The sequence below is a fragment of the Podarcis pityusensis genome (assembly GCF_964106645.2).
Source record: "Podarcis pityusensis genome assembly, chromosome: 14".
In the NCBI taxonomy this organism is placed as follows: Eukaryota; Metazoa; Chordata; class Lepidosauria; order Squamata; family Lacertidae; genus Podarcis; species Podarcis pityusensis.
Window position 1 is genome coordinate 31,310,894 of NC_138039.1, and position 126,805 is coordinate 31,437,698.

The following is a 126,805-nucleotide window of genomic DNA, read 5'->3' on the forward strand; positions in this document are numbered from 1 at the left end:
GGTGTTTGAAGGTAGGTTTGTGGGTATATCCAAGTGGAATATGGAAGCAGTCACCAAATTATGTAGCATATCTGAAATGCCAGGCTGCAACAGGGTTGGTCTCTTCACAAAACCAGGGTATTTCTTGAGCACAGATGTTCAGAAGACAGCAAGTTCCCCAATTCTAGCCAATGCTGGTGGTTGCTAGTGGAAAATTGCATTCTGGATCCCTAATTTTATATTTTAATTTTGCCCTCTCTCACACCTGAACTTAACATGGGTTACAGAGTCCCTGCACACTCCCATAAAATAGCCTCTTTGGACTATATCTGTTCAAGGCATTAGCAGGAAGGCCTGTAGATCAGTGGAAGAGCTTCTGCCTTGCATGCAGAAGGTCCCAGGTTCGGTCCCTGACATTCCCAAGTACTGCTGGGAGAGAAACACACACATGAAACCTTGGAGAGCCACTGCCAGTCAGTGTAGACAATACTGAGCTAGATGGACCAATGGCAGCTTCCTACATTCCTATGAGGAGAATGACAGGTGATTTTTAACTCCTTCCTCTGCTGTTTCCTGGCCATCTTTTAGATTGTAAGCACCACATTCCCATGGTGGTTGGCGCCAGAAGCAAAAATAGAATGAAGCAGCAAATGTAAAGTTCATCTTTCTACAGTAGGCTAGTTTCTACACACATTCTCACACACCCTTTTCCATCCAGACAAGCAAGACGCTTTATCAGATTCCAAGGACACATTCCAGGCAGGCAAAAGCACTTGGGGTGTGACGCAAGGTCAGCGAAGGGTGCGTCCTGAGGAAAGTTCTAGAGGGTCTTTTGGGGTCCCTAGGCCTGAGATTCCCCACCCCTGAACTGAATGTTACGAGCATTCTTAACTTATCTCTGGCGTATAATAGCAGCACCTGCAATGTCTGTTGTTATTAACGGTTGCGTTAGGGAGTTGAGTGAATTTTTCTCTTGCTTTCTTCTCCTCCTCCTCCTCTTCCTTCTTCTTTCTTGCTGGCTCAGTAGAGAGAATATGATATATTTCCACGAAACCTACATGCCGATTTTCAAATTTGTAACAAACTGCCATTTAATAAGTCTGCCTTGACATGCTGTCTTTAATCCAAAAGATTGCGCTGTTTAAAAGCTTCTGAAAGGCGAAGCGCCGTCCTTGAGACAGAGAAGAGCGGAGCTTCAATTTAGAAGACAAGGCTCTCCGCGGTTTGACTGAAATACATTAAGCAGTACAGGACTATCTCTTGTAATTGTCAGCAGATTGGGGATCTAACATCGAAACCTGGCAAGCTTGTATTTAATTGTTGAAATATGACTTTCCAGAAGCTACAGGTACTCTGCAGCTGCGTTAGATTATCTGGAGCTGCAATACGCAATGGGCAGTTTGCAAACACATTTTAGCCCTGGTACGTGAACAACTGTGCAATTGTAACACAAAGCACATCTTACTTTGGCACAAAAATAAATAAATGGTAATGCTTTTAACCAGCCCTATTCTGATGCTCTTAACTGGAGCATGCAGTGGCGTAGCGTGGGGGGTGCAAGGGGGGCCGGCCGCACCGGGCGCAACATCTGGGGGGGGCGCGCTCGCCGCCTCCGGAGTCGCCGAAGAGCCTCGGGCACAGGCTGTTGCAGAGCCCCATGTCTCGCGGAACCGACGAGCTGGCAGCGGCTCTCAGCACTCGCCGCGGTCCCCGCGCGTCAGGGCCGTGGAGGGCGCGCCAGGCAGCCCCTCCTCACAGCCCCGCCGCCGCCGCTGCTGCTGCAGCTGCTGGGCCATGTTGCATTTTCCTCGCCTCTCTGCCCTCCTCCTCCGGGCAAGCGGCGTCGTTTGGGCGGCAGCGCCAGCGGCAACTCGCCTCAGATCACCTGACGCGGCAGGTTAGGGGGCGCAAATTACTTGCCTTGCCCCGGGTGCTGACAACCCACGCTACGCCGCTGGGAGCATGGCAGGTAGAAATTAAGCAGGTGAAGCTCTTCCCATGCCTGTGCAAAGGTAGAGGGGTCTGCCTATTACTGGTCTGGTTGGAATTGTATCTTTATGGCCTACAGTGGTACCTCGGGCTAAGAACTTAATTCGTTCTGGAGGTCCGTTCTTAACCTGAAACTGTTCTTAACCTGAGACAACACTTTAGCTAATGGGGTCTCCTGCTGCTGCCGCGCTGCCACAACGCAATTTCTGTTCACATCCTGAAGCAAAGTTCTTAACCCGAGGTACTATTTCTGGGTTAGCAGAGTCTGTAACCTGAAGCGTCTGTAACCTGAGGTACCACTGTACTGGAAAATAGGAGACCAAAACCTGACAAATGCAAGGGGTTGGATCCAGTTAAATCATTGTGTGAGTGGAATGCAGGGCCACCCCAAGCATGTGGTGGGCTGCTGCAGCCGCCTCAGGTGGTAGAACCCCCACCCACTCACCCCACTGGCAGCAGAAAAGCAATGGTGATGGCAGCGTTGGCAGCGTCCAGTGAGATGACATCAAAATCTCACTGAGCTCTTATGAAATGTTGTATGCTCTATGAGATCCTGTGAGAGCTCCACAAGATCTTGTGAGATCTCGCTGGAACCTGCTACCGCTTCCAAGTGGATGCTGCTGCGCTTCAGCAGGGGCGATGAGATGGCACTTTCCAATTTCACCTCAAGTAAGGGACGCAGGTGGTGCTATGGGTTAAACCACAGAGCCTAGGGCTTGCCGATCAGAAGGTCGGAGGTTCGAATCCCTGCGACGGGGTGAGCTCCCGTTGCCCGGTCCCTGCTCCTGCCAACCTAGCAGTTCGAAAGCACGTCAAAGTGCAAGTAGATAAATAGGTACCACTCCAGCGGGAAGGTAAACAGCGTTTCCCTGCACTACTCTGATTCACCAGAAGCGGCTTAGTCATGCTGGCCACATGACCCGGAAGCTGTACACCGGCTCCCTCGGCCAATAAAGCGAGATGAGCGCCGCAACCCCAGAGTCAGCCATGACTGGACCTAAGGTTCAGGGGTCCCCTTACCTTTTTAAGGAAACAGAACAGACTGCCCCTGGTGGAATGGCTTCTGCTTCCACAATCATAGGCGCCAACTCTAAGGGGCCCTCCTGGTCCCTCTGCCCCACCAATAAAATGTTTAGGGGTTCGGCCCCACAATATTTTCTGCAGGTTGGTACCTACTTCTTCCTTCAGGCAGCCACCTCCCTCCCCCAGCCAGACACCCGCCACCCTCTTTTCCTAGCTTGGACCCCCAGCTTTGGGTACCATTTCTGAGCGCATCTGAGTTGGGGCAGCTGGGGAGAGGCAGGCAGGCAAACCAGGAGAAGAGGTGAGCAGGTGGTGCATGGATGTGGATGTGGGAAGTGAGTCAGCAGAAACTTCTTGCACACGGGCAGGGGGGCAAGTGGCAAGAGGGTTGGGGGGAAGGGGAAGCTTGTGTTCAGTTGCACACAGCAGAGGAAGGTGCGCTCCGCAGAAGTGCAAGGAGATGGAAGAAGGGCAGGAGGGCCCCCTCCCCTATTTAGTTCAAGTTGTTGCTTGTGCAACAATGGAACTCCCCCTCCATTTCCTCCCACCTACTCCAAATTGCCCCCCATGGGTTGAGGGAACCCCCAGAGCATAGCAGGGGTCGTGGGAGGAGGAGAGGAAGGTAAGGGCTATTTCCATTGTACTGGCACCACTAAAAGCAACATTTCCCATCTATGGCAGCTGTGTCACTCTGTCTAATGGTATGTTGATCTGATCATCCCAACCTTCAAGAGGAATCCTAGAACACGCTTCCCTAATGCCCTATGCAAAATCTCTCCAAAGTGGTTTTGACTTTGGGAGGTTGTAACACAGGTCCCAGCAGGCAAGAGCTGCCAGTCAACAGAGTGCATGATGTGTGTTTCTCCAGGGTAAAGATTTGTCAACCATTCTTTCTGAAGCTCTGAGAAATTCACCCCTGTGCTTGGCAGTCCTATTATTCATTGCATCATGCAGTTGTCTGTAATCTCCCTCTCTGGGCACCATTGAACACAAGTAATTCTCTGGACATTTTGAATCAATGTCTCCAACTGTTTGTTATGTGTCCCTGGGCATCAGGGACTGTCCTCTGTGGAACATCAATGTTCTTCATGGTAGATTTATAATTTAGCATTTTACCCAGTGCTTCCAGTCAAGCATATCCTGGACTGATGTGCAATGAGTTCTGTCTGTTCAGAAAGGTGTTACCGCTTAATGGCAGTCAATAACCTTTTTTGTTGTGCATACACAGTGTTAATCCTTTATAATAGCTGCATTAATTGTGTCAGTGAAGGTCAGATGCGCATTCTTGTGGTTGTTTCTCCGGTTGCAGAAAAATACTGGAGAAATGTTGCCTTTTATTCAGGGCTAGCAAGTGCTGTGCAGAAAAATTCCCCCCTACATCCTTACCATCTGAGCAGTCTCCATCTAATTTCTCAGAAAATAAATTGCACTGGGGCAGGCGGGGCGGGGGGAGGAAAGGGGAAAGTTTCAGCAAAATACTCATGCTTGGGGTAAAGAGTGTTTTTGAAATTCTGGTGCTTCTCTTACATTCAAGGTGTCCAAGGGGTGTTTCTAAATGTCTTTTCTTTCGCTCTGCAAATCATCTCTCCAGCGCTCTGCAGTCTGCCACCTCCCCCAAGTCCCATAAGCTATATAGCGCAGTTGGTTAAGAGTGAGGTCTGATAACGCCAAGGTTGCAGGTTCAATTCCCATATGGGGCAGCTGCAGATTTATGCATTGTAGGGGATTGGACTAGAATTCAGTTGTCAGCAGGGGGCCGGTCCACTGACCCTCAGACCTTGTGGGGGGGCCGGACTATTTGGGGGGAGGGGATGATGCAAGAGTACCACGAGCCCTGGTGGCTGCTTACCTGTGTCTTGCAAGCATCAGGGGCTGGCGGCAGCGGCGGGACGATGAGCAGCGTGCGAAAGGACTCTGGAGAGGGGCTGCTTAAAATGGCGGCTGCTTGAGCGCTGCTGCTGCTGGCATCAATAAAGCCCAGCCCCCTTCCTCCTCTAGGCAGGGCAGGGTGAAGCCAGGAGGAGGGAGGGGCACCGGCAGTGCCGCCATGTGAGGGAGGGAGAGGGAAAGAATGCACACATACTGGCGATCCATGTGGTGATTCCCGGACCATCCGTGGGCCGGATCCAGAAGGCAATTGGGCCTGATCCAGCCTGCAGACCTTAGTTTCCCAACCCATGGACTAGATGATCCACAGGGTCCCTTCCAGCTCTACAGTTCAATCATTCTATGATTCTATGATCAATGACTACCAGCCGCAATGGCGATGCTCTGCCTCCAGTGTTTGAGGCAGCAATGCCTCTGAAGACCAGTTGCTGGGAAACATGGAAGAGGAAAGTGCTCTTGTGCACATTCTGCTTACAGATTTCCCAGTGAAACGGGTGGCCGCTTTGAGAAAAGAATGCTTGACTAGATGGGCCTGATCCAGGAGGCTCTTCCTATGTTCATAACATTCACAGCTGGGCTTTTCTGTAAGCACAGGAAGGCCAGGTGGACCAGTGGTCTGATTCAATAAACAGAAGCTTCCTATGTTCTTATGTACCAACATTAGAAAGTCCTTATGGCTGAGATTCATTTCTGACTCCCCCATCTAGCACACTATTTGCATGCATGCAAAGTTCTCCAATTAGTAAGGTCTGTGAGACATGGTGGTAACTGAGTGAAAATGCATATTTTGATTTATTTTTTTGTAAAAGCAGTTGTGTTGCAGGACTGTGGAGGGTGGAGCAGAAGGTCAACTTTATCTTCCTTCTTCCACAGCCCTGACGACAACCAGCTCTCTGAAGCTGTTCTTTGTATTTCAAAGGAATCCACACTTGAGGTTTCTCTTGAAATGCAACTTTCTTTATCAAAGATACATATATATTTTTTGTCATGACTGTAACAGGGAGATAAAAAAAACCTCCTGTCTACACACACACACACACACACACACACACAAACCAGTCCTCAGGCTACCCAAGCTTTCCACACAACTTTTCTTTGCATATAATAAAAATTAAATGTGCACGCTAATTGAATTCATGCTTACCCTAGGAAGTGCTGCCTTTTTTGCACTATGCTGAGTCATTTTTTAGTGAACTATGCTGAATCATTTGTTTGTACTACAGCAAGTCATTTGCACAGCGCTGAGACATTCCAATCATGTTGATTAGTGTTGCACACCTAATCCCAACAATACTTCACATGTGGTTATGGTACTTTCCAGTGAGTTTCATGTACATTGTCTCATTGCAATCCTTATAACGCCCCTGTAAAGTAGTCTGGTGTCATTGTACATCCTGTACTGCTGGTGTGGGATGGAGAAACCGAGGCTGAAACTGAGTGGCTTGCTACTGAGTTTAAGATAGAGGCGAGATTCGAACCAGGCACTTCTTAATTTGCACTGCAGTCTCTCGTCTATGAAGCTACACCAAGCCTCATACAAAACGAGAGGGTGGGGCCAGTAAGCCTGACCACGCCCTCTCACTTCATGCGTGATTTGCATGAGGCTGAGGGAACCACAGTGAAAGAGCTCATTTTGCAAAATGCTGCAATAAAAGAAAGAATTTTTTTTTTAAAAAAAAAATATCCCTGCATTATATAAATGGATTGTGGGGGTATTGCTGTGCCTTGAAATCATAACATAGAAGGACTCCTCAGCATCGCAACTCAGCACCGCAACTCTCAAAGCCCAGAGTGCTAAAAAGGAAGGGGAGGGGAAACGAAGGATGGAGCTCACTATACCATAAGATCTTAAAAATAGTAAATTATCTCGTATCTAAGTGACAGCAATATGTGTTTGTGATTGAGCCAACTGCTGTGCCAGCAAAGCTTAATGTGAGGTTTAGATTACTTTAATAGCTTTTGTAAATAAGGCAGTTTTTCCGTGTTTTTTATTTCATTTCGGAAGGGAACTAAGTCAAAGCAGTGGAACTAACAGGCCCTCATCCTTCCAGAAGTGTGTGTGTGTGTGTGGATAAGGATAAGGCAATCCTGAACACACTTTCTAGAGAGTAAACCACCCTACCTTATGCTGCACACCTTCTATATAGATATAGAACAGTGCCTAGCAGAGGACATGAACCCTGCTGAAATCACTGTGGGGCTTTTCAGATTTGGAAAATCTATTCCATGTAGTTTTTTTATTCCTCTTGATGGACATTAAAGCACAACCCTGTGCACTTTCTAAAAACAAAACAAAACTTTAATCCATGCTATCCTTCACCTGCCCCTCTGTCTGTTGTTCCCCAATGTCTATTTTACTTCGCAAGCTCCATAGGAGCAAAGAACTGTGACTCAGCAAGACACCATGTACTTCTTGTATAATAATACTAATAGTCAGTGCACTGGTGGAGGAAAGGGGGGGCTCTGATGACTCTAGCACTTCTGGCAATTCCTGAGCCCACCCTGCCACAACCATCGTGAGCCACATGTCACGCTGCGCTGCCCACTTCCACACTCCTCGTGGAGGAGGACTCTGCGCTTCAGCTGGCCCTGGATGGGTGGTGGCAGCAGCCAGACCCCAGTGGGAATTTGCACAAGCTATGCCTCCCCTTGCAGCTGAGCATCTCCAGCAGAGAAAAAAAGGTGCTGGTACTGCATACCAGTGAGTACCACCAGAAAAAGCACTGCTAATACTAATGTATAGGTTCTGACAAGTTAACTTGTATATTTGCTTGCAATTAATGCCATAATGAACAGGGACGTGGGTGGAGCTGTGGGTTAAACCACAGAGCCTAGGACTTGCTGATCAGAAGGTCGGCGGTTCGAATCCCCGTAACGGGGTGAGCTCCCGTTGCTTGGTCCCTGCTCCTGCCAACCTAGCAGTTCGAAAGCATGTCAAAGTGCAAGTAGATAAATAGGTACCGCTCCGGCGGGAAGGTAAACAGTGTTTCCGTGCTCTGCTCTGGTTCGCCAGAAGTGGCTTATTCATGCTGGCCACATGACCCGGAAGCTGTACGCCAGCTCCCTCGGCCAATAAAGCGAGATGAGCGCCACAACCCCAGAGTCGGTCACGACTGGACCTAATGGTCAGGGGTCCCTTTACCTTTAATGTCATAACTAATAGCCTGTGTCGCACAAGGTTTGCAATTGACTTCAGAAAGACACAAAGATTTGCAATTGATCTCATAAGAATATAACAGCATGTACTTGTGGGTTGTTTGTCCAATGTTCGTCCTACTCAGATTTGACCCAGTAGAATGAATGAAACTAAGGTACTTGTGTTCATTAACTTCTCTGGGCCTATACTGAGAAAACCTAGCCTTGGACACAACCCCAAGTGTCACTATGGCTAGGTTGTCCAAGTCCAATTATGTGGCACCAACTGAAGCTGGTAAAAGGTGTCCCAAGCCACTCTGACCATGTGGAAGTCAAGCAAGAGGATCAAGAGGAACCCCCAGATCACATACTTGCTTCCTTTGTTTTGGGGAACAAACAATACTTCTTGGGGTTTGGTTTCAAGGGACTGATTCTCATGTGTAAACCATGAGAGCCAACTGCTAGGGGCCAAGGGGTCTCCAGCCCCCCCCCCCCAAGTTGATGGGCATTGCCATTCAAAAGGCGTGTGTGCGCCACATCATGTGATCAATTATGCAGGGAGGGACTTACCTGTCTCCCCCTTCCCAATATTTTATTCAAGTTGGTACCCTGGTGTAAACAATGAATCGTTTCTATTTTTTGTGGTTTCTCGGGTCTCTTTTCTCCCGACATAGCTGAGACCATTATTCTAGATCATCAGACATGAAGGAGGGACAAAGTTCCTGTGCCCTTAATGGTTGTGTAGAAGGTGACATTTTGGCACATGCAGCAAAATTTATTTCTCTTCTGTTGGCTACTGTTCCCCTCCAGGGTCTCCCAAGCTCTCTCTCTCTCTCTCTCTCTCTCTCTCTCTCTCTCTCTCTCTCTCTCTCTGAATAGCTAGTAACCAACAGCTATCAATGCTTACTTAAGCAAATAACCTTCCAGACATCCATGGCTACCAAGGAATCAACTTTAGCTATTCTGTGAGTTTGTCTGTCTGTTTAATGATAATAATAATAAACTAAAGAAAAGGCAATTCCCTTATTTTCCATGACCGTAACCCTGTTATTGGAGAGGGGATCAGATCATGGCTTGCCTTCCAGGCTGAAATGGCTGGTGAGCTTGTCTTCCACAAAACAACATCCCCAAGCTGCCAATGAGTTAACACACACTGTCGCTCTGTAAGTGTTTGGTTAATTTGCTTATTAAAACATGGAAAGCTTTTGGGCTCTTTGACACCCAAACAAAAAGGCAAGCAATTGCATGACTTTTGACCTGCGCTTATCAGATGACGGGTGTAATTCTGTCAAAGCCTCATCAGGGCATTGCGAGGAAGGTCGCCTTTTATAAGTGTTTATGACAGTTTAAGGTTCACACTGCCTATCTTTGTCAAGGCTGGAATGATGCAGGTCAACTGACCGGGTTAATAAGACTGGATGCAAGAGGGAGGAAAAATTGGGGGGAGGCGGGGAGAAAGAAGAACTTAGCACATATATTTAAAAGGTGAACTTGCAACACAAACAAGCAATAAGAACAACCAGGAATTGCTTAAGAAGTGTGAGCATCCCTTTGGGTCAAATGTGGTGGGTCTGATGGCCCCAAAGATTACCCTGAGCTTTCAACACACCTGTCCAGATCTTCAAGGTGTTTGTCAAACCTGCAGGCTACAGTCATAGCACAAGGTCCAGGGATCTTCCAAAACACTCTTAATACTCATTCATTGAATCATAGAATTGTAGAGTTGGAAGGGACCCCGCGGATCCAACCCCTTGCAATGCAGGAATATGCAGCTGTCCCATTTAGGGATCAAACTTGCAACCGTGGCATTATCAGCACCATGCTCTAACCAACTGAGCTATCCAGGCTCAATATTATTGCAGTATCTGCACTGTAGTAATATGCTCTTGAGTTTTGTAGGAGGGATCAGGTAGCACAAGTCAGGAACCAGAAATCATGTGCTGGGAGTCAGAAGTGAATACACCTATGGCTTTGGGGGAACCCCAGATGGAATAGGAAGCATTTAACATACTACCTGATCAGGGGCTGACAATGGCTAAAACTCAGTGGTTGAGCATCTGCTTTGCGTGCAGAAGGTTCCCAGGTTCAATCCCTCGCATCTCCAGGTAGGGCTGGGAAAGACTCGTGCCCTGGCAGCAACTCTGATTGTATTGAATATCCGTGCACCTGCTGAATTTATCTGAAAGAGCCCTCATGTGGGGTTTAGTAAAAGGAAGAGGCATATGGATGGGTAGGAAGACTGAGTACAGTGGTACCTCGGGTTAAGAACTTAATTTGTTCTGGAGGTCCGTTCTTAACCTGAAACTGTTCTTAACCTGAGGTATCACTTTAGCTAATGGGGCCTCCAGCTGCCACCGTGCCACCGCTGCACAATTTCTGTTCTCATCCTGAAGCAAAGTTCTTAACCCAAGGTACTATTTCTGGGTTAGCAGAGTCTGTAACCTGAAGCGTCTGTAACCTGAAGCGTCTGTAACCCGAGATACCACTGTACTGGAAATTTTAGTGGAAAGAGGGTCCACAAGACAGGCAGAGAAGATAAAAAGTGGAAGGAAACAAAGGAGGCCAAGCAATGTAGAACAAGAACTTGGAGAAAGGAGAGTTGGAAGAGGAGAAGGGAGGAGGTTGGGAGTTGAGAAATGGTGTAGCCAATGAAAGGGCTGAGAGTGGCAGAAAACCTCAAAGGCCATAAGGACAGGAGAGACTGTCTGCTTTTAGCCAAAATTAAGGTGGGGAGACTCGTGCATATGAAAACATTTATTTTTTTCCGCAGTGCATTTGGCAGGATAGGATAATGTTAACTTATTAATATCAAGGGTGCAGGCAGCCAGATCTGGCATAACTTGGGTGCCATAGCAGAGAAGGCCCTTTCCCGTACCTGCCAACCATACCTTGGCTGGCAGTGACAAACACAAGTGAGGTCTTCTCTTTCAAGGGATACAGGTGAGCCTGATGACCTCAGTGGATTGACCAGATTATGTGGGGTCATTGCCCACGTCAGTGTCAGGAGAAGTTGGCACATGATGACCTTATCACTGTCTATCCACCATCCTTGGCCATCCGAGTCCCCCGATTCAGAAAAACCAGTAAAGAAGAAGCTGTTTGCAGCTCTGAGAGTTTCTGAGCTAACTTTAGGCAAGACATAACAAGTAAGCGCAGCAACTGTTAGACACAGATTTGAAATGTAAACATGCTGTAGACAGTAAAATGGTCATAAATTCCTCCACCGCAGATAGCTCCTATCAAAGTCTGTCTTGCAATGTAACGTGAAAGATGTCAAATGGAATGTTCGTAGCCAATGGAACACATGTTCCGTGGCTGTCACTGCTGGAAAGCAAACTCTCATCTGGATGGCTTCAATAAAATATGTGCAAGGCAGACGCATCAAGCTGGAACAATTCTGAATAAGGGGCACATCTTTCTTTGCTTGCCTCAAGGTAGAGGTGGGCAAATTTGTCAATTTCAGTTTCTCATTTTTCCATTCTTAAGTTCAGTTCCCCACAATTCCATATCAGTTTCTAATTATTATTTTTCAACTCCTCATGAAAGTTCATCAGCATTTTGGTGCAAATTTCTCCAAATATATGTACTTTTGTATGCATTTGTGCCAATCCACACATTTTTTTACAAATAAATTTTCACAAATATAATGCATTTTTGTATGTTAGTTTCACTAATATATGCACTCATATGCATACTTTACACCAGTATGTGCATTTTTATACACTTTACTTGGCTAAGGAATGTCATTGCAAAATTTGGAGAGTGCGGATTTCGAAGACGGGCTGTGTCTTGCTTTGTGAACTGTTTCAGAAAATGCAAATTCAGTATGCTCCCATCTAAATGCAACCTGAATCAAATTTATTCGTCATCTTTACAGGTTACAGATAGCACACATTTTCACAGGCAAAGGGGATACTAAGGAGCATATAAAGGGCACCTGATTAGCAGGCAACAAATCACTAGTCTCATTTGCAAAAGCTCTGGTTCCGATCCAGTCAAGTTGACTTGCGCACGTATAGCCCTCTTAAAAAGCAAAACAACCAGAATCATAACATTTTGTTCCTCGGTGAGTAAGGGGACCAGAGGGACTGAATGCAGTCCCACCCCACTTCCCTTCTACATACATACAACCGGCCCCAAATATTTTGTTGCCTGAGGCAAAGGGCAAGTTACAACCCTTGCATTCCACATACAGAGCTTGAGCCAACTGGCAGTGGAGTCTTATTTCAACAGTGGGGATGGAACAGCATTCTCCATCGCACCAGCAGACTAGATTAAGAGGCACAGTGTGGAGCACAAAACAAAGGGGAACAGTCCCTACAGTCCCTGCTGTCCCTCCACAGCCCAGTCCAAGTAGCGGCCTCACCTTCCTGTGCAGCAAATACGCAGGATTTTGACTGTTTACAAAGGAGTGTTGGGTGTACCATCATTTCAGAGGCATTGTGGGCTAGAGAAAATGTTTACTTTTCCCATATTTAATGTATTCCTATGCCACCTTTCTCCCAAGCTGGAATTCAAGGCAGCTTCCGGCATTTAAAGCATCGTTTAAAAATACAAAGTAATAAAAACAAACGAGTTAAATACTATAGTTAAAATACATCAAAACACATTAAGAACCAGCAATTAAAATATAGTTTGCTCTGACAGCAGCCCAGTGGTCAGCATCTTCTACCCCTTCGTTTCCTAAGGCCTGTCTGAACAGGAAAGTCTCGAGCTGCTGGTAGGAAGATAACAAAGAGGGAGCCAGTCTGACCTCTCTTGGGGAGGAATTCCACAATATGGGAGCAGACACAGAAAATACTTGTGTCACCACCAACTGGGCCTCTGATGTTGATGGGACTGAGAGAAGGGGCTCACACAAGGATCTCAACACCCAGTCAGGTTTTAAAAAGCAGATACAGTGGTACCTCGGGTTACAAACATCTCGGGTTGCAAACACTTTGGGTTACAGACTCCGCTAACCTGGAAGTAGTACCTCGGATTAAGAACTTTACCTCAGGATGAGAACAGAAATCACGTGCCAGCGGCACGGCAGCAGCGGGAGACCCCATTAGCTAAAGTGGTACCTCAGGTTAAGAATGGTTTCAGGTTAAGAATGGACCTCCAAAACGAATTAAGTTCGTAACCAGAGGTATCACTGTACAATCTTTGATACAATCTTTGGGCCTGGGCCCAAGCCATATAGATAGCAGCTTCTCTCCCACCCTGCCCAGAAGCACTGTTGGTGGTCATGATTGCCCTCTGGGACACTGATTTGAAACTTCATGGACCAACTTCCTTTGGCACAGGGAGTGAATTTGTACTGGCACCCACATGTACGTAGCACAGGGAGGGAGGGAAAGATACGCGGTTGAATGGAAATTGGCATGAGGCAGGAGAGATAAGCATGGCATGAAAACAGAAGGCAGGAGAAAACATATCTCTCCTTCAAAAGGGGGGGAGCATGTGTGGGCACATTCCTGAGGCTAAGGTTACCTTGTTGTGCATGGCAAACAGATTTGCACAACTTTGTGGAAAGAATTTCCTTATTTGAGGAAAGAGTGATTATTGGCTCACAGCAATGCACAACTTTTCCCCTATCATGGAAGAAGCTAAAATGTCACCACTGGAAGTCCAAACGGCAAGGCTGTGGTTAGGATGAGTTTGTTGGGTGCACCACCAGATGTAAACATGCTTATACAAAAATACTTCTTCATTTGTGGTGTGACACAAATGCTTCTGTTTGCTTTGAGTGGCAGGGTCAGGGGAAGAATCTGCCTTTCCAAAACAAATACTCATAGTTGTGTGCCCCACTCACTCTGGGGCTAGTTCTCCAAAATCCACCCATGGGATCATGGGATTTTCTACCCACGGTCATTCTTTTCATGTTGTTGGTAGCAATCCAAACCCATGGCAGGGGCTAATGGGACCATTTGGCCTCTGCTACACCCATGGCCTCTCAAGCTGGCTCTGTCCCTCCAAATGGTATTATCACACTTGACAGACATGTTCCAGCCAGGTGGAATCAACAGGTGGTTTCAGAGCAGGACTGGTGAGGGGTATGGACGTGGGAATGAGAACATGACCTAAGGTCCCAAGGGCCTGATAGAGAGACATGAAGGGCCGCATCCAGCCCTTGGACCCGAGTTTTTCCACCCCAATGGAGATGAAATGAAGTGAATCTGGACAACACTGAGAGTTGATCACATCTTTCTCAAAACATTTGTGTATTGGTAAGTGAATTTTGCAGGGCTAGTTGTTGTTTTTTTAAAGGATTTTGTGAAGTCTTGGTGTAATAAGACCCAAGAAAATGTCTAACCATATGTACTATTTGGAAACACTTTCAAGAGCAACAACTAATACATTTATATCAAAACCAAATGCATTTTTGTTTGCGTCTTACTACCCCTTCCTGTTTTAGTTTTACCTTATTTCTTTGCATTTTTCTTTTCTTTGTGAAGTAATAAAGAAAAGAGAAAGAGAAAAGAGGTGGAGATTAAGGGTATGCATATCACTGCACGTCAAAGGGCACAAATCCCTTTCTTGGAAAAAAAAAGTGTCAGCCATTTGAGCAATGAAAATAACATTGCTTTTTGTTCATATACTGCTTTTTGGCCATTCAGTCTTGAATATAACCAAGAGAAATGTTTTCAGTCTTATTATGAATCCACCTGCCCCACACCCATCCTCCCCTGGCTTGGCTTCTCTGCCTTCAGTTTTGAAACCTGTTTTTCTTGTTGTTTGCAAAATGTGTCACTCTATTTTCAAAGAACTAACCACCCCAGGTTACAAATTTGTTCTGAGAGCTAGACTATGCCCAAATATAAGGAACACCCGAATAGAAAGCTTCTTCACTGATGCTGTGTATGTGTTTGTGTTTGTTTGTTTGTGTGTGTGTGTGTGTGAGAGAGAGAGAGAGAGAGAGAGAGAGAGAGAGAGAGAGTCCCCATTTTACCCTCAGAATGTGAAGTAGCCGAGTGAAGTAGAGTGACTGACTGACTGACCCAAGTTCACCCAGTGAGCTTTATGACTTAGTAGGGATTTGAACCTTGGTCTCCCAGGTCTTAGTCCAATACTCTAACCACTACACCACACTGGCACTCTGATTTTGAGCAGAAAAATGGAGGAAAGAGTTGAGTTAAGCTAAACAGTTTTTCTTCCCCCGCCTTCTCTCTGCTCAAACTTACTGTCTCCTGAAGCTTCTGCGCATTCCCCCCCCCCCCGCCACATACCTACAAAAGAGCAAAACTCAAAACACATTGGGGGAAAGATCCATGCGACTGCACGTCATGTCTACTTTAGGCCTAAATAGAAGGTTTTGCAAAACGCAGGGAACCACCCTCTGTTGCTTAAATACATGCCCTAATGGGTTCTTCAAAAGCTATTACACTGTATAAAGTAAATACATATTTTGGAATGAGAGGTAATTCTGAGAGTACATTATTCTGTTTACATTACATTCCTCCAGGTCTAAAATCTCCTCCATTGAAGTGCCTGACTCACAAATGGATCCTTAATCCATAGCAAGGAAATCACCTTCTCAAACCAGACTGGCTGTCTATAAGTTTAATAAATAGATAGTTGGAAAGGGAAAAGAGGAGACAGAGTATCCCAGTTAAATGTTAACCAACTGTGTGCTGTGCCTTGAGTACTGAACAGGGAAGGGAAAGGCAGAGGGTGCCTACAGGTCTCCAGTGCACTGACAATGGTGGCAGTGAAACAGGAAGCACAAGGGATGAAACAGGAAGTACCTGTCACAGACCAAGGGGCTGGAACTAGGAACCTGAGATTCTGTAGCTGGGCTTAATCTACTGTGGTTTGCAGATACTGTGTGCTGGGGCTTCATAACCCTTCTCAGTTTAAGAAGAGATTGTTTGTCTCTGCAATTTGCAGACAATATGAACCTACTGGATTGACTATGCCTGGTACAAATACCAGGGGATCATCCTGCTGCCTTTCCTTGGTTGGAGCACAGCTGTCACTCAGTGGCAGACCTGCTTTTCACTCAGAAGCTGCAATATCCAGGATTTCTAAATAGGACTGAGAAGCACCTGAAGACTCACTGACTGAAGAGTCCGTGGAGACCACTGGTCTTCAGCTGGTGGGTTGGGACCCACTGGTGAATCACAGCCTGTCCCAAGGTGGGTTGCAATGGTAACATTGCCACATATATGGAATAAAATGAGTAAGTGGATATGTTTTTGATAAGAAGTAGGTCCTTGGTCTGAAAAGACTGAGGACCATTGGTGTAGACGCTACAAAGTTAGATGGAGCAATGGGCCTGACTAGTTATAAGATTGCTTCCTACGTTCCTCTGTTGGTCATTGATGCCTTCCATTTGCCACACTTCAAACTCAACATCTTGGTCTTTTTCATCATTCAAGTCACTTCACTGACCTCACAAAAGCCTGACTTGGAGTTCTGATCCTTCTCAGTCTCATTTTGGGTACACCCATCCTATAGTACAAGTCTGACCTTGAGTAGGCCTCATTAAAAAGTTAGTTTTATCACACATTCAGGCCACAGCCGCACCATATATTATAGCACTATGATACCAGATATGACTTCCCGCCAAGAATTCTGAGAGCTGTCATTTGCAAAGGGTGCTAAGAGTTTTTAGGAGGCCCCTGTTCCCCTCACAGAGCTACAGTTTCCAGAGTGGTTTAACATTTATTCCCTCTTCCCAGGGAACTCTGGGAATTGTAGTGCCCTAACCACTACACCACACTAGTGTAACAACAACAACAACAACAGTTACCTTGTTTAAAAGCCTCACGTGACTCAAACTGGAGGCATGAAGGGGAGAATATGTGAAACCAAAGGAATAATGCCAAATGTTCAGCAAATGAAGCCATAAAAATCTTTGTTAAGCATTTCTTAGCTCTTCCAGCCATAAGGAGCTTGACTGCTGGACCTTGAATGTTTTTCATTTTCTGCTCCACAGTTCACTGGGGAGGGAGAGCAGGAAGCATTCTGATCCCAACCTTCCATTAAATACCAATTGTTCTTTTTGCCAACCTATTTGTTTTAATATATCATTTTTTATGAAGGATAATGTTATATAATGGAAAACTGTTTTGTTTTGTTTTTAAGATAGCCTCGGAACTGCAAAAATGTACCTTTTCTATTATTTTGTGTTCATGCACACTCATGACCTTCTCAGTCCACAAGTACAAGGGCTGTTGTGCTTGTGGATGGGCAAGTTTTAATGTTGTGCAACAGAGAAACCTAGTGCAACAGTTATGCTAATGCAAACTTGTTATGCAATGGGCGGTGCAAAACATACTGTACAGCAAAGTTACCAGCAATCTGTTTATGCATTCATATTGTGCAAAGATGTCCCATTAGCCCAAAACATTTTGCCAGTAGTAGAAGTATACGCTGCTAAGTGACATTAACTTAGTGATACATTGCATACAACCCTCAATATGTACACACCACCGCCTGCTCCTCTGCTGTGGCCATGTCACTGCCACAGCCTGCCCCCTGGCCCTATGGATGTGCCTCTACAGTGCTGATGGGGGGCACCCACAGCAGTGGTGTGGTACGTCAGCAGTGGAGAAGGAGGGGGGCAGAGTGTGCCTATGGTGGAAGAAGTGGTGGAGGAGGAGGCAAGATGCACCCACAGCAGGGAGAAGTGGCAGGGGCCCCTCAAGCAGCAAAACATCCTGAGCCAGCCCTGAGCTCCCATCAGTCCCAGCCAACGTGGCCAAGGGTCAGTGGTCATGGGAGCTGCATTTGTGGCTGCTAGCCATGGTTGCTGTGCTCTGTCTCCACAGTTGAAGGCAGTAATGCTTCTGAATACCAGTTGCTGGAAACCACAAGAGCGGAGAGTGGTGCTGTGCTCGGATCTTGCTTGAGGGTTTCCCACAGGCATCTGGTTGCTGGGCTAGAGGGCATATGGTCTGATACAGCAGGCTCTTCTTATATTCTTATGCAATCCAACAACACTGGGAGAGCCACAGGTCCCCCATCCTTGATCCAATACTTCCCAACAAGCAATACTGCATGGGCAGGATGTCATCTGCCCAGTGGCGACACTTCATGCCAGGAAGGGGTTGAGAGCAGGCGGGGGCATGACTGGCATGTGTCCCAGGGGGGTGGCATGCCACCCGCAGGGGCGTGGTGCCCAGCACGGGCAGGGGGACAGCTGCGATGGCACCCCACCAGGATCGCACTGCTGGGGGCGGTGTGCTCCCCCCACCCCCCTCTTCCTTGCCCAGTTCATCTGCCTCCCAATCCATGTTGATGCTGAGCATGCTCGCTTGATGACAGAAGCTTGCAAAAAGACACTCAGCACTTCCCATATTGTTTTGTTGACCCCTCTCCCCCCGTTCTTTCACTCCCTCATATTTGTTGCTACATCTTGCATTCCCTCCCAAGTAGAAAGATGACCCTTATGGGATGCAAACACATATGTTCGTAGTAGTAGCTTTGCAGTACAAGCCAAAAAGGGAGTGGGGGTTGCAAGAAAAGGCCCCCAAGAAGGCAAAGGGATTTTTCTCTTTTTTATGCAAGAGATGAACAGAACAGCGTGAGCTTTGGCTTAGCAAGGAATGCGAACCATAATAGAAAACATTGACTTGGCTACAGCGAAACATCCTCGCACATGCAAGCATATGCTGCCAATGTACTTCCAAATTAAGAACGACATCAAATTGTAGGAAATCCTGCATCCTTCTCTTTACTCAGGGCAGGCTTTCCTGGAAGCCTTGGTGGCCCTGGCTCTGTTTCTTGTGAAAGAACAGGAGAAAAAAGGTTAATTCAAAAGTAATGTTTTGCCAGCTATTAACTGTGTTGTCATTAAGAAGATTAATGCACATTCCTCTATGCATAACCGGCTGCAATTTCTACCCCCAGCCCTTTTAAACAACTGCTCCTATTAAAACCTAATGAGCACAGCAGCACCGGTTAAAAGAATCAGGCCATTTCTGCTGGCCGAGGTGTTCTCTGTAATGTGTATAAAGCCCATCGGATTATTATAGATCTAATTGAAGGGCAGCTGACAAAACCTGTTCTCTCCTCAGACCGCAAACTCTTGGCAACCCCAGTGTACTTCATCACAATGAACCGATTATTCTGGGAGGAAGGACAGAGAAGCATCTGCTTCCCCTCTTCACTCTTTCCCTCCAATCAACACTCTTCCTTCATCACACACTCCTGGGGAAGCCTACCAAGGATTTATCCTGCAACACGCCCCCCCCCCCCGCCTCATTAGAGCCAAATCATCATTGAATTATTACCATAGATGTTAACACTTACTTGGATCATGCCGAGAGATTGCAGGAGACAAGTTTGCCAGCTGCTTTGCTTGGAAAGATCCCGAGATAGGAACATTTCGAGTTGCAGAATGTGGGTTTCTGAGAAACCCAGCTTCTTTCTTTCAAAGCAGCAAACACACATCTCTCAAAATTGCAGAAAATAAATTGGCAACATGCAGGATCTGCTAAAAACTCCAAAATCAGAAGGGAACCTGTCATAGCTAACTCTCCCTCTTTGAGGAACAATTCAGTATAGCCCAATCCTACACAGAGGTAAGTCCCACTTGGTTCTTTTGGACTTGTTTCCAAATATATGTGCAAAGGACTAAAGATTTTAGTGCAACTTGGTGAAGGCTTACTATGAATTCTCCTCAAGGTCCATCAGTTTAAAACTGATTTTAATGTTGTATTTAAATTGTTGTGACCCACCCTGAGAGTTTAGGGTGAAAAGCTGGCAATTGATACTGATGATTATATCATCATCATCTTCATTTCTAAACTGCCCTTCACCAATTAAGCTCATTCTCATGCCACTGTACATTGGACAGAAGCCTTAAGCTTAAACCCTAACCTGATAGTAAGCCCCAATAAATTCAATAGCATTTTGTTCTGAGTAGACATGGTTAGGATTATGCTGTTAATATACTTGATTTCCACTGGTCTGCATTTTGCAGCCTTCCCAAATGTCCAGTCTTCCTGAAAACCCCGTAATGTCCTTGGGTGGTCCCCTACTTTCTCAACCACAGTTTAGGAAGACAGGTTCATTGTTTCCAAAATGAAGGAGACAAAGGGCTGTATCCAACATAGCGCTACATTTAAGTCACTTGGTAGTACACTTGTTTCGTAGGTGAAATGTTTTGCCTCTGCTGAATGTGTTGCACAAGAGAATGCATAAACAGATTGCTGGCTGCTTCATTGTGTGATAGATTGCACAATGAGTTTCCACTAGTGCAAGATCCCTCACACTAGTGACCAGAGAATGTTGGGTGCAGCCCAAAATGAATCATCATCATCATCACACCATATGAATGCATGTTTAGAACCAGTCTCGTTGGTATTGTCATAGACAATTGCCCCCCTCCCAAAATGATTTCCCCAACTTCTTTCACCGTCACCAAATGCATCCACCCATTTTTAGCCAACTCAGCCTTGCTCAGGAACTCCACTGAATAAAGATGAGTTTATGTTTAAAAAGGAAACAGCTGGATTGCAAAAGCAAAAGGAGTTGGGCAGCTCCAGTTTCATTAGCTCAGGGAAACTCAGGGGCCTCAGAGGAGAAGAACTGGGAGAGGAGCCACGAAAGAAGAGGAGTGGAAGGGGGGCTGGTAGGAAACAGAAGATCATAAAGAACTAATAATGAAAAATGGAAAGTGAGAAGGAGCCAAGAACAACAAGCAATAAATAGACTCAAAAGGGGGGAAGGAGGAAACCGATGTGGAGCAATGGAGCAGGAAGAGATGAGGGCCCGATGCATGTGTTCCATTATCCCAGAAATATTAGTATTTCCAAAAGGATGGGGGCTTGAGATGCTGGTGGAAAATGTAAATAGGAGTAGCTTTTTCAAAACAGGGTCTGGTTTTAGATGTTTAGGTGACACGGTAGAAGTTTATGGAGAAAGCAGAAAGAGAATGTTTTTTCTCCCTCTCTCACAACTGTAGAGCTCATGGGCGTCCAGTGACGCTGAATGTTGGAAGAATCAGGTCACTTAAATGTACTTCTTTATGCAGCACCTGGTTAAACCATGGAACTTGCTCCCACAGGTGGCAGTGATGGCCACCAACCTGGGTAATAATAATAATAATAATAATAATAATAATAATAATAATGTATTATTTAAACCCCGCCCATCTGGCTGGGCCTCCCCAGCCACTGTGGGCAGTTTACAACAAAATATTAAAATACAGTAATGCATCAAACATTAAAAGCTTCCCTGCCTTCAGATGTCTTCTAAAAGTCTGGTAGTTATTGTTCTCTTTGACATCTGATGGGAGGGTGTTCCACAGGGTGGGTGCCACTACCGAAAAGGCCCTCTGCCTGGTTCCCTGTAACTTGGCTTCTTGCAGTGAGGGAACCGCCAGAAGGCCCTCGGCACTGGACCTCAGTGTCTGGGCAGAACGATGGGGGTGGAGACGCTCCTTCAGATATGGCTTTAAAAGAGGATTGGACAAATTCATGGAGGGGAAGGCCATAAGTGGTTACCTACCATGATGGCTATACATTCAGAGGAAGTAATGCTTTCTGAAAGCACAGGTGGGAAGAATGCCATTGCACTTGGGTCCTGCTTTCAGGCTTCCCAGAGTCATCTGGTTGGTCACTGTGAGAAGTGGGTGCTGGATTAAATGGACCATTGGCCACATCCAGTAGGCTTCTAGTATGTTCTTATGTTCTCAGCCAAGAGTGAATTTGCCCTACCCTAATGAAGGAGGAAGGCTCAAAAGAATTCCAGAGGGAGGGGGAGATGGTGGACCAATCATAAAGTGCCTGTTAATGACCTATAAAGGCCATCACCAGCCCTATGCTGACCTGCCTGCAGGTTTCCCACAGAAATCTTGTTGGTCATTATGAGAACAAGAAGTAGGACAAGAGAGTCCATTGAGCTGATCCAGCAGGTCCTTCTTCTGTTTCTCTTTCCTCCTGTCTTCCTTCTTCTGTATTTTTCTACCATTCTCTTTCAGTGAATCAGAAGAGAAATTGCATTTGTAAATTATCAAATTTATCTATCATCTATCTATCTATCTATAATCAGTGCAACTGGGTGTGAAGTTTTTTGCTGCGCTCTTTTTACCTTCAAGCTGACCAATGGGTTTTGTGTGTGATATTTCATTTATTCTACAAATCCCCTCTCCTGCGTGGCAGAATACATTTGACCCATAGTTGGGTCATCTTGTGAACAGATTAATTCTCCCAGGCCCAAAAGTTTTTATTGTTTTTCCTTGAGAAAATCTTGTCTTACCCACTGAATCAGAAGTTTGGTAAGCAAAATTTCTCTTTGGATTTCCCACACATCAGATTTTCACAAGGCACAGCCGCAGAACAGCAAGAAAAGCTCTTGGGCCCAGAGGAATTAATTTGTTCACAATATGGTCAAAATGTGGGTCAAGTGAAAGCATGGGTGAGCCCATCGTTACTTAGTGTACTTGAACTTTCAAAAAGCTTTCGATAATGTAGTTCACCAAACCCTCCTGAGTAAGCTTAGCAGTTGTGGAATAAGACATGAGGTCCTCTTATGGATCAGGAATTGGTTAAGTTTTAGGAAGCAAAGTAGCCAGTTATCCTGATGGAGAGATGTTGAAAGTGGACCCCCACCCCAACCCAAGGTTCTTGGGTCGTGTGCTTTTTAACTTGTTCATATATGATCTAGAGTTAGGGGTGAGCAGTAAGGTGGCCGGGTTTGCTGATGATACTAAATTGATCATTGTTTAAAAGAACAAAGAGCTCCCAAATGACCTTTCCAAGCTGAGTGAAAGGGTTGTAAAATTGCAAATGCAATTCAATATACAGTGGTACCTTGGTTTTCGAACATAATCCGTTCTGGAAGACCATCCAAGTTCTGAAACATTTGGAAACCGAAAACTCAACAGCCAGCAGCTAGGCCTCAGGATCTTGTACTCAGCGAAAGCCGCTTGGCATGTTCGACTTCCAAGGCGTGTTCAAAAACCGAAGTGTTTACTTCCTGGTTTACAGCATTTGAAAACCGGAATGTTCGTCAATGGAGACGTTCGAAAACCGAGGTACCGCTGTAAATTAATGTAAACTGATGCATGTAGGGGCAAACAACAACACCAACAAAACAAACGTTTAATTTCACATATAGCTCAAAGGGTGTGAACAGGAAGTGACTGACCAAGAATATGACCTTGGGGTCATAGCAGCTAGCGGATGATCCCCATTGAACTCGATGGGATTTGTTTCTGAGTAAAGGCTGCAGTAATGATGATTGGATGCTGTCACTGTCAGAACAACAGTTTCTCTTTATGTGGCATTATTATTTTCCTATTTCCTGTGTGTTCCTCAAACTCTTCTGCTCGATTGATCTGCCTCCCTGGTTAGAAATGCTTCAGCTGTTTGTGGCCCACCCCCTTTTTCTGGGGCCAGCGGAAGAGTTTAAAAGGGCACACGCCTTCCTAATAACGCTGAGCTGTTTGCGGCTTCTGCTATGTAAATCTCTTTATCCAATCAATCAAACTTGAAATAAAATACGGAACAACCTGATGCTTGGATAGCATCGAGATCCCAAATCACACAAGGCTGGGTGAGAGCTGTAATGAAGCAGAAGGCTTATATTCATTTGCCCTCCTCCTCCTCCTCCTCCTCCTCCTCCCCACCACCACCAACTCCCCCATTCCAGGTCTCCCCACCCCACACATTCTGCAAGGTGATCCCTGCCAAGCTCATTAGAGTAAAAATATTTGGGGGGAGGACAGGGGCCCCGCCACACATTTCTTTCTGTTGTGCAAAAAGAAGTGGGTGGGTGCGGGGGAGAGAAAGTTTCACCAAAACAGTTAACACAGCTCATCTGATGACATTAGCTTTGTAACTACATTCCATGATGTCAAGGGCACAGTGGAGATTAAAGCAGGATTAAGGTCTTCTAACAGAACCAAGGCATCACAGTAAATTGACTTGACTTGGCAGCCGGCAAACTCAAGTTGGCAAGTTTTCACTAACTAATCATATAAAATCCAGGTTGGCAGTGTTAGTTAGGCCAGGCTTTTGCAGAGGCCAGAAATATTAAGCTCTCAAGGTGGGAGGTTTCACTTGAGGTTCGGAAATGAGAGGGGAGACATTTTTTTTTATTAAAAAAACAACAGCCACTGGCAACGTTAAGATTCAAGGGGTAGGGTGCAATAACTGCTGAGGCAGACTTTCCCATGGTGCTTATTTAACAGGTATGGGAACCATTGGTTTTGTTTCGCTTTTAGATATTTTTATTCAGAGCAGGCGCTAACCTATTGCTAAAAAAAATGAAATGCACCGTCAAAAGTGCAAACAAATAATTTGACTGAAATAAAAATATATTGGGGTGAGTTCAGTGAAGCGCTAAGGAGATAATTCTGTGAGTACATGCATTATGGCTTGACCAACACAATGATCATACACACACACACCTATGTGTGCTGACCTGGGGTTTCCCTCAACTCCTTCCCTGAGTCAATTGGGAGGTGCAGGGGGAGGAGGGGGGCAAAAGGCCCCATTGCATATCTCTGTGAGGTAGAAATGTTAAAGGTGCAGGAGCCCTGTACTCTCTTGCATTTGGCCTTTCATCATGCAGCAGAATGAAGTGGTAGGATGCACTGAACCACTTCAGGATGCCGGAGGGGGTGTCATTAGTTAATGCTCTCCAAGATTCAGGGATCAATAAATCTGCCAATTTCACTTTATTGTCAGCAGTTATTTTCCAATCTTAAATTCTGTTGTACACATTTCTGCAACCATTTGTGATTTTTAAAAATTCCCAATGAATTTCCATCAGCATTTTAGACAGTATTTCTTCCTAATATACATGCTTTTGTATGCAATTCTGCATATTGTGCACATTTTTGCAAGCAATTCTCTCCAATATAGTGCATTTTTATATGTAATTTTCATTAATAGATAGATCTCTATGCACAGTGTCACCAATGCAATCATCTTTGTGCAAATAATTTGGTTGTAGAACTGCATTGCAAAATTTCAAAGGGTAGCTCTGTGTATTGTTTCAAGAAGTGAATTTCAGTCCTATCCCGAAGTACATTATGAAATAAACTCCCTGCAAGTAGAAAAGTAGTGCATCAGGCTAATGTCTAGGCTACAGCTTTTTCTCCTGATGCACTAGTTTTCTATTTCAGGGGTTGTTTTTATGTGGGGAATAATTTAATAGTAGTATTCTCCCACCTGTAGCCTTAGGAAAAGCAATCCACCCTCCCATCTCAGCATCCCACCACCTCATTTTGCCATATGTGTAGAGCAATGGACACAAGATAATATCATCAGACAAACAATAAACATCCATAAAAATGGCAAAAATAATTACTTTCCCAAATAGCTTTTATCTTAATAGCAAACACAGTAAATAAAGAGTTCACTTGTGATATACCAGTGGTTCAGTGCTCAGACGTCGTTCCGGTAATCCGACATTTCATTGCTAAAGAGCTTAGTCATGAGTTTTGTAGTAAATAATATGCAAGAGAAGACAGTATGTAAATGACCTGTTTAACAAATTGAAGGACATCGTCCTCTTACTATGCTCCTCCCGATGGAAACATGCATATGGGGACTGATATACTCCTGCTTTAAGTCATTTACATACTGTTTTCTCTTGTCTATTATTTACTACAAAGATCGATGACTAAGCTATTTTGCAACGAAATGTCGGATTACCGGAACGACATCTGAACCACTGGTATATCACAAGTAGCGTCTATTACTGCGTTTGCAATTGTTCAAGATAAAATCCATTTTGGAAAGAGAAGAAATGAGCACTGAACCACGGATATTTTACAAGTGAACTATTTAGTGTGTTTGCTATTGTTTAAGATAAAACCTATTTGGGAAAGAAACTACTTTTGCCATTTTTATGGACGTTTATTGTTTGTTTACAGAAGTTTATTGTTTGTTTGTGTCCATTGCAGTAGTCATTGTATCACCACCCTGTTCATTGTTTTATTGATATGTGTGGAGCAGCCTGGCCTTTATCTTGAGCAACTTGATCCGTTTGGCTCCCAAGATGCTTGTTCCCCTTTTCCTCAGCTGAAAGGAATGGCCCTGTCAATCAAGCTAAGACACATTCTGACAGATTAAGGAATCCAAACCCCTCCTTGCTATCCTGAAGAAACTGATCCCGCTTGGAATTTCTCTCGCAGTCCTTAAGGATCTACGATCAAGCTCCTAGTGAGCCCAAAAATTATCAGCTGCATCATGTTGACTTTCAAGGTTATATGGGGAGTCTACAGACTCCAGCAATTCCTCTTGTAACCTGAGTCTGTTGAGAGTCAGGAGGTCCCCAAATCAGCTCCTGCCTCAACCATGGATTCAGTAGGTCACCTTAGAAAAGGCTCAGGCTGAGCCCCCCAACTGCAATGGGGTAAGAATTACATGCCGCTGCCAGAGTTATGGGCCTAACCACACATTGCACTCAATTGCATCTAACAAATCCAAACAACGCTTTAATTTAGAACAGAGAAGCAGTGGTGGTGAGGCAGTGCTTAAACATTTCTCTGACCACTGCTTTCCCTCTCCAAATTGCTTCTTCAATGCAGGCTCCATATTCCACCTTTGAGACCTGGAGCAGGGAAACCTACCTGGACAGGGGCTGTATTTTGGAATAGCCAGCAAGTGGCAGGCAAAGAAAGTGTGTTAAGCACCCTTTCACATTAAGCACCCCTTTTAACTGCAGCTCTTCTTCATTGTAAATGCCATTTTCTATAGATGTGTTTGGAGCTGTTTCAGAAATTTTTTAGCTGAAGAGTTTTATGAAAGGCATGTAAGTATATAAATACATGCAAACATTATGGATGGTTTTAGCTGTCAAATTCAGTTTCTCTTCCTTTTGCATTTTTCAGATCTGCTTCAGTTTCCATGTTTTTTTAAAAAAAAATCATGAAAATCAATAATCATTTTAGTGTGAATTTCTCCTAAAACATTTTTTTTTGCAAAGCAATTTCTCCTAATATAAGGCATTTTTGTATATTAGTTGCACTAATACCTACAATTCTATGCCAACTTCTCCCTGATGTAGACATTTGTACAGAGTATTGAGCTTGAAAAACGCATCACAAAATTGTGTTTCGGTTTGCTTATTGTTTCTGGGAGTTTCATATTAATAAATGAAAATGCAAACCAACCTGAATCCCTTTCCCATCCATAGCAGACATACATACATGCACTTGTGAGTTGCATTTACAACAGAGATCTGGGGAGTTTGCAAGAGGGGGACATAAAAGGGGATATGATATCAACGACATTCAGTTTATCCAAAACAATTATTTCAGTCAAATGGGGGGGGGGGGGCATTTGGGAGGTGGGACTGAAGATTTCCCTTTAAGTCGTCGCTGATGGAACTCCCGACATGAGATCTCTCTTCTTACCCCTTCATTTGGAGAGGTCTAAAGGAGTAGGCCAGGCTGTGATTTCTGAAATGAATGGCATTGCATTGTGGCGATCTTCCATGGTCAGCACCTGTGCCTGCCATCTGATACCCGCGTTACTGCTGCCTTCCTCCCCACCGCCTCCTTCCTCCTCCATGCCTAAAGGAATGGCTATATCAAGCGAGCTAAGAAGCATTCCAACAGATTATGAAGTTCAACTATTCTGGCCCCTGCTGTTCAGAAGTAACTGAACCTGATAGGAATTTCACACATGGTCCTCATAGACCTGAGCAGGGCAGGGGCTGGGCTGGGGGGCAGGGGCGAAGACCCACCAGCTCCAAGTCAGTAGCCCTCCTGACAGATGACGCGTTCCTGCTCATCTGTGACCGGGACTCAACATGGGGGCTTTAAATGCTATGCTTAGGTCAAGGGCAATGGCAGCAGCAACTGTTAGAGGAGAACTGGGAGCCAGTGACGTGGCCAGAATGTTAGGGAAAGGCAGTAAAAGGTTGCGTGTAGCCATGGAAACGTTCTGTGGGTTTTACCGAACCATTTTAGTGGCTCAGTCGGATTCACCCAGTGAATTTGCTGAGGAATGGTGCATTTTTTTGCAACTTTACCAGGGAAGAAGTCTAAAGAGGGGGTGCCAAATTCTGCCCAAATTCTAAAATTTGAGTTAATTTTGCACTTTATTTCATGTGAATCTTGACATTCAGAAATTGGGAGTCAGTTCTGCAGAATGGGGGGGTGAAATGAAATCTTTCTTTTTTTCTTACCAATTCAAGTTGTTTCTTGATTGTTTAAACTGATTAGTGAATGACATTAACATTTGCAAAAACAAAACTGCATGTCAATTGTTCAATACTAGTTGCTATTGCATGTTGACAGTCAGATAGTCAAGTTGACAGCTGCATGTCAGTTGCTGTCAATAACTGACTGAATGGCTGCAGAGAATAAAAGTGAATCTCTCTTTAGTGACCTAGAAACAATTTCAGAAAATGGTTATCCTGAATCAAAAGTATGATTATTTTATCACCTTGCAAGTATCCTAACACCTTCCAATTTCATTCCAAATATTTTATGAAACACAACTCTCCTCCTATTAATAGCTACCTTTAAGAAAGGATATAATATCCAGATTTTACACACACATAAATCCAAGTGAGTTGTCAAACCAGAATGTACTCAAATACATTCACATTGTGAGATGAATTTGGATTGCATAATTCTTTCTGTCTCCTAACATAATTTGGAATTTTTTGACTACTAAATATTTATGATGTCTGGAAGCTTTGAAGGAAGATAGATCTTCAGTCAAGTACCTAAGTACATTAATTACTATTAGTTACTTATTACTAGTAACTAATTACATCAATTACTAGTAGTAATAGCAGCAGCAACAACATAGTAGCAGTAGCAACATTTATTATAGTAGTAGTAATAATAATAATAATAATAATAAATAATTTCTTATTCATACCTAGCCCATTTGGCTGTAGTAGCAATAGCAGATGTATTTATTACGGTGGTAATAGTAATAATAGTAGCAGCAGCACAGTACTAGCAGTAGTAGGTATTTATTATGTTACTGAAGTACCAGGAATCCAGAGCCGTATTTGGCACAAGGGAAATGGATTTCCACATGGTCATTATCAACCTTATCCAGGATTGAGTTCCAGCCGCTTGAAGGGAAACTTGAGTCTTACATGTATGTCCCTGATTTATGCCTGATCCAGGATAATTCTTGGATTATTGTCCAGCAGAGAAAGAGAAAGAGAGAGCCTTTATGGTGATAGAACAGTGCCAAGTTAAAAGGCTATTCTTGCCATTGACTCCCGTTACCCAAGAAATTGTGCTCATGGAGCAAACCACACTATTTGTGTTCAGTTTTAGAGCATGAAAAAAGAGGAGGAGAAACAAAAGACACAATGCGCACGCACACACACACACACACACACCATCCCTCACCCCCCATGCAGGGAAATCCATGTGCATGACCTACCTCTTGGGTGGGGTAGAGGGAAGTAAGCTGTGGGGCTTTGTAGCAATGAGCAGTGGCCCCCTATAGCTAGACATGCCAGAAAATGACACATGCCATTTTTCAGGAAATATCTGCAGGCTTGCCCTTGTTTGCAGCTGGGCTATTTTATGTTCCTGTGTGACCTTTAATGGCACGAGGGCGCTCATAGGCTTTCTAGCAATGTAAACACACTCAAGGATGGAAAAGTCCCTGGTGTTCTCATGATTGGAGATCAGCAGCGCATTGGTTCCCACAAGCCTTTGTAGTAGTGATAATAATAATAATAATAATAATAATAATAATAATAATACTTAACGAGTGACTCTGGCTGTTTGTGTTTTGCACAGTCCTCTGACCCAGGAAAGAGAGAGCGACCCACCACAGCTGATCCCTCCAGGCCACCAGCCTTCAAGTAAAGCAAGAGAGAAAAGCCATTCCTTTCATTATGCAGCTGACATTTTACAGGTCAGAAGCAAATGTTGCTCTCAGAATTGTGTCTCTTTTGCTTGGGTCTGGGCTGTGGCTCCAGGTTCCCACATGCTGCCTATTGGTTGTTTTGGGCCAAAAGGAGTGTGGGTGATTTGCTTGACACACAAGAACAGCTGGAATCAGAGCAGGGGGAGCTGCACTAGGCAGAAGTAGGAACGGGTGAATCTGTCAATTTCAGTTTCTCTCTCTTTTTCCCCCAGTCTTAAGTTCAGCTTTCCATATTTGCACATCAGTTTGTGATTATTATTTTTATGTCCTCATGAAAATTTGTCACTGTGTTAACATTCATTCAAAAGACACATTTTTTGCATGCAACTTTGCCTAATATACAAAATGTTGCAAAGCAATTTTCTGTAATATAATGCATTTTGTACACTATGTTCACTAATAACTGCCATTTCATCCATATTATATATATATATACCATAGTATATGTGATTTTGTACACATAACATGGCTGGACAACTGCATTGTAAAATTCAGAGAACTGCAAATTTTGAAGGACGGCTCTGTTAAATTTTGCATATTGTTTTGGAAAGGGTGAATTAAACGCAAACTGAATCAAAATTCTCCCCTGTGGATTTAAGCCAAAATGTGAGGGTTTCATTTAATTCTGGGACCAGATTCAGCTGCAGTAAAGGCTGCAGCATTTCTGAAATAATGTCAATTTCAACAAATAGGAATGTCAGAGGATTTCAATCCAGGCCAGACCCCACCCTGTATTCATCCTGTCAAACCTGGCCTTATAACAGACTGCAGGTAGGTGAAACTAGCACAGTTCAGTCCCTGTAGCCCATCTTGAGTTGGGTCCAGACTCCTGTGTGCCTTGACCAGTTCAAGACCCGCCCCTTTGTCCCTCCCTCATGTTCTCCATTTGGTCCATTGACTGACAGCTTTGGGGCCTAATGGGGCAGCTTCCTCATTTTCAGGGCATTCTCTTTTTCCTCCATCGCTTTCTCAGTGTCACTCTCTAGGAGAGTTTAATGAAAGTCAATGGGCATGTTCGTCATGGTCCTTTGCTTTGCTATTGATCCCCTTACTCCTGCCCCCGCTGGCTCAGTGGGCAAGAATGGCTGAGTGGTCTTCATTTTATCTCAATTACACTCAGAAAGGAACGAGGCATTTTCTTGTTGACTTGTGGAAACTCTGCATTTAAAAAAAAAAAAAAGTTTAAAAATTCTCCCGGCTTTGTGAGCAGTACCACTAACCCACACTCACTTGAAAGCCTCTGCAACTTCCTGATACCTAATGGATGTGTGTAGGAGTGTGTTTGTGTTCCAGTGACACCATTGTGCTTATTTACCGAGTCAATTAACAAAAGATAACCTTCCATTGTGCAATCACCAATAAATCAATTGTGTTAATACTATCTTGAAATGTTCACCATTATTTAGCTGAATATTGTTGACTCTCACCACTTGAGAGAGGCAGAGTCCTCAGTCATCGAGCTTGATTGAGAGCAAATGGATTTTTGTAGTTGCGGTTAATAAATATCAGTTGCTTTTTGGAGAAAGGTTTAAGCTGAACAGAGCTTAGTCGCTTTTTAAAAAAATAAAAGAGGGGAATGCGTCCTTGAATTACTCTGCATGAATGTGTGTTACTGCATGAACTTGTTTATATATTCTTGCAATAACATATAAGGGCCCCAATCCAGAGACAGGAAGCTGCAATTCAGTGTCACTGAAATCAGTGAAACAATTTAGCCAACTTGTTTGGGATCCAATAGTCATAGCTGTCAACTTTTCCCTTTTTTTAAGGGAAATTCCCTTATTCCGAATAGGATTCCTCGCAAGAAAAGGGAAAAGTTGACAGCTATGCCAATAGTGTGGCTTATTTCTGAGTAAACAAACCTCCTCAGCATCCCAACCAGTGAAGTAAAAACTTTCTGAGTTACACTGTAAGATGGATAATCATGTTTAGGTTCCAGGAAAGACAAATTTCTAGAGTGGGGATGGAGAGTCTCAGGCCCAAGGTTGAAATGTGGTCCCTAGACCTCTCTACCTAGCCCTTGAGGTGCTCCTTAGGGCACACCACTGCCCAGGTCACTTTCTGCCCCTGCTTTTCACCCTCAGTGAGTTTTGCCTGATTGGAATGAGTCCTGCAATGCTGATGATGACTCCTGCTTGCCTGGATAGAGGACTGAGCTGGTGTGTAGAATCCAGTCTGGTGTACAAAGGTAAAATTCACATTCACTGTTCCATCCACTTTTGCCTCTAGTCCTGCCATGTGGACCCTGGAAGATTGCCCTGAGCTGAAAAGTTTCCCTGCCTCTGCTTTGCAGAGAAAACCACTAACATCATAATCATTATGAAAGCGAGGCGGTGTGCCCACAATACATTTAAAGCACATCCCTGCCCCCCCAAAAATGCTGGGGAACTGTAGTTTGTTAAGGGTGCTGAAAGTTGTTTGGAAGGTCCACTACCTCTCAGAGAGCTGCTCTCCCAGAGTGCTTGAACAAACAATCTCTCTTTACAGGGAACTCCAGGAATAGCAGCTCTGTGAGAGAAATAGGGTTCTCCTAATAGCTCTCAGCACCCTTAACACATGTCAGCTCCCAAAATTATTTGGGGAAAGACTATTTAAAGTGGCATCACAGTGCCTTAAATGAATGCAGTGAAGGTGGGCTTAGTAGTGTAAGTTGTGTTTGGATTACCTATATTTTTATTTTGAAAAACCACACACAAAAGTTCCCTTAAAGCCAGTTCTATATCCAGGAATCCTGTGCACCATTTGCTTTTCTACCTCAGGCAACAAAACATCTTTAACTGGCCTTGCTCTTATGATACCATGTGCTTTGGACTTTGGCCTGTGAGGCTTAGGTTGAAATCCATCTTAGGAATGTTTTTGTTGGATCATCACCTTGTGGAAATTGCACACACTCTCTCTATCTGTCTCTCTCTCTTGGCATCAGTTAACTAAGGGAGACACACTTCAGAGGTCACCAATATTTTTGAATGCGTTTACAGCCTTTCATGGGCAACATACACACAAATATACTGCAACCAAGCGTGCACCACAACCTAGGGGAGGACCCTAGCTCTGGGATAGAACAGTGCCCTTCTCTACTGCCACTCGTTGGTATCATTGCTCATTCCTCTGATCATAAGAATATAAGAAGAGCCTGCTGGATCAGGCCAATGGCCCATCTAGTCCAACATCTTGTTCTCACAGTGGCCAAACAGATGTGTATGGGAAACCAGCAAGCAGGATTCAAGCCCAAGAACACGCTCCCCTCCTGTGGCTTCCAGAAATGGGTAGAGCAATCTGTTTAAGGAGTGAGTAGTGACAGAAGCAAAGAAAAGACGCAGCAGCCTTTGACTTGTGTTGGTGTGAAGTGGGTGCAGAGGGGGGTGGAATAGGCAGTAGCAACAGCAATGTGGAGTGGGGGGGGGGGTTACTCTGGGACTGTATTGTTGATAGTTCCAGGTTTTGGAGAGGCCTTGGTCAAGACATCTTCTGTGGGTTCTCCTCCCTCAGTGAGTCCTCCTCACTGCCGTTGGTTTGTATCCAATTCAAGTCCTGATCACAGTCAACCCGTTGAAATTATTGAACTTGACTAACTTAGGTGAATTAAATTCAGTGTGTCTACTCTGAGTTGTTGGATATATTATCAAGCCAATGAGCAAGCTGTGGTATCTACTGTTTCTTCACCACCAACATTTTCTGCACCAGCATGAGAGGCAGGTGATAAAGGAAGCAGGTTGCAACAGTGAAGCACAGGAACAGGTCTGGAGGAGGGTTCATGTCAGAGGGGCACAGGCTCTTGAAAGATGTCCCAACACTTGGCACTAACTCTGATGGAGGGGGACCCCCCCCTTAAGGACATCTTGCTCAAAACCTAGAGCCAGCAGGGCTCATAATATGGTGCCCCAGAAAACATGAATCCATGGCATGCTCAGTCAGATATGGCCTTAGTCTATCTGGCCCAGTAATGCCTACTCTGGGGTAGCCAACCTGGTGCCTTCCCTACATTGTGGACTGCAGTTCCCATCAGCCCCAGGCAGCAAGCCCAAGGGCCTGACATGGTGACCTCTCAGTGTTGTAGACTACAATTCCCAATCACCTCAGCCAGCAGAGTCAATGGTCAGGGATAACGAAAGTTTGAACCCCAAATATCTGAAGTGCATTATGTTGGATACCACTGCCTTAGAAAACTGAGGGTCCCAAAACTAGCCAATAGGAAGTCTGTATGTTCTTAGGCTCCTTGCAAGTAGCAGTTTGAAGCACATGGAAGTCATGGGCAGGTCCAATGAAGGTGACCCAGATCACCTCCAACCACACATTCATTCGTATCCAAATGAAAGCATATGAAGTGCTTTCAACAACCCTTAAGAATAGAGAGGCAAGCTCCTTGTCAGCGATCCCAGCTTCAGACTCTATCATTCCAAAGCCAAGTTGACTTTGAGGTAGGAAATCAATTCCTGCTCTTATCCTCCTCTTGCTTCCAAAGTCAGCAGCCTTGACCGTAAATTGAATATTACACCGCTATGGAGAGCTTCTTCCTTGTCAGGCCTGTAGTTGCATTCTTCCATTGATGATGATTGGTGGCTTTAAAACTCACATGACTGCCAGATAATAAATGAGAACTGTCATTGCTCGTGGACTGTTGTTGGCTAGATATTCTTCTTTGTATTTTGCTCTGACCTCAACGTGATGTATGGTTTACTTCAGGGTGTTTTCAAAATAGTGAGGGAAACAGACAAGGACTTTTAAAGAAAAAAAAAAGAGGGAGAAAGAGAGAGGGAGGGAGGGAGGGAGGGAGAGACCTCTAATTGGATATCTCTCTCAGACTCTCCACTGACCCTGTGAGGATGGACTTTAATGGATGAATTCATCATACAAGATGGTACAAGTCAGGGCCAAATTTCCCCCTTCCACGGAGAATGGAGCAGCTTTCATTCACAGACGTTCTCACGAAGTACCTTTTTCTTCTTGGTCATCATAGTTTTGGTAGTGTCAGAAGTAGAGATTTTGCGGGAGGGTGAACAGACCTAATCATTCCAAAACAATATGCAGACCAAAATGCAGGCATGGCTGAAAATTTGTATTTCTCTGAATTTTGCTATGCCATTCTCAAACCAAGTACTGTAATGTCTACAAAAATGCATATAGCAGCATAAAGTGTGCATAAGAAAAAATATAAACAAAAATCCATTATGTTAGGGGAAATTGCTGTTAGAAATGTATGCATTAGGCAAAATTGCATACAAATCTGCAATTAGGAAAAAATAGAATAAATTTACTGATGAATTTTCATAAGAACTCCCCCCCCCCCAATTGCATATTGATGTGGCAACATGGAGAGCTGAGCTTAAGTCTGGAATAATGGGAAACTGAGAGAAACTGAAATTAACAGATTTGCCCTTCCCTAGTTATGAGCCATGAGATCCAAACTTCGAGCCTTTGTGCATCAGTCACCATTATTTTCTGTTCTGCTGGACAGTGGATGTAGCTACAGTCGCTGTTAATTATTTGTTTTTGTGGCAGTCACTGTTTCTCCCACTCCCACTCATAAACTCACCTAGTTTGGGCCTAGGATGGTTGCCAGGCCACTGAGAGGGGAGTGATGTTGCACAAGAATCATTTTCTTTAAAAGTCTGGAAAAAAAACACTGGTAAAGATAAACCATAGGCCTGGGTAAATAGGAATGTTTTTGCCTACTGCCTAAAGACATGTAATGATGTTGGTGCCAGACAAGCCTCTCTAAGGACAGCATTTCACAATCGAGAATCCGCCACAGAAAAGGCCTATTCTCTTGTTGCCACCCTCCAGACCTCTCTGGGAGAGGAGACATAGAGAAGGGCCTCAGATGGCTAGCACAAGGTCTGGATCAGTTCATAAGGGGAGAGGTGATCCTGAGCTGTGTAAGGCTTTATAGGTCAACCCAGAAACTAATTGGCAGCCAGTGCAGTTTTGCCAGGATTAGTGTTATATGCTCAAACTGTCTTGTTCTGGTGAGCGATCTGGCCATTGCATTTTGCAACAGCTGAAGCTTCCAAATTGTCTTCAGAGGCAGCCCAACGTACAATGCATTGTGGTAATCCAACCTAGAAGTCACCAGAGCATAGGCCACAGAAGTTAGGCTTTCCCTGTCCTGGTAGGGGCATAGCTGGGCCACCAGCTAAAGCTGGCAGAAGGCACCCCATGCCACCAGGTTAAGGGGGCTGCAAATTATTATTATTATTATTATTATTATTATTATTATTATTATTAATTATTTATACCCCGCCCATCTGGCTGGGTTTCCCCAGCCACTTTGGACTGCTTCCAACAAAACACTAAAATACAATAACCTATTAAACATTAAAAGCTTCCCTAAACAGGGCTGCCTTCAGATGTCTTCTAAAAGTTTGGTAGTTATGGATATTTTGTGTGGAATAACACAGAAATGACTGCTCAAAATGCACCACATACCATTAGTTTTCCAGAAATGGCTTTTATATTGTGTTAAGGCTAAAATATATTGCAGACAGTTAGGGAAACGTCAGGGTAATAGAATAAACTGCCACATGAATGCAGCCTAAGCCATGTTAGGGAACAAGATCAGGAGAGGTCTATTGTTCCTCATGCCTTGTTTATAGGCCTCTCAGAGGCATTGGATTGGATACAGTGGGAGAGAGGATGCTGAACTTGATGGTGAGATCCAACAGGGCTCTTCTGATGTGAAGGTGTCAGAAAACCGTGTCGCCCTGCATGAATCGGCACAATTGGGCCCCAGGCCTGGGGAAGCCTGCCCCATTACATTCCATTGAAATTAATGGAATAGGTGGTTAACTTGGATCGTAGTGCATGGAAAATGAATTGAAGGGACCACCAGCATAAGTGGAGTGAGTGGTGTAGTGGAAAATGGAACATGAATTCCAACACCTTAGAGGGCAGTTATTCCAGAAAGTTTGTAAATCCATATTAACCTACTCTAGCCTCTCGCTTCCTCGTCTTTCTACTGAAACTCCAGTATACATGCCGCTGAGTACATTTTTTTTAATCTTTCACAGAGCTTTGCCTTGAGGTCAGAGTGTCAGCCGTAGCTTTTGTCGGCTTTTCTCATGTTTCATCATGGCGTTATTTAAACATAGGTCTCTGCATTTAATTTGACAATCTTTATGTAGCGGCTGGCATGGTAATTCAGCCGACTTGTCTTTTCCGGGACACCAGGAGTGTCCCTCTCCTAGTCTGAGAATTCTATTTATTACTTCACTCACTGAGGAAGACAAGTTGAGTTATCATTCAGTACGCAGAACCCGAAAGGCATTTATATGCTTGGAGTACTGTATAACTATCCCGTATAGCAATGCCGCTTATCAGGAAATGTGCTACAGCATGGACAAATTCCTCTGTAGGAATATCAAGCCCAGCTGACTCCTCCATGGGGATCAGAGATCTGAAAGCAAACTGCCCAATCTGGAGGGAATATTGTTTCATATGTGGCTGTCTTGTAAAAGGGTAAAAGAGTATAGGGAAATGATCCATAATGAATTGGAAAAAAATGTTTAAAAGTACTCCCCCCCCCAAAAAAAAAAAAAAACTGGAGTCCTTTCTGTTGGGGATAATTCAGACTGAAATTCCCAGATGTCAAAAAGGGTTATTTATGTATGCTACAACTGTGGCCCGTGTTTTGTAAGCCCAAAAATGGAAATGAGCAAGGTCCCAACCAAAGAAGAATGGCGACTTAAGTTGACAGAATATGCACAACTTGCAGACTTAACATATAGAATAAGAGAACAAGAAGAACATACGTTTAAAGAAGATTGGAAAATGTTTATTGATATATGGGAAATAATTGTGTACAGCTGAAAACACAGGCAGCAGTACTGTATGTTCTGGCGTATAAGACGACTTTTTAATCCAGGAAAATCTTCTCAAAAGTCGGGGGTCGTCTTATACGCCGGGTATGGTTGTGGTGACGCGGAGCCACCTGTTGGGAAGGAGGAGAGGGAGCCGGTGAGTGCAGCCCGCTGCTTTGCTGGACGGCCAATCGGGGCTCGCTGGCCTCACCTCGGGCTGCTGCTGCTGCTGCGACGGCAAAGGCAGTGGAGGGGTGTGCGCTCTGCCCCTGGTGGCATTCAACAGTGTAAATAAGTTTTGATGGATGCAATAATGGAATACTGATTGGCAGTGCCAGATTTATGTATAGGCTAAGTAAGCTGAAGCCTAGGGCCTCTAAATCTAGGGGGCCTCACCGGCTCGCCCGCTCCCCAGCAGGCAGTCTCCCCTCTCCCAAATTGCAAACCCAAGACTTCATGCAAGGGCAGGGCAACTCAGGCCCAGCAACTATGAGACTCAGGGCTAGCCAGTGGGGCCCAATTTGAAGCAGTCGGGTGCAAATTGATTTGTTTTGTTTTTTGTAGGGCCCCAGTTCACAGCCAAATTCTGCAAAATCTTATAGCTATAAATAAAATCCATCTAGATTGCCCTGGTGTGGGGGGGCCCCTTAGGAGCAGCACGCGGGGCCCAATTTGGCCCAATTGCTCCAATTGCCTTAAGGTCAGCCCTGATGAGACTGTGCAGGGGTTGGACTGACAAGCCCTGCACCTTCTGGGTCCCTGGTGTCACTATTCAGAGTACAGACTATCATATCTCCTCTCCGTTTCCTCTTTACCAGGTTAAGCATACCCAACGTCCTCAAACATTCCTCATAAGGCTTGGTTTCAAAACCCTTGGTCATCTTGGCCACCCTCCTCTGCACTTGTTCTAGCTTGTCAATATCCTTCTTAAATTGTGGTGCTTAGAACTGGACACAGTACTACAGGTGTGGTTCCAAGCACTCTCCCAAGACTGCAATGAAAACTGCTCAATAGGATGATTAGAATGGCATAAGGCCGTAAGAAAAGTCCTGCTGGATCAGCCCATCTAGTCTCACAGTGGCCTACCAGATTTCCATAGGAAGCCTGTAAGCAGGGCCTGAGCAGTCTCCCCAGTTGTGAAACCAAGCAACTGGTATTAGGAAGCTTGCTGCCTCCAACAGTAGAGGCAGAACATAGTTATTGTAACTAGTAGCCATCAATAGCCTCGCCTTCCCTGCATTTGTCTAATCCTCTTTTGAAGCCATCCAAGTTAGTGGTAAATTCCATAGTTTGACTAATGTGTGAAGAAGGCCTGTCCTGAATCTCCAAACACTCAGCTTCATTGGATAACCCAAATTCTAGTATTAGGAGTGAAGGAGAAAAATCAGAACACTGGCAGGAAAATTAAAAATGCATCATGTTTGCATTAGTACAGATGACAGGCAATCTCAGGAAATCTTACCATGTGGTAAGATTATTGCCTGTGTTCATCCACTTCCACCACTAAATAACAAATCATTTCCGGGATTGGCTAAAATCAGCTTTTTGAAACATTGACAGTCACAGTGCCTAATATTTAGCCAAGAGAAGCATGGATCCAATAGGCCCAGTAGGTATTAGGGTTAATGGAGAATGATTAGCTAATATGAGAGAAATCCTCCAGACTTCTGGAATTGCATGACACTGGCATTTTGAGAAAACGTGTTCCATTCCACGGCCCTCTTCTTATTTTAAAAAGACAAAAAGGGAGTAAGAACTTTAGAGAACGATTCCTTCAAGTAAATGCCCCCCTCCTGTTTTTAACTGGCTACTTTTGTCTTCCCTGCTTCCACCGCCCCCGCCCCCCCACAAAATATCAAAATTGTAGTCTTTGGCAAGCAAATGGCACTTTATCTGAGCTTTCTCTTTTCGAGATGGAAATCTTGCAGGGGCTGATTAGACAGTCAGAACGTGCAGGGAGCATTTTAACTATTTAAAAAATGTTTGACATTTACAGGCCAAGAGCCTGGTACTCCATTGCAAAGGTCATCATTGTGTAAACAGATATTAATGGTTAGCTGGGTAATGGGTACATAAACAGGTCACATTAATAATTAACACAAGCGGGAAGCTGGCAGTTTGGACGAAGCGTGAGGAAATAATGATAGACGCCCTTTCTGGAAAAGGGCAAGGACTACAATTAAACAGGCACCTTAGGAATCAAACCTACTCTGGGGTGAAGTGCTTTCTCACTCTCCCCCATCTTGCCAACAGAATTGTGGTTCCAAAATGTGGGAAGCGTTTGGGCAAGAGTCATAAGTCAGCTGCACAGCATCGGCTTTGCATGCAAAGGGTCCCAGATTCAATCCCCAGCATCTCCCAGGTAGGGCTGGGCATGTTCCCAGTCTGGAATCCTGGAGACCTTCTGCTAGTCACTGTATACAGTGCTGAGCTAGATGGACCAATGTGGAAGCCATGTGGAAAAGAACACTGGATCTTGAAGGAAATGAGATCTACACATATTCCACTGATCCCATGCTGGACTCCATGATATCATCTGGTTGGCCGTGTTGGCAAAGGTGGAAGATGAAAAGGAAATATTTTGCCACCTTAGTGGGATTTGTTTTAAATCAAGATGGTTGCTGCAGCTGCACTCCTATATCAACTTACCTGGGAAGAAGTTCCACTGAACTTTGGGGGGCTTACTTCTAAGTCGACATGCATAGGATTGCATTGGTGGTGTGTAAAAGATGGCTCTGAGATTAGATTCGCAACTGCTTAAATGCTTCTATTCAGAAATGGGTATAGTAGTCAGGACTTGATTTTAGTTTCTAGTCCCCAAGATTGTTATTAATTGGCTTGAAAGGATCTGTGCAATGCCTCGCGAAATCTATGAAGCCAGGTCTCTGGAATAGGTTTCTCAGTGGAGATGGGGGAGGTGTTCAGCATAACCCCATCTTCCTTCCCATGGTTGAAAGAAAGAGAATAATGTAGGGGAAATAATCCCATACATATGAAACTGCATGATGTTTACAGGTAACAGAATCAAGGTGTTTTCTGTGCTGAATTTTGACCCTTTTTAAAAACACAGAATACGCACTGATTATATTCAATGCATAACACACTGAGTTCCAAGGTGTTTAGGAAGGAAAGCAAATTTCAGCAGAGATACACAAATGAATGGGCATATAAAATGGCCAGTAAATCCATGAGCTAAACATGGAAAAAGACATTTAAAAGCTTTTTTCCCCTCTCCTTCCCCTCCCTGCTTCTCAAATAGGTCTGCTATTATGGGATCCTTAATGCACAAGGATAGTGTTCTTGAATAAATCTTTAAGTAATTCAAAAACAAGGCTCTTCAGTAAATAGTTGAAATTAAAGAGGGAGTCGGAGTCATCTGGTTTCCATTAGGATGATAAAATAGTTCACTTGAAACCTTTTACAAGATGCTTTGTTACTGGGAGGTGTCTGCATGGCTCACTCCATCACTAGCTGGTTGACACAACATAAAAAGTCTTCAAAAGGCAGGCGAGGCCTCTTAATCAAAAACTAATTGTAATAGATATTGGGGAGTGTTAACACAGTGACCGCTCGGTTGTATGTCTGGTACGTAAGCAGGAGCGAACATTAAACACAACCCTCATTTGATAGGGCTTATCGGCATCTCAGAGTTAAGTGCTAAGCACTGTAGGCCAGTATCACCAAGCGATTGCTTTGTACCACTTTTGGAGTTAATTGCACCCTCGGACTTCACCTTCCCCACAAAATTTATGGGGTTGTCAAAGAACATGGAAACACGCTGGAGATACCATCATGGTGCCCAAGTATTCATCAAAACTACAGAGAGTTCAAGACAGGAGAGAAAAGTTTTTTGTTGTTTTTTAAAAGAGTCTATGGAATGCACTTCATCCTTAATGAAGTGTTTTTCAAACTTTCTGTCTTGAGGGAGGCTTTTCTGCACATAAGTGGCTGTGCTCCTGAGCCCCTTGTGTGTTGCAGAAGTTCCTGGGCCATATTAAATTCACATGGGGACTGGCTGAGACTGTGGCTAGGCCCTGCAACAGCTTTGGACAAACTAAGGGTGTACCCTAAAGGTAAAGGTAAAGGGACCCCTGACCATTAGGTCCAGCCGTGGCCGACTCTGGGGTTGCGGCGCTCATCTTGCTTTATTGGCCGAGGGAGCCAACGTACAGCGTCCAGGTCATGTGGTCAGCATGACTAAGCCACTTCTGGCAACCCAGAGCAGCGCACGGAAACACCGTTTACCTTCCCACCAGAGCAGTACCTATTTATCTACTTGCACTTGGACGTGCTTTCAAACTGCTAGGTTGGCAAGAGCAGGGACCGAGCAACGGGAGCTCACCCCGTTGAGGGGATTCGAACCGCCGACCTTCTGATCGGCAAGTCCTAGGCTCTGTGTTTTAACCCACAGCGCCACCCGCATCCCTAGATGACACCAAACAGACTCCTAGGAGAAGGATAATGGCTAAACTGTCAGAAAGAGAAGGTTGCTCTCTCGGGGTCCTGTTGGAACATCTTTCCCCACCAAGGACAGGTACTAGGTGGGGAGGCATAACAGTATCAGGATCCCCCATAGGAATCTGTTGCTCTGCACATTATTTCTGCTGGGGTGGCCTCTTGCAACTTTTGTGTGATGGCCCTGGGGCCAGATTCCCCTTCTTCAGGGGATGAGATTGAGGACCCACCGCCACCAAATGTTTTTTACCTGTCCTACAATGTGTCCTTGAACTCTGATAATGCTACTTGCTGAACCATGGAAGGTTGCCCAGAGGGGAATGCAGCCCTTGGATGGAAAGAGCTCCCCACCCCTCAGGTCCTACATGGATAGAAATGCTTCCCCAATACAGAAGTTATCCTTCAGCATGTGAGGGACTGGAAGAACTCATGTGACCTTGGGAGGGGGGACCTCAATAAATGGTCATTTCTTTTTTTACAATGCTGCTTTGCAGGAGCTAACTCATGAAGAAATCTGTGGCCTTTTGTGGTTGCATGCCCAACCATAATTCTGAATATTTTTTGGGGGGTGAAAATATTGTTACATACCACCCCAATCTTTGAGTGGTGGGGTTTTCCAGGGGTTCTAGCCCTTGCTCACAGTTCGGTTTTCTTGGAATGAAAGTTAGTGGAGACTGTAGTGTCTTACGAATATAAGGTTTCATATACACAAACATACCACTTGATCATAGGATAGAGGGGCTCACAGCATTAACACCCCCAGAGATCTTGCTTCTCCATTAGTCACAGCCTTGGATCCAGCACAGAGCAAGCATGTCTCTGTATATCCAACTTCCAGACAACTTCCAGCTCAGCTCATACATACCACTCTGTTGTTCTCCTACCTAGCACTAGGTGAGGTGGCGATGGGAAGAAGGCTCACCCATTTGCTCTATGGCACAGAGCAGCTTCTTGGTTTATGCTAATCCTGGTGCTTAACTAGTCAGTCAAAGTTCCTTAATGAAGGAACTAGTTTGGCAAGCTTGCTCTCATACATTCTACCCCTACAGATACAGGATCCTAAGAATTAGAAAGGATGCAGACTACCCTCCCAAATGCATAACATGGTGCTTCAGCCCCATCCATATTCTTTATTTCAGCCCTGTCCAAATGTAATGAACTGTCATTGATTGCATTACTTGTAGATCTGTTCCACGGTCAAAGCATCCTTCATTCTGCCTGGATAGCTCAGTTGGTTAGAGCATGGTGCCGGTAACACCAAGGTTACAGGTTCAGTCCCCGTATCGGACAACTGCATATTCCTTCATTGCGGGGGGCTGGACTCGATGATCCTCAGGGTCCCTTACAATTCTATGATTCTGCCGGTCTATGCAGCCTGTTAAAAAAAATCTACTGGATCAGGCCAATGGTCTATCTAGTCTAGCATGCGTTCCTTACAGTGTCCAGTCAGATGTGCTTGCGAAGCCCCAGCGCAGAACCCAAGCTCAATAACACTCTCCCCACTTGTGATTTTCAGCAGCTGGCATTTAGAGGTATACTGCCTCTGACTGTGGAGGTACAACACAGACATTGTGACTAGGGGCCATTCTCCTCCTGACTTCTCATGGGAACCAGTTCCATAGTTTAAGTCTGCGCTGTGTGAAGAAGTGCTTTCTTTTGTCTGTCCTGAATCTTCTTGTTATTCCCCCCCCAAAATGTAGTAGTACAACTTCCAGACAGCTGTTCCTTCCTAGCCCACTTTTGCTCCTGTTTCAAGCAATATAATTAAAAAAGGATTCGTTGTAATGGAGACATGTCCCCCCCCCCCCATTTACTCTGGAATGCTGGTACTATCAAATGTTAGCTAGTCTGTAAATACCAGATTATGATCTGCAAAGGGGTGTGTGTTGCAGATGGGGGGGGGAGCTCTTCTTCTATAAAAGAACATTCAGAAGGGGAGAGGGAGGAAAACTCAACCTTTTCTTGCAGATGAATAAGCTGCATTTGTTAAAAACCCGTAATTATCTTTAATGTTCCAAGAGAGGCTGCGAGAGCGATGCGTTGAGATGGACCGCAAGGCCACATTTTTGCGCACTTAAATGGGGGCTGACGAGAAAGGACGGCCTTTTCTCCTATTAGTTTACTATATAAATGGGAAGACATTACATAGTTTGAAATTTAATTAAAGTAATTGACTGGATTACGTTTTGTAGTCGTTACTGTCATTAGCTGCCCTGACCCTTCTGTCAAAAAGACGTGCATGAGATTATTTCTAAGGGGGTATTTATTAGGAATATTAACCTCTTCGGTAAATGCTATCAACAGATTAAAATTCATTTTAAGCATTATATGGCAGGCAATAATGCCCGACCAATTGCTAAGATACAAGGAACTTGTCCGGGGCCAGATCAGCTGTTGCACTCACCACTCCACAGAGCAGGGTTCCAGCCAAACACACGCTGTCACCTGGATAGTCTGGAATTTCTCAGTGCAGAAACATACCTTTGATGTTTATTTTCCTCCCAGGTATCCACAGCAGCTGCTGATCTATCAAAGACAAGGGAACCATGGCCATTTTCCAGATGTAAATACAGGTTGTAAAATATTTGACCAGCAGGAAAAGTAAGATGTTTAATTGACCCTACTTTGTGTGTGTATGCCAGCAGAACAGACAATGTACAGCTGGCTCAAACCCGATTAATGCATTTTACTGGCATGTAGGATACTTATGTATAGAAACAGGCATGGTGTCAGGCTTCTGGTACTGTTCCAGTGCTACATCCGCATCACTGTGCTACTCCCAAATTTGTCAAGTGGAGCTCAGAGGTTTGAAAATGGAAAACGTTGTGTGATCGATAGTTCACGCATAGGGATGGCGAAGAAATTAAATTCAGTTCTCATTTAAAGGTGAATTTAGATGATCGGTACTTTCCAAAAGAATGTGCAAATTGGAATCCTTCCTTGGAAATTTGTCCTTCTCTGACTTTTGCAATGCAGATCTCCAGCCAGGTAATGTGGTGAAGAAAAAGCATATACTAGTGTAAGTTGTGCTTAGAAATGCATATATTAGTGAAAATAACATATAGACATGCACTATATTGGAGGAAATTGCTTTGCAAAAATATGCAGATTATGCAAAATCACATGCAAAAATATTAGGAGAAATTCACACTCAATGGTGATGAATTTTCACAAGGACTTTTGGCACTAGTTTGATGTTGAATGCCACCCATTGTTTTTAACTAGACAGTAGATTTTAGCTGTGGTCTTCTTCTATTTTGTTTGCAAACCATTAGGAATATTTCCTGATCACATGGTTTATACATATTCTAAATAATATTAATAAATAAGAATGGCTTCACTATCTATCCCTCTTCCAAGAGAACTCTGGGGATTGTAGCTCTGTGAGGGGAATAGTGGGATCTCCTAACAACTCTCAATACCCTTAACAGACTACAGTTCCCAGAATTCTTTGGGGGAAGCCATGAAGGTGGCATCATATTACTTTAAATGTATGGTGTAAATATGGTATAAGTCTTATCAGTACCTGGAAAACTAATGACAGTTACAGACACCCAAAGATGGTTTCATTTCAGTCCTCCCCACACCAGCCTCTGGCCAAAGCAGTTCCCATATAAATTCATGAAGAGGGGCTGCTAAACAAAGTCATTTGGAGTCCTCCCAAATGAATCCTTACCTCACCTCAAGCCCCACAAAAGTTACCACAAATTATAAAAGTACTATATTTGAATATGTATTACAGGTTCATTAGCTTGTAAGGGTCGTTGGGCAATCAACTGCACTGAAGCACAAATTTGGAGAATTTTGCCACGTATCTCCATGAGAAGCTGGAGACTTTTTTCCTTATGCATTCATCGCCTTTTGCAGACTTCTTGAAAAAGAGTGTAATTGTATAACTAGAGTCAGCCACCATCGTGTACAAAGGATCCGGTTTGCAGGTGTTCTTCTCCCTTGTGCTACTTGTATACCCACAACAAACAATTCAGCTCTGGCATCTGATACCCTAAGTTTTATCAGTCACACACCTGTCTGAAGGGGAGCAGGAAAGGAGAGGGAAACACACCTTTTCATTACTTTTTCCAAGGTGCATGAGAACCTGTGTTGAATTACCTCATTCTCTGTGATGTAATGGAAGCTTGTGACATGATTGTGGGTGGTTGCCCCCTCCCTCTTCAGAACAGACATTTTTCTCACTGTGTTAAATAACAACATCAGGATGAAGTGTGGAGATGAGAGAGGATGGGGAGAGTGGAGACAGCGACCTAGGGAAGGGGTGGGGAAGAGAAAGAGGGCGACTGGAAGTCTTCCAGTCTCTCTACGTTATAATTTGACCCAATATAAGTCTGTTGCTTCTTCCATAAACCTGTAAGATTACGGAAAACATCATAAGAACATAAGAATAATGCTGCTGGATCAGACCAAAGGCCCACCCAGTCCTGCATCTTGTTCTCACAGTGGCCAACCAGATGCCCATGGGAATCCTGTAAACTGAATCTGAGCACAACAGCAACCCCTCTACCTGCAGTTCCCAGCAACTGGCATTCAGAAGCATACTGCCTCTGACAGTCAAGGTAGAACATAGGCATCATGACTAGTAGCCATGGATAGCCTTATGCTCCATGAATTTGTCTAATCCTCTTTCAAAGCCATCCAAGTTGGTGGCCGTCACAGCCTCTGGGGGAGTGAGTTCCACAGTTTAACTATGTGCTGCATGAAGAAGTCCTTTCCTTCGCCTGTCCTCGATCTATCAGCATTATGATGTTAGCATGGGAGCAGAATCCCATTGACCAAGGGTGGGGAGCTGTTTTCAGCCTGAGGTCCACTTTTTCTCATGGGCAAATGGATGGGTGTGGCCAGAGTCAAACATGAGGAAGAGCAATGAGTGTGCCTCTTTCTTTTGCAAAGTAGGCCATATCCCAACAACTCAAGATATTTCTACACCCCCAGCTGTCCATTCACCAGCTAGATAAGCAAGAAGCATAATCATGATTCAAAGACACACTCTTGCCAGGCACTTGGCGAAGGTGGGGAGTAGGGGTGGGGAGGGGTGTGGTTTGGGGAGAGTCCTTAGGGCAAGATAGGCCTTTGGTGTTCATGCCTGAAGTTCTCTACCCCTGCCAGTAACCTTCATCACAGCATACTAATAAAATCCATGGACCAAAACCAGACACGACACAAAACATCCATGATCAGGCCATCTAATGTTTTGGGATATAGATATAGAGATAGATAGATAGATAGATAGAGACACTAAGTGTTATTATGAAGTATTGTTGGCTTGAATCACTTGAATATATTGATAAAAAATTCAATAAATATGTATTGCAGGGTTGAAGAACCAGGTGAACTCCAACTCCAATCATTCCTGACCACAGAACATGCTAGTTAGGGCTGGTGGGAGTTGAAGTCCAGCAACATCTGGAGGGCCACAGTTGTCCCACCCTGTGTAATTGTACTATTAACATGGGAGGTCAAATATTGATCATAGAACTGGTCTTTCCATTTTGCCTTATGCACAGTTTCAAATATTCCACTCAAGAAGAGGACTGCCCAACGTCTAATCCACCAACCCACATGTGGCCCAGTGACCAACTTCCTCAATTTGTGCAAACTCAGAAAAACAGCAAGGGATTTATCAAGCTCTGGTGGATCATCGTGCATTCATAGTTCGCAAGCAAAATCTGGAAAAAAACATTTTCACAGGCAATCTTGTAACATAGTGAATGGACTGGTTCTCTTGCTTCAAAGCGGCTAAACCGGGACACAGAAGATAGCACTATTTCATGCAAGACCAAAACCCACCTCCTTTCAAAAATCCCATTTACAATTCTTAAGAAAACCTCCCCAAATTGTCTGGCAGTTTTGCTGGAGCAGCAAAACGCAGCTGTCATGGGAGGTCATGATAGATGGCTCCACTGTGACCCTTTTAGAACGTATATGTTCGTATTACATTCCCAGAACCTTTGTGATCAATAGTCAACTCAAATATTATTTTTAAAGAGAAAGAAAGAGAAGGCTAGGGAATTATTCTGAAAGCGGGTAAAGATGTTTCAATAGCTGTCTGCCTTCTGGAACATAAAGTGGTGGCATCTCCAGAGCCTCTGAGGTGGCAGTCAGCAATCCGATGTGTTGTGTTTGCTTTATAATGAAAAGGTTGTTAGTTAAAAAGAAGAAGTACAAACAACCGCTTCTCATTATGGGAGGCAGAAGAGCTTCAAAACAAGTGGCATGTGATACTTGCCATATTGCTCTTTACTTTTTGCTCGGTGCAGGATGCCAGCTTGTTCCCTCAAATTAAGACAATATGCTTATAGGGATGGTCCTTATTGGCTATCCATCTTCCTTTTTTGTAATCTGGCTCCCATCAAGCTGAAATGAAGCCATTTCTTCTGACTGTGGCTGATTAAACACAGAGTAAACCTAGATCTCTAAGGAGGCTGTAATGATTCTCTGCAGACGTAATGTCACTCCTGCACCTGCAGCTTGCAGCTCTCCCCATTTCCATCGTAAAAAGAAGCATCTGTTACGGAGAAGTGTTATCTCTCTCTCTCTTCCCCCCACCTCCCTCTCTCTCTTTTATCATCAATGGTTATCTTTCTGTTTGAATACACCTACTCCATTTGGGATAAATTACAGGTCATTGGGAAGGTAATGAATGGCCACTCCGGAAGCACTCAGTTCTGGCGGTGTGTGTGAGAGAGAGGAGGGCAGAACGCCTTCTAGGAGAGTGTTATTTATCTCGGTGAAAGTTGAAGACTTGGTGGCCTGTGGAAAACCTTTCCACAGACAACAGATAGGAGTAGAGAGACATCAAAGTTGGGCGCTGGCGAGATACTGACAGAGTTCACTCCCTTCTCTCTCTGCTTCCTGGTCAAGTGTTCAGCCGTCACTCATTAGGTTACTTAAAATGGAGAGGAACGAGGAGGCACAGGCATTCCTTCAGTCCAGCCTGAGTTTCTAGACAGTAAATAAAAGCAATGGGTGTCTTGGGAGAGGAACTTTCAAACTTGCAAAACAATAGACTCCCCCATCCAAGCTTGCAACAAGCATGATCTGAGTCCAAGTCCTCATTCCAGCAAACCAAAAGCACTCAAAGCAGGCCCAGTAGGTGGGATGACTGGAGAGTGTGCATGACATGGGGGGAGTCCCATGGGTTGGAGAGAGGTGTCTGGAGAACCACAATTGGATGTATATCATAGAAGAAATGGAATCTTCCATTGGATCAAAGCGTCTTAGCAGGACACCAGGATTTGTATGGTTATTTACTGTATATACAGTATGCTTGAAGCTGGTTATGTCATTGCATCCTTATAAATAGCACTATGAGGTAGAATGAAAAGGGGTGATTGACCCAACATCACCTAGTGAGCTTCAGAGGCTGAGCAGGGGTTTGAAAGCTTGTCTTCCTGCTCCAAGATGGACACTTTGTCCACCATGCCATACTTGATTCAACTCAAGCTGGCATCACTGAGTCAAGTAGGGGGCAAATATGTCCATGTGAGTGCAGGATGTCTGCTTATGCAGGATAACTTCCCCTCCTTCTTCTTCCTCTGTATTCTCCCAACACCACTCCCTTATCTGCTTCAAAGGCATGGGGGAAACTTAAAGCTGATATGAGGAATATTGGGGGAAGGAGAGAGAAGGGAAGTTCTGTAAAATCTGCTGCATGAACTGTTGCATTCAATCTTGGTTGGATACACAATATACAAGCTTGTGGATACCATAACCATACTCAATACCTACAATTTGTGGCAGCTGCCTCATTCTGATTAATGGTAGGGCCAGCCCTAACATTGATCTGATCACCCTACTTCCAAGTAGAACCCTATGTTCTCTGCCAACAATAAAGTTGCTGTCTCAATAGGTTATCTTCAAGGATCATAATTCATTGTCTATCTAATGCATCACCCTCTGTAAATTCTACTCTTATTTAATACAGTTTCTGCTTGCCCAAAGTCTTAACACTTTCCAGATTACTTGGAGTATTGCAGTAGTACTGTCTTCTCACATTACCTTTCTTGGATGCATTTCTATGCCAATGGTTTTTGTTCAAGCTCTTTCTATATTTGATACTTTCTTAGATTTTGAGGCTTCATTCATAGATTAAAGTTGGTTGGGATTGGTCACAGTTTTTTGACGAATCATTGCACATCACTGTGAAGCAGTGCCCAGAAGTGTCTGACAGAGACAGAGAGACAGAGAGAGAGAGAGAGTGTGTGTGTGTGCTGACACCAGTCAGCATCACTGCATCTTACCAAATGTCAATAGCATAAATGTATGAAAAATGTTTTGCTATCAGTTGAGAGGCAAGAACCTCACCACAAAAATTGATCTTTCATCATCATATCTGTTTGCCGCATCAACAGAAATGCATTTGCACAATACATCATCAGCATTATTGATTTTTTCCCATTTAGAGGCCTTTTCACCAAATGACCACATAGTGAACAAAAGTTCTTCTGAACTATCACATTGGGAATGGTCGATTACATATATGATGATGCGGAGTGGATAGAAGGTAATAAAAGTCACAAAAGGTGTGAACCGCCAATTGTAAAATGTTCACTTTGATTCATACATACAATGTATCTTATGTTGTGGCCTTTGTGGTTCTCTGTGAGATGGAGATGACAAGGAGGGTGTAAACATTTGTGAGACCCTCATCCTGCTCCACCCTGCCCACCAGAAGTGTAGTGGCAGGATCCCTTTATGACAGTCCCCGTGATAGCCATGCCCCTTCTAAGATTATACAATAATCTTATATTTATGTAATAATAATAATAATGTTGTTGTTTAGTCGCTTAGTCGTGTCCGACTCTTCGTGACCCCATGGACCAGAGCACGTCAGGCTCTTCCAATGTCTTCCACTGCCTCCTGCAGTTTGGTCAGACTCATGTTTGTAGCTTCAAGAACACTGTCCAACCATCTCGTCCTCTGTCGTCCCCTTCTCCTTGTGCCCTCCATCTTTCCCAACATCAGGGTCTTTTCCAGGGAGTCTTCTCTTCTCATGAGGTGGCCAGAGTATTGGAGCCTCAGCTTCACGATCTGTCCTTCCAGTGAGTACTCAGGGCTGATTTCCTTAAGAATGGATACATTTGATCTTCTTGCAGTCCATGGGACTCTCAAGAGTCTCCTCCAGCACCATAATTCAAAAGCATCAATTCTTCGGTGATCAGCCTTCTTGATGGTCCAGCTCTCACTTCCATACATCACTACTGGGAAAACCATGGCTTTAACTATATGGACCTTTGTTGGTAAGGTGATGTCTCTGCTTTTTAAGATGCTGTCTAGGTTTGCCATTGCCTTTCTCCCAAGGAGCAGGCGTATTTTAATTTCGTGACTGCTGTCACCATCTGCAGTGATCATGGAGCCCAAGAAAGTAAAATCTCTCACTGCCTCCATTTCTTCCCCTTCTATTTGCCAGGAGGTGATGGGACCAGTGGCCATGATCTTCGTTTTTTTGATGCTGAGCTTCAGACCATATTTTGCGCTCTCCTCTTTCACCCTCATTAAAAGGTTCTTTAATTCCTCCTCACTTTCTGCCATCAAGGTTGTGTCATCTGCATATCTGAGGTTGTTGATATTTCTTCCGGCGATCTTAATTCCGGTTTGGGATTCGTCCAGCCCAGCCTTTCGCATGATGAATTCTGCATATAAGTTAAATAAGCAGGGAGACAATATACAGCCTTGCCGTACTCCTTTCCCAATTTTGAACCAATCAGTTGTTCCATATCCAGTTCTAACTGTAGCTTCTTGTCCCACATACAGATTTCTCAGGAGACAGATGAGGTGATCAGGCACTCCCATTTCTTTAAGAACTTGCCATAGTTTGCTGTGGTTGACACTGTCAAAAGCTTTTGCATAGTCAATGAAGCAGAAGTAGATGTCTTTCTGGAACTCTCTAGCTTTCTCCATAATCCAGCGCATGTTTGCAATTTGGTCTCTAGTTCCTCTGCCTCTTCTAAATCCAGCTTGCACTTCTGGGAGTTCTCGGTCCACATACTGCTTAAGCCTGCCTTGTAGAATTTTAAGCATAACCTTGCTAGCGTGTGAAATGAGTGCAATTGTGCGGTAGTTGGAGCATTCTTTGGCACTTCCCTTCTTTGGGATTGGGATGTAGACTGATCTTCTCCAATCCTCTGGCCACTGCTGAGTTTTCCAAATTTGCTGGCATATTGAGTGTAGCACCTTAACAGCATCATCTTTTAAAATTTTAAATAGTTCAGCTGGTCTATCATCACTTCCACTGGCCTTGTTATTAGCAATGCTTTCTAAGGCCCATTTGACTTCACTCTCCAGGATGTCTGGCTCAAGGTCAGCAACCACACTACCTGGTGTATACGAGACATCCATTTCTTTCTGGTATAGTTCCTCTGTGTATTCTTGCCACCTCTTCTTGATGTCTTCTGCTTCTGTTAGGTCCTTTCCACTTTTGTCATTTATTATGGAAATCTTTGTACGAAATGTTCCTTTCATATCTCCAATTTTCTTGAAAAGATCTCTGGTTCTTCCCATTCTGTTGTTTTCCTCTATTTCTTTGCATTGCTTGTTTAAGAAGGCCTTCTTGTCTCTCCTTGCTATTTTTTGGAAATCTGCATTCAATTTCCTGTATCTTTCACTATCTCCCTCGCATTTTGCTTGCCTTCTCTCCCCCGCTATTTGTAAGGCCTCATTGGACAGCCACTTTGCTTTCTTGCATTTCCTTTTCATTGAGATGGTTTTAGTTGCTGCCTCTTGTATAATGTTACGAGCCTCCATCCATAGTTCTTCAGGCACTCTGTCCACCAAATCTAAATCCTTAAACCTGTTCCTCACTTCCACTGTGTATTCATAAGGGATTTGACTTAGATTGTATCTTACCGGCCCAGTGGTTTTTCCTACTTTCTTCAGTTTAAGCTTGAATTTTGCTATAAGAAGCTGATGATCTGAGCCACAGTCAGCTCCAGGTCTTGTTTTTGCTGACTGTATAGAGCTTCTCCATCTTTGGCTGCAGAGAAAATAATCAATCTGATTTCGATGCTTCCCATCTGGTGATGTCCATGTGTAGAGTCATCTCTTGTGTTGTTGGAAAAGAGTGTTTGTGATGACCAGCTTGTTCTCTTGGCAGAACTCTATTAGCCTTTGCCCTGCTTCGTTTTGAATTCCAAGGCCAAACTTGCCAGTTGTTCCTTTTATCTCTTGACTCCCTACTTTAGCATTCCAATCCCCTATAATGAGAAGAACATCCTTCTTTGGTGTCATTTCTATAAGGTGTTGTAAGTCTTCATAGAATTGGTCAATTTCAGTTTCTTCAGCACCAGTGGTTGGTGCATAAACTTGGATTACGGTGATGTTAAAAGGTCTGCCTTGGATTCGTATCAAGATCATTCTATCATTTTTGAGATTACATCCCAGTACAGCTTTTGCCACTCTTTTGTTGACTATGAGGGCCACTCCATTTCCTTTACAGGATTCTTGCCCACAGTAGTAGATGTGATGGTCATCTGAACTGAATTCGCCCATTCCCGTCCATTTTAGTTCACTGATGCCCAGGATGTCAATATTTATTCTTGCCATCTCATTTTTGACCACATCCAACTTACCAAGGTTCATGGTTCTTACATTCCAGGTTCCTATGCAATATTTTTCTTTACAGCATTGGACTTTCCTTTCGCTTCCAGGCATATCCGCAACTGAGCGTCCTTTCGGCTTTGGCCCAGCCGCTTCATCAGCTCTGAATCTACTTGTCCTTGTCCTCCGCTCTTCCTCAGTAGCATGTTGGACGCCTTCCGACCTGAGGGGCTCATCTTCCAGCGTTATAACTTTTATATGCCTGTTGTCTTTGTCCATGGAGTTTTCTTGGCAGGGATACTGGAGTGGCTTGCCAGTTCCTGCTCCAGGTGGATCACGTTTGGTCAAAACTCTCCACTATGACCTGTCCATCTTGGGTGGCCCTGCACGGCATAGCTCATAGCTTCTCTGAGTTATTCAAGCCCCTTCGCCACAGCAAGGCAGTGATCCATGAAGGGGATAATAATAATAATAATAATAATAATAATAATAATACAGTGGTACCTCTGATTACGAACTTAATTTGTTCCGGAGGTCCATTCTTAACCTGAGGTACCACTTTAACTAATGGGGCTCTCGCTGCCACCACGCTGCCAGCGTGCAATTTCTGTTCTCATCCTGAGGTAAACTTCTTAACTCGAGGTACTACTTCCAGGTTAGCAGAGTTTGTAACCCAAAGGATTTGTAACCCAAGGCGTTTGTAACCTGAGGTACCACTGTAATTAGGAACGTATTACAACAATCAATGCAGATCTCTGTATGTTACCTTTCAGCTAGATCTACTCTTCTCTGTGTACGTACATGGGCAAATGATTCCAAGTGCTCTGATACCATGTTTCAGAATGACTTAATCTGTGTTTTCCATGAAGTTCCACTGTACTTAACAGAACTTGCACACCATTCTCTTGAAACTGAAGCATCTTGTGTTTTCAGTTTTCCTATACACTTAGCTTTGCCTCATACAGTGACTAAAAAACTCTGCTTTAATGCTAATTGGGTGGCAATGGGCCTCTGGAGACAGCAACCCTGCTTCAGAAATAGTAATGGGTCTTTGACCCCCTGTGACCCCAAATCGCTAACCACTGTTGCTCCTCAGAGCTAAGACCAAGAGCATGCAGAGGTCTTCATCATCAGCTAGCTCCATGGGCAGCATGGTTGGAAAACTCAGCTCCATAAGCCAAATGCAGCCCTCACAACTTCTTTAACTGGCCCTCACTTCTCCCCCAAGCCCTGAACCTCCATGCCCTCATCAAATGCTTTTCTCTGGTTGGAATGTATGTTTGAACTATTGCTTGCCTGGAAGAAGGATGGATATAAACCTATAGGTCCTTTTGACTTGAATATAGCCTATTATACAAATATAAGAGTCAGAACCATTGCTCCACCCACTTTTGCCTCTGTTCAAATCCACCTTTTGTCTCTGGCCTTGCCTACCACTGGTTTATGCCCCCCCCCCAGAAGGTTATCAATGAAGGAATGTGGCCCTTAAGCTGGGAAAGGTTCCCCATCCCTGATATAAAGTACCAGAAAAACCAGCAGATGTCCAACCTCTTCTGGGTCCACGCTTCCTCCCCCTGTCATCTCCTGCAGGGTAGACCCAGGTGCTTTGCCCAGTAGCCAATTGCTACCTGCCTTTCCGAACTGTAAAGATGTAAACTGAAAGCCAGGACTTTGGATTACTTTGGCAACAACCTTTCACAAATGATCTTCAAAATGTTGTGAAAACCAAGACAAGGCCCATATGTGGTGACTGCCAAGTAAATAGACATGAGCAGATGTGGACTCATTGTTCTATTTATACAAGATTTGTCTGAGATTACTGGCATTCAGCAGACTTTGATGGCCACCAATTTGGGTGGCTTTAAAGGAGGATTCGACAAATCCATGGAAGATAAAGCTACTAGTCATAATGGCTAAGTTCTATTCCACTGGCAGCGGTGTCTTGCCTCTGAATACCAGATGATGGGCTTCCCATTGAGGCACGTGGTTGGCCACCATGCAAACAGAATGCAGGAATACATCAGACTTTGACCTGATCAAGCAGGGCTATTCTTACGTTTTTATGAGTGTCAACTTTTCAGCTCACTATTGTGGTCTGCTCAACGTAGCTTGCCTCGATTCGTCTTGTAAATGACCAGTAATATTGATAAGCTATGCAATGGCTTCCATTGCCATAGTGCTAAGAGCTAGGTCTGTGCAGCAGCTATGGCCAAATCCCAGATCCCGAACTGAATTGGATAGATTCTGGTCAAGCCGGGATCTGGGACTCTTAAAGAGGGGGTGGTTGAGCAGGGAGGAGGAGACATAGCTCAGACTACCTGGGTGCGTCATCACTCACCCTCTCAGTCACCCCAATTAAAGACTATGCAAGGGCCCTGATTCATCTGGGTTGTGTTGTTTCAGATTGTCCCTGGTCAGATTGGATGGGTGGGGGAGTGCACAAATAAGTCCCTATAAATTTGTCTCCCACACAAATCCACAGCCTTTAACTTCTTTACACTTGACAACTTTACTCATGAGGATTGTCAGCTGAATGTGCAAATTGTGGGAAATTATAAAACCCCTTCATCTTTTTCATCAGATCTGTGATAATGTGATATTGCATTCACACGTGTGTAAATGGAGGGTGGTGATGATAAAAATATTACAGTTTTTCCCCAAAAAAAGTTCCTCCAAACCCACCAGTTCATGATTTTATGGGTGTCTAAGGATGGCGTTGCCCCTTGAGCTAATAGTCATCAAATATCAAACCCATATGTGTGAATTCAACTCTAAATTAACTAGTGACCAGCTTTCATATTAATGGATTTTCCTCCTTCTCTTAGTTGTGGTTGGAGAAAAGCAATGGGTGGGGGACCAACAACCCTGGGTCTAAACGAGACTAAATGCCTCCATGAAACAAAGTATCGGTTAAGCTTTTCAGCAAAGCACTGAAATGTTCAAAGAGCAAAATTCTTTTGACATCCGTGCAATCCCATTGACTTCAATGAAGCAAGAAACAAACATACACACAGAGAAGAGATTTCAGTCTGTGTTGTTGTCAATGTTCTTTATTTGGTGAATAATGTGCAGAAGCCAATTTTTTAAAATATATACTTTTTTAGTGTTGTTGTGCTTCATAGACTTAAGAAAACACCGAGTTCCGTGTTCTCTTTAAAGTGTTCTGGCAATGCATAGTGGGGCTTAAATGGGAGCAGGCTTTCTCGTGATGGCGCACAGTAGGTTGGCTAATAGTTTAGTTCCACTCCACAATTTCAAAGGCCTCTGTCAACTCTTTTTTTCCAAGAGAAACTTCCTCGCTTTATTTTTAGAAAACATTGATCAAAGTGCTTTTGAAGACAATATTTCTCAATTCATCAAGAGGAAGAAAGAGTCAAAGAGAAAATAAAATGTGAACCGTTAGCAACAGGAACTTAAATAAGACATCACGAAAGGGTTGCCTGGTTGGATCAGTTGGAGGTCTTAATGGGCCAGTGTTGGGCTGGAAGGCAGCTGTGCCTGGTGTCCATTGGGAATGGTAAGGTGGAAGACAGGAAGCCCAAGGTGGTGCCAAGGCCAATGACAGGCAGAGCCAACTGAGACTATCTTTGTCCCCATCCTTCTTCCTGCTGTGTTCTACAAGGAAGACAACATTGAGACTAAGGGGGGAAAGAAAATTGACACTTAGCATCACACTCTGGACTCGTTGTAAATAAGAAGGGAGGAAGGTTGGGGTCCGTTGAGGTTTAGGGGGCAACCCTATAGTTTCCCTAATAGTGCTTCCCAAACGAGGGCCCCCCAGGACATTCTAAGGGGGCCACAGGAGGAAAATGCATTAATGAAGGGCCACAGCAAGAGTCTAGCAGGCCACAGAGGGAAGTGAGAAGTGAAGGGGGGAAATCCTGATTGGCTGGCTATCCACTTGGCCAATCACAAGCAGGTAAGGGGGCAGCCCACCAGGGCCTAGCGCTCCTTTTTGCCATGTGCATTTTGTTGGAGCAGTCCTGGTTTGTTTCTGGTGGGAGAGGGTGATTGCTGAGGCTCCTGTTTTGACCAGCAGAGCCTGTGATCCAGAACCCCCAGGTCAAGTAAGTGTAGTGGTGAGGTGGCAATGGGGAGGGCTGGGCAAGCTACAGCTGCTTGTTTCTGCCACCAGTGCTGGGCCCATTGGCAACCTCAGCCTGACTCTGCAAGGTGCAGAGTGCGATCCACCCCAGCACCTAATGGATCAGGGCCTTTGGATGTTGCTGAGGGGCACAGGGCCTGTTGGCAGTGATGGCCCAGCTATTTTGTTTCTAAACCTGGAGGTTTCTTTGCTAGCTACTATAGCTGGTAAAGGGCCAATCTGCTCCCTAGAAATGCACATAATCCTGTTGAAATATACTTCAATGATTCGTAAGTTTCCTGTATCCAAATCCATCACAACTGGAAAGGGATGCAAAATTTGGATTTTTGTTCTTTTCCTAGCAGAACACTCCCTGCTTCATGTATAGCCTTCTCTCCTTTCACCGCCACTCTTCTCATTCAACGCCTCTTCTATCTTCCCTGTCCACCCAACTTCTTTGCCTCATGCTTATCAAAAGAAATTTCTCTAAAGAGTCCATTTGCTATCTTACTTCCGAATCATGCCATTGTCAGCATTAAACCAACAAAGCTCAATAGGTTACAATATAATCCATTTATAGTGGGGTATTATCATGCAAATAATTCAAGGTGTCTAACAATCAACTAAAAGGGGGATGGATGGATAACACCACCCATTGGAACCACATAGAAAAGAAACCTTGAAATTTACTTTTCAAATCAGTAATGCAGCTTTTCTGCTCTTTTGAGACACAGAGATGGTTGTGGGTTGAGGATCCACAGAAGTAACACCCTCTAGCAATGCTATGGTAGCTGGACAGGGATGTGGGGAAGAATTGGATTCCATTTACATTGAAAGGTGAAAATTCATATTTTCCTGAAACAATACACAAATTGAAAAACAGTTATCCTCCAAAATGCACAGTCTTCTAAATCGTGCAATGCAGTCTCCAGCCACGTTATGTGCACAAAAATCCATATAGAGAAAAGTGTGCATAAAATGCATATATTAGTGAAAATGGCCTGCAAAAATGAAACATATTAAGTCAAAATTGCAAAAGTGTATGTATTATGAAACTTTGCATAAAAATATGTATAACTTATGAGAAACTTATACCAATTTTAATTTTAAAAAAAATCATAAAGTGATGTGCAAGTGTGGAGAAATGAACCTAAGGCTGGATAAAATGAGAAACTGAGGACACATTCACACCATACATTTAAAGCACTATAGCACCACTTTAAGCAGCAAAGGCTTGCCCCAGAGAATCCTGGGAACCATGATCTGTTAAAGGTGCTAGGAGTTGTTAGGAGATCCCTATTCCCCTCACAGAGCCACAATTCCAATAGTTCCCTTTAAATATGGATTGATTGTTAAGCCACTCTGAGAAGTGTTGCTCTGTGAGAGGACTAGGGGTCACCTAACAACTTTCAGCACCCTTAGCAAACTACAGTTGCCAGAATGTGGACTCAGTCATATGCGCTTTTAATTGCAGTCTGATCCAGTGCTATGACAGAAACTAAAATTGACATCTTCACCCAACCTTAAGCCCTATCCATTCTTAAGAAAATCAGCCCTGAGTGCTCACTGGATGGACAGATCCTGAAGCTGAGGCTCCAATACTTTGGCCACCTCATGAGAAGAGAAGACTCCCTGGAAAAGACCCTGATGTTGGGAAAGATTGAGGGCACAAGAAGAAGGGGACGACAGAGGACGAGATGGTTGGACAGTGTTCTCGAAGCTACCAGCATGAGTTTGACCGAGCTGCGGGAGGCAGTGGAAGACAGGAGTGCCTGGTGCGCTCTGGTCCATGGGGTCACAAAGAGTCGGACACGACTAAACGACTAAACAACAACAAGCCCAAGCATCTTTTAAAGCAAGGAGCTCCTGAGGCAAAGGACAAGATGGTGACCTCCTAATTTCAGATGAAGAAGCTGAGTGGACTGGCAGCTGAATCTTACTTCAGTGCAGTTGAGTGCAGCGAGACAGTTTAGTGAGTATATAACAGGCCTGTTGTGCACATAGCTTGGTCTCCAACAGAAAGTGTTTCCTAGGAGGCTCAGGAGGATCAGGTGTAGTGAACATTGCCACCCGAGGCAATTGCTTCACTCTGCCTAATGATAGGCCCGGCCCTGTTAGGACACATTCCCAGCCAACCGGATTAGCTGGACTTTTATATATGGAGTATTCAGAATATGCAGTGGGATATTAAAAGGAACCAAGAAAGCAGTGGGAAGGGAAGTTGACGTTCGATGTATTGTTTAATTGGCTAATGTATAAATGTGGAAAATGTGTAATAGAAAATGTTAATAAAAAATGATTTTAAAAAAAATGATTAGCCAGATTTTTAGTACTCAAGCTTAAACCAGAAAAGAAAGTGGGAATGTTTTGACCCTTTTTACATTGGATGAAATTTGATTGTGTTTTGATGGGGGTGGCTGGCTCGACCGCTTTTCTTCCACACACATATGCATACACAGCATCAAACCCACGAGCTGAAGGAAAGCACATCTATAAACAAGAAAAGCTAATTTTACAAGCTAGATGGGTCCGTGTGTATCTCACCTGCCTCCCCCACCCCCATCTGAATCCCGTCTTCCTTGCTGAGCTGCAACTTGGAGAGAGTTTTTTTTTTTACGGCGGAGTTGTAAAAACCTGGAAAACAGGAGAGTTTATGGTGGAACCACTAGCAGACCTTTAACTATAGCAGTATTCATGGTTACCACTACAAGGAAGGTATTATGTTGGGAGGGTAGTAAAGTTAAACCTGCCCTCGGGGCATTCTGAAATGTTAACGGCTCGTGCATACACTTAGGTTTTCAGAGCACAGGTGTGTGTCGTGGAAGAGGAGGGTGCCTAGAACAAAGCCGCCACCAGATTATTTTTTTGTTGTGTTGTTTTTTTAATGTTTTGCTCTGCGCTGGTGGAAACATTTCTCTACTTGTGAACAACTACATTTGATTAAAAGCTGTCAGATTTATCTACTTAGGAAGATGGAAGAAATATGTGCTTCCCCCTAGAAAGGAAATCAATGTGTCTCTTTGATAGATGCCGACTTGGAAAGCAGGGTGAGTGTCCCTTTAAATGGCCAAGGAAGCAAGCTGGCCAGACACTACCATTAGCCAGGGACATAATTGTAGTGGAGGAAAGCTGGTCTTTATATCGCATAATCCATGTTTACAGAATTGCTTTCTGAGGGCAAGGCAACGAGACTATTCCAAAGGAAGGAATTGGTGATGGGAGGAGGCAGGATAGAGGGACCAATCAGGGAGGTGCATGTGCAGAATGGACCTTCTGAGGAAAGCTTCTGATTGGCTGATCCAGGTTCCATTAGGGCCTTCCCCTAGGGGATGGATTGTTCAGCGGCCTGTAATTTACTGATCCAACCAGTAAAACTAGAGTTCTTGTTTGTAGCCAGCATCAATGTACCGGCAGCCAGTAAACTCTGCCTTGCTCCATTATTCCATTGATCAGTTTTTAGCGGGAGAGGTTATCAAATCCACAGGCTGCCTTGCATCTCCCATACCCACCCAGTTTCCTCTGTACCAATATTCCCATGTATGATGTACTGATCGTTTGCACCTTGACCCAATCTAGAAAAGAAATAAAAAATCTTTTGAAATAAAGAACACTGTAATAATGTCAGGGCCTTATTTAATTCGATGGTTTTTGTCTTCTAGGGCACAGTGCTACAACACCCCCTCCTCACCTCCAAAATCCTCTGTTCCATCATGAGGACTTGAAACTTCCTTGAGGTGTGCTATCACTACAAATTTGAATGTGGCTGCACCAGTTAATTTAAATGACGTGACAGAAAGGCTCAGCAACCTTCCAGAAAGTTATCAAGTATCTCCATTTGTATTAATAGCCTCCCCATCTCTTTATGCAGAATGCAGCAGCTAGACTGTTGGCTGCCAAGTGGCCGCCGAGACCACATAACTCTGGTCCTGCAAGACCTACAATGACTCCCAGTACATTTCCGAGCACAATTCAAAATGTGGGTTCTGACCTTTAAAGCCCTAAATGGCGTCTCTACCACCATCTTACTGCCTGGACACTGAGGTCCAGCTCCGAGGGTCTTCTGGCAGTTCCCTCCCTGCAAGAAGAGAGGTTACAGGGAAGCAGGCAGAGGGCCTTCTTGGTAGTGGCACCCACCCTGTGGAATGCCCTCCCATCAGATGTCAAGGAAATAAACAACTGAAGGCAGTCCTGTTTAGGGAAGTTTTTAATGTTTGATGTTTCATTGTATTTTTAATATTCTGTTGGGAGCTTATTACTATTATTATTATTATTATTATTATTATTATTATTATTATGCAGTGACAGATAGAAATCAAGCACAGCTGTCCGACTGCATTTATGCCCTCACTGCCCATTGCCCCTGATGCCACACATATTACATACTGAAATACTTTTCTTCTTATTTCGCTTGCGCACCATCACAGATAGTGTCGGCTTTTTGATTAGAAGAAGGTACAAGCAATCTTATTTATGAGAATTAATCTCTCCGACATCATAAAAGCCAGGAATACACTATATGTTTTATAATGAAATTGGGCTTTAAAAAAGAAGAAAAGAAAAGAAACTTTCTAGCCCCAGCTCAGGAAGTCAACATTGTGTTAACATTTCTTGCAATACATAAATGGTGCCAAAACCTATTACAGTTGTAGTAAATTTTGATTACTGGAGTTGTTTGTGACTTTATGTCTAGAAGATAAAGATAATATTGAGAATCGCCTCCTTCTTTTTCATATATAAATTACTTCCATAAAATACTATGTTTTGAAAACAGAGAGAGATGGTTTTATTGCTAGGCTGGAGTAGACTTGACAGTAAAGTTGCAATCCTTGGGAGTAAGCCCAGCTGAACACAGACAGGTTTACTTCTGAGTAAACATGCACAGAATTGCATTTTAATGCTACAGTCCTAAGCACACTTAATGTGAGTAAGCCCTACTAAACCAACAATCCTGAGTAAACATGCAAAGGAGGAGTGTACTATAAATGTGTCAAAATGAGCAACTACAAATCTAGTTTCTCTATCCTTTCCTCCTCCAGATCATCTAGTTCAGCCTTCACCAACCTGGTGTCTTCCACAAGTTTTTGATTCCAACCAGCATGATGGGAGTTGTAGTCCAAAACATCTAGAGGGCACTAGGATGGGGAAGGCTGATCTAGTACGATTTGCCACATGCTTTTCACATTTCTCCAACTCTGCTCCAAGCCATTAGCTGGTGGGTGCAGGGTGGGTGGCATGAAAAGGGGCAGAGACAGAGAAATAAGGGTCACTGTGACCAGGATCCATGCATAATAATGAAGTGATCACAATCCTGAGCAGGCTTTTTAAAAGGACTAACCAAATTCAGGAAGGATAAGCTCTCCCAATGCTCTTCGCTAAACTGAACCGACATGAGCCTATACTACCAAGGAACATGTTAGGCACAAACATCCAGTGGTCAGCATGTGGCTCTTCGCATTTGTCAAACATTCTATTATTATGGGAGCCCAGATTTCTGGAGCCATGTGGTAAAAGGTAAAGGTACCCCTGACCGTTAGGTCCAGTTGTGGACGACTCTGAGGTTGCACGCTCATCTTGCTCTATAGGCCGAGGGAGCAGGCGTTTGTCCGCAGACAGCTTCCGGGTCATGTGGCCAGCATGACTAAGCCACTTCTGGCAAACCAGAGCAGCGCACAGAAACGCTGTTTACCTTCCCGCCAGAGCAGTACCTATTTATCTACTTGTACTTTGACTTGCTTTTGAACTGCTAGGTTGGCAGGAGCCAAGACTGAGCAATGGGAGCTAACCCCGTCGTGGGGATTCGAAGCGCCGACCTTCCGATTGGCAAGCCCTAGGCTCTGTGGTTTAGACCACAGCACCACCCACGCTGAAAAGGTTAAATAAAGAATAAAAGAATGAATGAATGAATGAATGAATGAATGAATGAATGAATACAGCATAATAAAGAATAAGAGCCGGTGTTGCACATGGTGTAAATTTATTTGTTAATAAATAAGGTCTCTGCAAGCAATCATTTGATACCTCCAGCAAGAGAAATTTGTCCCTTCCCTGGGTGGGAAAGAGAGAGGAGAAAAAGTCCTGGGGAGAGGGAGAATGGTATATTTAGGTCTGGCTCCATTTTTTGCTTCCTGCTCTTACCAATAGATTACCTCTGAGGGAATGCAGCTCTCAACAGAAATTCCCCCCTCCCTTGCCCATGATTTAAATCAGGATCATGGAGCCTGGAGTGGAGACTTTCTGGATGCCAAACATATGTTCTGCCTTTGGGATATGGCCCCTTCCTAATTTTGGCACCCCGGCAGAGCTACCTAGATCACCTATATATGTTTGAGCCATTGTGGATACTTTAGGAATTGCTCCTCTGTGCAATGTCAGGAGGTCATTCTAGGCTAGGAGGGTTTAATAAATAACTATGGCGCTGTGCTGCTCTCTGCAAATGTTCAAAATTCTTCCTCCCTGCACCCTCCCTGGAAACTTGTTCACAGTTTCCAAAAACATGGGATTCTTGAAGCTGGCAATGAATGGCAAACTAAGTTGGTCCTCAGAAGTTTCCTGATGCGCTGCAAGAGTCTGCATCCGTCGTCAATTGTTCCAGCTTTTCCGTATATCTGGAAAGCACGACAACAGCATTTCTGCAGGATGGCGGGGTGTGGGAATAAAAGGAAGATTGATAAAGCAAAGCAATTGGAGTTATTTCCTATGCATGAAATTGATTAAATGCTTCACTAAATGGCTTATAAATTTGCCTCTCATATTTCTGTCACCCACTGAAAAAGATTACAGTGAGCCCGTCGATGACCGTGTTGTATACAATACCAAATTACAAAGGGTTGTAAAAACTAATGTTTTGTTTAAAGTTTTGAGCAGGACCATATGCCTTCAGTGACCTTGAGTAAGCTATTCTAATTCAAAACATTTTATCCACAAAAAGTGGATAAAAGGGAGGGGGGTGAAAAACAGAAGAGTGCAGAATCCATCTGCATAATAAACCCCAAACCCATGTGGTTTAGTCACTGCGTAGAACTTTTCTGAACTTCTACAGAGGAAGGAATCTTGGGCATTTGTACATTTATCGCATATCATGGAGACAGCACTTGAGAACTATGTGGAAGGGCCCTGGTTCAGTGGCAAAGCATCTGCTGTGCATGAAGGTCCTCGCAATTCAGGTAGAGCTGGGAGTGTCCCCATAAAAAGTTTCCTATCTGCCTAAATTTTCTGCAAGGAAGGGCCATCCCTTCCAGCCCATCTTCCAACTCAGTTCAAAGTGAGATGCCCCACCTGGAGCACTGTGTCCAGTTCTGGGCACCACAGTTTAAGAAAGGTGGTGGTGGTGATTGACAAGCTGGAACGTGTGCAGAGGAGGGCAACCAAGATGGACAAGGGTCTGGAAACCAAGCCTTATGAGGAATGGTTGAGGGAATTAGGTATCTTTGACCTAGAGAAGATCTAGAGGTGATACAATAGGCATCTTCTTATATCTGAAGGGCTGTCACAAGGGCTTCTTTCCTGTTACTCAAGAGGATAGGATAATTATTATTATTATTATTATTATTATTATTAGTTTATACCCACCCATCTGTCTGGGTTTCCCCAGGCCCGAACCAATGATAAGATGGAGATTCTGAGTAAACATTAGGAAGAACTTTTTAGTGGCAAGAGCTGTTCAACAGTGAAATGGACTACCTTGGAAGGTGACAGACACTCCTTCATTGGAGGTTTTTAAACAGAGGTTTAATGGCCATCTGTCAGGGATTCTTTAGCTGTGGTTCCTGCATTGCAAGACATTTGACTAGATGACCTTGGTGTCTCCTCCAACTCTACAATTCTATTGCTCTACACTGAGGATTGTCTCTTCCTATGTGTACTTACCTGGACCTAGAGATCATCCTCCAAAGCCCTTCTTGGGTGCACCCAGCAAGCAAAGTGTGAGGGGTAACTGTTGGAGAAATCCCTTTCAGTGTTAGCTCCCTGGCTGTGAAATATTCTCCCTGGCACCCTCTTTGTGGTCTTTTCAGTACCAGGTTGAATGCCTGTTGTTTTGTTTATTTCTCAGGGTCTTTTAAACTCTTCATCTTCCAAACATTGTTTAATGCAGGTCTTGGTGTTGCTGAATTAACTCACCATGAGTGCCTAGGCTCCGTATTTGCCTGTTCCTTTGAGGGTGGAATCTCTTTATATCAGAGAAGGGGACCCTCAGGCTTTGAGGCCAAATGGGGTCCCTGCAAGCCTTTATATCTGACCATTGGAACTCCCTACAGCTCATTTCCACAGGCCACACTCCTCAGTAGAGATGGGGAAGAAAATCAATTCAGTTTGCATTAAAAGGAGAAACTACCAAATGCATTGAAACAAAATGCAATACCGAAACAATATCCTGCACTATTCAAAGTTCACTGAATTTTGCGAGGCAGATCTCCAACCATGTGCATAAATGGGGGGGGGTATTGCTTGCAGAAATGTGTCTGTAAGTCAAAAGTGCATACAAAATCTGAAGGTTAGGAAAAATTCTCTCTAAAATGCTGCCAAATTTTCATTTTCATGAGGAGAGAGAGATTCTCCCAGAAGATGGCCACCATAGACCCAGGGCAACAGGTGTCCATGGAGACTGTTGGAGTGGGAGGCAGGGAGCCAAAAGTAGGTGGAGCCAGAGCTGATGACAGGCAGAGCCAACTAATTCTAGTTTTGTCCCCATCCTCCTGCCTGTTGAGTTCTACAAGAGACATTACTAAGACAGAGGAGGAACCTGTCAGACAGCGCTATCCTCTGCCCTGATTGTAAGTAGGAAGGCAGGCAGGTGGGGGCGGGGCTGAGAACAAGCTTAGGTTAGTGGGCAGTGCCCCATTTGCTATAATGGGCCACCCTCCACTGCCAGGAGGGTCTTGTTCCACAAGGTGGGAGTGCTACTGCCTTTTCCCAATGTTGCTTTTAGCTGCTTTTCCTGCATCCAGATGACTTTATCCCTAAGGCAGAGAAAGAGAGTGCTTTTGGTAGGGGCAGACCAGGTACATCTATTCTACTGTTCTCCTCTGCATATGCTCTCTGTCTGGGAAGGAGGGCAGTGTCCCAGGATGAAGCCAGGTGCTTCTTCTTCAGGGGTGAGTTTCAGACACTTCCACCCACAACAATCTGGCCCCCAGGTATCTAATACAATATCCTTCTAAGTCCCATTTTATATATGCCCTATATAGTGTCAATACTAGAAGATGACTTTTTCCAGTTACCACCCTATGCAGGGTGCAGTGCCAAATCCTACTGATCCCAGTGTTCTTCCCTGGTTTCCCCAGTTGTGGAATGCCCTCCCCAGCAAGGTGTGCCTGTCTCCATCATCATTAACTTTCAGGAAGAATTTGAAAACATTCCCGTTCACGCTTGCACTTGGTGACTGTTCTGGCCAGCCCCGTGACCACTGCATGGAATAATGTGGGGGGGGGGGGTTAACAGAAACTGCTTTTAGATGCTTTTAATTGCAATAGTTTTTTGAATGTTTTAAATGTTTTAGAATGTTTTTGCTTTTTTGTTGTTTTTAACTTGTGTTTCTGTTTGCTGCCCTGGGCTCTTTGTGGAGGAAGAGCCGGGTATTAAATAAATAAATGAGATCTACACGGGGCAGGAGGTCTTTCAGAGTCCTTTGACATTAAGCAGGCAGCCTCACTAAGTGGTTTTAGATGCAAGCCAACCCAGAACATATAATTCAGTTACCTATCTTGGTTCTAAAAGTTTTACTGATTTTATCTGTGCTTTAATTATAATTGTCTTACTTATATTTGTTTTTTTAATAGTTTTGTGGCTTTTAGCTGTGTCTTATCTGCAGTTTTATTGTGTACACAGCTTAGAGAGCTGTTTGATTAGGGAGTTTATAAATCTTTCTAAATCAGAATAAATAAATAAAGCATAGCCTGTTACATGCACAAACAAAAAAAAATCAGATGTGGTCCAAAGGGGCCCAGATTCTGCATTCAAATAAGCAATGTGTAGATCTAACACGGTACAGAAAATAACCCCCCACTTCAACCAATAACATCCATAAGTCTTAAGAACATGTGCAGCTGAAGGTAACATGATACCCATCACGAATCAGGACTAAATTCTCTCCCCCGCCTCCTTAGAAGAATTCCACATTTGCTGTCCATATTCCAGCAGGCTCTTGGGTTCAGGAACAGAAAGGGGGATTCTCTTCCTCCCTCCCCCGCCCCCAATGACTACTTTTGTTTTCTTTGAGATGGAGCTGTAAGCAGGAGAATTTAAGAGATGCCAGTCATCAGGATGTGACACCGACTCAACGACTTCAAGTGTTTTAACTGACATAATTAATATTTTTAAGGGAGCCACTGACATCATAAGCTCTGTACACAGTCTTTACCTTTTCAACAGGCACAGTTAATGCTCTGTGACAAAGTATATTATTTCTTGCCTGTAATCCATTCATGAAAAGGTCAATCTCTTACCATTATTTTGTCAACGGAGAAGTGTTACCTTTAGGCAACAAGTTAATTTTCAAATTAAAGAAGAAGGAGTTCTTAAACTGTTGGATTTAAAAAAAAAAAAAAAAGCAACAACCCACAACCCTGCTTGTTATTTAATGAACAGTCCTAGGTCGGTGCAGGATTTATGTTTAAGGAAAGCATGTGTTAGGAATATGCAAGAGAAATACACTTTTAAATGCTCAGACGATTTTTTAAAATCTATGGGTGTGGGGAGAAAGCCTTTGAAGAAGTCTCTTAGCTCTAAAGCAAACAGCCTTTATTTAAAATTCCTACTGAGCCCCCCCCCATCCCACCTCCCACCCCAAGTTCTTTGATTATTCAGACCTTGGCCACACTGATATTATTACTAGTTTTAGTTTTTTTTACTTTTATTTATATCAAAGGTGAGGAACATTTTTCAGCCTAGGGGCCACATTCCCTTGCTGACAATCTTTCAGGAGCCACATGCCAGTGGTGTGCAGAATAAAAGGCAAAAATGGGTGGGACAGAGGAAAAGTGACAAATGTGACTCTTAGCTTTGTATAGTAGGACACACACACACATATTCCCACCTTCATCCAGGTAGAACTGGGATATGTCTGGGGAGGACCCCAAGAGAGAAACAGAGAGACCTGGAGGGCCATATTTGACCCCCTGGGGCTGAGGTTTACCAACTCTGGTTTATACAACTAACACAGCCCTAACCTAACAATGACTCCCTTAAACCAGTAACCTCTATAAGTCTGTAGAACATGTGCAGCAGGAAGTAACATGACACCCAATGTCATGAGTCAACATGCATTGGTTTTGTTCATTTTCAATCGACAGGGGTGTCAGAAACAAAATCCCCTTAGGTTCTCCTAGGGAGAGAGTGAGATCATAGACTTACCTTATAGCCTGGTAATTTTGGGGGGAGTCGCCGTCTCCCCAAGAGCGTTTGCCAACAGTGCATGTATGATGGCCACACTTTATTACAAATCTTTGTGTACAGCCATCAGGGCTATAAGATTGACCAGGAGGGAGGGAGGGAGGCGCTAAATTCTGCAGCATCAATCTTCGTGCAGTGATAGAACACAGGAAACAATATTTCAGAATCTACAAACCACGTCTCATGATACGGACATATGTCTGCGTAGCCAATACTGAGCTAAATGGAGCAATGGTCTTGACTTGGTAGAAGGTAACTTCCTAAATTACTAGGTTTATTTTATTTGTTCAAATATTTATCAACTGCATTTTCATAGGAAATACAAGAAGGCAGTGTATTTAAAATATTCCACAAAACTGCAGTAATATCAGTAAGAACTGGTTGGTAAAGAAAAGAAGAAAAACTGGTTGGTAAAGATAAGATTGTGGGTCAAAGACCAGTCTGAAAAAATACATTTTTTTAAAGAAAGCAGGGATGACTCCTGCCAGCTTTCTATTGACAAGGAGTTCCAAAGGCACACTAAAGGCTCAGCTCTTGGTAAAGGTCAACTAACCCTCAGGGACATGGGGGACTGCCCAAAGTGCCCCTTCAGAGAGTCTCAGCGATTGAGGTGGAACATAAAGAATCAGGTGGTCCTTAAGCTAATTTGGCCCCAAGTTGTTCAGGGCTCTGTGAATTAACACAGCAACCTTGATCCTGCCCTGGTTCCTAATCCCCAAGAGTTGCAGCTATATTCAGACTTGGACGCGACAAGTTACACAGTGCTGGATCAACACCCAACACTTCCGGGCAATGCCATGTCCATCATTTCCCTTTGCTGCCACTGTGACCTGTAGGGTTAGACATTCATCCAGGTGCTTGAAGAGTTAAGCCCTCCTCTTGTGGTGAGCTGGACCGCCCCAGATCCCACGTTCAAAGTGCCCCAGAAGCCTTGCGCCATCTTCATCCAATAACTTGTCTTGTAATTGCTTTACTGATTGCTCATGTCATCGTGTTTTAGTATATATAGCTCACCCCTCCTCGCCCTCCCCTTGCGCTCTCACACAGCCGCCAACAAGCCAGGGGAGCCATTCTTTATTCATTGTAACTCCCCAACTGCCCTGTGTCAGGTTGCGCTCCAGGCCCCTCTGATAAACATCAGCAGATGATTGGACACACACATTCTTAACATGGCTGACCCATGGCATCTTAGGAGGCAACAGGGAACCTGTCATTATGTGTACAATGCTCTTCTTTCTTTCTAGCCTTATCTTTCCCCAGATGAGGCCGAGATTCTTATTAACTCATTAATGACTGAAGATGTCAGTAAAGACAGCAGTGGCAGAGAAGGCAAAGAGGGCTTGCCTTGCTTATTTTAAGTTGGGTTGTAATTAGCAAAGTGTTAACTTCTTTCAAATTGGACAGCTGAAATCATGTGATTTTTTTTTTTTTTTTAAGAGCAGCTTGCAAGGACCCAGCATGGAGCAAACAGGGATATAGTTTGCCTGCTCCATCCTGTTTGTTAAGGAAAAGGGTGAAACAAAATATGCAAGGGGAGATTGAAACCTTTTTTAGGGGGTGAGGAAAGAGAGAACACTAGCATATCAAGCTGTGCATAGCTGGCTGGCAAGTTTTACCAGAAGGCTATTGAGACTAAATTCTTTCTTTATCATACTGTCCCAGGAATCCAAAATCTTACATAACATTCTATAGTAAATTGTTTGCTCTAAACCTCTTCCGTTTGCTTCCAAGCCTGATGTTGGAATGTCCCATGGACAGTTTCTTGTTTACTTCCTCTCTCTTCTTCTTATTTATGTGTTTAGTTTTCTTTCCTCTGATCAACACCTTGGAGTTGCCAATGGAGCAACCCTGGAGAAAAGTGATAGGAAAGCAGCTGCCATCTTAAAGCTGCCATTTCATAAATTATTACTACTCGCCATAGATCCTATTAGGCTGCAATCTTAACCTCTAGCCAGCAATGGCAGGGCTTTGATGGCAAATGCCATAATTTCACTATGCACTATATCAAGAAGTCCTTTTTGTCAGGCCTGAATTTCCCACCATCCAACTTCACTGTTGGATTCTAGTGCTCTTCCCTCAGTGTTCTTTCATTCTACAGAATGATGATGGGCGCCAGTCCTCAGTGGCTGACTCACCTCCTTTCACTCTGATTGGCTCCAATCAACACAAAGGGTGAGAAGACTAATTCTCAGTAACTAAAGCCCTCTCCTTTCATGATGATTGGGCAGCTCTTGCATGCTTGAGACAAGGACCCTGCTGCAGAAATAGTAATGGATCTTTGACCCACCCTGCCACAACTCCGGACAAGCACACCTCTCCTCCTGACCCAGAGACCACCTGTTCCATGAGTTCTACCATTGCAGAAGCATCTTGCTGACCTTGCATGTATTTTTATATAAGCATTCACTGTTTAAAGAGAACTAGGAGCCCATAATCAAGTCAACGGTGGAAGAGCGGAGGGAGAATTCTGATGTCAACGTGAAGAAAGGTACAGAAGCTACTGGAAGATACAGTAAAGAAGCCCATGACAAGTCATGATAAATGGGTCGTTATAAAATTCATGTTTAGGCTGCACCGGTCTGGGGATAATGCCATTCGTCATGGCAACACAAGGGCACTAATGAGCCCTCATTGCATATTCATGGCTGTGGAGTCTGTGTGTGTGTGTGTGACTCTCTGTTCCCCCCCTCCCCATCCTAAACCAATGCCTAGTAAATATCCTCTACCTCTAAGCTGAAACTCGGCGTTGACTCTCTCTTATTTGTGATGTTGCAGCAATTATACTGTAAAAGTGCTGCCCAAGATTGATTGCTTGGATCTGTGGTTCAATTGTAAATTAGAAATACACATCCTCCCTGGGGATCCACAGCCCCCTATTTGTGATTAAGAAAAAAGCCCCATAATAGACTAATAGCCAAAGTTCCCTCTCTTTTACTTTCAGGCAATTAGCTTGATGAAATGGCCTCTTTCTGTGCACGCTAGAAGTGTAAACCGATATCATAATGAAGTATATGATGTTTATTCTATTATTTTCAGCTTCTTGTGTATGGGGAACGAGGCAATGGTGGGGGGGGGGACAGGGAGAGAGAATGCATAAGTAATGGGCTGCTTTGTGTGGTGACTTTACTAAGAGTAAAGCAAAGATCTTCCTGAAAGAGGCAGGGAGCCTTGCTGTGGGTCTTTAAATTAAGCCAGCGAGGGTGTAGGTTTCCACTCAGAGATCCTATGCTCTGCTCCAGGAATCCTGTTCTTTTATTTTTGGAGGAAAGGGTTGAAGGGAGACCTGGAAGTTGAAAACACATCCTTCAAAGAACTTTGCATTAGCTAAACTGGCAGTTCTTCCCGCATGAGATGGGCCTCCAAGAGAAAACCCTAGAGGGGGAAGAAGGGATCCAGATTTGAGAGGGCCCTGGACAATGCATCATCTGGCAGCACCCATCATAACAATGTCAAAAGAGTCTGCTGGATCAGGCTAGTAGCTCATCTAGTCCAACATCCTGTTCTCACAGTGGCCAACCAGATGTCTTTAGGAAATCCACAAGCAGGAACTGAGCATGAGAGCACAGCCGCCATCCCTCCTGTAGTTTCCAGAAACTCAGCTGAGGTTGTCAGTGGGTCTGATTTGGCTTACCTGGCTCAAAGCAGTTCTGAGTGGCCAGCAATAGGCACATAGGTTCAGGAAATTATAAGGGTGGCTAAATCTCGCCACATGGCACATCTTCCTGGTCAGGGGGTGGGGCAATTGAGGAAAAGGCAAGAAAAGCCTTGTCAGGGGCCTGACTGCTGGGACCTGGAAATTACCAGAAGATGCTGGTTGCTGGCACCAGCCTTGCTAGGGAGTTCTGAAGAGTGGTGAGATGTGGAGAAAAATCTTCCATTGTCTGCACTGAGCAGACAAGGAAAGCAAATTAAAATGCACATGGCAACTGTTTGTTAAGGGTTGTTATGGGTTGTTAGGAGACCCTTATTCCCCACACAAAGTTACAGTTTTCAGAGTGGGTTAAAATCAACCCTTCTCCCCTGTGAACTCAGAGAACTGTAGTTCTGTGAGGGGAATAGGCATCTCTAAACAACTCTTAACAAACTACAGGTCACAGGATTCCCTGGGAGAAGCCATGGTTGTTCAGGTGGTATAATAGTGCTTTAAAAGTATGGTGAGGTTCTGACCCTATAAAGGTGTTTTCACATATGAAGTCACCTTTTCACCAGTCTCGAAGTGTTGTTTCACACAGAAGGAAAAGCAAAGAGACTGGCTATTTGTAACACAAATAAACATTTTAACCAATGCCATCTTCGTTTTTAAGTTCTGCACTGCAAACTCCACAGAAGCAGGAGCCTCACTTGTGAAAACTCTCCTTGCTGCGTGCCATATTTTTGTGTGTGTGTGTTTTGTATAAACTTGTCTTTTTGCCTGACAGTCGCAGCATTTAAAATATGTTGGGGGTGACACCATCCTTTCACCTAGTCCAGACATATATTACACAGAGGATGTTCTCATAAACAAGGCGCTGCAGGCTCTGATCTTATCACTTGCCTCTTCCTTCTTTTCAGCTCCATTCAATGACATGCATTTCTGCTAAACTTTGCTCCAGTTTCTGCTCAGGGGGCAGGAAGGGGGGGGGGGAATCACGCTAGGAGCAGCAAGCTATGCTGCAAATCAGGACGGGCAAGTCAGGTGCTGGAGGAGGGCAGCAGGGCAGCAGGCTTTGCAATGCAGTTTTCTTGCTGGTCCGAGCTAAATAAATAAATGAGGCCTTTTTGTAGGATATGTGATCTTAGGAAGCAGACATACTATATCTGCCCATTGTTCCATCTACCTCAAGGACAGGGAACCTCATGACTAGAGACTGAATGTGGCCCTCCAGACCTCTCTCCCTGGCCCCCAAGAATCTCCCCAGGCCACACCCCTTTCCACCGCAACACTCTTCTTGAGCATTTTTGGCTTGGCTGGAATGTGCCACTAAAGTCTAATCATGCCTCTTGCTTGCCTGGACGGAGGGCAGTGTGTGACTGTGTGTGTAGAAATTAACTTGCTGAACAGATATACCAGTAACACCTGTTATTCCCCTCACATTTGTTTCTGGCCCCAACCCCCGGTTAAAAAAAAAAAGTTTGCCTAGAAGTGAAAATGGCCCCCAGGCTGGGAAAGGTTTTGGATGCTTGATCGAGCTTGATAACAGTAAGATTTAGCATCGGTGCAGCACTTCCAATGCTTCAAAGCACTTCCTATGCATGGTCTTCTTGTAATCCTTGCCTCTTCAGACAGTGATAAGGAACCAGCCAGCCTGCAGGTGCATAATTGGGTTAGACTGATGGGAGTTGGAGTCCACTCAATATCTGGAGGCCCACAGGCTCCCCACCACTGTCGCATGTAAAGTCCGTATTATCTCCCTCCAGCACACATTACAAATGGTGGGTGGCGGTGTCAGAGACCAAGAGAGAGGAGCTTCTGAGAGGGTTTGTGGCAGAGGCAAGACTTGAATCAGGGTCTTCATCTTTCATAACCCAGCTTCTTAGTCACTACACTGTAGTGGCTCGATGTTATGCCAGCTCAACATTGTCTTCGCTGACTTGCAGCACCTCTCCAGGGAATGTTACCTGTGCCATCTGGAGACTTAACCTGGGGTATCTGGGGTGAAAAGCATGTGTGCTACCATTGAGCTATGGCCACTTCTCTGTTGGTTGCAGTTTTGCAGAAATAATTTATAGAAAGTTAGTGGTCCCAGTGCTTAATCAAAGAACGCATGCCAAGCTATGACTCTGGATTTAGTTCTTTCACACTGATTGGCTGAAAAGCTGTGATGTCACAGAAGCCATTGGCATGTTTGCAGATCAGCTGCAGTGAGAGAGGAGGTGAGGCTGAATTTTACAGACTGATTTGGTCTAACCAGCTAGTTTTTTTGGTTGCAATTCAACTATATTTTTAAAAGTGATATATGTGTGAGGGAAGTGGCACATTCTTACTTTTTTATTCGGGCAATTTGCACAATGCTTTTCATTTTCTCCAGCAATATAACAGTTTTAAAAAGCAGATGTTAGCAACCTTTTTTTTCCCCTCCTAGTGGCAGCAACCAAGCTTTGCCAAAAGTTAATTCCTTACAATGAAATTAATCCCAGAGGTGTAAATATCTTCAAGATCTGCCAGGTCTTTTAAGATGTGCCAATGGCAAGATCAGGCAATTAGAACCGTTCTCCATAAGTGCTGGAGCCTTACAACATTAATAGATCATTTTAATGGGGGCAATTTTTAAAATTTGTATTTAATTTGCATGATTACGATGCTGAGTGTGCTGCGGACAGCTGAGTCAGGGGCAGAGTTATTGCAGCTATAGTCATTGTGTGTTGGATTCAAGGATCTGGGACAGAAGTCTAAAACTGGGCACTCTTGCATCTTCTTGGCTATATGAACATTTTAAAGAAAGTGCTTTCCAACTAATGTATGACTGAAATCAGGGATGCCAGAAGTTATCCCTTACATGGAACTGTCCTGGTCCATCTAGGCCAGTATTTTGTTGAGCAGCTGCAGCTCTCCAGGATTTCAAGCAGAGAGAGGTCTTCCTCAACTCTACCACTTGAGACTCTTTAAAAGTGGGAGAGGCCAGAGATCTAGTCTTAGGACTGTCTGCATGATTTGCCACTGATGTTTGGACCCTCCCCTTGTCTAGAGCCAACAGATCAGATTCCTCACTGGTCATCCTTCAGTGAACACCACTTGATTCCATCTCTTTCTGACCTCTCAGTACCACTGCAATGCCCACTCTAAGTGCTTTCCAGCTCCAATCAAACTGCCAGTGAATATCCGCACAATCACTTGCGTGATGGATTTTGTTATCCGATCAGTTAATTGCCAAGCATGTTGTGTGTTTGTAGTACTAAAAGTGTGCTGAATATTCTACGGTTTCTACACAATGATTTTGTATTCTATACAATTATTTTGCAGACATACTATGATGCCTTCCCCCCCCCAAAAAAAGAAGCCACATCTTTTTATCCTCTTTGTTGTGGCCATTTCCCCTGGCTGTTGCTTTGTGGCTATTTCCCCTCTCATTGCTGCATCTTTCACCATCTTGGATTAGTCATCTAAGTGATTCCAACCAATCAGGGAACACAGGGTAAAGAGAACGTTACTGTGCCACAAAGCCAATGGGACTTAGCTGTGTGGCAAATGAAGTCATTTGGGGGCAAAAACAAATGCGGGGAATACAGATGAATGTGGGATGGGGTGTGTGTGTGTTGCAAACGGTGCCCAAAAAAATCATTATGAAAAAGAGCTGTGCATTCTTGAAATGTTCCCTAAAAATGTGACTGGTGACAAAATACTCAGAATTCAGTCCCCAGCAGCATTAACACATGCCTTTGGATTTTGTTTTCCCCCCCTTTCCCCCCTTTTCCTTTTTGCCTGAAAACCTTTCCAAAAATAAGACCAATTGTTCAGAATAATAATCTTTCAACAGTAGCTCATAATCCTGCCCATGTCTCTCCATTTCATTCTTGTTCATGTAAAATGTGGTCTACAGAGAACACGGACTTCAAAACATTCCTGGCTCCCTTATGCAATCCCACGTCCCCCATTTCTTTGCTGCACTAGGTGCAAATATTGGGGTCCTTCTAATACTGAGAAGGAAAATATCACATCTCTTCCCCCCCTTCCTTCCCCCCTTCCTCATTGAATTTATTTTGCTTACATTTTCACAGCCCAAGGAAACAGAATGCAATTTTTTTTTCTAATCTTCCTAATGTAATGGAATTTGTTAGGATGAAACATGAGAACTTTGAACAACGAATTTGCAGTGTCGCTTCCCCCCGGAGGAAACACCATTTCTGCTGTCTGTAACCGCTTTCATCTCATACAAGATTGTTTGACTTCTGCCACACTTTCTCAGCTCTCCAGCCAAGGATTCTTTGCCTTCCTCTCCATCTCCTGTCTAGTATGAGCTGCTGTTTTTCATTTCCACCACCCCTCCCCCCCTAAAAAATAAAACCATTCTGAAGAGGATTAGAAATACGAGCTCTTCAGGCCATGCGCACCGCATCTTTGAGGAAATTCTCCAAGGAGATGTGCATGTTTTCAAGCTGCTGGAGTGGGAATCCCATTTGATAATGGAAAAGTGCTCCAAGGTATGAATTGTGCCTCTGATGTTCCTCAACATGCACGTCTGAAGTCCGTAGCCACTGAACTTTCTTAAGGCTGGGGTTTTTGAAATTTGTTTTTCTATCCATCTCGCCAGACAAAATTTCCAGGTCTGGGGATGCAGACAAGCAGTGATTTGTTTTGGTTTTCCTCCTCTGAGAAGTGGCTTCAGAAGTCATAATGGGATGTGCAAGTTTATCGCTTGGGGGGGTGGAATTTAAGCGCAAGGGGCCATTCAAAAATCAGACTCCCGCTCCACTTACAGTCCAAAGCGATACAGTTCAAGAAGACTTTTGCCACTGCTTCTGCTGTTTCGTGAACTAACATCATTGTCCTTGCCAGAACCTCAGTGAAGAATGTTGATCTGTTCTTTGTCGAAGAAGCTGCAAAAGAATTGTGCCCTTTAAAGAGAGAAACAAGCCCCAAATGCATGGGGCAACTTTCTAAAAACCAAACCCGTCTTCCTCAGCATGTTAAGATTTCCCCTCTCCCCTTCCTCAGTTTTGTTTCAGATATATGCAGGTTTTTTGCAAAGCTCCAACTCAATGTTACCTTAATACAGGTAACTGCATGAACTTGCACATTGCCTCCTGATCAGGCCAAAGGCCCATCTAGTACAGCTTCCTGTTCCCCACAGTGGCCAATCAGATGCCTCTGGGAAACCAACAGGGAAGGAACAAGCACAACAGCCCGCTCCCTATTGGTGATCTCCAGAATCTGGTATTCAAAGGCAGGTGGACTGATGGACTGAATCAACATAAGGCAGTTTCCTATCCCTTGAATCTGCCACCCCATGGGGGTTTTACTTGAGGGTGGGCAAATCTGCTTCTCTTGGTTTCTCTCAGATTCTCATTTTTCCAGTCTTTAGTTCAGTTCTCCACATTAGTTAGCAATTTTTAAAAAATTACGAAAATTCACGAGCATTTTAATGTGAATTTTTCTCACTATATATTTTTTCATATGACATTTTGCCTAATGGACACATTTTTATGGAACATGTTTTTCCTGATACTTTTTATTTCGCCCAACAGAATGCATTTTTATATGTTATTTTCACTAATATAGGCACTCCTTACCTTAATACGGTGATACCTTGGTTCTTGAACTTAATCCGTTCCGGGAGTCCATTTGACTCCCAAAACCATTCGAAAACCAAGGCACAGCTTCCGATTGGCTGCAGGAGCTTCCTGCACTCAAGGGGAAGCCGTGTCAGACGCCCAGCTTCTGAAAAACGTTCGCAAACCGGAACACTTACTTCCAGGTTTGCGGTGTTTTGTTCGGGAGCCAAGCTGTTTGGGTACCAAGGTACCGCTGTATATGCATTATTGTGCCCATGACTTGGCAGGAGAACTGCATTGCAAAATTCAGAGCTGTGCGGATTTCAAAAGATAGCTGTGTTTCAGTTCATACGTGTGAATTGTGTGCATTCAGCTTTAAATGCATACTCCATCCCCAGTTGCAGTACATAAGAAGAGCTTTGCTGCCAGATCACACTGAAGGCCCATTTAATCCAACATCCTGTTCTCACAAGGGCCAAGCAAGTGCATACTGAAAGACCAGAAGCAGGACCTGAGAGTAACAGGATTCTCCCCTCCTGCAATTTCCAGAAACTGGTGTACAGAGGCATACTGCCTTCATCAATGGAGGTAGAGCATAGCCATTGTGCTTAATATCCATGGAAAGCCTTATTCTCCATGAATTTGTCTAATCCTCTTTTAAAGCCTCTCCCTTTTTTTCCTTCCTTCTTTCCTCTTCCCCTTGCAACTGCCAAAATCTAAGCCTTTTTGTTGTTGCTTAGGTCGCTATATATAAGGGACGCGGGTGGCGCTGTGGGTTAAACCACAGAGACTAGAGCTTGCTGATCAGAAGGTTGGCGGTTCAAATCCCCACAACGGGGTGAGCTCCCATTGCTCGGTCCCTGCTCCTGCCAACCTAGCAGTTCAAAAGCATGTCAAAGTGCAAGTAGATAAATAGGTACCGCTCCTGCGGGAAGGTAAACGGCGTTTCCGTGCACTGCTCTGGTTCACCAGAAGCGGCTTAGTCATGCTGACCACATGACCCAGAAGCTGTATGCTGGCTCCCTCGGCCAGTAAAGCGAGATGAGCGCTGCAACCCCAGAGTCGACTGGACCTAATGGTCAGGGGTCCCTTTACTTTTACCTATGTCGCTATATAAATCATCACGTGCTGATAGAGCTATGTGAACAATGAGCAATTGTGAACTATGAACCAACAGTCTATAGAGTGTGGGCTTTGCATACAGAATGTTCCAGGTTCAATACCTGACATCTCCATGTAGGGATGGGAAGACCCCTGTCTAAAACACTGAGGAGCATCTACCAGTCAGGCTAGACCAGGGCCAGGGAACTTCCAGACTACAGACCTAAGCAGCCCACCAAGTCTTCCTCTGTGCCCTTCCAACCTTTGACTTGATGATCCAGGGGCAGGACAGTCAATGGGATAGAGCAAACATTCAACAACTAGCATACATAGCCAAGCTGAGACAAAGCACTTTTGATGCCTGTTACACAGGCTGTACTGGCCAGAGAAACCTCTCTGTCTGGCCCAGCACTATGATGGAGATGTATATTGTACACCCTCTGCTCAACAGGAAGATAGGTGCCTCTGTGTGTGCACCTGTGGCAACTGCATGTGGGCGATGGAGCCAGGATATTCTGATGCAATTGGCCAAAGATTCTGGGCAGATACACCAGGCCAGTACAGCAGCCACTGCAGTGACTGGGCTCTCTGCTAGTAAACAGCAGTTCTTGAAACAGGCAGCTTCCAGTGCCCTTCAACTCTTTCCTTGCACCGCCTCTGGGGGTCTGCTTTGTCAACGGACCTGGTGTTACCATGCCGTCACTCTTCCAGGCAGCCATAGACAGAGATTTATCCCTGACTTACCAAGGGTGAATGTCGACTGTGCTGTTTTAAGCTGTAATGGTGATTAAATCATAGAACATTCGCTATTGTGTGTCCCTCTGATTTTTATCTCCATCCTTTTCACATTTCTATTCACTAAGCGAAGGCATGAGGCTTAATGCAGTATTTCTGAAAGGTCCCTGGACAGATTTAGTGCTGGAAAGGAATATATATAGACAGCTGGAATGAGGTACCCTGTTTTTACTACAGCGAATGCCTTGTATTTTAATATGCTCTTCTAGCCAATGCTAAAATGCCTTCCTGGCATGTTCTTCCTAAGGTCATTGGTGTTATTTGGAGGTTTCAGACTTCTAGATTTTGGCAGCACAGTCCCTGGGATTTGGTAGATCAATAATGGAATTACAAATCCCTGTTTGCTGTTGTGCATGCTACCTTTCTACACACACACAAAGGTGTAAAGGTGTAGAACTACCTGCTTTCCTTCAAAAGCAAAGACAATGATCTAGTCCTCATGGAGAAAAGACGTCGATTGAATCTGCAAGCAGTCACTGTATTTGAGGAGGTGCCACTGGGTCAGGAATAGAACTGAGTTATCATGCCTTATTCCATATGCTTTTCAGTCAGGTGGCACACAGAGGAATATGGGAACCAGCCCAGGAACAGGAAGACTCTGATTCCGAGCAGTTTAAATAGCTGACCAAATAGTTCTTAATGAGAGAAGAAGAAGCTCTGTTTCAAGAAGAACACAAAACATTATTGCTGCAAAGTCAATCCAGAACAGCCTTCTGATTCTGACAATGACCAGTCAGATACTACTTAGTACAAGGGTGACCAAGGGGGCTACCCTCTATATGATGCTGAAAGAAAGCACCCACCCTCCTTGACCACTGGCCAGGCTGGCTGTGTCTGACTGGAGTTGTGGTCCAACGACATCCCTCTTTGCCTTTCTCCAATCCCCAGTATTCAGTGGTATGCGAAGTGGCATGCTTTGATTCAGTGCATTGAACATCATGCCTAATAGGTGGCCTTTCCTCTATACTATTCTAGATCGGCCAATGGTCTCACACAGTAGAAGGCCACTTTCTACTGCAACAAGGACCATAGCATACAGAAGGTCTCAGGTTTAATCCCCAGCATCCTCAGGTAGAGCTGGGAGAGTCCCTGTTCCTGAAACCCTGGAGAGCTGCTATCAGTCAGTACTGTTGATGGAACAATGTTCTAACTTATTATAAAGCAATTTTGTGTGATCCTATGTTCCTATCCCATTTTTGTTCATAGTTCTATGATCCTATGACCTCAAAGTGGTATACATGGGAGATGTCCATAGGTAGTCTCCCATCCATGGAGACTTGAGACCCAAAGTAACCTTAGCTTCAGCAAAGTGAAGCCAATATGATGGATGCAGCATTCTGTGATGTCATCACTACTGACAAAATAAATAATAAAATAGACCTTAGTTCAGCCAGCCTTTTTAAGGATTCAGCCTGACCCAAGACCCAGATCAGCACTTTCCCAACAGATTCAGGAGCTGCTATGAACCCCTGGAGCAAACCAAACCCCAACAGTTGTAAGCTATCACCACACCATATTCTCCAACTTGCAGCAGAGGAAAATCGGGATGCTTATCCTTCGAGGTCGTGCTCCCATGCACGTCACATGACTCGTGCAAGAGCACAACACTGCAAAATGCGCACCTTTCAAGGCTGAGCTCTCACAGGAGTCAAAACAGGACATCCCAGGATCCAGTCAGAAGCTGGAATGTCTCCTGTAATTCTGGGATGTCCCATTCAAAGCAGGACAGTTGAGGGGTATGCTACGCCTGTTATCTATCCATCCAAACTGATCCAGGAGATTATCAGGCTGTATTTTGGATGTCTCCAAGGTCTCAGGGAGCAAAGACTAAATAACCATTCTCTGTTTCTCAAGGCCTTAGGCAGAATTAGCCAAATAGCCCAGCAGCCATTGTGACCAAAGAGATCCAAGACACTGGTTTTAGAACCAAGGCTTTGCCTGGATTGTCCCTAGGTCTGACTCGGTATAAGGTGCATTCCTTTTTTACTAAAGGTAGCCCAAGAAACTGATATCTGTAGTAGGAATGAGAAACTGAATCGTCTTACTTGGACATCTGCTGCTATATGAACAGTACATTACGATGGAAAACTCCAAAGTTGAGGTTTTCTCCATCAAATCAACATTACAGACTTATAATGCATTCTTTAATTAGATGTCGCTATTAACTGGACTGTTGCGTGATTTAAATCTGGATGTTAATCTCCGTCATTCTACGCTGCCATCGTTTTTATGACATCGAGCGAGTGACTCCTTTATGTAGTAATCTATCTGAAAACCACCTTATTCCCCCCTCTTTCTTTTTTTAGAAGAATAAAGGACATGAGATTGAAATGAAAGCTTTTCTGAGTCCGTCCATTAGTAATTTTCTGCTTAGTATTTGAAAAATGGCTCGTTTTAATTGCTTCACAGAGGAGAAAGCTATCAAAGCTAATGCTCTTTCTTTCCAAACTTTTGTAATTATTTCTCTTGGACTCTTATTTGAAATGGCTTGAAAATATTTTCATTAAAATGTAGATTTCCCCCCCACCCTTCTCTCTCTCTCTCCTCTCTCTGTCTGTATGTCTGTCTCTCTCTCTTTCAAATGGGCTTCGATTCCCCAGTGCTTACCCACCCACCCCACCCCCACTTTTTCTTTGTTTGGCTACTAGCTTTTAACTATGTATAGATGAAATCCAACATTTGAAATTAGGAATGAGGGGACATGTCATTAGCATTGCTAATATTGACTGGGATTTTATCAGGTTTGGATTTCATATCAAACTGCACGGTTTCCAAGGAAAACAATGTTTATGGGAATGTTCTCTCATTCCTGCCACTCCCTGTCCACTCTCCACCCAAAAAAAGAAAAATCCTGAAGATTCACTCAAATAGTTTGACCCTTGTGTTTTCCCTCTTGAACTTTGTGAAGTCAATCTAATCCAGAAGAGTGGTACCTCGGGTTACATACGCTTCAGTTTAAAGACACTTCAGGTTACAGACTCCGCTAACCCAGAAATAGTACCTCGGGTTAAGAACTTTGCTTCAGGACGAGAACAGAAATTGTGCACCAGCGGAGCAGCGGCAGCAGGAGGCCCCATTAGATAAAGTGGTGCTTCAGGTTAAGAACAGTTTCATGTTAAGAACGGACCTCCGGAACGAAATAAGTACTTAACCCGAGGTACCACTGTATCTTCTTTTCCACTGTGGCCAGCCATATACTGCTTCGAATCACTGGAACATAGGAAGCCACTTTATTCTGAATCAGACCATTGATCCATCTAGTTCAGTATTGTCCATACTGACTAGCAAGAGCTCTCCAGGGATTCAGGCAGGGCACCTTTCCCAGGCCTACCTGGGACATGCAGGGGGTTGAACGTGGGGCCAAATCAGATGCTCTATCACTGAATCACCTCCTATTGTTGCTCCCTAGCAAATGGCATTCAGAGGCCTCTGAACCTGAAGGTAGCCTCTCAATAGCTTATTTTGTAGCCTCTCCTCCATGAATCAAAGGCTGTATCTCGGTGGAAAAGCAGGTGCTTTGCATGCAGAATATTATATGCTTATTTTAGATCCCACCTTTCTCACAAGGGCAGGTCCCAAGGCAGCTCACAGCATCAATTAAAGCACATGCATCAACGTAATTATTTTTTTAATTACAAACAAAATTTTAAAGGGGGGGAAATCAATTTGAATGTTTCTGATATGAGAAGGTCCAAGTTATGGGCATGGTCCCACAGAGATCAAGTTGTCCTCACCACTATTCTCCTGGAAGTCCCCTAGATTCTCCTTCCCTCTCTCCTCTTCCACACTCCACTCAAGCCTTGTAGGCAACTAGAGGGACCGCTAGGGGTTGCCACAAGAAGAGGAAATGCAATACCCCTTCCCCCCCAAAAAAAAGAGAGGACTGAATAAAGCACACATATTTGCATACAATTTACATATGTATAGTAATAGATGCAAAAATAGAAATAATTGCTATCTACTGAAAGCTGCAGTGTATCTCACCCTAGTGGGGAATACTGCAGCAACATGATTGGTGCACTTGTTCAGTTTGAAGCTTTCTGTTGACGGGGAGCGATGTCTGCCCTCCCTTCTTATAACTCTTTGCCTTTAAGCCAAACCCTCCAAGTGTCCCTATTTTCCAGGGATGTCCCTGATTTAGAGAAGCTGTCCCAGTTTCTGATTGGATCCTACAATGCCCCGCTTTTCCTTAGGATGTCCCTGTTTTCACTGGAGAAATGTTGAAGTGTATGGAGTTATCCAACCCCTGAACCATCTGAAGGCAATCCTGTATAGGGAAGGTTTTTTTAATGTTTAATGTTTTATTTTGTTTTTATATATGTTGGAAGCTGCCCAGAGTGCTGGGGCAACCCAATGAGATGTGTGGGGTATAAATAGTAAAATTATCATTATGGGATGGGACATCCCTATTTTCATCGAAGAAATGTTGGAGGGTATGCTTTAAGCTAGTTTTAGACCAGACAGCCCTTTAAATAGAGGACTCCTTCAAACAGAGGGCTGTCCTCTGTAAAGTAGGAGACAGGGCCATCCTGAACCCAACCCTTCAAGGCTTGAGAGGGCCCTAAACAACATGCCCTCTAGTTGACTCTTTCCAATACCAGTAGGTCACGTGTGACAGAGCCACAGTTGGCAAAGGCAAGTCACCAGTTTAAATTCCCCACAATGCTCTAGTGCAGCATCTTTCAACAAGCCTCTCTACCGGGCCCTCAGCACTCTCCTAGACCACACCTCCTACTGGCCCTGCTTCTGGAATGTGTCCTTGAATTGGAGTAAATGCCTTGTGCTTCTTGGATGGAGGAGACAGAAGGGAGTGTCAAAACTAACCTACTGTGCAAATTTTGCATTAATTGTTCTGCCTCCCTTTGCCTCTAGCCCCGCCAACCACTGGCATGTGTGGCCCCTGGAAGGTTGCTCAGAAAGCAGTATGGCCCTCAAACTGAAAAGCTTCCCCAGCTCTGGCCTTCATTGTGTATGAATCTGCGTTTCTGTTCCCCACCCCTATCATTTGGTAAATGGTCAGTGATCCAAGGTATTCTCTTTCTCTCTATTTCTCTCTTATGTTCCTTTCAAACCCTCCCACTCCAATTTGACTGGTGTGAGAGGTAGTAGCATCACGTGTCACAAAGCTCCTATACACAATGTCTCTCCCCGCCCCCCCAGCAAGGCAATGAATGAGAAAGAAAGAAAGAAAGAAAGAGCGAGCCCCCAGGCCTGGTCTGCACCACTGCTCCCCTACCCTCTGAAGCCATTATGAACAAGCCTCACTAATTATAACTCCATGGCTAGGTGCCCTCCTAAGGCTGTTGTGCTCAGCAGATATGCCTCCTGAAGGAGATATGAGTGAGCTCAGGTAATTCAGAGCAGGGAATGCATTTGGGCAGAGGGGGGAGTATGTAATGTCGCTGCTTTTTTTTTTTTTAATTATCAGGAACACATTTTTGGCCCTTAAGTGTCCTACTGCACTGGCGACATCATCCCAGCAGCCATTTTTCTAGTGTTTTCCTTCAGAGACAGCTGTTGCAGATAAGCATCTACAATTATAGATTCTGTTTCCTTTATATATATTTTTTAAAAAAGACGACTGGAAAGAAGAAAGGGAAAGGCTTGGTTTGCTTCTCTATATGGCTGGCAGGTGTTTATTTTACTGCAATGTGTGCTTGGGGGATACCCCAGTAAACTGAGGAAAAATCAACATTAACACACTCTTTGGTCTTATTCCTTCTACTAATTATGATGTTGTTGTTGTTGAAATGCCTTTACTCATTATTAGGGGCTCCTTTGTCTAGCTCACAGGTGAGCAGTCTGCAGGCCACATGTGGCCTGCTTAGGCCTTCCCTAAAGCCCAGAAGGGAAGTAAGGAGGCAATGATTTCTGTCCCATCCTATGTTTGTCACAACCAGAGCCTTTTCCATTCTGCTACAGTTCAGCTTATGCTATTCATCTCACTAGTTCCTATGGCTGGATTTTGCCAAGAAAAATAACATTGTTTTTAGTGGAAGACGAAATGCAGCAGAATGGAAACACTGCTACATGTGACATATACCAGGTGGAAGGAAAATGCCTTATAATATCCCTGTTGTAAGAGGGAGGTAACAACAGGCTGAGGAGAAGAAGAGAAGAAGAAGAGTTTGGATTTGATATCCCGCTTTATCACTACCCAAAGGAGTCTCAAAGTGGCTAACATTCTCCTTTCCCTTCCTCCCCCACAAGAAACACTCTGTGAGGTGAGTGGGGCTGAGAGGCTTCAGAGAAGTGTGACTAGCCCAAGGTCACCCAGCAGCTGCATGTGGAGGAGCGGAGACGCAAACCCGGTTCCCCAGATTACGAGTCTCGCTCTTAACCGCTACACCACACCTCAAAATGTGTGGGTGTGCAAAATGCCTTTAGGGAGGGGGAAGAACACAAAAGGATGAAGGATGAAGGATGCTTCCAGGCTGCCAATATATTTGGGTGGAATTCAGTCACATAGCAGTAAATTCAGGCTGTGCCATTTACTAGACTTTGAGCCCAGCTCAACAACCTGTTGTCATAGTAGCCAACCAGAAGCCTGTAGGAAACTCACAAGCCAGGAGCTGAGCACAAGAGCAATCTTCTCCCCTCTATGCCTCCAAAGCATTGCTGCCTCTTCCTATTCAGGAACTCCACTAAAAAGTCTATGGGTTTTAGCTGAGAAACTGATATATTAAAAAGATTGGTGGGTTTAAAAAAACAAAACCAGTCACAATTCATAGTGTTAATGAATAGATGCATCGACTGGCAAACCAACTTTTCCAGGCTGCAAAAACAAAACAATCCCTCCATCTGAATAAAAGAACCATGTTTCCTAGCTAATATTTACACAAGCTCGTTCTTGCCCACAATGGCAAAGTCACTCACTTGGTTTTCTTCAATCTATTCTTCACCGCCCTCCTGGTAACATTTTCATTGTCAGCCCTGAGTTACTGTTTAATCCATGATCGCTTGATAAATGGAGTTCAATTGGAATACCTGTGTTAATTAAACCAAAGATGGAAGAGACAGCTTTCATTTCTTGCTGATAATTTTCTACGGCTTTGCTACAGCAGAGAGAGAGAGAGAGAGAGAGAAATATGAGGACTTTCTACATTCTTTTACCAAAATTGGGGGGGGGGGGAGACCCAGGAGTATTCAATAACTCCTTCATATGATAATGCTTGCAATTGTTCAATATTCCTGGCTAATTCCTACACAGTCCCTTCGCCCTTTGCAAGTTAGAATTGCTGTTTCATGTCATGAAAACCATTTCCTGTGAGAATGTAGAGGAATTTCCAAAGATGTAATAGATGGACAAAGGACCCTAATTCAGTGGCAGAGCATCTCCTTTGCATGCAGAAGGTCCAAGGTTCAACCTCTGGCATCTCCCAGTAGGGCTGTGAGTTTCCCTTGCCTGAAACCCTGGAGAGCCCCTGCCAGTCCGTGTAGACAGTACTGGAGCTAGATGGACCAATTGTCTGACTCGGGGATTATGAGAGTTGCAGTCCAACTACATCTGGGGATGCCTCATGTAGCTCTATCCACATTGATCTGCCTACAGCACATACACTAATGTGCTTAGTCCAGCCAAAACAGAACCGCATCTCGGTCCAATTATTCCAGGTACTCTGATTCTCAGCTTATTTGTTACAAGTAAACAAACTTCCTAAATATAACCGGGCCCTCCTATCTTGATCTCTTGCTAATTTCAGCATAACTTTGCAAGAGCTAGTAAGTTTGTTAGCCTAGATGGTTTTGAAACAATGCATGTGTTTGAGAAGGGGGTGCTATACTTTTAAACACACTCTGTGCAATTTGTGGTGGTCATCTTTAAAAATACTGCTCCATTATCCTTTTTCTCCCCATTTGGAATGAATGAGGCTAATTAATTTCAGGCCATACTTGATGAGGTCAGCACCAAACTAGGGGGTGCGTGCTAGACATTGCTAATCTCTTTCAGCTGAGAGTGATGAATTAAAGATGAAGCATGCCTTCACAGACCTAATTTAGAATGTATATTTTAAAAAAAAAACCTACAGCAAATAATGCTATAGCATTCACAACAAAGGAAAACTTGTTCTTGTGGCTCCCATGTAGTGTTGATTTTGAAGAAATCTTTTATTCGCTTGGGGAGCCTGGCTGTGGATGGGTGGAACAGATCAGAAAATTGCAACATGGGCTTGTGTGTGTGTGTGTGTGTGTGTGTGTGTAAAACTCACTAGTGTTTGATATCCAGTATGTATTTCTGACATTGTTCATGCTTAATTTAGGGCTTCTTCACTTACTGCACATTTAAGGTGTACACTTAAGATTATTTTAAATGTGGTTCCTTAAAATGTGGCATTCAGATGTGACAAACACCCGTTTCAAATAGATATGCTTGTCAGAAACCCAGGCTTCACTGGTACAGTGCAAATCGAGATGATCATGGAGAACCATTATTCTATATCCCATCTCTTTAAATTCCCTTTAGAAGCAGTTGGGCAAAGAGCATATTAGATTGGGACTGAATAGGCACTTGCAAAGCAATGGTGAACCCAATGCAAGGGTTAACTCAGTGCAAATCACCCTTTGCTAGCACACCCCACAAACCTGCTACTTTGTCCTGTTAGGGAACACATCTATAAACCTATATGTTTCTCCCCAATAAGACTCATTACAGCCTGAGTCAAGTGAGTCAAGTAACAGTTAAGTCATTACAGCCTGAGTCAAGTGAGTCAAGTAACAGAAAATGGAAGGGAGATGGTTTAACCCTTCCTGCAGCATGGTGATCCCAATCCAGTTTAGAGATATGAAACCTGATCCCAAATCTCCAAAGCCTGAATCTAGTTTACCCCTCAATAGCAAATGCAGGTTTGCTCCCCATAATTTGCTAAACAGTTCTTAGAACCAATCTATGTGTGAAACTCATGACACTCAGTCAAGCTGCAGTGAAGCATGCCTTTTTTTAACCTAAAGCAGCTAAATAAATAGGTTGCAATCTGTTGGAGACGTTCTGTGTAGGGAGAAAGAGACTTCTTCAACCTTTCTGAGTATTTTTCCACATTCAGAATGTCGCCCACTCAACCTGGTGTTCCCCAAGGAGGAAAAGATGCCTGCAATATATGGACCTAAGTTAAAACTAGGTGGAAGATTTATACTAGTGCTTCAACTTTTAAATCTTCAGTCAACTGGTCAGAGTCAATTTTAGAGTTGCAAGTAAGAATGCAAGGAAAGGCTGCTGGATTAGGCCGATGACCTATCTAGTCCAGCATCCTGCTCTCACAGAGCCAGCCAAATGCCTGTACACAACTAGCATGCCAGACCCAAGCACAATAACCCTCTCCCCTCCTGTGATTTCCAGCAACTGGTATTCAGAAGCATTACTGCCTCTGTCCATGGAGGCAGAGCATAACCATCTCAGCTAGCAGCCATTGATAACCTCTTCCATAAATTTGTCTAATCCTCTTTTAAAGTCATCTAAGTTGGTGGCTATCACTGCCTTACAGCAAAATCCTATACATGTCTGTTCAGAAGAAAGTCTCAATGACTTCAGTGGGCCAGGTAGGGATGTAAAGAGGCACTGTTATCTCTCATATGCAGCACTGTTTCTGATCCACTGCAGTTCATCTTCCACCCAAAACTACATTATTGCTGTCAGCTGTGGCAAAATGATGTAATTCATGTAAATTGTGCAAATCATATTGTCATTAATAAGGTTACCAGACGTCCCCGTTTTCCAGGGACAGTCCCTGGATTTACAAATCAGTCGCCTGACAAAATCCTATCATTCCTACTGAAGTTGAAAAGTGTCCCTGGATTCATTGAAACAAATTTGGTAACCTTACATTATGTGATTCCACCCCCATTATTTCAATGCAACGGAAATGCAATGTGAATGTCATGTATCATTTGTGGACTGAAAGCAACGACAATATAATATTCACTGGATTTATTTCCATTCTGGATATGGGACAAATAAGCAAACATCAGCCATTTCTGTTCCCGTTTCTGTTTGTTGCCAGAATTCTCTGACATTCCTACCCCCAAGTAAGTGGATATAGGATTGCAGCCTATTAAATAAATCTCATGTTTCAGTATCCAAATTGACTAATGATGCATGTTTGTTAAGGCAATTTATGACTCCTGTTAAAACCTCTGGGCACTGTGATCTTTCCCAGGTGAGCTGTACCTGACATACTTTGTTTTTTTTGGGGGGGGGTCTGCTTCCCAAATTCAAACTTTGTCTCCTTTCTTATCAACAGTGTGTGCATGATTATAATTGTTTCTTTAAAATGTTGCTGCATTTTCCCATGTTTTCCTGCTAGGTGGGTGGTGTAGATTATATGATAGCTTTTATCAGGCTGGCTTAATACAATAACAACATGTGCCCAGTTTCTGCCTGACAAAGAGGTGCATTCTTCCAGCACAAGGGAGGACTGTAGACCCTTTTCATGTGAGATACTAATGTGTCTTACAACTTTTCTTGCAGCACTTGTGGGGTGTGTTTGTTTTGCAGGAGGACAGAAGCTACAAACGAAACTGAAGTTGCATTCTAGCGAGGAATTGTCAAATCTGTCAATTTCAGTTTCTCATTCTTTTCTGTCTCAATTTCACTTCTCCACATTTCTACATCAGTATGCAAAAAAGAATTTTAAGTCCCCATGAAAATTCATCAGCATTTTAGTGTGGATTTCCCCTAATACACACATTTTTGTATGCCATTTTCCCTAATATAATTTGTATATGTTATTTTTAATAATACAAGCATTTTCATGCATACATTAACCAAGTGTGTGCATTTTTGTACATGTTGCCTTGCTGGAGAAGTCCATTGCAACAGCCATAGATTTGTGATTTCTGAAGGCTAGCTCTGTTTCAGCTTGTGCTTAATGTTTTGAAAAGGAAAAATGAGATAAGTTTGCCTTTAAATGAGAACTAAATCCAACTTCTCCCCTATCCCTAAATGCAGGCAATGTGGGCCTTGCATCTGTGTGACAAACCAGTCGGCATACGTACCAGTCAGTTCAAGTCTCAGTGCTTAGAGACACAAGCTCCAAACTGAGGTACAAACTGAATTAACCAACTATCCTGGCCCCAAGTGCAGAAGGCATTTAGGGGCAACATAAAATGAGCTCAGGACCATTTGTAGCTCCTGAGCCACAGGTTCCCCCACCTGTGTTCTGTGTCGTGGTAGAAAGTCTGTAAGACAGTCCCCTGGCTGAACAATCTTAATCAATGGATCATGCAAAATTTAGTCAATGAATCAATTCATTGATCAGCTAATTCAACTAATATGGGTCTGAGTCAAAAGGGCGGTTTGGAAGCACAACGCTCACTTGGTTTGTTTTCACATGACCTCCGCCTTGTGTTTTCTAGCATCAGGCATCATTTTAGAAGATGTATCTCCTTCCTGAGTATAAATGAAGGGTGTGCATACTTCTTAGCAGACCATACTGGACACCTACACATTTTTTGAAATACCTGTATAAGAAATAATATTTTTTTCAAATTAAAAAAAAGGGAAACAGCATCCTAATTTTTGGGGAAGGGTCACAGCTCAGTGATAGATTCATGCAGAAGGTCCCAAGTTCAGTCCCTAGGACTGGGAATGTCCCCTGTTTGAAATCCTGGACAACTGCTGCCCGTTAGTGCAGACGATACTGTGAGATGAATCAATGGTCTTGCTTGATGTCATGCAGCTTTCTCCCATCGTTCAGCCCAGACACTGAGGTCTGGCTCCGAGGGCCTTCTGGCGGTTCCATAACTGCGAGAAGTGAGATTACAGGGAACCAGGCAGAGAGCCTTCTCAGTAGTGGCACCCGCCCTGTGGAACGCCCTCGCATCAGATGTCAAGGAAATAAACAACTATCTGACTTTTAGAAGACATCTAAAGGCAGCCCTGTTTAGGGAAGTTTTTGATATTTGATGTTATATCACATTTTTAATATTCTGTTGGAAGCTGCCCAGAGTGGCTGGGGAAACCCAGCCAGATGGGTGGGGTATAAATAATAAATTGTTATTGTTATTGTTATTGTTATTGTTATTGTTATTGTTATTGTTATTGTTATTGTTATTGTTATTGTTATTGTTATCATCTGCACTGATTGCACATTTTTAGATGGTCAGTTTAAAAAATGATCAATCAAGTGAATGTTGCTACTCTAGAGTTCTGAGTTTAAACATACAGGTCCTATCTACTTTGCCTTTCAATTGGAAGTCATCAAGTATACAGTATTCAAGTATTTTAAAAATGAGCAAAATATAATCCTGTTCAGGTTCACCACTGGAGGACAGGATGGCTAAACTGAGCAGCCACGCCCTTGCCACCAAGTGCATTGAGTAGCCCTGCCCCCAGAAATCCGTGCATAGCATAAAACCTGAAGTTGCATGTATTTGCTGAAAGCCTTTGTATGGACCCAGCATGGTTGGGGTTCTGGGGAGCACAGAAGCTTTCATATGCGTTGAGCCCCTGCCTGCAGACATCCTGTGTCTGCAAATGACAACAGGGAGTGCAGCTACTTTGTGCAGTTCCATTCCTGTGTCGCTCTATGTTGGATCTATAACACCTAAATGTGGTTTAAATGCATGTGTGAATCCACACTACAACTTCTCTGGGTTTGCTGTGTGTGCATATAAACAATGAATTGTTTTGCTAAAGCAGGGGTGAGGGGGCTTTTTCAACCTGAGTGCCACATTCCCTTCTGGGCCACATGCTAGCGTTGGTTGGGCCAGAGGCAAAAAGGAGAGCAATGAATGTAGATATTACCTGTGTACAGTAAGTTCAGAGACCTACCTTCTCAGTAATCTCAGTTCAAGGTTGCCTTATCACATATACGCCCCCAAGTTAGCTACAACCGCGGCAAGGATGCTACTGGCACAAAGATGGAAAAACGATAAAATACCAACCAAAGAAGAATGGCAAGAAAAACCTATGGAATATGCTGAAATGGCAAAACTAACTGAAAGACTTCAAAATAAGGATAAAAAATCATTTAAGAAAGAATGGGAACCATTTTCGGCCTACATAAAGAATCAATGCAAAGAATTGGACTCATTAGCAGGTTTTGAATAATCATATAAAAAGGTAAAGGTAAAGGTACCCCTGCCCATATGGGCCAGTCGTGACTGACTCTGGGGTTGCGTGCTCATCTCGCTTAAGAGGCCGGGAGCCAGCGCTGTCTGAAGACACTTCCAGGTCACGTGGCCAGCGTGACAAAGCTGCTCTGGCGAGCCAGCACCAACGCAGTGCATGGAAACGCCGCTATAAAGCGGTAACTATTTATCTACTTGCACTTAGGGGTGCTTTCGAACTGCTAGGTGGGCAGGAGCTGGGACCGAACGACGGGAGCTCACCCCGCTGCGGGGATTCAAATACGATCGGCAAGTCCTAGGCACTGAGGTTTTACCCACAGCGTCACCCGCGTCCCCTTATATGAATAATCATATACAATTAGCAAAAATCATATAATCTACAAGTACAAAAAAATGGGTGAAAAACGGAATATGCAGGAAATGATATGATTTTGAAATAAACCAGAGAGGGAGGTTGAGGGAAGTCTGAGGGGAATGGGGAAATTTTGAAACTGTGAATTATGTTATTTGTTATGCTTTAATATTGTAAAAATGGAAAACTTAATAAAAATTAATTCAAAAACCCCCCACATATATCCCCCCACGATTGCTTCATTCTGTGACACTAGCACTATTTGTAAGTGCAACATAATACACATTCTATACTTGTAAGAAACTGATATCTTAGTGTAACATCACCCATACTTTGGACTCCATGCCTATTCACATCAGGCAAGGCACCTTCTCTATCCAGACACATAGAATGTTGACTTATATTTTAAACCTGATTTTTAGCTTACTGGTGATTTTAATCATTTTTGAATGTTTTAAATAGTTGCGCTTAACTGTTCTTTACTGATAATTTTATTGTTTTATTCTTTTTTAAAAAACTGCTTTGAGGTTTTGATACAATATATACATTTTGTGACATGAAAAAATAGGCTGGTTTCTACGCACATTCTATTTTCCATTCAGACAAGTAAGAGGCATCATCAGAGTCTAAGAACACAGCCAAGCAAAAACACCCAAGGAGGGTGCAAGGCAGAAGTGTGGCTGGCAATGGTGTGTGTGATTAGGGAGAGGATGTGGCCTATGAAAAGCCCTAAGGACCAGATGGAGAAGTCTTGAGGACCAAATTTTGCCCCAGAGCCTGAGGTTCTCCACACCCAGGATTCAGCTATACAACTGCAAATAAAATGTTTTAAGTGTGTTGTAAAGTGCAATACACAAATGTGACACTAGATGGTGATGGTGAGCCATGACAAATTCAATATATTTTTCAAAACGTTTTTTTAAAAAAGCATTTTCACAGCATTTTTATATGTGTGTAGATTTCACCCAGGTCCCCCCGCTGCAAAACAGAGAAACTGATAGCAAGCAAACAACCTACTGCTGAGCAGAATTGCCGTAACTTTTTAAATGGGTGGCTCTGCCTGCCTGCCTTTGCATCCCAGTAGTCCTCATTAGAAGGAACCTGCTTCCCATTATGTCCTGTCTCCATGCTGAATCAATCTTCCAACCCTTTGCTTGCTTCTGAAAATATGTTTATTTTTTAATAATGCTCGTTTTTGCTCCCCTGTGATTAAACCCAGACAAGGCATTGCCCAGAAAGTATGTGGAGGGATTCTTTTGAGCAGAAAGGGGAGATAAAGACCACATGTTTTTCTTATTGTGGGACCATTAGAGCATATAAATCTGGCCATTTGTGTTGTAGATGCATCAGAGGGTGGTTGTAATAAATACAGATTGGCACATCATGCTCGCCAAATGGACTTTATGGATCATGTCCCATGCTTCGTAATTCTCTGGTGCTGTCCCTGAACTAGCTTCCTGAAGGCTATTAAAATTCTGAATGGTGCATTATTCCACTTTTTGGGTACACTTCTCGGTCCTAACTGTCAAAGGCCTATTGAAAGAACCTGGCTTTTGAAATAAATCATTTTTCCCTTTTGAGGGAGCATACTGTCCTTTCTAAGAATTGAATCCCTTACCAAAAAATTTAAAAAATCAGTGATGATCTAGCTGTAGAACCTGGCAGATGTGCATCATAGTTTGGTTGGGCTATTCAGAAATTGACAAGGGAACAGCTGAACACATTTAAGCCAGTAAAATCTAGGGTCAAATGTTAACCTGCTTGATGCACGTAACTAGGGGACAGGAGAAATGTGGTTCAGTTTGCACATATAAGTAAATATACCTAAGCTGCATGTCCCAAAACAATATGCAAACCAAAACACAGCCCTCCTTTTAAATTCACACCTCTTCAAATGATGTGATGCAGTTCGCTATCTAAATAAAGGGGGCAAAAATGCATATACTATGGGAAAGAGTGCATTAAAATGTATATATTACTGGAAATAGCACACACCATGCATTAAAACACAGAAAATCACACTGAAAGATGTATATATTAGAGGGAATTGCATACAAGTCTCTGAATATTAAGAAAAATTCACACTAAAATGCTGGCCGATTTTCATTAGGACTTTTCCTAAAAGATCTTGGAGGGATTCTGAAACATGTCTTTAAATACCACATGGAGTTTAGTCTGGAGTTTGGAAAAGGGGCTGATTTGTTGAAAAGGGTCAAAAACATTACCAAGCTGGAGTTCCCACGTGTGAAAGGAGAATATGAAGAAGAGCTGTGGAAGGGACATGGAAGAGACTTAAGGGCCTCGGATATAAGGTTACCAGGTTAATGCGCTAGATCAATGGGATAAAGAGGACTGACAAAACCCGGGACCAGGAGGAAGGGACACTGGATGAAGATTGGATTGCTTTTATTTATTTCTTTTTATTACTAGGATTGTTTTATAAAATTGATGAATGTTAGAAAAATGTTGGAACGAAATTACTTGGCTCTAGCAAAAATGTCTAAAGAATTAGGTAAGAATATTATGGTTATGAGAAGTTGGTAAAAATAAGAGTTAAGTTTTAAGTTTTAAGGTTTTCTATAAGATAAGATGAAAATAGATTAAGGTAATGTAATGACAGAATATTATGAAATATGGAAAGGATTTGCTGCGATAATTAATAACTAGGATACAAAAAAAGGGAGGAGGAGGAGGTCAAAGAAAGAAGGTAATGAAAGTTGAGGCTTCGAGAATGATGGATTTGTTTTTATCTGTTTGTGGTGTATTTTTGTTTTTTTGAATCTACATTGTTTGATGTGGTTTGTTTTCTCTTTGTTTTCTTTTTTTTCTTTTTCTGCTGTGTTCTTTTCTGCAATTCTAAAAATTTTTCAATAAATATCATTTTTTTTTTAAAAAAGGACTTTTCCTAAAAGAATTGCAAATAGGGAAAAGGAGAAACTGAGATAAACAGAAATTGACAGGCTCGCCCATCTCAACACCTAATGTCTAGGCCAGATATCTAGGCCAGGAACAGCCAACTCAGAAAGGCACCGGTTGCTTCTCATCCTCCCCCCACCCCAAATCATTATTCATTTGTTTGCTTGTTTATTGAAAGCATTTGCATCCCATCTTTCTCAGTCAATATGAACCCATGCACTAGCTAGAATAGCTTTAAAAGAGGCTTAGATAAATCCAGTCCACAAATGTACGAAACTGACATACCAATTCAAACGACTGATCCATCTAGCTTGGCATTTTGTACACCATGAGTAGCCAGTGGGCTGCTGGTACCCTTCAGATTTGACGGGTCTCCAGTTTTCATTATTCCTGACCACAAGCTACAGTGTCTGGGGCTGATGGGAGTTAGAGTCCAACAACCACATTGGCTGCCAATGTCCTAAACTGACTGTCAGCAGTTTTCTAGACTTCGAGACAGAGGTCTTTCTGAGCTCGTGTTACCTTTCCCTCCCCTCCATTATTGTTAAGCTTTATAGATTGTAAGCTCCTCGAGACAAGGACCTGTCTAACTGGATGTGCAGTGCAATCTTCCACATGTTTCATCACAAGTAAGTCCCACTTTGTTCAATGGGGCTTGCTCCCAGGCAACTGAGTACAGTACAGAATTGCAGCCTAAATTACTTAATAGGCTGGTATATGAGCACACCCTCTTCAATGCCTAGTTATGTCTGTAGCGCCTTTTCAGACTTGTTTACCTAGCCCAGCTGTGCTGCATTATCAGAAGGGAGGCCATGAAATCTTAGCTATCATGCTGTATTATACTGTCAGCAGTTTAAACCAACTGTGGATTTGTAGAGAGAGATTAATTCATTTGCCCTCTCTCATTACCCTAGAATTTGCGGTCATCTGACAAAATTAACTGGCAGCAGATTCAGGGCAGAGAAAAAGAAGGTACTTTTTCACACGACATGCAATTAGCTTGTGGGATTTGATTGTGGCTACTGGCTTAGGTAACTTTAAGAAGGAGCCGACATAAATTCATGGCACTGGAGAGGTCTATCAATGCTTATTGGCCATTTATGCTTCCATGCTCAAGCTTGCATACACACTATAACTTTAAGGCACTTTTGAAACATATTGTTTCCCTCAGAGAATTCTGGGTGCTGTATTTTGTTAAGGGTTGTTGGGCATTGTAACTCTGCGAGGGGTAAAGTGCAGGACCCAGAATTCTTTGAGGGAAGGAATGTGCTTTGAATGTGTTTTCTGGATACAGTGTTCACAAAGCCTCAACAATACTGAACCAAATGGATCGTCCTTCTGATACAATAAGGCTCTTTTTAGTACATATTATTCTCTGAAATGGGCAGAAACGGCGTGTGGATGTTGATGGAGAATTTGCAAATACAGTTATTTTTGGAATGAGATGTCATGGCAGACGACCGCTTCAGACTGGAGTCTTTTTGCAGGTGTGTTCTGCAACATGTTATTGATACAATGTGTTGTTGTTGTTTAGTCGTTTAGTCGTGTCCGACTCTTCGTGACCCCATGGACCAGAGCACGCCAGGCACTTCTGTCTTCCACTGCCTCCCGCAGTTTGGTCAAACTCATACTGCCATGAGAACACTGTCCAACCATCTTGTCCTCTGTCATCCCCTTCTCCTCGTGCCCTCCATCTTTCCCAACATCAGGGTCTTTTCCAGGGAGTCTTCTCTTCTCATGAGGTGGCCAAAGTATTGGAGCCTCAGCTTCACGATCTGTCCTTCCAGTGAGCACTCAGGGCTGATTTCCTTAAGAATGGATAGGTTTGTTCTTCTTGCAGTCCATGGGACTCTCAAAAGTCTCCTCCAGCACCATAATTCAAAAGCATCAATTCTTCGGCGATCAGCCTTCTTTATGGTCCAGCTCTCACTTCCATACATCACTACTGGGAAAACCATAGCTTTTACTATACGGACCTTTGTTGGCAAGGTGATGTCTCTACTTTTTAAGATGCTGTCTAGGTTTGTCATTGATACAATAGTGAATGGTAAATAAATCCATGCATTCGTGGTGGATTTATACCAGACCATCCGCATATCGTACCGCTTCCTTGCTTGTTCTGCAGTGCTCTCAATGTTACCACATTATTGCCATCTTGAAGGTCCCTCTTGTGCTATGTAGCACCACAACAGCAGGGCAACAACAATAACAGAGAAAGGATGTTTGCGGTAAGGAAAGTTGCAAGATTTCAGCAGGGAGCTATGGGGCATGAACCGATTGGAAACAAAGCAGAATGTCCATACCCAAAAAAATTGCAGGTACAAGCTACAGGGAGAGGCTTGAAATGCTTGACTCAGGGAGAGCCTAACCACTGTAGTTCATATGTTGGTAACCTTGATGTTGGATTAGTGCAATGCCCTCTATGTGAGACTGCACTTGGGTCTAGTTTGGAAGCTCATGCTGGTGCAGAATGTGGCCGCAAAATTGCCGATGGGTACATTTAGTCACAGCATGTCACACCATCGTTAAAGCATCTGCACTGACTGCCTGTCTTCTACTGAGCCAGATTCCAGGTTCTTGTATGGATTTATAAAGCCCTGAACAACTTAGTCCAGGGTACATCAAGGACCACCAGAGCCCTGTCACTAAGATTCTCTACAGGAGCATCATTGGTCATTCCCCAAGCTGGCAAGGCTCATCTGACAACAAGAAGAAACTAAGCTTTTAGTGTCATCAACTTAGTATTGTGGAATACTCTTCCAAAAGGGATTCAGCAGGAGCCTTCTGTTTCAACTTTTAAATGCCTGCTGAAAAACTTTTGTATTCTGTCAGGGTTATGAGGGCTATTGAGAATACATCTTTCCATGATAATTAACTGATTTATTATTTTTAATTGTTTGTATAGTTTTTACTGTATGTTTTTTAAGTATAATTTTTGTATACTTTTTATGAATAACATCAAATACATATTTTGATAAATAAAATAAAACTCAGCATGAATTCACCATGAAAAGGACATCCAAGGAGGAACTTATACAACAAATGCAGTTTTTGTGGTGGTTTCCACTGTGGTTGTGCCCCTCCAGATGGCAACTAACAACGAACAAAACAGATTGCTGTGTGCACAGACCAGTATGAATTTGCTGATGATGATCCATTGTTGTGCCAATGGTCACATATATCAGCAATATAGACAGGTAAAGGTAAAGGGACTCCTGACCATTAGGTCCAGTCGTGACCAACTCTGGGGTTGTGGCGCTCATCTCGCTTTATTGGCCGAGGGAGCCAGTGTACAGCTTCCGGCTCATGTGGCCAGCATGACTAAGCCGCTTCTGGCAAACCAGAGCAGTGCACGGAAACGCTGTTTACCTTCCCGCCGGAGCGGTACCTATTTATCTACTTGCACTTTGACGTGCTTTTGAACTGCTAGGTGGGCAGGAGCTGGGACCGAACAACGGGAGCTCACCCCATCGCAGGGATTCAAACCACTGACCATCTGATCAGCAAGTCCTAGGCTTTGTGGTTTAACCCACAGCGTCACCCGCGTCCTTGCCATATATATATATATATATATATATATATATATACACACACACTTCCCTCAAAGATGCCTGGGAACTGTAGTTTGTTAAGGATGCTGGGTGCTGTATCTCTGTGAGGGGAATCCTGGGGATGGCAGTTGACCCCTCACAGAGATACAGTACCCAGCATCCTTAACAAACTACAGTTCCCAGGCTTCTTTGAGGGAAATTTATGTGCTTTAAAGGTATGCTGCAGATGTGACGAGTTACACAATGCAGAATGCATCTGCAAAACACACACACATACATTACAGTAGAGAGTGGGGGCCTCTCTCTCTCTCTCTCTCTCTCTCTCTTCCCCTTCCTGGGGTATCCATCTCTGAAAGGACCCCTTCTGTATTTTAAAAAAGCTCCCCTTTACTTCACGCACGAGGCAAAGAAAGAATTGTTCTGCCCCATGTGTTTCTATTATTTAAAGGGCTTAAGTCGAAAGGTGTGCATTGCCTGTGTGTGTGTGTGGAGAGGGGGGAATTCTGACTGCAGATAACCGCTCAATTTGATTTAGTGTCGAATGATAGTGATGGGGTTGATAACTCGGCATTCATCGGTAATTCATCTTCTCCTGGTAGAAATTTACCGCAAAGCAGCGCTTTTCCCAACACTGACAAGTCCTATTAATCTTCTTCAGACACATTTCAATAGGTGTCTCCATCTAGACCCTCCATCTAAACACTCTTGGGCATCACCGGAGACTTAGAGACGCCTTCACTGAAGGTTCCACTAGAAGTGAAAATGGGAGACTAGATTGTACTCTTTTTTTAAAAAAAGAAAGAAATAATTAATTCTCTCTGTCCATTTAATTAGCAACTCCTGCCAGCCTTTTCCCCACTCAAGTGTGACAACGCTTTTCCCTAACTTGAACAAGACTTGGGAAACATTAAGTTTCTAAAACTGAAACAATGTGGCCTAATGGGCAGAGGGTTAGACATAGAGTGAAGTGGCCAGGGTTCAAATGAGAGCTGTAAGTCAAGAAGTCATTATTATTGAGTGTCACACAGGCATTATCTAATTTGCGAGGCCTTAAGTAGCAAACTGTTCTGTCTCATTCTCAACTTCACCTCTGTAATATGGGGGTAGTAGTATGAAGCCATCAGATACTGGGTTGCTGCAAAAGGGTGAATTTACTGCTGAATGCATCACTTGCAGTTTTCAACTGCAGTTTTGAAACAACTGCAGTGTTTTAAATTGCCATCACCCTGCAATTTGCAACACTAGTCTTAGGGTTACCTGCACACCTTTCTGGGAGTAAAGCCCAACTGGACACAATGAGACTTGCATGTAAGTAAAAAATGCACAAGATTCTGTCCTACATGATTATTCTTGTTTTTGTTATGAACAGCAACAATGTGAGGTAGGCCAGCACTTCAGGTGAGGAACTGCAACCAAGAAGGAGTGAATGCCTATGATGAAATAGGAAGCAGGGGAATTAAAATATACTCCTTTGAGGGCATTTAATTTTGACTACATCCAAAGCACCTTTTAAATTTGATAAGAACTCCTAAAATGTGAAATTGCACCCTTCATACACTGTGCTGGGAGAAAAATGCTGGTTTTGTGGGGGTGGCTTTTCTTTCTGGTTTCAAACAGGACTAAAATGAAAACCTGGGAGAAATTAAATTGTGGAATTCAGCCACTAACCTGTACAGTTGCGATCACTGAGACAGCGCACCAAAGCCTGCTGTGTCCATTCATCATGACGCTCCATTTTAGTGGGTGGAGGGCGGGAGGAGAAAGATGCAAAATATATTGTAAGGCGATATCTGAAACGAGGCCTCTGGAACACTGTGATTTACTAGTAGCGTAAGGTTAAGATGAGTGTCGAGAATTCAAAACCTTCCCTTCCTAGTTTATCCATTTTTAACACACATCTGTCAAGGGCCACTTGAGTCCTAAGCTCCGACTCCACTACAGGAAGCGACACGAGGTTAATATGGCCACACAGATCCCAACTGTACAACTCCCGGGATTCCCCCTTTTTTGTTTTCCTTACATTAGCTGCCAACGCGCGAACAAATATTGCTCAGTCAAATTAGACCCATAATATTTAAAGATGGATTATGCTCTGGGATCCTCGTGGTGGGCAAACAAGATGGGCGCAAAATGGCTGTGTGTGTTTTGCCAAAGACCCCTCAGAATTTAAATGGGGTCATTTGGAGTTTGTTAGTTTGTTAGCAGAAGAAACTAGACATGGAAAATTGTCTGGGTAGGTCAAGTACTTTGGAAGAAGACACCCCCCACATACACCATGACTTCCTTTTTCTTTTCTTCTCTTCTTTCCTTTTCTTCCTTCCCTTGATCTGTCTTTTGATATCCTCTCCCACTCAAGCTATCAATGGTTACTAGCCTCCAGGCTATGTTCTACCTACTCTGTTGGAGGCAGTATGCCTCTGAAAACCAGTTGTTGGGAACCATGGGAGGACTGCCCTCAGTCCTGCTTGTGGACTTTCCCATTGTGGCTTCTGACTGGCCACTTTGAGAACAGGGTGTTGGACTAAATGGGCCTGATCCAGCAGAACTCTTCTTCTGGTCTTAGGTAGCCTGATGCACTGCATGTTTACGTTGAAATAAATACCTCTGTGCTCAATGGGGATTTTACTTAAGAAACTAGGGACACTCTTGTCTTAACACCCATCACACCAATGAGCAATGTGTGGTCTCATTGTCAAAGGCTCTTTTCCTTTTATTTGTGAATCACAGCTATATGCCACATTTCCTTTAATGAGCTCAAAGCAGTGTACATGGTTCTTCCCTCCCATTTATTTTTCACCTGTACAACAACCCTATGAGGTAGGTTAAGCAGAGAGGTAGTGACCAACCCAAGATCACCTAGTCAGGTCCTGTGTGCTGATTTCCCACAGGCCACTGTGAGAACAGGATGCTGGACTAGACTAGTCATTGTCCTGGCCCAGCAGACTCTTCTTATGTTCTTATGCATGTGAAGTGGATGGGATCACACCTCCTGCATCCACATAATGTCCTACTATATGTGCAACTGAGGGCACTGCCTTCTGCAAGGTTCTTGGTTGCTCAGAGAGAGCTTGTGTGCATTTAGTGCAGCAGTCAGGCTTTCAGACAAATACGTGCTTACCAGGAATTTGCGCAAAAGGCACAATCCCTTCTCCCCATGCCTTCATTACCATGGATTCTGAACATCTGCATGGGCCTCATGTGTTCTTTGCATATGTCTATATGGTCCACAAATTTGATTCATGCAGTCTTTCTCCTCTACATACACACATACACAAAGTTGTGTAACCTATGCAAACGTTACCTTCTGCACATGAAGGTGGGGCAGATTTCTATACCATGTGGAGAAAATGCTCCCCTGGGCAAGTCTGTCAACAGTTCTTTGTGCTTGCTTTCTTCCTTTTTTCTAGAAAACATGTGGCACTGTCACGTGGCACTTTCCATTAGAACCATCCTCAGGAATTCCTAGGATAAATGGGGAAAGTAACTTTAATTGGCATCCTTATTTGTTTTATATAAGTAGATTATCTTCATCAACAAGACGACTTCACATCATGAAGTAGCCAAGACCACAATTCTGAACACACTTACTCAGAAGTAAACCCCCCAGGGAACTGTTAGATCTATTTCCAAAAGTAATTATGCATGAGATTGTACTGCATGGTGATGAGAGGTGAACCAGAAAGTTCCTCCTCCATTTGTTGTCAACTTACTAGGATATCACAAGCAGATTTTATGATAAATCCCAGAAATAATGGTAAGTCCCAGAGTATGGTCTGAAGGCACAGGAGGATGTCACCTTACTGGAGGCCTGGATCTGGTCAGAACCTGGATGGGTGACCTTCTGGGAACTAGATGTACACCGTGTAGAAGGTCATGGTTTCAGTCCCCAGCATCTCCAGAAAGGGCTTGGAAATATTCCCGTCTGGAACCCTGGAGAGCTGCTGCAACCCAGTGTGGGCAATACCAAGCTAGATACCAATACCAATGGTCCAATATGGTATATTGCTTCATATGTTTTGTTGTTAGCATACAATGGCCTCAACAACTTGAGATCAAGACTTCTTGCATGAAACCAGCCTGCCCGCCAGTCATCTTCTCAATCTACAGAGAAGATAGTAGATGGCTCAGTGATAGAGCATCTGCTTTGCAGGCAGAAGGTCCCAGGTTCAATTTCCTGCATCTCCAGATAGGTCTGGGAGAGAACCTTGCCTGAAACCCTGAAGACCCTTTACCAGTCAATGTTGACAACACTGAGCTAGTTTGGCCAATTGTCTGATTTGGCATAAAGCCGTTTCCCGTGATCCTGTGTTCCTATCCCACCTTTCTTCAACAGAACCCAAGGTGCCACACAAGAGAGTCCCTAGGTAATCACATATCTAAGTACTGATATGACCCAGGCAAACCTTAGCTTCAGCAAGGTAGAATGATCATAATACAAAGCTGACCATTTGCCTTCTGTCAGGGCAAACTGTACTTTGATGCTTGTTTTAAATGTGTTTTAGCATGCTATATTTTAACTATTGCTTTTAACTAGTTTGTTTTTCTAACTTTGTATTTTATAATGGGTTTTTAAAAAAAAAAATAGTAAGCTGCCTTGAAAACCAACTTGGGAGAAAGGGGGATATAAATACACTTAATTAAATAATGAATAAAGGTGGCTGCATCATACGATGTGAGACGTCGTTAATTGATCAAATAAATAAGCAGAATGGGCTTTAGTTCAGCCACTCTTCCCCAACCTGGTGCCTTCCAGATGTTTTAGAATACTGTTTTCCTCTCCCAACAAACACAGCTCTGGGGCTGGTGGGAGTTGTAGTCCAAACATCTGGAGGCCACCAGGTTGGGGGAAGTTGACTGTCACCCTTCCAAATGATACGCCTCTCTCCTCCAATGCGTGTCTAAGATCACTTAAGCTAGCTTTCCTGCTTCTGAACTTTTAACCACCTCATCACGCCTATGGAGGTGCCTGAAAATTTTTATACATAAATGCATTGTTACACAAAAGTGTAAAAGCCCACGTTGCACCTATTGGGTTGATTTTGAAGCAGCTTGTCTGGTTGCCATAAGAACCTTCTGGTACATACAATATATGTCTTGGCAGGCGGGAAGATTCGCCCACTACATTTTATACAGATCAGGCATTTATACAGAGTAGGGTGGAAACAACATTCAGAGAAGGCCTGTGGCTCGGTGACAGAACAGGAGCTTTGCATTCAAAAGGTCCCAGGTCTGATGTCCAAAATCTCCAGGTAGGACTGGAAAAGATTCATTTTGGGATTCAAGGAGAGTTGATTCTGGTGTGTGGGAAGATTAGCCTGCCAAGATGTAGCTGAACTACAACTCTCATCAACCCTGGCCATTGCCCATGTTGATGGGAATTGTAGTTCAGCAACATCTGGAGGATCAGAGGTTCCTCACACCTGGAGTATACAATACCAAGCTGGTTGGACAAACTGTTTGACCAGCAAATAATACAGCCTCCTCACTTCTTGAGGAAGGGCTATAGCTCAGTGGTAGAGCATGTGCTTTACATGCATAAGGTCCCAGATAGAACCCCAAGGATCTTCAGGAAGACCAGGCAATGTCCCCTGCCTGAAACCCTGGAGAGATGCTGACAGTCAGTGTGGACAGAACTGAACTAGGTGGGCCAATGATCTGACTGAGTGTAAGGCAGCCTCCTTATGTTCCTATCATTCCTGCTTTGCAGATGGAAAAGTCAGGTTCAAAAGCAATGAACTCTCCAACGAACTCAGGCTGAGCGGAAATGATGGTCAATGTTTCCACTATAGGACCTTATTTCCCTGGCACTAACTATTGTGTTTCCCTCCCACTGCTGACACATAGAATGCCATCACAAACTTGATCCCCTTCTCCCCCTCAAACCCATTTTTCTGAATCACATTAAAGATCTGAATGACCTTACTGTAGGTGGCAAGTTTAAATGTACCATATTAATAACTTCTTATCTGAGATAAATTAAGTCCTTGTGTGTCAAAAGCACTCTGCTCAGGATTACCTACAAGAGAAGTATTTATTGAATAAATGTTAGATCCAATTTCATTTTAATGTGACTGACAGGAGGCTTCAGCCTTTGCAAATGAGATAAAAACACACACTCAAACCTGTGACTGTATTGCAACTTTACACCTAACTTGTCCATTTCTATTATTGTCCTTTTTTTTAGAAAGGGGGGGCATTGAAAGGGATTTGGTGGTGGACAGCTTTTTTTTTTTCTCTTATTCTTATTCTGAAGAGCAAAGGGAGAGATAGAAAGCAACAACAAGAAGGGAAAAAAGGCTGGCATTCAGCCTAAAGAGAAATCATTGAAACAAATTAATCCTATGCTGTTTAAATTGACATGGTAATCCATCATCAGCAAAGCAAACTCTGAAAGCAATCTAGAATCGGCAGTCTTCTTTCACTGCCCCTGAAGGCACAAAGGCAGATAGTAGAAAGGAGAGAGAGAGAGAGAGAGAGAGCAGGAAGAAATATCATAAAAGTTAGCAATGCCTTAAGAAGGGGGGGGGGACAGCCGGTGTTTCTCCTGCCCTCCAGTCACAGCTTTGCCTCCCACCCACCCCAAAAAATTAATCCCACAATAATACGCCACTCAATAAATTCTCTATAATCGCCCATCCTTGCTTCTGAAATTTTTATTTTTCTCTCTTGAGTTGCCTTCAATTGCAGATCACAGAAATCTGTGTGCTTTTTCTAATTTGATGTGTAGGGGCATAACAAACAAACACTACATCTTCAACAAAATATGAGTAGGGGGAGGGAATGTGATCCTCTTTCTGAAAATGGGTGGGAGAGACCTAGATGTTGTCAAAGTGGTCACCTGGTTTAGCCAAAAGTTTTCAGACAGCCGTTTGGGGAATCCAGAGGTTGCTCTGAATCTTATTAAGGGACCCTACAATAAGCAGCTCAGGGAGCAAAGATTAACAAAGACAAAGCTTATTTGTTCCTACTAAAGATGCAGGAGGAGACTGTTCTGTTTGCATCACCACTCTGGTCACTTGGGTTGATAAGGAGGTCCCAAACTCCTGGGCTGCACCCTAGAACAGGAAGGGCCTCCTATATTCTCTGGAGACACTCCATTCTAGTCTATAGGTTACTTTTCTATATGCATGGACCCCCACAGACTCTGGTAGCAAGGGACTTTCCCAGTGTGTTTTTTAAAATGTATTTTTATTAAAGATTTCTTGGTTCACAAAAGTATGTGCAATGTCTCTTTTTGCAAGTTACATTTTCTACAGATCAGTTTCATTTGTTGAGACATTAGTGTTACACTAGGAAGAAAAGGGGGAAAGAGGTGGAGGGGGCCATGGTGAGTGGGGGTGGAGTCGGGTGGCAATGTTTCTATTTTACTTAATGTGTGGGGGTTTGTGTCAGTGTCGCTTGTGCGGGTTCTCTTTACTATTCGCTTGTGTTCCTTTGGTGGTGAGAGAGGTTGGGGTTCGCCTAGGGTGTGGTTGTTTGTTTGTGATTAGCTGTGGTGAACTTTGTTTTCATGTGTGAGTGGGGTGGGTTTTTTTAATCAGGTTAGCCATATTGATCTGTATGCTTTTGGTGGATTCTTGCCGTTGTCTTGTTGAGCTGTGTATGTGATAAAGGGGGGCGCCATACCAGGGTGAAGGCATCCTCTTCCATTTGAGGGACTCTTCCAGTTAAGAAGTCCATGAACTTGGGTGAAATATCAGGTACATAGAATCATAGACTTGCAGAGTTGTAAGATATCCCAAGGTTCATCTAGCTAGTACAACCCTCTGAAAAAACACTACAAACACATACTAACATATCACCTGCATATGCACAAGCCCTAAAAGGCTTTGAATGAAGGTACCCAGAGAGTATTGTACACACCCATGTGAGTTTTCAAGATCATTAAGAGGTTATTCAGAAAGAATGGAGCAAGATGGATATCAGCAGAGAGAATGGAGTTTTTGGTTGTGGTGCCTAAGCTCTGGAACACCCTTCCCTTGACTTGCCATCAGGGTAAGGGCCATAGTTCAGTGATAAAGCATTGTCCTTGCCCCCAGAATGTCCTAATTTCCAAGCCCAGCATTGTCAGGTAGGGCTGTGAATACTCTCTGTTTGAAACCGTGGAGAACCACTGCCAGTCAGTGTTGACACTACCAAGCTAGATGGACCAATAGGATGACTCCGAATAAAGCAGTTTCCTATGGCACCATGACTTTTACAAAGAATCTGAAAACAGCACTCCTTCTTCTCTGCTGCTTTTGGCATGCTTTGATGCTTCTTTTAATTTTGGGTGTGTTTAGGTTCCGTTGTGATATATATGCTTGTTTGCTGGCTCATGAAGCCCTGTGGTTTACCAATGGGATGTTACTGGTTGAAAATAAATTAATAGGATCTGAAAACACAATGCAAGGACCATAGCATTAAAGTTGAAAGATCTCTCCTTTCTTGCAACTTACAAACCGTCATTGTTGGCATCATAGAATTTTCCTTATGAATGAAATTATAAGAAGACAAGTTTTGCTGATTCAAATTTGGTAGACCCAGCAGAGAATGGATGAAGACTTACTAGACCATGAAATGTCTTAGACATGAAATAGTGTTTCAGCTTATGAGGGAAAAGTTCTCTCCCATATGGCTTAGGAAACCTCAGTTAACCAGTCAGTAAAATGTATGTTGCTGAATACATCAAGTGATAGCCAATATATGTTCTGCTTAGAGTAGACCACTGAAATTGATGGACAAATCTAACTTAGGTTCATTAACTTCAATGGATCTACTCTGATTAGAACTTAAATGGTCTCCATTTTAAGTATGCCAAAGGGTGCTTGTCAACAACTTTGAAAACAAAACCCTCTATTTTGAGGCTGTATACAGAGTTCAGGAAATGTTTGAGACTTTCCCTGTAATGGCAAAGAATTTTGAAGTCCGTAATATGAACCATACTTAACATATGCCCTGTTTTTTAATTTAGCAGGGGTATAGTTTCTTCTTTTTGTTATTTAGAGGGGGGGTTATGTGTCACAGAAACACATGAGCTCCCTTATCAAAATGACTGCATTGTTGCCCTGAAACTTAAAACTATTAAAAGTATTATAATAATAAAAGTAAAACTCCCTGCCCTTTGACCCCTAGCCTCTATTTCAAAAACAGACGTGCTCTAAGATTCTGTGGCTGTGAGCTTGTCAATTTCCTCTTCTATATGAAAACCCAAAAAGATGAAAATACAGATGCTTGAAGTGGGCCAAAATTGGGATGATTTTTTTAAAGTGATAAATTACAGGAGCTTGGGGGGGGGGTGTAAACACTACATTATGGCAAAACCATGCCCTGATCATCTACAATGTACACCATGACAGAAGCATGTGGCTTTCAAGTAATGTAAAAAAAATCCCTCCCCCGGCCCCAAAAATTATGATGTCCTTTAAAATTGGACAAGCTTCATAAGAGAGAGAGGGAGAAGGAGAGAGAGAGAGAGACTTTAAAATCACAGAACTGTACTAAACACAAACATGGTTGTAAAATAGCTTGAAATGTGGTTGCCAGAACAAGGTGGATATATTTAAATGTAACCTTTAAACAAAAATAGTTGCAGTGGATGAAAAATGGCAAACTTTGCAAGATCAACTTTCAGAATGCAAGATGCAGGTGTTTAATTACCAAATGTACAAATGTTATTGTGAGTTCTCCTTCTTAAGTCTCAGGGAGACTCAGTGCTGGGCATCAGGTACCCATACAAGTGCAGTAGAGGCGCAAAATAATGTTGTGTTCTGCTAAATAAATAGATCTCTGGAAATACACCTTAGAATACAGAATCTAAAGCAATGAATGAAATGGTGAAAGAGTGGGATAGAGAGGTGTTATCGATGAGATTATTTTAACCAAGTGTGTATGTGCTTTAACTGGAATATTGGTTTAATTGGTAGATTAATTAACTAAAGTAGAGGCCAGTTTTGATCATTAAGGACACAGGTTAAAGTTAAGTATTTATTTTAGCCTATTTTGATTCTATTCTGTCCCCATAACAGGGAAGGGGGGAGGTGGAAGGAAATGATTATAACACTGAAAATTTCTTCACACTTCTTTCAGTAAGTCAAAATGGGACCCCTTGAGTTTTTTTGGTAACATGCCAATGTACTTCATTGATCAATCAATTAACTGGTGAAAAGGCAACTTATTAATTGACTCGATTTTTTAATTGGTTGACAGCCTGTATATAACACAGTACATACATACAGCTACATTGATCCTATGACACAGAGGAAGTTGATTGTGGTAGTATTATTAGGTAGGGGGTGATCATAAGGAAAGATGCCTATGAGAGGTGTTTAAAACTTCATTTTTCACAAAAATGCATTTTGCAACTTTCACAACAAGCTTATCCGACAACCACAGATACCATTTTCAAGGTATCTGGTACTTCACAACTTCTTTTTCCAGTTGTGATTTAACTCTTCAGTGTGATGTGATCTTCATTCCATTTACCCCACTTAAACAGGCAAGATTATGAAAATAAATGTTTGCTTACTTTATTTTTAGAACAGCAACACAGAAAATAATATTTGATACCAAACTTAGTGTCATCATTGGGAAGAGGAATGAGACAAGGAAAAGTCAATTTGAGGATGGGGGCCAGATGGGCAAACAAGTAGAGTTTAAACATCCCCTTTTAGACAAGTATTCAACTGTTGTTTGAGAGCAGTTCGTCTTAACTCATTTTAGGAGACACCATCTTAAAGAGGCACTTAAAATCTTTGCAAGGAAATCCTAGGCTCTTGCAGGCAAGAGGATCAAGGGTGCGCTAATAATTACAAGGCTCGTTAATATGTGGTGGGTTTTGTGGGTTGCTGTTTTTTCTATCTGCTAAAGTCATATGGGTTCTCGACTGAGAGCTTCTCCTTTATGCTACAGCCCATAGATCAGTTCAGGTTTATAGTGTGATCCAAATGCCAGTTCTTTGTTTAGATAAACCTTAACATAGGGCCTGGAAACTAATAAAATGTCACATTGAATTAATTTGAGCTCCCATTTGTTTAACATTGACTTGCAATATAGATACATGCAGAGAAGTCTAAAGTGATTCTGTTTTGTTGTTTTTTAAGGGATGTGATTTTTTTTAAAGCCCTTGTTTTCCATGTTTGGGGGAAATTTTGTTCCTTAGTTTGGGAATATGCTTCAAAAAAAAAACACCCCACCAGAAATGACTCCACAATATTTCCTTGTTGTCAGGTTATTGAAAATATTTGTTATGGAAAAGGAAAGGAAAAGAAAGGAAAGGAGAGGTTTCTGTAATCTGGATTATTTTAATTTTTCCCCTCAAACTGGCATTTTTAGTTGAATAAAAACATTTGGAAACTGTTTCATTGTTACCAGTCTTTGGAATGCCTGTGTAAAAAAATAACAGGAAGCTATCAAAATAATTTGACTATGCCTTTAGTATATATGGAGCTCACTTTTCAACATATTTATTTATTTGAACATGCATTCATTTCTTTATAGTTGGTCTCTTTTTCAGATGGGAGAGAAAACAATTAAAATAGGAATATGATGGCTCCTGTACAATGATTTTTGTGTGTGTGCATTATAGAACCTGCTGGCTTGAAACATGCAACTTGTTTTTTTAATGAAATGGCAATCAAGGAATCAATTCAGAATATAAGAACAGTTAAAATATTCTAAAATTATGGCTCAGAACAGATAGATGTTTACAGTTTCTCTCTCACTCCCTCACTCACTCACTCACACACACACACACACCTTCAATGTAGAGGAGGCAGTGATGCTTAAAAGGTTCAAACCAAAAAAATATTCCAGCAGTTACATAAAGATACATTTTCCCTTCCTCCTAAGGCTAAATCATTTTTTGGACCAGGGCTTCGGGGGGGGGGGGGATGCATCCATTGCTGCAGCTATGTTAACTGTAGAGGTCAACTTTCCTGCTTCCTTTAAAATTCACATTTTTGTCTGATAAAGAGGCTCATCGTGCAAAGTAAGCAATTTTACAAACAGGATTGTGAGATGTGTATTTTGTAGTGTGTTCTTATGAACATCTTGTAGTGGAAGTGTCTATCTGCACATTTAGATATTATATGAGTGCACAGTGCACCTGCAAACACATGCATGTATATTTATACATATTTCATACATATGCATGTTTACCATGCAGGCACACATACATTTCTACTGCATGCTAGTTATATCCGTGCAGACTTCCTGTGTGTGAAAGGCTGCTTGTGACTGTCCTCTTGTAAAAGTACTTGCCATCTTTGGCTACCAACTCATTAAAGGGTTGCTTCTGGTTTTACATGATTCGTCAACAAATTAACTGATTGCAATACATACCAATGTGCTGCAATAAATGTGAATCACTCCAGATGGGTAACATGAAGGTGGCTTGTGAATTAAGATGTATTTCCTCCTTTCTTTCTCAGCTATAGGATGCAGAGAGTTCATATTGTGGGGCCCAATTCCACCATCATCACCCCTAACCTCTTAGAAGGAATTTCAGGAAACAAGAGATGTGCTTAGATCGTTTCACAGAACATCTCTCTCTCTCTCTCTCTCTCTTCTTTTTACAGCTCCAATTAAAATCCACATTTTGAAATTTGTGATTAGGGAATGCATCTATAACTGGCAGCAGTTAATTGATGGGGAAGCTACGACCCTGTGCACATTCTGGGGGTGAGTGGGACTTACATTCGAGGAAACGTGCATAGGATTGGGCTGCCCGGTTTTAAATTCTGCTTTAACTTAATAATAAATGTTGTTGTTTTCTCTTCCCAGACATTTAAACTAGACTCCAAGAATCAGGTGGGGAACACACACCCCCAAATAAAACCCTGCAGATATTAGACCCACTATCTACCATAGCTTTCCCCCTTTCTATTTTATTATTTTATTTCAAACATTACGCCTACCTCGTAGTCACACCTCCGTCCTCCACCCCGCTTTAAATTTGGGTCTTCAACCTCGGTTCTGTGCTGGGGCCGCAAGAGTTAATGAAGCCCAGCTGCACCCGACCTTTGAGGTCAAACTTTTCCTATCTCTAATCTAACGAATTAGTCAAAGAGGGGAATGGACGGTGCGCACCCCCTTTTTTTTCTTGTGGGTTTTTTAACACACACACACAAAATTAATGTTCGACTCTTAAGAACTGTAACTTTAATCTGGGGTTACCCCGGGGTTTGGTAGAATTTAAACCAACCAGCATTGTAGGCTCTGAAAAAGTAGCCATTAAAAAATATCGAGGTAAATTTGACTCCCCACCCCCTGATGTGGTGATGGAGATCATTTGTATGAGGGGGGGGCGAGTTTAGCTCAAGGTCGTGCAGTTCTACGGAAAGGCTTCTCCCCCCCCCCCTTTCGATTTATGTAGCCAAGTTAGTTGACCCGCCCCCCTCCAGCTTCTTAACTCTAATGTCTACCCGAAATGCGGGGGGGGGGGTCTCTCTCTTACAAACGCCTCCTCAGCCAAACTGCCCCACTTTGAGAGAACTTTCCTTGGAAACAAGTTGACTTTCTGGAAGAACTGCTGTATGAAGACTCGGTTCAACCTTTCTATCCCTTCGGAAAACGTGTGTTTGTGCTTGGGGGTTGAGGTTGGGGTTTTTTTGATAAGATCTCCGCCTGTTCTCCCACTGTACATTTCAGCTCCTGCTACCTTTCCGTGAGCTGAAATGAAGACACCCCAGGAGAGGAAAGAGAAGCAAACATCTCTCTCTCTCCAAGTTGTCGAGGTGTGCGTTTATTAAGATCCTTCTTTTGAAAGAAGCACACACGCACCAACTCCCATCCCACCTCCCAGCCATCTTATCAGTTCCACAACCTTCTGTCTCCCGGACACAGCCCTTCTCGTGGAAGGGGGAGTGCAAATGTGCTGTGGCAAAATGAGAAAAGTTCAACCAAGGAGCAAGCTTTAAACGCCCCTCTTCTCCAAATCGATCTGAATCGCTCCATTTACTGCGCCCGCCTCCCCACCCTAACCAGCGGAATAGTCGGACATCAAATGGACCCCCAGGAGCTGACAATCCCAGCCCCTGGGCTTCTCTTGACATCTTTGGGTGGCGGTCTCTCTCACAACCGTAAACCCCTTATATTTTATCCAGACGTAGATACCCTCCAAGTACCATCGTAACGTGCCATAAACACGGTTAGTAACTGGGGAGAGGGGGGAATTAAACACATGCAATTGCTTGCTTCGTAGAGGGTTAATTGAGAAATCCTCCAGGTTTTCTTTCGCCTTCCTCGAGCTAAGAGGGACACTTTCGCGGGTGGAGATGGGGGAGGCGTTGGGGGAATCCGGGTAAGGAAATGTGTGGCAGCATTTTACAGTCCTGGTTCGATTTCATTCTTCTATCCATCCCACCCCGCCCCACCGTGCCTGAAAATCTCCGGCTGTCGCGTCCAGACTCCTCTTTCTTTGAGTTGCGCTCTCCTTCTTTCCCCTTAACCTAGGATTAGCAAATATAAGAAATTCACAGCTCGCTTGCGCTCTCTCGCTCCCCCCACACCCGCGACACTCCGGGAGCTCCTAATCACTCCGTATCGATTTCGCTAACTCTTTTCATCCCGCTGAAGACACATCTTAAAACACTCCTGCTTAGAATGTGTTCTTTGCTTTATACACACTAATAAAATGATTTGCCCCCCTCTCTCCCTTTCCACTCCGCTCTCCGCGCAGTAAAATAAAAGGGGGGGGGGAGAAAGAAAGAGAAGGAGGGGAGGGAGGGAAAAATCGTTCGGGTAACCTGACTGTTTGTGTGTGATCGGTAAATATTTAGCCTGGTGATACCTCTAGCGTCTCTTCTGGATCAATAGAGCTAGCCCAGTCTCAAAGGGAGGGGGGCTGTCCAAGAGGTGAGGTCTGCCTCAGACACACGTCTCCTTCTCTTATAGCACAGGGACAGCAGGGAGGGAGGGAGGGAGAGATTGCCCCCCACCGATCCTACGTGCGGCTCCTTGGAAATAAGTCTGCTGGCTTTATTGCGCCTGAAATGCGCGCGGCGCAGCAGCGCAATCGGGAAAAGAGCGCGGCGAGGGGCTCGGACCCTGATACTTTCCGCCTCTCTCTTTCTTCCACTCCATTTCCTGCTCTCGACACGAAAATTGTTCTCCTCTCTCTCCGTCGATTCTCCCCCTCCGGCCTCCTTTTTAAAAAAACAAACAAAACAAACCTAAACTTTCGGCAAAAGAGCGCGCAAGTTACGCTCCCGCAGTGGGAACAAAACTCTCTGAAATCGCCGCGCTTACCAAATTGAAGGCGCAGCGGCCGAGAGGAGGGGGGGGGGGATTTGATCTGAACAATTTCTCTCTCACACAGAGAGAGGGATATTTTATATATAATTCTGAGCACGCCAAGTTAAATTTATAGGAGGCGTTTTCGAAACTTTCACTTAAGTTCTCTGGTAGGAGTCCACCTACAATGGGCAAGGAATCGCGGGTATCAAAAATACCATTCATGGTGGGATAGACAGACAGACAGACAGACAGACAGACAGACAGAGACTGCCTATTCCCCTTATAGGAGTCAGGAACCTGGGCGTGTTTCAATCGAAGTCACCCCCTCATTCCCGCTGGATTCCTTAGGAATAATCCCCCCAGATCACCTTGCTGGATCTGCAGCCTCACGGTGACTTTCATGCCCGGTGAAGTAAATAATGGACGGGATGGGGGGAGGGGGGTGGGCTTAGCACTGGAGTACGAGTGGGGTCCTCACCGCGGTTTTTCCGCATAAATGGCTTCCTGTTGTGATCCAGGTGCGGGCCGAGGAAGCACTTCCTCGAGGTAAAATATGAGCCCTGGCTCCACAGAGCTCTAAAGCGTTTACCCCTGAAATGCAGACGTGCAATAAATGCACACGTGTCCTTCACATGCGTGCAATATGGATCCGTGTCCATGCAGTATGTACACGTGTCCTTCAGATGCGTGCAGTATGGATCCATCTCTTTAGTCGCATCTGTCGCTCGTTCCCCACATCCGTCCATCAGTCATGCTACCTCTCTCTTTCACGCACCGATAAATGTGCCCACCTTTTCTTTGACCTCATCTAGGGAGACCGATTCAACTATTGCCTTCCCAAGAAGGAAGAAGAAATCGCCTTAAAACGGTTGCCCCGCCGCCGCCTGTTTAGGATAAGAATGAATAGGACGCGCCAATAAAGCAGGAAAATTCTTAGGCCAGCTTGTTCACACGACAGGACAGGCACATGTTGTGGCCAGGGAGGATCTTAGGGTAAAAGGCTCGTTCTGTGTCTGAACAGGCCTTTCCCTGCCCTTCCAAGCATAGGGAAACACCTGGGAGACCCATAGCTTTGGTGTTGCTGGGCATGGGACCCAAAGGGTTCGTGTGAACGCGGCGAAATTAATCTAGAGTGTATCTCTAAAAAAAGACAGGCGATCTAGTCAACGCTAAGACAATTTCGCGTCCTGTTAGAGAAAAGCACAATGAAAGAAAGGCATCTTGAAGCTGCAGTCCTTTACCCGCTTACCTGGGAGTAAATCCCATTTAATTCAGCGAGCTTGACTAGGCAAGTATAAGATTGCTCTCACAATTTCTATTAATGCGCCTGCAGCACATTCCCTTGAATGGGGTTCAGTCCCATATAAGAAGTGTGCATGGGACTGCAACATGAACATGCTGTTAAATTTGTTTGGATCATGCCCACTCGGTGTATCTTTCACTACGGGGGAGGGGGAGCGTAGTATTTCTGTGTTGTTGGGTTGATAATATATATCATAGTCATCTGTGTCTCTCTCCGGTAAGGATAGGCACGGAGTCTCCCAGCTGACAGATGTTTGTCTGGAATAACATAAGGACGTGAGCGTCTAAAACAAACATAAATAAACGTATAGGTGCCTGCCGTTCTTAGAACCATCGTATAATTATAGAGACGATGCTTTCCACGCAGTTAGGTTTTCTTCCACCGCCACCCCAGAACATGGTCGTGAGAATGCGTAACTTCCAGTGCCTTTAGGGGTAGGAGGGGATAGGGAACCCAATTATTCTCCAAGAAAAAAAATGAACAAGCAAACACTCATCCTCAAATTTCTCCTTCGGAAGGCCTTTTTGGGCTGCGAAACCGACACCTTCCTTTCTCACCGAGAGACCTGCAGCCCGATCCTATGCGCGGTAACTCTGAAGTTGAAGTAAGCCCCCAGGGTGTTCAAATGGGCTAGAAATACAAAGGGCATGTTTCTTAAGAACTTGAGTACGTGCCGAGATTCTGCGGGTTCCCTCTTTAAAAATAAATAAATAAATATCCTGCTCCATCCAGGTAAAATAGGATTTGGGGGTGGGAGGAGTGAAGAGAACTAAGGCACCCTCTTCTGTCAATGTCTGGATGTTTAAAAGGAGCCCTTTCCTCCCTCCCTTCCCCCCCCCAAACCCCTTTTGCTAATAAGCAAAAGTAGAAAAACGCTTCCTCGCAGAATATATCTTTATACTAATGCATATTAAATTGCCCTGTCTTGACTGGGCATATCAAACAATTTAATTAGAGGGCTTTCTACCCAAAGGAAGAAGAAAAGAGGGTGTGGAAGAGGTGTATGTGCGTGTGTTTGTGCATTTGTGTGAGTGCGAGTGTGGAATCTGCCCAGCATTTTATTGTATTTAGCAGGAATACAGGCAGAAAATGTAGCACAAGTTTGTGTCTGAAAGAGCACCTCCATGCCCATTGAAAGGCACTGATCCGAAAAGACAGAGAGGACAAGAAAAATCGATTGCCCGGGACCTTCTTCGTCCCTTTCATACCATTCAAACACCCCCTCCCACTATTCCCCCTAAGACAAAAAAAAAACCTCAGCCAGTTCCTTGGAAAAACTGGAGTGTGGGGTGGGAGAGAGAGAGAGAGAGAGAGAGAGAGAGAGAGAGAGAGAGAGAAGGACAGAGAGGAAGGAATGATCTTAAACACAATACTTTGGTTCTTCCATCGTATTACGTGTGTGTGTGTGTGTGTGTGTGTGTGTGTGAAATCCGATTCATGCTTTGTTCTGCTTTTGGGGTAAGGGGGGGCAGGAGCATTCACTCTGGGTGTAGGGAGACCGGCATGCTTTTTTAGGGTTAAAATAGTCTTCACCTCTGACCTCTCCATAGCAAAGCCTCCGATATCCTCATAACTTCAGTCAAACTTTGGAAAGGCTGATCTGCAAGGAGGCAGGAGGGGGGGGGATAATGCTGAGGCTGGAGACTGAATCCATTTGTAGCTGGTGGAATTCTCTTCTTTAAACGCCCCCCCCCGCCCCAAATCTTTCCTCTCCGCTTTCCCTTCTTCTCACAACACAGAAGGGGAGACGTGTGTCTGAAGGTTTTCTGAAAGGGACATCCTTTGAAAGGGTATTGATAATTATATCAGCAGCGAAAACAAGAGGAACTGTAATTCTATTACATACAAGCAAAGAGAGACCCTAAGAAGAATTAAATATAGTTTTGGGGGGGTTCCTCTTTTGGGAAGATTGGCCTGGGTCGAAGGATTTAGGGGTGCGTTTTGATAGAAGGTGCCCCTACCAGAACCATCATCAAAAATCCATCGGACTGGGATGAGTCACAATCATTCGAAGGCATTCCCAGGAAAGGGGATTTTTTTTTACAGGCCTATAATCTAAGGTCATTAATGACCTGTAGAAAATGAGTCACCTTCCCCCCGTGCCCCCCCCTCTGATCAATACCCTGTCTTTCCTCTCCCCCCCCCCCCCCCCTCGCCAAGCAAACCTCCTCGGTGGACGTAATTAAACTTGCTTCTCTAGTTTTTCATCATTGTTTGAGGTGGGCCCAAACCCATTTGTAAATTTCATTAGCCCTGTAAACATGCAATTAACGCTGGAGGAGGTGGTGGAGTTAATTGCAGAAGCATCTTTTAAAGGCCGGGAGTGGGGAATCTAAGAAATTAGCAGAAGGGAAGGAAAGGTATGATCTTTTTTGTCACCTGTGACATTTATTCACAGTACGGTTTTTCCCCAGGTACCTTCGGTGATATTCCAGTACACACGCACATTCCCCTCTCATTATTAAATTAAGTGCATTCCCCATATATTTTTCTTCTTTTTGTAAAAGCTCAGCTAAGTAAACGAAATTTGTGGCCGCTTGTAATTTTTAAACAACAACAACAATCTGTTCAGACTGAATCCCTCCCACCCACACTTTGTGCAAAATTAAGAACAATTATAGGGGCAACCCCAGAAGCAGTTTTCTGGGGAGACTTCAAAAGGTGCTTTTCCTTCCCCATTGTGGTGGTGGGGGTGTCTGTATTAACACAAGGGGAGGTTATCTTTCTTGGTATTTTTGTTTCATTTAAATTAGCACCAAGTCTGAAAAGCACATAAAGGACCTCAGATATCTGTGGGTCGCTTTAAACGCTCCAGATCGAGGGGATCCCATGATCTGGAGGGGCGAGGGAGGGGGGAGGAAGTTTCGGATTTATAACTCTTCGAACTTTTTGCCCCAGCTCATTCTGTTTCGCCCAAGACCCCACCCCCAATCCATTCGGTGTGGGGTTTTTTAAATATACCTCTCTTTTCCTTCATTGCCTGAAAAGCTAATACTCTCTGAAGTCCTACTAACCCCGATTTCTGATGACTTTCCGCTTTGGAAGTCCATCTCTACCAATACGTGCATTAATTTGGAAGGCGCATTCCTCTCTCTCTCTCTCTCTCTCTCCTCTTTTCCAATCGGGGGAGGGGTGTGTGTGTGTGTCTGTGTGTGTTCCAAAGTGTCGTCTTTCCTGCCCCAAACAAGGTGCAACGAGGCGTTCTTCCTTCTAAGGAATGAGAAGATAGATATCTGCTACCTTAACGTTTGGGTGGGGGCTCTTTCCTCCCCCCTTTTTTTTTCTTAAAGGCTAGGCGCGCATTCTTCAACCGCTGTGAAGCAAACTCCCCCTCGGACCCGCTCTGTTTAAACTTAAGAGTGTGCATATATAGGATATTATTATTATTGTCATTTCTCCTCCCTGCAGCCTGTTCCAAGGCTCCACGCTCAAAATACACAGGGGGGCAAAACACATTCCTTTATAGATTGAGAAAGATCTTATCCTTTCGTCGCTCTTTTTCTTTTTTTCTTTTTCGTTGGCTGATCCCTTCAGGTTCTCCCCCACCCCCACCCCCAATAGTAACCACCCCTCGCTCTCTTTTCCAAAATCAGTTTGTACAATCGCTAAGATAAATACCAGGGCGATACGTTTTCATTGCCTAAGGGGGGGTTTTCTCCTGCCCAATTTTTTTCCTAAAAAAATAATAATTTAAAAGCCATCAGCTGCCAAACAACAGGAAGAAGATGCAAGCGATCTGGGATCTTGAACAAGGCAAATATGTTTTGGGTATGTTTCATTCTCTTTTTTAAATTTCTCTCTCTCTCTCTCTCTCTCTCTCTCTCTCTCTCTCTCCTTCTCCTTGCGACCTGGTTTGTGGCCGTGCGGGTCTCTCCCCCCCCCCCCTCATTCCTTACTTATTTCATTTTAAAGGCTGAAATCCGAAGCGCAAAAGTAATGCCCTGCGTTGAAATTCAGAGAACTTCCCCCGCACCCCCGAAGTCAATGGTTTGAGGGTCGGGGACGAAAACTCTGCTTTCAAAGGTTACGTGGGGAGGGCGGGATTTGTGCCGGGAGCGTGGAGGGGGGGACGATGTGTGTGTGTGGACTTTACATCAACTACTAATTGAGAGAAAGGTCCCTGTGTGTGTGGGTGTATGTCGTGAAAAATATGCTTCTCTATAAAGCCCCTTTTCCAGCTATCCAAAGGGTACCCCCCCCCCTTCTAAATCCGGTTCGGATTCGATGATGATGATGCCTCTCTGAGTCAGAACCAGTCTAAAATCTCAAGGTCGTATTGCTGTGGATATAAGCAGTGATTGAAAAGCGGGGGGAGGAAAAGGGACCTCTCTAAGGCAGGGAATAGGAAATGAAACTGCAAGAATTTGTAGCCACGTGCGTTTTTGCTTGGGTTTCTCCCCCCCCCCCCCCCCACTTCTTCCAGGAGCAAAATTGAGTTTCACGACTAGCCTTCTTTGCAGTCCCCGTTCCGCAGCCCCGCTTTATCCTTACCCCCTTAAAATCTCTGATGGATGATAAAGTAGAGGTACTCACCCTTGCCAGAGGGGATGTCTGTTGCCAAATCCAGGTTTCCAGGCGCAAAGTTTTGTTTGTTCCTTTTAATTGTTGGAAGTTGGGGAGGGGGGGGATTAATAATCTTCAGGCTGATGTCACTTAAAAAAAAACAAAAAAGCCGCGTGGAAGAGCTCTAGACTTTCCCTAGCGCGAGAAATACGCACGCACGCACATTCACTCGCTCACACTCGCTTCTCCCTATTAGACCGGCGGGGGGATTCCTTATCCATCCTATGTCGCCTCCTCCCTTAAAAAAAAATCACATTTTTTTCGGAAGTTTGCAAGTCCGGAGCACAAAAAGATGTTACTTTATTTTATTTTTTAAATGACATAGCTCCTTAACTGGCAATCCGGAGGAATTAATCATATTATAAACGTACAGAAGTTTAGGAGTTGCTTGCCTCCCCCCGTCTCGCTTTGCCTACGTCGTCCCCCCACGTCCCTTTCCCTTTAAGAGCAGCGTTTCTTTGAAAGTTGGATTTTTTTCAGGCCGATGAAAGACTTACGCTAGGGGGCAGACGCATACTGTACTTCTGGAGTCTTCCAGCCGGTCCTCTTCCTCCCCCCCCCCCCACACCAATACACACACTTCTGTCCTCTCTTTCTCTCTCCATCTCTCGCTCTCCTAGCATATGTTCTAATTTAGCACTGTAAATTTTTCAGAGGGCCCGACTCTGACAGCCCCTGGTGATTTTCAAAGTACCACAAGCCAGTGGTTAAAAATTACATTGACTTGAAAGTTCAGTGTCGCACAATGGAGGGCCACTTTCCCCCATTCATAGCTCTTCGGATGGAGCTGGGAGGGGGACGCGGGGGGGGGAGGCAAACAACACAGTGAGCATTCATTGAGTCGTCCCCCCACGTAACCCAGCGGTTTCCCCCCACTGATTTCACTTCAGAGGGTCCAAACTTCGTTGCAAAGAAGCCAGGAAGAACTGAAGGGAGGGTTTCTTGTTGTCATTGTTGTTGTTTTACCAAACTCTCCCCATCTCCGCACCTTTCGCCAGGAAAAAATAAAGAGGGGGGGTCCCTGCTTCCCCACTTCGCTTAGCCTAACGTTTTCCTTAAAATATTCCACACTTTTTTCTATTAACAGCCCGGATCTCCTGATGATTGTACACCTGTTTTAAAAAATGGGAACGTGGATAGGTATTATTAATACCACTATTGCTTCTCCCCAGAAGTTGCAAAATGGACCCTTACTTGCAAGGCAATAAATAAGGTCTGGGATTATAACTGAGCTCTGAAAATTGACAGTTATGGATGATGAATTGGTTTGAGAATCGTTCTCTTTAAGCGATCCTATGTTGCTGTGTAATGTGGGGAGGGGGGGGAGAGAGAAAGAGAGAATGAACAGCCAGTCAGCCATGAACTTGCCAACTCCCCACCTCTGCTATTTTTAATAGTTCCATCCTTTGGATGAACAGACGTACACTATCAAAGCATTTGATGTTAGGGCTTGAGTGAGCTCCGTCTATTTTAGTTCTCAGTGATTAGTTGCTTTCTCTTTTTACGATCCTGCAGGAAAACGATTAATACAGAAGGGTCGTTATTTCCCCTTTCGGGTTTTTTAATTTTTATTTTGGTAGTCTTTGCATTCAGCAGAATCATAAGATTTCTTCTGATAAAATAAGATATGGTGGTGATATATGGGGAGAATTTTCCTTATATAGGCTGCGATATAGGACCTATATATCCTATATATATATATTTCTATACTCTGAAACGCGCACACACACACACACACACACACACACACACATATATATATATATGAGAGAGAGATGGAGGGGGTGTATCAAGGCGCTACTTCTCTGCAATCCTAGAGGCCGATTATTTCCATCTCTTCTGGATCATAGAGGGCATCTTCCACTGTTTACAAGGCGGCCAAGTCCTTCTAATCAATAGAACATTCCACCGCTCGCTTTGAAACTGACCGTATGAAACGGACAATATTGCCAGGCTCCTCACTAGGACCAGTAACAAGCAGAGTTCATGTTACAACTTTCCTGCCTTCGTCCGTAGCACCTGCAAGCTTAGCAACAGACATTTATTTCTTCAGCAGAAAGGGGTGGGTGGTACGAACGTGGCAACGTGATAGCGTTGAGCTGATGGAAAGGGTTACAGCTCCAGATCCAGATATTTGTCTCATGTATCTGGGATCCCCATTGTCTCATTTAATATGTGTCTTGGACATACCTCGTGTGTATTTGTGTGTGTGTGTGTGTGTGTGTGTGTGTGTGTGTATACATATATATATATACACCCACACACACTCCAAGAAGTCTGTGTGTGCAAGTGCGTGTGCGGGTATATATGAGTTATATAAATATATATACACTCAGTTTTGAGTCTGTTTCTAGCCTGCCATTTATCATTTTTCTCTTGTCCTTCTCAGCAAATGTATTTCGCTGGAACACTTACTTCTCTGCCTGGAGGTCAGTTTGCCTCTAGATTGCAGCGCGAGAGATTCCCACAGCTAGGCGATGACTTAAATTTGTAACCTCGTCTAAGGCTATAAAATTAAATCAAGTTGCAGAGGTTCAAAAGTACTTCGCCATGCTTGGGTGTTTTGTTTTGTTCTGAAATTCTCCCCCTTTCCTTCCTGTTAACATAAAAGAGGAAATATGCTTTCTTAAGGGGTGGTGAGAGAGGGGGGAACTTTGGGTCTTTCCAATCCAATGCGAAAAGGCTGTAAATGTGTTTTCTGGGTTTGATTAACTCCATCCTTTTCCTCCCTTTTCCTCTCTGATTTTTCCCCCTTCCTCGCTATCATCGCCTTCCTCCTGAGAAGGCATCTGGGTTAGATGTCTCCCCATTTGGGAGTATGTACAGGCGGCCAGGCGTATGTATGCATGTGTGTATTTGTATGCTAATTTTTCCCCATTTCTGTTTGGATTTTGGAGCAAAGGGAATGGGTTCTTGGAATGCTACAGCCTTCAGGGAACAATGAAGTGTGTGGTTAAGTATTCTGAGGTCTGTTACCCTAGCCTCTGATGTGTGCGCCCCTATACATTGATAGATGTCTATCTAATGTATGTGTCGAGCAAGCAGCTTTCAAAAGATTCCTACGCAGTGCCAGCAAATCAGTTTATCTGCATCTTTTCCCCAACGGGCCAGCCTCCTCTAGAGTGTTAGGAAGGCTGAGACCTCCTAAGCTAGAAATGGGAATTATCTACATGCTCGAAATCCAGTTTTAACGGCCTCCCTCGCTGCACATCCATGTCAGAAAGTGAGAGCAAGTTAGTGTTTGTATCCATAGATCTCCCTACAAGACCATCGTGCCGAGGTTAGAGTGTATTCTCTTTCCTTCCTTTTTCTTTTTTTAAAAGAAGGGGTGTTTCTTTTTTAAGAAAAGCAGACAAAGAATTCTCTAACTTGCGTGTCATCAAGCAATTAAAAGTTCAACCCACCTACCTGTAGAACTTTAATCCGAAATGGGCAGCGTTTGTGTCAATCTGTGTCAGCACCGCTGCGACCCAAGCTGTCTACAGTGCTGCGTTTGTCTAATTTCTTTAACCCAGGCACATATAGCTCCCCTAACGCCACTGCTCAGCTGAAATGACTCTTCCCTATAAGAACGAAATTGTTTTTTCCTCACCTAAGCTCAGCAACAGTGGCAGGAAGAGGATAGAGCTGTCTCTCTTCCTCAAGCCTCAGCCTTTCACAGGGGGGTGGACCGTACTGTTGGTCTCCCAGCAAAAGAGTTCAGAAAGTCCGTCGTCTCACAAAGACCTGTCTAGCATCCTTTAATAAGAAGTGGTGTCCCGACCTCCACCCACCTCTCGCATGTGTGTGTGTGTGTGTGTCTGTGTGTCTGTGTGTGCGCGCAAAATCAAGACTATTAAAAAAAAAATCATTGCTAGATCCCTCATTCCCATAATAAATAAAATATGTATAATGCTTCTTCTTTTTAAAAGAAAAAATTCCCCCTTCAAATCTTACTTTTGTTGCTCTGAGTTTCAAAGCAGGGTGAAAGAAATTGGGGGGGGGGGTTACGGAGTGAAAGAAAGAGAGAAGAAGGGGGGAAAGGAACAGGGCGCGCGGGGGGTGTTGACGAGATAGAAAGGAGCAGCAGAAGAAGAAGAAGCAAAGAACATAGCTCCCTTTAGGACCTGGCGGACTTCCCGGGGCTCCAGCCATCCCAGCCGTGCACAAGGCTGAACTGCCCAATGAGGGGCGAGGGGAGGTCCGGGAGCTTTTGACCAGTCAAAGGCAGCCTCTTGCCTTATAAGGCGAGCGGTCGCCATGGCAACGTGTGCTAAGTTGCAGCCGTCGTGTCAAAGTTCACTATATAGAGAGCTGGGTGAGCTGATCGCGGAGAAAGCGTTCGCCACTCTCCCCAGCCCCGCTCCTATAAATCGCATTCACTCCTTTAACCCCCCCACTCCACCTACCCACCCACCCTCCTTAGCATATTTGATCACTGGGATTCTCGGTCTCTCTCTTTTTTTTTCCTTGCCTCTCTCTCTCTCTTTTCTCCCTCCCCTCCCTTTTCTTTTTCTTACCCCCGTTTCTCTCTCTCTCTCTTCTCGCCTTCTCTCTTTCTTCCTTTCGCTGCCCCCTCCCCCTTTACCTTTTTGTGCGCGTGCAAAACCCTCTCTCGCTTGCCCCCATCTCTTCTGCTTGCAAGGAGAGCTCTCTTCCTCTCTCCCCCCCCTCCAACCCCCAGCGCCAAAGGACCGCTCCAAAATCTCCACTTTTGCATGCATGCAAAAAGAAAAGGGGGGAAATCTGGTGCATTTTCCTTCCCCTCTCTCTCTTTGCTTCTGATATTTTATTATTAATTCTTTATTAATTTCCACCCCTTGCTTTCCCCCACCCACCCACCCAACGACACCCACTCGGGCCCCCCGCCTCCCCCTCCCCCCTCCTGCACTCCTTTTATCCTTCTCCCTAGCTGAGGGGGGCGGGTGGGTCGGGGGGCTCCTGAGCTTGGGGAGAGTTCACTCTTCTCTCGTCTCCCCCCACCGCGCTCTCGCTCTCTTCCTCGCTCGCTCCCTCCCCCCAGCCCTCTCTACCCACCCACCCACCTCCTCCAGTGCCGCCGCCTCCCTCCCTAACCCCCTCCCTCCCTCCCTCCCTCTCTCTCTCCCTTCCCTCGCCTCCTCCTCCTCCCCTTATCGCCCCATGTGTTGTGCGAGGAAGCAGCTTTGCTAAAGAGACCCACTTGCGAAAGAAACGGGAGCAGCATAAGGCAGCGGCAAGCGGCGGCGGCAGCAGCAGCAGGAGCAGGAGGCGGCGGCTGCGAGCGAGCGAGCGAGCGAGCCGGAGTAGCCTCGGCAGCAAAGGAGGAGGGGAGGAAAAAAAAAAAAAGAACGAACAAACGAACGAACGAAAGAAAGAAAACGGGGGAAGAAAGAAGCGAGGAAGGAAAGAAAGAAAGAGCTGGGCGAAAGAAGAAGAGCGAGGCACGCCGAGAGAGAGAGGGACGCACCACCGAGGAACCAGGGGGGGAACCCAAACCCCCCAAAGGCTCCCTTAGCCTATTTCGCGTGTGTGCGTGTCTCGTGTGTGCGCGCGCGTCCCGTGTGTGCTTTTTTTGTTTGTTTTCTTTGGCCAGGGCTTTTTCTTTTCTTTTTCTTTTCCCTCCCCCCCTCCCTCCTTCCCTCCCTCCCGTCCTCCTCCTCTCTTCCCCTCCCTGCCTCCCTGGTTGATGTTTCTACAGCTTCGC

At 43.9% G+C, this 126,805-nt stretch overlaps 2 long non-coding RNA genes across 12 annotated transcripts; both read right to left on the reverse strand.

The window, feature by feature from the left end:
- Window positions 1-56,631: 56,631 nt before the first annotated feature.
- Window positions 56,632-121,664, reverse strand: LOC308463664. Of its 10 annotated transcripts, none has more exons than XR_013979656.1 (5): window positions 121,111-121,662; window positions 101,727-103,520; window positions 87,051-87,161; window positions 63,485-63,564; window positions 58,576-58,702 (listed from the first exon to the last, which is right to left on the reverse strand). It is a non-coding gene; the product is annotated as an uncharacterized lncRNA (long non-coding RNA). The 10 variants fall into 10 exon arrangements; XR_013979660.1 differs by lacking the exons at window positions 58,576-58,702; window positions 63,485-63,564 and adding exons at window positions 76,467-77,603; window positions 80,575-80,809 and having other exon boundaries at window positions 121,111-121,664; XR_013979657.1 differs by lacking the exons at window positions 58,576-58,702; window positions 63,485-63,564 and adding an exon at window positions 63,605-64,330 and having other exon boundaries at window positions 121,111-121,661.
- Window positions 58,711-63,402, reverse strand: LOC308463676. Of its 2 annotated transcripts, XR_013979676.1 has the most exons (4): window positions 62,763-63,402; window positions 61,211-61,273; window positions 59,534-60,335; window positions 58,711-59,223 (listed from the first exon to the last, which is right to left on the reverse strand). It is a non-coding gene; the product is annotated as an uncharacterized lncRNA (long non-coding RNA). The 2 variants fall into 2 exon arrangements; XR_013979677.1 differs by having other exon boundaries at window positions 58,711-60,335; window positions 62,763-63,401.
- Window positions 121,665-126,805: the final 5,141 nt, after the last annotated feature.